The 129,895-nt window shown below is 46.7% G+C and overlaps 3 protein-coding genes across 10 annotated transcripts; 2 read left to right on the top strand and 1 right to left on the bottom strand.

Moving 5' to 3' along the window:
- Positions 1-31,741: 31,741 nt before the first annotated feature.
- Positions 31,742-76,887, top strand: LOC117044436 (L-gulonolactone oxidase). The gene is made up of 11 exons (XM_033145207.1): positions 31,742-31,838; positions 37,907-38,032; positions 39,099-39,193; positions 42,100-42,190; positions 53,243-53,428; positions 68,662-68,769; positions 70,163-70,239; positions 71,573-71,722; positions 72,936-73,100; positions 74,256-74,346; positions 76,715-76,887. The coding sequence occupies exons 1-11, from the start codon at positions 31,800-31,802 to the stop codon at positions 76,841-76,843; spliced, it is 1,257 nt and encodes a 418-aa protein (XP_033001098.1). The 5' UTR covers positions 31,742-31,799; the 3' UTR covers positions 76,844-76,887.
- A 1,751-nt stretch (positions 76,888-78,638) lies between these two features.
- Positions 78,639-102,359, bottom strand: FBXO16 (F-box protein 16). Of its 5 annotated transcripts, XM_033145206.1 has the most exons (10): positions 102,228-102,304; positions 99,534-99,636; positions 96,504-96,539; positions 94,892-95,098; positions 93,740-93,904; positions 91,958-92,193; positions 83,498-83,603; positions 82,465-82,509; positions 79,686-79,911; positions 78,639-78,916 (listed from the first exon to the last, which is right to left on the bottom strand). In XM_033145206.1, the coding sequence occupies exons 2-10, from the start codon at positions 99,627-99,629 to the stop codon at positions 78,804-78,806; spliced, it is 1,230 nt and encodes a 409-aa protein (XP_033001097.1). In that variant the 5' UTR covers positions 99,630-99,636; positions 102,228-102,304; the 3' UTR covers positions 78,639-78,803. The 5 variants fall into 5 exon arrangements, with proteins under 5 accessions (XP_033001097.1, XP_033001093.1, XP_033001092.1 ...); XM_033145202.1 differs by lacking the exons at positions 82,465-82,509; positions 102,228-102,304 and adding an exon at positions 102,314-102,359; XM_033145201.1 differs by lacking the exon at positions 82,465-82,509.
- Positions 102,360-102,573: 214 nt separating this feature from the next.
- FZD3 (frizzled class receptor 3) lies at positions 102,574-129,340 on the top strand. 4 transcript variants are annotated; one of them, XM_033145198.1, is made up of 8 exons: positions 102,575-102,656; positions 105,444-105,540; positions 107,156-107,684; positions 117,795-117,991; positions 119,585-120,602; positions 126,233-126,381; positions 128,035-128,268; positions 128,836-129,049. In XM_033145198.1, exons 3-8 carry the CDS (start codon positions 107,496-107,498, stop codon positions 129,047-129,049), a joined length of 2,001 nt encoding a protein of 666 aa, XP_033001089.1. In that variant the 5' UTR covers positions 102,575-102,656; positions 105,444-105,540; positions 107,156-107,495. The 4 variants fall into 4 exon arrangements, with proteins under 4 accessions (XP_033001091.1, XP_033001088.1, XP_033001089.1 ...); XM_033145200.1 differs by lacking the exon at positions 105,444-105,540 and having other exon boundaries at positions 102,574-102,656; positions 128,851-129,340; XM_033145197.1 differs by lacking the exon at positions 105,444-105,540 and having other exon boundaries at positions 102,574-102,656.
- Positions 129,341-129,895: the final 555 nt, after the last annotated feature.

Here is a 129,895-nt window from a genome sequence, read left to right as displayed (position 1 = left end):
ACGTCATGCTGTAGAATTGATTCAGCCCGGGCTTTTCACAGAGGATGAGTCTGTCAATGGCTATTGCCCACAATTACTATGTCCAGAGAGCCTCTGAATACCAGGTGCTGGGAATCTCAAGTGCAGAAAGTTGCAGTTGACCTCAGGTCCTGCTTGCAGACTTCCCACAGGCATCTGGTTGGCCAGTGTGAAAACAAATGCGAGGCTCTGCACTTAAGCAGGAATAAACAGATGCACAAATATAGGATGGGGGCACATCTGGCTCACTAGCAGTACATGTGAAAAGGACCTAGGGGTCTTGGTGGACCACAAGCTTGTTAGAGATTTAAAAGTGCCTACGTGCAGAAAGTCAGCTAATCACCTATGTCAATTAACAGTTGGCTGAAAGCCAAGATCTGCTCTCTCTCCAGACCCTTAGCAACGACCTGTGATTGGTCAAGGAGTTCCTAAAGAACGAGCTCTGCGTGAGAGCTTGTGTGTGGTATGGTGTTTGTAGTTTGGTTACTGAAGGTTGAGAGAGAGAGAGACAGAGAGGAGAGGTTTTACTTTTGTTTCTTTTATTTCCAATGTCTGTACATAGTAACTTATGGATACTAGTTGCTTCAATAAATACTGTATATAGTTATCCAAGTGAGTTGCTGAGTTCCTGCATTGTGCTGTCCAGTCAATGCTCTACAGCCAGAAGCTTCCAGAAAGCCAGAAGCTTCCAGCGTTCACTCTGCTGTGTCCAGGATTACGTTATTTCCTGACACTAAATCTTAAGAAAGCTGAACATGAGTCAACAGTGTTATGCAGCAGCAAAAAAGCCTAATGCTATTCTAGACTGTATCAACAGAAGCATAGTGTCCGGATCTAGGGAAGTCATAGTATCACTGTTCTGCCCTGGTCAGACCCGACCTGGAATACTGTGTCCGATTCTGATCACCACAATTTAAGAAGGATGTTGAAAAGCTGGAAGGTGCGCAGAGGACCAAGATGATCAAGGGTCTGGAAACCAAGCCTTATGAGGAATGGTTGAAGGAGCTGGGGATGTTTAGCCTGGAAAAGAGACGACTGAGAGGAGATAGGAGAGCCATCTTCAAATATCTCAAGGGCTGTCACATGGAAGATGGAAGAAGGTTGTTTTCTCCTGCTCTGGAGGGGAGGACATGAGAGGGCGCTTCAAAACCTGGTTAACTCCACATTCCAGCGAGCCACCAGGGAATCTGCTGAGAGGCCATCAACATGGGATAAGACATCTCCTACCACTCTCTGGATGCCATTTGGATCCATTAAGTGGCAAGGGCAGACCATCTGAATCGGTCCCACCTCCCTGCGGAGGGGAAGGGTCACAGAGAAGTCTAGTTGTACCAGGAAGTGATCTGACCATGGCACTTCGTTTCGCTGGAACTTAGTGTCAAATCACCCACATCCATAGAGGTAAACACCAGGTCTAAGACATGTCCACGGCTATGAGCCAGGCCAAACTTACTCAGGGACAGCCCCATGGAGGACATGCTTTCTACAAAGTCCCAAGCAGCCCCTTGTAAGGTTGTGTTGTCATGGATGTTAAATACCTGTAGGACAACAAAAACTAGGTGTCTCCAAGAGAACATCTGACATTGACCTGAAGCAGCTCGGGCAGGGAATCCTTGGTGCAGCGGGGAGGTCGGTACACCAGTAGGAATCCTATACTGCCCTTATTGCCCAACTTCCAGAACTTGCACTCAGAAAACTGGGTCTCCCCCATAGGACACCTGGTGAAAACTAATGATTTCCTTAAACCACCCCCTCCCTCCCTCCCTCCCTCCCCACCCACATGCCCTGGGTTGCTATGCATAAGAGAAACTTGGCGGACAAGCAGTGGCAAGGACAGGCCAAATGTGTCCTTCGGCTCTGATCTCCCTCTTGTTAGGTTTTTGCATCCAAACCGACCCTTCCTCCTCTGTTGCTAGGGATATCTTTGAGCCATTTCCCTTTCTGTCCTCATTACATCCCCGTTCGCTTTGGATATCCTCCGTCGGCCAACTGGGGCTCCAGGTTTAACATAATTATTTTTCACCGATGGGTGGGCAAGGAACAAAAGACTCTGAGCACGGGGCGAATGATTGGATCTGTCCAGTGAGAATGCAGAGGAGTCCATTAGACACCTGTTTGACTGGCTGTCAGCCAGAACCTCCTAGGAGCTAACATGGGTGATGGAAGCAGCCTGTGGGAAGCCAGGAGATAACCTTGCTTTTGGCTTTTAATCACATTAGAAGCTAATGCCCTGGCCCTGCATGCTTCCCATCTGTTTTACAAGGAGAGAAAATTAAGCAAACATGATGGGGAGGAAAGGATTGTCTGCCCTCCGGTCTGACACAGCAAGGTGTGAAGGAGGGGAGGGGGAAAGCAGGATGGATTCTCTCCTCTGTGGAAGGGAAGGACTGGCTGCAATGCTGACTCCACTTACCTGGGTGTTTTCTGCAGTCATTAATCCAGGGCAACTACGGCACCCCCTGATTCTGCACTCGGGATCACAAGCGTCCGCAGAAGTTTGTGCCGCACGAAAAGGACAGCGGCAGTTTACATTCACGCCATCCCGATACAGGAGGGGAGGCTACTAGGAATCTACGTTGGAAGATTCGGGACAGAGAAAAGGAAGGGCGTTTTCGCGCAGTGCAGTGTTAACCTGTGGAACTCACTCCCACAGGAAGCAGTGATGGCCACCAGCCTGGATGGCTTTGAAAGAGGGTTAGACGGAGTCATGGAGGAGGAGAGGGCAACCGGTGGCTACTAGCCAGGATGCCTACGCTCTGCCTCCACTGTCAGAGGCGGCGATGCTTCACCAGTGTGGTGTAGTGGTTAAGAGCGGTAGGCTCGTAATCTGGTGAACCGCGTTCGCTTCCCCGCTCCTCCACATGCAGCTGCTGGGTGACCTTGGACTAGTCACACTTCTCTGAAGTCTCTCAGCCCCACTCACCTCACAGAGTGTTTGTTGTGGGGGAGGAAGGGAAAGGAGAGTGTTAGCCGCTTTGAGACTCCTTCCGGTAGTGATAAAGCGGGATATCAAATCCAAACTCTGAAGAAGGAGGAGGAGGAGGAGGAGGAGGAGGAGGAGGAGAGCCAGTGTGGTGTAATGGTTAAGAGAGTTGGAGCTGAGCCGAACAATTAAGCACCCTCTCCTCCTTACCCAAATCGCATCACCCAAATTACTTGGGCTGTTTCAGTCATGCAACTTGGTTATAACATGTATTAGAGCCAGCAGTGTGGTGTAGTGGTTAAGAGCGGTAGACTCATAATCTGGTGAACCCAATACAGGAGGGGTGTTTTTTGTGGGGGAGGAAGGGAAAGGAGAATGTCAGCCGCTTTGAGACTCCTTCGGGTAGTGATAAAGCGGGATATCAAATCCAAACTCTTCCTCCTCCTCCTCCGCCTCCTCCTCCTCCTCCTCCGCCTCCTCCTCCTCTTCTTCTTCTGGATCCCAGTTTCTGGATACCACAGGTGGAGATAGTGCTGGTCTTGTGCTCTGGTCCTGCTCACTGATTTTTCCCACAGGCATCTGGTTGGTCATACTGAGAAGAGGATGCTGGACTAGATGTGTCCACTGTGGGACCGGTCCTGGAGCAGAAGTTGGGGGTTGTGAGCTCCAACCAAAGACCTGGCTGGTCATTTCTGCTGATACCAAGGATAGAGAAAGAGGACCTTCTGCCTCCTTTCCCTAAGGCCATTTTTTCAGGATGGGCGAGGAAGGAGAAACTCTGTCCATCTCAGTGTTATTATTATTATTTTTAGATCAGAGCATATAAACCATATAGGGATGCGGGTGGCACTGTGGGTTAAACCACAGAGCCTAGGGCTTGCCGATCAGAAGGTCGGGGGTTCGAATCCCCGCAACGGGGTGAGCTCCCGTTGCTCAGTCCCAGCTCCTGTCCATCTAGCAGTTCCAAAGCACATCAAAGTGCAAGTAGATAAATAGGTACCGCTCCGGCGGGAAGGTAAATGGCGTTTCTGTGCGCTGCACTGGTTTGCCAGAAGCGGCTTAGTCGTGCTGGAACCCGGCTCCCTCGGCCAGTAAAGCGAGATGAGCGCCGCAACCCCAGAGTCGTCCACGACTGGACCTAATGGTCAGGGGTCCCTTTACCTTTACCTTATATAAATCATGGGTATGCAAACTAAGGCCCGGGGGCTGGATCTGGCCCAATCGCCTACTAAATCTGACCCGTGGACGGTCTGGGAATCAGAGTGTTTTTACATGAGTAGGAAATTCTTTCCAGTAGCACCTTAGAGACCAACTGAGTTTGTTCTTGGTATGAGCTTTCGTGTGCATGCACACTTTACATGAGTAGAATGTGTCCTTTTATTTAAAATGCATCTCTGGGTTATTTGTGGGGCATATAGAAATTTGTTCATTCCCCCGCCCCCCAAAAATAGTCTGCCCCCCCCACAAGGTCTGAGGGACAGTGGACTGGCCCCCTGCTGAAAAAGTTTGCTGACCCCTGATATAAACCATCCTTTTGTGGCTGAGTCCTGGTAATGGCATCTGTTGTCCAAAACAGCTGGAGGGAATGGCAGCTGATTGGAGAAAACTCATATGAATCATCAGGCTACCTCTTTTCAACTAACCTTCTGGTTATTTTCTCCCCATCTTTCCCCAACGTGTATGTTTTCCCAGAAGAAAAAGGGGGTGGGCACGTAATTTCTGCCCTTCCACCCTCCCAAATTTCTGAGAATTGCATCTCTCTTTCCCGGAGAATCGGAGCGTCGCCGCCGTGTCGTTTGTTGGGTGTCGCGCTCCAGCTCCTCGTTGCTGCGTTTGTTCAGCTCATTTGCATACAATTTCTCAAAGGTCAGTGAGGCATAAATTGAGGAGGTTTGATCTCTTCTCTCCCCCCACCAAACTGCCCGATTAAATGCGCCGCGATTGCAGGAAACAGCTGGCAATGAGCGCCTGGCAGTTAATTCTCCCGGTGCGGAGGTGGAACTCGGGCGACAGTGCGGAGCGGAATGGAAGATTTATCCTGGCACTAAACCTCGTATGCGGGAATGAACAGCTTCATTTGCCCCTTTATTCATTCTCCAATTTAGTTCATCGTTTAAAGCGGGGCAGAGCGCAGGAGCTGTAAGCAGCCAGGCTGCCGTTCTCACTTGCAAAAAAAGAAAAAAAAGCAGTAAAAAGACCGAGCCCACCCCACCGGTTTCATAATTGGGTGGTTTTCTCCATCCCCTTCCTCGGAAAATGCCCCCAGACTGGAGGTTACATAAGGCAGCATGAAATGCAGCCACCGGGTCTCGTGGGCAGATGGGACACTCAGATTTCGGATTGGTTGGGTTCCAGGATATTTATCATTTTTAAGACTCTTTCCCTCCTCCCCTAAAAAACCCAAAAAAGTTACACTGGTAATCAACAGCCCTTGCACCGGAGACCTAGTTCTCCCTTGGAGTGGGGCAGTGAACTCCCAAGGAATGACCCTAACCATCAATTTGAATGGGGAAGGAGCTGTGAACATAGATGGCAGACACTGCCTTTTTTGTGGTGGCTCCCTGTTTGTGGAAGGCTCTCTCCAGGCAGGCTCACTTGGCACCATCTCTAGGCATCAGGCAAAATCCTTCCACCATAAGCAGGCCTTTGGCCTTTAACTATTTGTGACCTTGGGACGGCCTCACCCAGGGCCGTCTTTAACCAGGGGTGCAAGGGGTGCGGTGCAACCGGGCGCCAAATTCTGGGGGGTGCCTGGCGCTGAATCCACCTAAGATCTTAACCATAATCCCTGGGTGATTGCGGTTGATGGGTCATTTCTGCAGAATCAACGTATCTGGTGGCGCCCCCTAGTGGTGTCTTTCATTTTCGCATTATTGACCTGCCCCCCACCAAAAAAAATTGGGGTGCTGAGCGTATCTTTGCACCCCGGTGCTGCTAAAGAGGGCCCTGCCCTCACCCCTTGGTTTTAATTCTCTGGGGGGGGGGTTGGGGAGGGTGTAAGTTGCTTTGGGTTGCCCATGGCGACTAACAAATTTAATACATAATAATATATTGGCTGTGAGTCTTGGAAGACCTGTTCCCTGCCTTGCAGGCTTTTCCTACCTGGTGTAGGAGGGTGGAGCCCGGACTGACTCCAGCTACAAAAACTGTTCAGTAGGCTCTTGGGGTATTGTTTAGGGGAGTTTGTTGGGGGTGGGGTTGTCGCCATTACTGATATTATTATTATTTTGCATTCCTAACCACATTGGTCATAGAATCATAGAATCATAGAGTTGGAAGAGACCACAAGGGCCATCCAGTCCAACCCCCTGCCAAGCAGGAAACACCATCAAAGCATTCCTGACAGATGGCTGTCAAGCCTCCGCTTCAAGACCTCCAAAGAAGGAGACTCCACCACACTCCTTGGCAGCAAATTCCACTGTCCAACAGTTCTTAGTGTCAGGAAGTTCTTCCTAATGTTTAGGTGGAATCTTCTTTCTTGTAGTTTGAATCCATTGCCCCGTGTCCGCTTCTCTGGAGCAGCAGAAAACAACCTTTCACCCTCCTCTATATGACATCCTTTGATATATTTGAACATGGCTATCATATCACCCCTTAACCTTCTCTTCTCCAGGCTAAACATACCCAGCTCCCTAAGCCGTTCCTCATAAGGCATCGTTTCCAGGCCTTGGACCATTTTGGTTGCCCTCCTCTGGACACGTTCCAGCTTGTCAGTATCCTTCTTGAACTGTGGTGCCCAGAACTGGACACAGTACTCCAGGTGAGGTCTGACCAGAGCGGAATACAGTGGTACTATTACTTCCCTTGATCTAGACACTATACTCCTATTGATGCAGCCCAGAATTGCATTGGCTTTTTTAGCTGCTGCATCACACTGTTGACTCATGTCAAGTTTATGGTCTACCTTGACTCCTAGATCCTTTTCACATGTACTGCTCTCAAGCCAGGGGTCACCCATCCTGTATTTGTGCCCATCATTTTTTATTTTTTATTTTGCCCAAGTGTAGTACTTTACATTTATCCCTGTTAAAATTCATCTTCTTTGCTTGGTGTCCTAGATTTGAAACAGGGCTGCATCTGGCTTCATTCCTCAACGAAAACAAGGCTTTTATAGGCTGCTCCTGGCAAGCCAAAACTGGCCTTATTTTTACAATGACAATGCTTCTTTCAATTCTGTGCTACTCTCTCCACAATTCATTAAGATGCCTTTTTAGGGGAGGGGGGGCAGGGTAAGGAGGACGCAGTTTGTCAAGGGACAGAGCGCAGGTGAAGATGAACCCAATGTATTCTGACAGGCAGGAGCCTCCGATCAGCGGAAGAGCCCTCTCGCAATTACTCCAATTACTCCGTGCCTCGTCCCCTTGTTTGTGTTTACTCTCCAGCAAACAATGTTCAAACCCACAAAAGGAATCGGGCAGCCTTGGACGCACTCTGGTCATGAGACGATCAAAGCAGTTAAGCACATCAGAGGAGCCTGCTGGAACCAACCAGGTCAGATGGGTGAGGTACAAATAATAAAAATATTATTATAAAAATATCATCATTATTAGGTAAGGTAAAGGAGCCCTGGACGGTTAAGTCCAGTCCAAGGCGACTATGGGGTTGTGGCACTCATCTCGCTTTTCAGGCCGAGGGAGCCGGCGTTTGTCCACAGACATTTTTCCGGGTCATGTGGCCAGCAGGACTTAACCGCTTCTGGCGCAACGGAGGACCGTGACGAGCGCCAGAGCGCACGGAAACGCTGTTGAAAGAAAGTTTCAGAAGTACGCAGGAGCCGAGGTTTGAGTTTAAAATTTTAGGAGTTTAAAAGTGATTATAAGAATATGTGTAAAAAGACGAGGAGAAAATATACTGAGATTGGGTAAAAATAGATTTGATTATGATTGGAAAACTGGTAAAGAGGATAGATAGTGAATTCAATGGGGGGGCATCTGAGGAAGTCAATATACAATGAAATAGAGGAAAGGAATAATGTCTGGCCTATGGAAGGGCCAAACTTAAGTAATGATCTTGTTATATGTTAATTTGTTACATTTGAAATGTATTAAAATGTGCTCCTGTGAGAGGGGGGTTTGGATAATTGCTCCCCTCGGTGGGAGAGGGGGGAGAATGGGAAAAAAATTAACTGTTATGTAAAAGTGCTTAAAATTGTAAAAACCAATACATTTTTTTTTGGGGGGGGGAAGGAAACACTGTTTACTTTCCCGCCGCAGAGGTACCTATTTATCTACTTGCGCTGGTGTGCTTTCGAACTGCTAGGTTGGCAGGAGCTGGGACAGAGCAATGGGAGCTCACTCCGTCATGGGGATTCGAACCGCCGACCTTCCAATCAGCAAGCCCAAGAGTCTTAGTGGTTTAACCACAGTGCCACCCGCGTCCCCTATCATCACCATCATTATTATCTAGCCCAGCATCCTGTTCTCGCAGTGGCCAACCAGATGCCCCCAATGTTACCTGAAGAATTCCTTCATTTCGACTGTCCTGAATCTCCCAGCATTCAGCTGCGTTGCATGTCTACGGGTTCTAGGGTTAGAGGGAGAAAAACTCCTCTAGCCACTCTCTCCTTGCCATGCATGATTTTAAACACTTCTCTCATGTCGCCTCTTCCTCACCTTGTTTCTAAACTAAAAAGCCTGAAGCGTTGCAACCTTCCTTCATAAGAGAACCGCTCCAACCCCTTGGTCATTTTTATTTGGTTTTACAAATTAGTGTTTACATTCAAAATCACAAATGATAAATACACAAGATACTTCTGAATCTGTAGACTTCCCTCCACCCCTCCATGAGTTCTTTACTTAACCTTTTCAGCTGCATACTACAAATCGCTCCAATTTTTCAGTTCTCTGTTACAAGAGTTATTTAAGACCTGCTAAATCAGCCCTGGTGCTGGAGGAGACTCTTGAGAGTCCCATGGACTGCAAGAAGATCAAACCTATCCATTCTGAAGGAAATCAGCCCTGAGTGCTCACTGGAAGGACAGATCCTGAAGTTGAGGCTCCAGTACTTTGGCCACCTCGTGAGAAGAGAAGACTCCCTAGAAAAGACCCTGATGTGGGAAAAGATGGAGGGCACAAGGAGAAGGGGACGACAGAGGATGAGATGGTTGGACAGTGTTCTCGAAGCAACTAGCATGAGTTTGGCCAAACTGCGAGAGGCAGTGGAAGACAGGAGTGCCTGGCGTGCTCTGATCCATGGGGTCACAAAGAGTCGGACACGACTGAACGACTGAACAACAACAAAGAGTTCAAATGTTTACAGTGGTCTCTCAGATCAATTTCCTCCATTCTTTATTGAAGTTTTGATCTTCCTGTTTTCTGATTTCCCCGGTCATTTCTGCCATCTCTGCATAGTCCAACATCTTAGTCTGCCATTCTACCCTGGTAGGGACCTTCACCTTCCAGCTCTGGGCTACCTACCTCCTTGCAGCTGTCGTATCCCCTCCGTCATTTGGGTTCCCTGAACCATTTCCAACTCTGCAATTTCCTTTTTGAGGCAAGGCGACCAGAACTGGGCACAGCGTCCATTCCATTCTTATCACCTCAGTTCCTTCCTCCATGCTACAGCTATAGACTCTTATCCGCAGATCGAACAGATTAATTTGGACTCACCTAACAAGGACAAACCGGCCTGACAGTCCGCCAGAGCTATTGCCTGTTTCCCTGCTGAGATGGAAGGGACTTTCTTTGCAACAGAGTGTTTAGCAAATGGTCCTTCGGCTATGATATCGATAACTGTGTTTAAATGACAACAGCCTGCAAGGTCTGAGGAGGCTCCAAGTTCAGACAAACAGCAGATTACGCTTAGCCAACAAGTTTGCTATAGAAATTCCCCATATTGAAAGACACACACACACACACACACACACACACACACTTCAGCAGCAGACCTAATAGGATATTTGCAAAGATGCAAGACTTTCTTTCTGAAGATGGTTTATCTGAGCACTTCTGCCGCTCTGAAAACACAGGCGCAATGGGACAAGCTCTAGAAAGATGGCGGGGGGGTTCTATGCTTTTTCAGCCTGTTCAACAAAAGCTGGGTGTGGTTGGTACCTACTGGATAGTGCCTGTGACACCACCCACCTCTCCTCTTCACTCCCACCTCTCATTTCCATTAGAAAAAGCACCTACAGTGCTTTTTTTTCTTTTTAAAAAAATGTTTGGGGGTACTCTCATTTTCCTACTCATATTGAAATATTGCCCCTGAATGAGGCCAAACTTAAGATTCACAAAATGTTTAGGGGTATGTGTACTCCTGTGTCGTCATCGTCCCCAGAAAAAGCACTGAGCACCTACATGTTAGGTAAAGGTAAAGGGACCCCTGACCATTAGGTCCAGTCACAGACTACTCTGGGGTTGCGGCGCTCATCTCGCTCTATAGGCCGAGGGAGCTGGCGTTTGTCCACAGGCAGCTTCCGGGTCATGTGGCCAGCATGGCTAAGCCGCTTCTGATGAACCAGAGCAGCGCACGGAAACGCCGTTTACCTTCCCGCCAGAGTGGCACCTATTTATCTACTGAGCACCTACATGTTAGCAACAACCATAAAGTGTAGAATTGAGTCAACCCATTGCATCCTGACTCAGAAGCAGACGCCTCAGCATTTGATGGAAATAGTGTGGCTGGAACTTCTACAGGTGAAGGTAAGGATGCTCCGGCAGGGCTAGAATGTGTCTCAGAATTCACATCTAGGGATTATTAATCATCATCATCATCATCATCATCACGCAAGGGGGTTGGAGTAGATGACCCCTTGGTGTCCCTTCCAGTTCTACAGTTCTATGATTCTACCATCTTGAATAGAATAGAATAGAATAGAATAGAATAGAATAGAATAGAATAGAATAGAATAGAATAGAATAGAATAAATCTTTATTGTCATTGTCCCCTTGTGGTGTGAGAGCCAGTGTGGTGTAGTGGTTAAGAACGGTAGACTTGTAATCTGGTGAACCAGGTTCGCTTCCCCACCCGTTCCACATGCAGCTGCTGGGTGACCTTGGACTAGTCACACTTCTTTGAAGTCTCTCAGCCCCACTCACCTCACAGAGTGTTTGTTGTGGGGAAGAAGGGAAAGGAGAATGTGAGCCGCTTTGAGACTCCTTCGGGTAGTGATAAAGCAGGATATCAAATCCAAATCCAAACTCTTCTTGCGGGAAACAATGAAATGCCTGCACTGGTGTGACTGGCTGAACCTGCTGCTAGTGTGTTTTATTGGTTGCAGGACCTTATTAGCTGATAATGTTGTGGCCCATTTATCCTATTCAGTGGTGCCTTGGTACTCAAACAACTTGGGACCCAAACACTACAAACCCGGAAGTAAGTGTTCTGGTTTGAAAACTTTTTCCGGAAGTTGAACGCGCTCCGTTTTGAGTTTTGCACTTCTGTTTTGAGGGCCTCACTTCCATTTTGAGTGTTAAGCTGACGTCTTTCTGTTTTTGCTATTTATTTTGCATTTTTGTTTTGGCAACTCTTTTGTTTTGTTTTTTTTGTGGTTGTGTGGAACCCAGTTCAGCTACTGATTGATTGATGGTTGGTTGGTTGGTTGTGCGTTTGCAGTACATGGTTTATTGCTTTCATTTTACGGATCAATGGTCTCGTTAGATAGTAAAATTCATGTTAAGTTGCTGTTTGGGGGTTGTTTTTCAAAGTCTGGAACGGATTAATCTGTTTTGCATTACTTTACATGGGAAATCCCGCCTTGGTTCCGGAACGCTTTGGTTTTGGAACAGACTTCCAGAACGGATTAAGTTTGAGAACCAAGGTACCGCTGTATCCATCTGTTGCTCCAATATTTATCCCACACTGATGGCTGTTTCAGTGGGCTGCTTTTGTCCCTCTCACGAAAACTCTGTGATAATAATAATAATAATAATAAATTTATTCCCCGCCCTTCCCCGCCAAACCGGGCTCAGGGCGGCTAACACCAATAAAATCACAACAAAAAACAAAACAAATCATTAAAATACAGATTAAAATACAATTTAAAATTTAATTCAGACTGCTCCGTCTTTGCTGATGGATGAAAACCTACAAAGTGGTGTGGGTTGTTCTTGTGATGTTAGTCATCGGCCTTGGGTAATATTTCTCTTGTATTACCATGAAATCACCCTTACTTAACGCTGTGGCATCTCTGAGTCCCCTTGTCCCCGAGTTAATGCACAATGTTACATGTCTCTGTGTGCATCCATGTATCAAATTGTGCACATTTTAGTTTTTAATCTGAACAAACAAGGCATCGTGCCATTTGCATCTTCTTCTGGGCACAGAGATAAGCCTCCTCGGTGTGCAATTAACAGATAATTTGTCGCAAATAACAAGAGCGATAACCCAAAGGTGCTCTGCAATTAACGGGTTTAATTTCATCCTCTCCAACGAAAGCAGCACTTCTGGCATCTCTGTGTGTATTTTTGTGTGATTGAGACAATTTGAGCCTTAGATGATCCAGAAGGGGGGAAACGTACAGACAACATGGGAAATGTTATTGCGCGATGTGCGAAGTCTCAGTCACACGATGCGATGAAGCTGCTTTGGCATCGCCAAATCCCTTGTTGAATAAAGGAAACTTGTTTCAAGTTGTAATCACAGAGCTGAGCCAAAATGGGGTGTGCATGTATGCAGTTTGCAGAGATGTTTATCACAGATGAAAGAAGAAACAAGAGAATAGTAGAGTTGGAAGGGACCCCTGGGGGTCATCTATTCCAACCCCCTGCAATGCAGGAATCTCAGCTAAAGCATCCATGACAGATGGCCACCCAACCTCTGCTTGAAAACCCCAAACAAAGGAGAGTCTGCCACCTTGCGAGGGAGTCTGTTCCACTGGCAAACAGCTCTTACTCTCAGAAAGTTCTTCCTAAGGTTTTGTCAGAATCGGCCTTCTTGACATGCGAATCCATTGGTCCAGGTCTTACTCTCCAGAGCAGGAGAAAACAAGCTTGCTCCATCCTCCATGAGATGGCTCTTGAGATATTTGAACTCCCTCAGCCATTCCTCTTAAGGCTTGGTTTCCAGACCATCTTGATCGCTGTTCCTAGCTTGTCAATATCTGTCACGGAGACAAGCCTGGATAGGGAGAGGAGCGTGGGAGGAGGATCAGTGAGGGAAAGCAGCAAAACAGACAGGCAGGGGGAGGGGGCGAGGTATCGAGAACCGGGCCCATTAATCTCAACAGATACGTCCGACGATGAGGACAGCAATCTCTTAGAGGTATCGCCAGAAGAAAGGGGGAATGCTGATGTCAGTAATAAACAGGGGGAGGGGAACAAAAGCGGGAAGAAGAGATTCACGCGTCACTTCCGGAGCACCAAGGGGTTATTGTGTTGGAAAAGGCGCGTAACGGAAGATAGCAGTTAGGATGTTTGTTTTAATGGAGTGTAGACGTGAATTATAGCTCTGTAATTAGTAAGGACAATAAAATGCTTTCAAAAGCGAGAAACGAGCCGGGTGTTATCTCACCGCAACACCAAAGGCAAGGTTGCCGTGACAACACATCCTAACTCTACTGCGTTGCTGTGGGACTGTTGGAAAGGAGATATGGAAGGGGTCGAAGAGAAGCTGAAAGCTGCGAGGGCCAGCTGGGAGATTCAAGCCAAGGAAGCAATTTTGAAAGTTCGGCAGGAAGAAGAAGCCAGAGCTGATGATTTGGAAGAGATAAATAAGCGTTCTGAGCTTCGAGTTGCCAAACTGGAGGAAGATTTACGAGATCTTCAAATTAGGCTTGATGAGGCTCGCAAGACCGGTGGAGGAGGAGCCACAGCAGTGGTGACTCAGAGGCAACAGCTGGCATCAGTGAGTAAGTTTGATGGGGACCCCAGGGGATATTTGGGGTTCAGGACTGAGGTTGATTATGCCCTGAGGGTGAGAGGGAGAGACTTTGAGACTGATGCTGAGAAGGTAGCCTTTATTATTTCACACATGACGGGGTCAGCGAGAGAATGGGTACGCCCACTTTTGGCAAGTAACAACCCAGCGCTTGGGAATCTCCAGGATTTCTTGGATGCCATGGCGGCTCATTACACAAGTGACATTGATCAAGAGATAACAAAGCAGGAACTCATGAGTCTCAGACAAGGGAAAGGGACAATGAGAGATTATGTGGCTAAATTTACCCTTCTCTGCCATAGACTGGGATGGGAGATTTTAGCCCCACAAACTGAAGCGTTCTTTCAGCAGGGGCTGAACCCGGAAATTTTGGATGAAATAAGCAGGGGACCGAAACCCAAGGATACGGATGCTTATATCAAACTGGCCCTGCAAGTGGGGGTTTGGCAGGAACTAAGGGAATGGGAAGGGCGAAATGTACCGGGCAGTAAGACCTTCCATGCTTACAGGAGGCCTTCCCAGGGTGTTCAGCCGGTTCAGGGAAACAGGCAGCATCTGCCCCCCGAAGAGCCAATGGAAATCGGTCGTTGGGACGCAAGAGAAAGCCTCAAAGAGAAACCTCGCAGGGAGCTGCTAAGCAAGGGGGAGAAGGAGACGCGCAAATGCTTTGTGTGTGACAGGACGGGACACCTAGCCCGTAATTGTTCGCAGAAGCGAGTGTGGCAAGGGATGGCAGCGGCTGCGGGGCAGGAGGCGAGTGGGGAAGCACAGGAGCAGGGAGACGCCAAACGCCTGGTTGGAAAAAAGAGAGGAGCAGACCGACCAGGCGGCACGCAAGTAAACCCCCCACAACAGCAGAGTGCAGTGACTCCAAGGGAGCCCAGGCCGGGAATTGTGCTGATGGTACGGCTGGAATTGCCAAACGGGTACCCCCTAGAGGTAGAAGCTCTACTAGATTCGGGCAGCTCAGCCTCTTTCATGTCCGAAAGCTTCGCCAAGGCCCACCAGATCCATTTACTGCCTTTGGATTTTCCCCTGGTGGTGACCACAATTGATGGGAGAGAGCTGCTGGGGGGCCAAGTGAGACATCAGACACCGCCCATGAGGATGAGCGTCTCGAGGCATCAGGAAGTGATTGCTTTCAATGTCACACACCTGTCCGGAGCGCCAATCATATTGGGCATGAGCTGGTTAGATCTTCACGATCCGGTCGTTGCCTGGCACCAGAGGTCGCTCACATTCGGATCTTCGCATTGCACGGAGAATTGCCTGATGGAGGTGGAAACGTCGGAGACGGAGGGGAGGATCGCCACGGTACGGTTGGAAGACTCCAGGGGAATTCCACCACAGTATGAAGATTTCAAGGAAGTGTTCAGTGAAAAGGAAGCCAACAGACTGCCCCCCCATAGGCCGTATGATTGTCAAATTGAGTTGCTGCCGGGGGCAAAGTTGCCTGCAGGAAAGTTGTATTCTATGTCGGAGCAGGAGTTGCAGGAGCTGAAGGAATTCCTCACACTGAACTTGGAAAGGGGATTCATTCGCGAATCGAAAGCGGTGGGAGGAAGTCCGATTTTTTTCGTGGACAAGAAAAATACGGCACAAAAACGCCTTATTTGTGACTACAGGATCTTAAACTCGCGAACGAAACCGACTGCCTTTCCGATGCCCAGGATCGACGACTTGTTGGCGGCAGTGCGAAAAGGGAAGATTTTCACGAAGTTGGACTTACGAGGAGCTTACAACCTCATAAGGATCAGAGAAGGAGATGAGTGGAAAACAGCTATGTTTACCCCGTTTGGCACCTACGAATACACAGTGATGCCTTTTGGCCTCCAGGCGGGCTCACACACCTTTCAAGCCTTTATGCACCATGTGCTGGGTCCCTTGTTGTACCGGAGCTGTGTATGTTTCTTGGACGATATCTTGGTTTATTCGGAAAATGAGAAGCAGCATGAGCAGCATGTGAGACAGGTGTTGCAGAAGTTGAAACAGCATCAACTGTATGCGAAGCTGGAGAAATGCCAATTTCATGTGCGGCAAGTGGACTTTCTGGGGTACAGGGTGTCGGACAAAGGTCTGGCAATGGACGGGGAGAAGGTAAAGGCAGTGTTGGATTGGAAAACACCCAAGACCAGAAAAGGTGTACAACGCTTCATTGGGTTCAGCAATTTCTACCGCAAGTTCATCAGGAATTTTGCGCAGCTCACTAGCCCAATAACCGACACGTTGAGTACTAAGAAGAAGTTTCAGTGGACTCCAGAGGCGCAGGAGGCGTTTGAGCAGTTACGCAAGGTATTCGCCTCAGAGGAACAGCTGCTGCACCTCGACGCGGAGCGGCCCATACGCATGGAAACTGATGCGTCGGACAGGGCGGTAGGAGCGGTACTGCTGCAACAGGATGCAGCAGGCGACTGGAGACCTTGTGCGTTTTTCTCAAGAAAACTCAGCACATCGGAACGCAACTACACCATCTGGGATAAGGAGCTGTTGGCCATTGTAGCGGCGCTCAAAAAATGGAGGCATTTCCTTATCGGAGCCCGCCATCAGATCCAGATCTACACGGATCACAAGAATCTGGAGTACTGGAGAACAGCCAGAGTGCTCAACCAGAGACAGCTCAGATGGGCGGAATTTTTTGCCGACTTTGATTTCAGGATCCATTATGTCCCGGGGGACAAGAATGCGAGGGCGGACGCCTTGTCTCGCAAGCCGCAGTACCTAGAGGACGAGGGAGTGCCGGAGGAGAGACATGTGATGCCACCCAGCCGATGGCAGTGCGCTGGAGCCAGGGATCAAGAGTCTCTCATACGACGTCTAACTAGGGAAGATGCGTTTGCGCAGCAGAAATTCAAAGACCTTCAACAAGGTACAGGGGTGGAAGACGGCTTCGTAGCCAAGGATGAACTGTTGTTCTACAAGGGAGCATTATATGTTCCGGGCGATCACTTGAGGGCTAAGGTTCTCAAGCAACTGCACGATAGCCCTTCGGCAGGGCACCCGGGACAGCAAAAGACCTTGCAGTTGGTCACCAGGGATTTCTGGTGGCCAGGGGTGCAGGAGGACGTCAAAGGCTACGTGCAAGCTTGTGATTTGTGTCAACGGGTCAAAAGTGACAATAGACCCCCTGCCGGACTGTTGCATCCCATGCCCACCCCGGGGAGGCCATGGGAGATGGTGTCCATTGACTTCCTGACAGATCTGCCGGCGTCGAAGGGCAAGACGGCAGTGTTAATCGTAGTGGACATGCTCACCAAGATGTGCCATTTTGTGGCTTGTCCCAGGGCGGTGTCGGCAGAGGAGACAGCCAGGTTGTTTGTAGACAACGTTTTCAAGCTGCATGGAGTACCATCGAGGGTCGTGAGCGACAGAGGCCGCCAATTTACGTCGCGGTTCTGGCGCAAGCTCATGGAGCTCTTGGGTGTGGAACTCAACTTGTCGACGGCCAGGCACCCGCAAACGAATGGACAGGCAGAGAGGGCCAATGCTATACTGCAGCAGTACCTACGTTGCTACGTTAGCCGACGACAGACGGACTGGCCAAAGTTCCTAGCTTTAGCGGAATTTGCCTATAATAACTCAGTTAATGTTTCCACAGGGATGACACCCTTTCTTGCGAACTATGGAGGACATCCGAAGTCGTTCCCGAGGGGAGAGGATCGGGGCCCGAGTGTGCCAGCGGCAGAAAATTTTGCGGAGGAGATGCTCCAACTGCACGAGCAACTCAAGAGCACGCTGGACAGGGCCAAAGAAGCCTATAAGAGGGCTTCGGATCAGCATCGGAGGGAGGGGGAGGCCATCAGGGTGGGGGACAGGGTGTGGTTGTCCTCCAGGGGGCTGCCCACCAGAAGCAGGTGCAGGAAGTTAGAGCACAGACGTTTGGGACCCTTCCAGGTAGTGGGCCAGGTCAATCCCGTAGCCTTCAAGCTGAGGTTGCCTGAGGACATGAGAATTCACCCCGTGTTTCACAGAGCGCTGTTAACACCATACAGGGAAGGGCACCCTTATCAAGGGGAAGGGGGGGTGACAACAGGGCCTTCAGTGGAGGAAGTGGGGGCAGGCAATGAGGCCACTGAGATCCTCGATTCCCGGTGGAGGGAGGGGCAGGTGGAATACTTGGTAGCCTGGGAAGGGGAGGACCCCGAGAACAACACATGGATGCGCCATGATAATATTCAGGAGGAATACCTCAAGGCTGAATTCCATGCGTTATACCCACAAAAGCCAGCCCCACCGGGGTATGAATGTTGGCAGGGACATCAGGAGGAGGGCATGGGGGACCAAGGGTCCAGAGGAGGGGAGGAGGCAGAGGAACCCCATCCAGACTGGTCAGAGGAGGAGGTGGACGAGGTAGTGTCATTCGCACCCTTTACGACGGAACAGTGGAAGACGGTGTTTGAGTCGGATGAAAATGAGGACACAGACTTCCTGGGGTTTGTCACTCCACCGCGCACGGAACAGTGGCAGCATGGGAACGGGGAAGTGGAGAATGTTAGCACGATCATACACCATCCGCTTGAGTCCAGCGACTTCGGGGAGGAAGGGGGCTTGGAGGAGGGAGTGGATGTCACGGAGACAAGCCTGGATAGGGAGAGGAGCGTGGGAGGAGGATCAGTGAGGGAAAGCAGCAAAACAGACAGGCAGGGGGAGGGGGCGAGGTATCGAGAACCGGGCCCATTAATCTCAACAGATACGTCCGACGATGAGGACAGCAATCTCTTAGAGGTATCGCCAGAAGAAAGGGGGAATGCTGATGTCAGTAATAAACAGGGGGAGGGGAACAAAAGCGGGAAGAAGAGATTCACGCGTCACTTCCGGAGCACCAAGGGGTTATTGTGTTGGAAAAGGCGCGTAACGGAAGATAGCAGTTAGGATGTTTGTTTTAATGGAGTGTAGACGTGAATTATAGCTCTGTAATTAGTAAGGACAATAAAATGCTTTCAAAAGCGAGAAACGAGCCGGGTGTTATCTCACCGCAACACCAAAGGCAAGGTTGCCGTGACAATATCCTTCCTAAACGGTGGTGCCCAGAACTAGACGCGGGGCTCCAGTTACCCCACTACCAGTACTAATTAGATCCCATGGGACGTGGGTGGCATTGTGATCTAAACCAATGAGCCTGTTGGGCTTGCCAATGAGAAATTTGGCGGTTTGGATCCCTGTGATGGAGTGAGCTCCCATTGCTCTGTCCTAGCTCCTGCCAACCTAGCAGCTTGAAAGCATGCCAGTGCAAGTAGATAAATAGGTACTGTTGTGGCGGGAAGGTAAACGGCGTTTCCGTGCACTCTGATTTCCATCACAGTGTCCTGTTACACCAGAGGCGGTTTAGTCCTGCTGGCCACAAGACCCAGAAAGCTGTCTGTGGACAAACGTCGGCTCCCTTGGCCTGAAAGCGAGATGAGCAGTGCAACCCCATAGTTGCCATTGACTGGACTTAACTGTCCAGGGGTCCTTTACCTTTAAAGGTAAAGGGACCCCTGACCATTAGGTCTGGTCGTGTCTGACTCTGGGGTTGCAGCGCTCATCTCGCTTTACTGGCCAAGGGAGTCGACGTACAGCTTCCGGGTCATGTGGCCACCATGACTAAGCCGCTTCTGGTAAACCAGAGCAGCGCACGGAAACGCCGTTTACCTTCCTGCCGGAGTGGTACCTATTTATCTACTTGCACTTTGACGTGCTTTCGAACTGCTAGGTGGGCAGGAGCAGGGACCGAGCAACGGGAGCTCACCCCATCGCGGGGATTCAAACCGCCGACCTTCTGATCAGCAAGACCTAGGCTCTGTGGTTTAACCCACAGTGCCACCCGTGTCCCTTTACCTTTACCTTTTACTAATTAGATGGCCAGTGCAAGTCCTGTCCCATCCATGCTTTCAAAACTACAGTGGTACCTTGGGTTACAGACGCTTCAGGTTACAGACGCTTCAGGTTACAGATGCTTCAGGTTACAGACTCCGCTAACCCAGAAATAGTACCTTAGGTTAAGAACTTTGCTTCAGGATGAGAACAGAAATCACGCGGCAGCGGGAGACCCCATTAGCTAAAGTGGTACCTCAGGTTAAGAACAGTTTCAGGTTAAGAACGGACCTCCAGAACAAATTAAGTTCGTAACCGGAGGTACCACTGTACCTGCAACAACCGAGGGAGAGTCTTTCAGCATCAAACTATCCTGTCTCTAGACAGACACCTGCCTTTCTCTCCCTCTAGAGAGGAAGGTCTTCAAAATTAATTGAAAAAGTTGTTTAAAACATTCTTTCCCACACACAAAAATATTGAAGCATTTCTTTGGGGAATAGGGGCAGAGGTCCCGTCCCCCCACAAAACTTGGTTAAATTCTTTATGGATGCTTCCACTCCAGCCAGAATATTGCATGTGCAGAAATCAAAAGCAGTTCCAACGAAAGAGGAGTAGACTTCAAAGCTATTGGACTATGTGGAGATGGTGGAATTGATGGCGAAAAGAAGAGAGCCAAAGGACGAAATGTTTGTGGGAGAGTGGAGACGCTTTTCAGGTTATCTGAGAAAGTGTTATAGGCAAATGAAATCGCAGGCAGGGCTGGAAATATAAGCAAAGGAAGGTGAATGATAAAGAAATGTAATGCAGTATATATGTTACAGAAATAAAAGGTTTTTTAAAAAACGCTGGATGGTTAAGTCCAGTGCAGCGCTCATCTCTGCTTTCATGCCAAGGGAGTCGGAAATAAGTATTATATTTAAGGCAGTCGATAAAAGGTTTTGCACAGAAACATCACGGAAGTAAGGATGGGGAGTCGAAATGCTAAGGGAATATTGCGTGGAAACTGAATTGAATTTGTTAAATTGTGTGAAAATAAATTATAAAATTATGAGACTGATTAATTTTTTCAGGTATCCGGTAGAAATCCCATTCATTTTTTATTTTTAAAGAGAAATTAATAGCTCATCTAAGAGGGGGCGTTTGCCCTTCTTTGCACAAAAGGTTCGGGCGTGTGGACAAGGCACGTATATCTCCCTTTTGGAAATTGGAAGCGAAAAGGGGCCCAGGCCTCCAAAGAGATGTGCCATTTCGGAAACGCACAGAGGTTCTGCCGCCGCCCACGTCCTTGTACTGCGCACGGCAGGGCATTGTGACATTTCCTTATCTTCAAGGCCGCTCTATCCCCCAGCAAATCATGTTTGTCTTATTTATTTATTTTCCACCGAGAGTGAGATGCCGAGAAGGCAAGCGAGATAAAAGGAGGAGGGTGTTGCAAGGGGGAGAGAGGAGGGGCGGCGGGAAGCAAGAACAGAGCAGATTTGGGGTGGTGGCTGGATTCGATGCAATAAAAGTCTTCCAATGGAAAAAGCTTCATTCCGCCGCTTCGGGTTAGCTAATAAATCGAGGGTGCCATCCTGAGAGCATGATGCCCTTTCGTGCTGCCTTTTATCTGACGGATGGCGACACTCCTTAATTAGCTGGGGGGGGGGAGGCCACCGGAGCTCTTTCTATTAGCCCGACAGCTCTGCTGCTGCAGGGGACAAAAAAAATACATTCTACCCACTGACATTTGTTTCACAAGTCTTTTGCAATATGATCGGTGACCTGGTTTAATAAGACGCCTCCTTTGTTAGCAAAAGAAGGGCCACAAAAGAGAGATGGCGTGGGCCACTTCTCCATAGAATCATAGAGTTGGAAGAGACCCCAAGGGCCATCCAGTCCAACCCCCTGCCAAGCAGGAAACACCATCAAAGCATTCCTGACAGATGGCTGTCAAGCCTCTGCTTAAAGACCTCCAAAGAAGGAGACTCCACCACACTCCTTGGCAGCAAATTCCAGTGTCGGACAGCTCTTACTGTCAGGAAATTCTTCCTAATGTTTAGGTGGAATCTTCTTTCTTGTAGTTTGAATCCATTGCCCTGTGTCCGCTTCTCTGGAGCAGCAGAAAACAACCTTTCACCCTCCTCTATATGACATCCTTTGATATATTTGAACATGGCTATCATATCACCCCTTAACCTTCTCTTCTCCAGGCTAAACATACCCAGCTCCCTAAGCCGTTCCTCATAAGGCATCGTTTCCAGGCCTTGGACCATTTTGGTTGCCCTCCTCTGGACACGTTCCAGCTTGTCAGTATCCTTCTTGAACTGTGGTGCCCAGAACTGGACACAGTATTCCAGGTGAGGTCTGACCAGAGCAGAATATAGTGGTACTATTACTTCCCTTGATCTGGATGCTATACTCCTATTGATGCAGCCCAGAATTGCATTGGCTTTTTTAGCTGCTGCATCACACTGTTGACTCATGTCAAGTTTATGGTCTACCAAGACTCCTGGATCCTTTTCACATGTACTGAATCCATTTGCATCTCCAACCGGCACTCCAGGTGGCATCGCCTTCAACAAAGCAGCGGCGTGAACAGATTCTCTGCCAGTTAATTTCATTAGTTTTGTTCTGTGTATTTATTACATTTGTATACAACTCTATACCACCAAGTACTATCAAGAGACGGGATGCGGGTGGCGCTGTGGTCTAAACCACTGAGCCTCTTGGGCTTGCCGTTTGGAAGGTTGGTGGTTCGAATCCCCGCAACGGTGGTGAGCTGCCGTTGCTCTGTCCCAGCTCCTGCCAACCTAGCAGTTTGAAAGCACGCCAGCGTGAGTAAATAAATTGGTGCCGCTGTGGCAGAAAGGTGAGTGGCGTTTTTGTGCGCTTTTCTGGTTTCTGTCACGATGTCCCCTTGCGCCAGAAGCGGTGTAGGTCCTGCCAACCTAGCAGTTCGAAAAGTGCAAGTAGATAAATAGGTACCACTTCAGCGGGAAGGTAAACAGCGTTTCCTTGCGCTGCTCTGGTTTCGACAGAAGCGGCTTAGTCATGCTGGCCACATGACCCGGGAAAAACTGTCTGCAGACAAACTTCAGCTCCCTCGGCCAGTAAAGCGAGATGAGCTGAGCGCTGCAAACCCAGAGTCGTTCGCGACTGGACTTAACCATCAGGAGTCCTTTACCATTACCTTAAATATATACAGTTATGAAACTGCAGGTTATTACAATAATCTTGCTAATGTTTCCATCTGTTTACAATTTATCTGTAAATATTCAATAAAACATTTCCATTCTTATATTAAAATTTTTGTTATCTTGGTTTCTTATTCTTCCAGTAAATTTCGCCATTTCTGCATATTCCATAAGTTTTTGTATCCATTCTTCCTTTGCTGGGACTTCTGCTTCTTTCCACTTTGGGGCAAAAAGCACCGAAGAGATTCTGCTCTCCTTAATGTCCTTAATGTCTGTGGTCTGCCCTCGCTTCAAGCCGATAGAAGACACGTCTGAGGACTATATGAATATTCAGCAGCAGTCGTGGCCCTCCCCAAATATATGCAAGTTGCCCACTTTGCATTGATTCAATCAGTGTCTCGTGCTTCTAATTGTCATACGCATTCAAAACTCGCAGTCATCAGATCACTGACATCACTGTGCAGTCGCAATCAAATTGCTTGCGATCGCAACCGCCTCCTCAAAATTCCCGTGTATTCTCATGCAGATTTGCATTTGCAGCCTGCGCCATGCATTATTCAGCTGCATAAATGCATCGCATTTGCATTCTCCTGACCTAAACCGATAATGGCAGGCCTGTCCGCTGTACCTGTTTAGCAGGCACAATGGCCTTACAGGTGCTGAGTGCCATCCCCAGTTACGCAGATTGCTGCCTATTAGTCCAAGGTGATTGATGGTGTCTCATCAATGAGGGCTAATGATAGAAGACAGGCTCCTGGTAGCTGGGATTCTATCCAGAAACTTTGGAATGAGACACCCAGCATAGTTTGGAGAAGTTCATACTGCTGCAGCAGGGTGGGGTGGGGTGGGGAGAGAGGGAGCAAAAGGTGATTAAGAGCTAAGAGTTTCCTAATTAGAGTTGATTGGAAAGTAGATGGAGCCTTGGAGGATGCAAATATAATATAATGTAATGTAATATTAGCTATAATAAAAGGAAGATTCCCTGGATGGCAAGATCCAGGTTTGGGGCAAGAACTCTTTGGTGAGAGAACTCCAGCAGAAATTTTGCAGATATAGACTGCAAAACCTTTAAAATATCCCCTTCTAAGTTGCTTCCAAAGTTCCCCACTCTCCTTAGCACAGAAAAATACCACTCGTTTGGTGAGTTAAACATGGTTTACTTACAGGTAGGTAGCCGTGTTGGTCTGCCATAGTCAAAACAAAATAAAATAAAAAATTCCTTCCAGTAGCACCTTGTTGTTGTTGTTGTTCAGCCGTTCAGTCGTGTCCGACTCTTCGTGACCCCATGGACCAGAGCACGCCAGGCACTCCTGTCTTCCACTGCCTCCCGCAGTTTGGCCAAACTCATGCCAGTCGCTTCGAGAACACTGTCCAACCATCTCATCCTCTGTCATTTCCTTTTCCTTGTGCCCTCCATCTTTCCCAACATCAGGGTCTTTTCCAGGGAGTCTTCTTTTCTCATGAGGTGGCCAAAGTATTGGAGCCTCAGCTTCAGGATCTGTCCTTCCAGTGAGCACTCAAGGTTGATTTCCTTCAGAATGGATAGGTTTGATCTTCTTGCAATCCATGGCACTCTCAAGAGTCCCCCCCCCCCCGGCACCAGAATTCAAAAGCATCAATTCTTCGGCGATCAGTCTTCTTTATGGTCCAGCTCTCACTTCCATACATTACTACTGGGAAAACCATAGCTTTAACTATGCGGACCTTTGTCAGCAAGGTGGTGTCACCTTAGAGACCAACTAAGTTTGTTCTTGGTATGAGCTCATACCAAGAACAAACTTAGTTGGTCTCTAAGGTGCTACTGGAAGGAATTTTTTTATTTTATTTTGTTATGGTTTACTTACAAACTCTTCAAAGGTCAGGTTCATGTGCTTTTCCATATAGCAGTCAGAAAACACAGGCCGTAAAACCTAGGTTCCAAAGTGGTGAGTGTTTCTAAATCATTTGTATATAGTAGGACAGCCTACTCTATGACCTTAACCCAGGGGGGGTCAGCAACCCTTTTCAGCCGTGGGCTGGTCCACCGTCCCTCAGTCCATGTGGTGGGCCGGACTATTTTTTTGGGGGGGGTGAAAAAATTCCTATGCCCCACAAATAACCCAGAGATGCATTTTAAATAAAAAGCACACATTCTACTCATGTAAAAACACCAGGCAGGCCCCACAAATAACCCAGAGACACTGGCGTAGGAAGGGCAGGGCGTAGGGGGCGGGGCACCCCGGGCAGCGCGATCCCGGTAGGGTTCCATCTTGGCTGCTCCCCCACCCACGCTGCACGCCATGCCCCCAGAATGCACGCCACACCCCTGTGGGCAGCGCACCACGCCCCCAGAACGCATGCCAGCCCCACCCCCACCTGCTTCCTGCCCCTGGTGCCGGAGCATGAAGCTCCGCCACTGCCCAGAGATGCATTTTAAATAAAAAGACACGTTCTACTCATGTAAAAACATGCTGATTCCTGGACCGCCAGTGGGAAGGCGGTTGGGCCCTATCCAGCCCACGGACCTGAGGTTGCCTACCCCTGCCTTAACCCCTTCATGCATTAATGAGGCTTAAGCATGTTGGTTATATGAGGCTGCTTATCCCACAGCTTCTGAATCCCAGTTGCTGGAAACCACAGGAGGGGAGAGGACTCTTGAGCTCAAATCCTGCTTGAGAGCTTCCCATTGAGGCATCTGGTTGGCCACTGTGAGAACAGGATGCTGGACTGGATGGGCCCCTTTTGGCCTGATCCAGCAAGCTCTCCTTATGTTCGTATGCTTTGTTAAGCCTTTTGCATTTCCCAGTAAGCCTCTTGTAAGCACTTGGGGAGCTGTAAGTCGGGGGGGGGCAGGGGCCTCTCTTGTTCTGCCTAAGGAGGACTGCCAGGGCCACACACACATACGGAGCCACAAAATTAATCATCCATCACAAAGTCTGGTCTGTAGCTAGATTAGCCTTCTCTTCTCCAAAGTCTCCTGAGCACTATATTTTGATGACTAGCAGTAAATTCTTTTAAAAGGAAACTACTCCAATGTGCCCAGAAGTGTTTTGGGGGGAATTTATGGGGACTCTGAACCAGTCCAGGCAATAGTTAACTTATTGGCTGCCGTATGTTAACCATTCTGTGATTAACAGGATAATTATCTTAGCTGAACTTTGGCCTGCAGCTGGAGAAAGGGGGACAAAATGCATTTCCCTGCCTTCTTCTTAAGAGTCTGGATTTAAGACATGGGGAGGGGATGCCTGTCCCACCCAGGCAGACAATACTATTTATTTATTTTGAAATATGGTTGTGGTGCTATTCATTCACCCAAGTCCCATGGTGGTTTCCAGCAGTTAGAAGAGCAATAAAAGCAACAGTGTGTGTGGGGGGGGGGCACAAATATACAAAGAGCAAGGTTGCAAACCACATGAGAAAGAGCAGCTGTTGGTTCCAAGAAGCCAGCGGAAACTTCTCGTCTGCAGCAAGTGGGCAGGAGGTGATTGAATATTAGGAATGAAGCACCTATAGGAAAATGTCTGTTCCCGCAGGCTAATAGGGCAAAGAGTGTGGCTCAGGGGGAGAGCATTTGCCTTGCACTCAGAAGGTCCCTGGTTCAAACATGGACACCACCAGTTTGTTGTTGTTTAGTCGTGTCTGACTCTTTGTGACCCCATGGACCAGAGCACGCCAGGCACTCCTGTCTTCCACTGCCTCCCACAGTTTGGTCAGACTCATGTTGGTAGCTTCGAGAACACTGTCCAACCATCTCATCCTCTGTCGTCCCCTTCTCCTTGTGCCCTCCATCTTTCCCAACATCAGGGTCTTTTCCAGGGAGTCTTCTCTTCTCATGAGGTGGCCAAAGTCTTGGAGCCTCAGCTTCAGGATCTGTCCTTCCAGTGAGCACTCAGGGCCGATTTCCTTCAGAATGGATAGGTTTGGTATTCTTGCAGTCCATGGGACTCTCAAGAGTCTCCTCCAGCACCATAATTCAAAAGCATCAATTCTTTGGCAATCAGCCTTCCTTATGGTCCAGCTCTCACTTCCGTACATTACTACTGGGAAAACCATAGCTTTAACTATACGGACCTTTGTCGGCAAGGTGACATCTCTGCTTTTTAAGATGCTGTCTAGGTTTGTCATTGCTTTTCTCCCAAGAAGCAGGCGTTGATGGCAAAAAAATCTCCCTGCTTGAAACTTTTTCCTCTGGTCCTGTCCACCACTAGCAAGCTGTCCCTGGAAAGTTATTCATTTAAAAAATTGTACACAGGTCAGTTGTAAAACAAAATGAAACCCTCAGATCAGTTTACCAAAAAAAAAAAAAAGATAATAAAGTGGTCACTAAAACAATTAACAATAATTGCACACGTGCAGAAAAAAAGCAAGAAACAGATTAAAACACCCACCCACATTGTATATATCTGGGTAGGATAGGCTATGTGTTGTTGTTTTTTTGCAGCTGCCAGATACAGTACAGTGACGGCACCTGTCTGATATCAATAGGCAGGGAGTTCCACAGTGTAGATGCTGCCGCAGAATGTGGAATTATGTGGCACTTTTTAACAGTGCCCCTTCCATAGATTGATATAGCCAAGTGGGCATGTAAGGGGTAAGGCAATCTCGCGGTTAACCAGAATGCGGCTCTCTGGATTTAGAAAGTTCGCTGTCCTTCCTAGAATGCTATCCATTCCAGGCTCGTTTGTTCTGCTCGCCGACTTTCAGCCATAGAGGTGTGTCAGCAGGAAACAGTTGAAAAATGGATGGAGTCGCAGTTTGAGGAGGTTCGAAAAGCAGATTCTCGTGGTGAATCCGAGCTGTGGTGCTCACCTCAAGGACATCGGAAGGAACATCTCCAGCTCAGCAGATGGGAAAGAGAGATACGGGGACACTGAAGTGTTTGGTGCAGAAGGGGACTGTGCTGACCCTCTCATTCCAGAGACAACATATCTGTTCTTGGCGAAAGCCCCAAAGTGGGTGCCCAGAAACTATCTGGGCGTCATTCCGGAATCTGCCTCCTTCCCTGGAGATGCTGGTCCTGGAACCAGGGGGCTCTGCCAACTTTTGATTTCACAAATGCCAACAATCTGGTATTTTTAAGTTGAACCTGGCAAGTCATGTGGACTTTGCTATAGAATAATAGAACTGTAAAGTTGGAAAGGAACCCCAAAGGTCATCTAGTCCAACCCCGTGCAATGCAGAAATCGCAGCTAAAGCATCCATGACAGATGGCCATCCTTCCTCTGCTTAAAAACCTCCGATGAAGGAGAGTCCACCACCTCCCGAGGGATTCTGTTTCAGCAACAAAGGGTTCTTTCTGATGTTTAGTTGGAATCTCCTTTATTGTAATTTGAAGCCATTGGTTCAAGTCCTACCCTCCAGAGCAGGAGAAAACAGGCTTGCTCCATTTTCCCTGTGACAGGCCTTTGAGATATTTGAAGATAGCTATCCTATCTCTTCTCAGTCTCCTCTTTTCCAGGCTAAACATCCCCAGCTCCTTCAACCATTCCTCATAAGGCTTGGTTTCCAGACCTTTGATCATCTCGGTTGCCCTCTTCTGCACATCTTCCAGCTTGTCAACATGCTTCTTAAATTGTGGCACCCAGAACTGGACACAGTAAACTTTCTCCATGCCGTGTATAATTTTATAAACTCCTACCATCTTGCCGCTCACTCACATCATCGTATCTCCTCTCAGTCTCCTCTTTTCCAGGCTAAACATACCCAGCTCCTTCAACCATTCCTCATCTGGCTTGGTTTCTAGACCCTTCGTCATCTACGCCCCCCCCCTCCTCTGTGCATTCTCCAGCTTGCCAATTGTTGTTGTTCAGTCGTTCAGTCATGTCCGACTCTTCGTGACCCCATGGACCAGAGTACGCCAGGCACGCCTATCCTTCACTGCCTCCCACAGTTTGGCCAAACTCATGTTAGTAGCTTCGAGAACACTGTCCAACCATCTCATCCTCTGTCGTCCCCTTCTCCTTGTGCCCTCCATCTTTCCCAACATCAGGGTCTTTTCCAGGGAGTCTTCTCTTCTCATGAGGTGGCCAAAGTACTGGAGCCTCAACTTCAGGATCTGCCCTTCTAGTGAGCACTCAGGGCTGATTTCCTTCAGAATGGATAGGTTTGATCTTCTTGCAGTCCATGGGACTCTCAAGAGTCTCCTCCAGCACCATAATTCAAAAGCATCAATTCTTCGGCGATCAGCCTTCTTGATGGTCCAGCTCTCACTTCCGTACATTACTACTGGGAAAACCATAGCTTTAACTATATGGACCTTTGTCGGCAAGGTGATGTCTTTGCTTTTTAAGATGCTGTCTAGGTTTGTCATTGCTTTTCTCCCAAGAAGCAGGCGTCTTCTAATTTCGTGACTGCTGTCACCATCTGCAGTGATCATGGAACCCAAGAAAGTGAAATCTCTCACTGACATTGCTAGTCAATATCCTTCTTAAATTGTGGGGCCCAGAACTGGACACTGGATTCCAGGTGTGGTCTGACCAAGGCAGGATAGAGCGGGACTATGACTTCCCTTGATCAATGGCAGAACCTACCCCAGACCCAATTTAGAAACCCGCTTGTCTAGGGGCCCTTCCCCGAAACATAGCAAGTTTCCTCTGCTTTCAACCCCTCATCCTTCAGCAGCAATTGCCACAATCATCATTAAACATTGCTTTAAAGAATCTCTACCTGCTGTCTGTCCACTATCTCAAACTGTCTCAAATTAACCGTGAGCCAGCATTGCAGAGGTTACTCATTAACCCTTCTTTTTCTGGAAAGTGGCCCTCCTTGCCTTCCCCCAATTCCGGCAGCTGCTGTTCTGAGATCTGCTGTAGACCCCACCCGCCTTGTCTCGGAGGAAGACCCTCGGTCTCCTGCTAAGCTTTCCTTTGGATATTCAAAGAAGCCACAATCACAATGGTAAGAAAACTCTCTTTTTAATATATATATATATATATATATATATATATATATATATATATCCTGGAATGGATCTTGTTCTTCATTTTGAAGCTGGTGGGTGGGGAGAGCAGAGGGAGAACCAGACACAGTGGCTTCAAAGAACCAGGCCATGCACTTAGAATCACAGCATCGTAGAGTTGGGAGGGACCCCCAAGGATCATCTATTCTAGTCCAACCCCCTGCAAGGCAGGAGTCGCAGCTCTCCGTTAAACATTGGGAGTGGAGTGTACAGAACGAAACTGTTTCCTTAAGTTGGCTTGGAATGTATGTCACCCAAAGCAGCGTGAATGTGAAAGGGTTTTCTTTTTAAAAAACAAAATGCATTTATTTAGTTTTTCAGATTAAAATGTTACAGTCACATATCCAACATGCAACATAAAAACCAAGATTCTAGAGAATCTCCTGGACTTCCCTCCTCCCCTTTCTGGGTCCTATCGTGAATCATTTCCTCCTGCGTCTTTAATGATAATCCAAATCTTTTACCTCTCTGTTGCGTCCAAAATTCAGCATTAAACTACAAGTCATATTCCAGTCATACTAACGATTTTAACTGTTTGCAATGGTCTTTAAGATAAGTTATAAGTTAAGTTATAAGATAAGTTATGAGATGGTTGGACAGTGTTCTCGAAGCGACTGGCATGAGTCTGGCCAAACTGTGGGAGGCAGTGGAGGATAGGAGTGCCTGGCGTGCTCTGGTCCATGGGGTCACGAAGAGTCGGACACGACTGAACGACTGAACAACAACAAAGCAAGTTTCCCCCATTCCTTATTAAAATTTTGGTCTTCCTGACTTCTGATTCTTCCCGTGATTTTAGCCGTTTCGGCATAATCCATCAATTTGATCTGCCATTCTTCTCTGGTCTGGACTTCGTCTTCTTTTCATCTCTGAGCCAATAACATCTGCGCAGCCGTGGTCACGTACATCAATAGTCTTTTCTGCTCCCTTGGGATTTCACTTCAACTGATGTCAATGCCTAGCCAGTACTTTCCAGTGGAAGAAATCCACACCTTGTAGCAATATCATCCTGAATGGTGATGTAAACAAAATCTGCTCCTTTTCCCTTATGGGGTACCCAAAGGCCCATATAGAGTCCTTAAGTGGGTTCCCCATCGGTAGGAAAAAAATAACAGAGGCCAACCAGAGAATATTGAGAATCAAAGCAGCTAGCAAGCCTGATCTTTATTAATTGTTGCAACAGGGTCCTCACTCACCACACGCAGGAGGAACCCAGAACAATGGTGCGCAAGCCCTTATATGGACTTTTGAAATTTCCCACCCTGTAGCCCAAGACCACCCCCCAAAACATCATACATACATCACAGGAGGCAACGGTCTACAGCAGAACTCCTGCCTGCCAGGATACCTGATAATGGTCACTGGTTGCTTACTTAGGCAGCCTGGTCATTCTTTTGTGATGGTGAATACTTTAATTTCTGAATCCAGGTCACAGGCTCACCCTATTCATACACAAAGTTGCCCTAAAGACAGGTAAGCAAAAGACAATGGAGAGGCGTTCCTATTTCCTTCCTCCTTGCAGAGAAATATTTGAAGTCAATTTGGGAGAGTCAAAATGGTTTCAGGATTGTTCTCCTGTACTATTTCAGACACGTGGTTTACATACTTATGTACAGGTGAAACTCGAAAAATTAGAATATCGTGGAAAGGTTCATTTCTTTCAGTAATTCAACTTAAAAGGTGAAACTAATATATGAGATAGACTCATGACATGCAAAGCGAGATATGTCAAGCCTTTATTTGTTATCATTGTGATGATTATGGTGTCCAGCTGATGAGAACCCCAAATTAACTATTTCAACTTAGGGGTTTTCATCAGCTGTACGCCATAACCATCACAATTATAACAAGCAAAGGCTTGACATATCTCGCTTTGCATGTCATGAGTCTGTCTCATATATTAAACTCCAGTAGCTAATGAAAACAATTGCTTACATAAATGGACTTTTCCACGATATTCTAATTTTTCGAGTTTCACCTGTATGTGTTTGCCTCGTAAATTTATGAACATTTAGTTTATATATTTGAGACCTTAAAATTCTTATAACAGTGGTATTTGTTTTTTGTCTCTGGGCGTTAGGTCCATGGCCAAAGTGGAGTCAGGTTCCAGAACTGGGCTAAGACTTACGGCTCCTCTCCGGAGATGTATTTTCAGCCAACTACGGTGGATGAGATCAAGGAGGTAAGTGGAGGAGGTTTCCAGTCGGTGTGACTTTTCCAACTTTCCCTAGATATCAGGTGCAGGGCAGAAAACAAACAGACAAACAAAGCCCACCCTTCTGGTCCTCCATCTTCATGGTCTTGGAAGACCAGGAGAAGGATGCCGCGGCCACAAGTTCAGTGGGGAGCCTGGGTCAGCAAGGGTTAAAGTCACATGGGGAAAGTGAACACATCTCTGAGATATGACTCCAAAAGGGTAGAGCAAGTAAAAAAACAATGATGATTTCGGCCATGGCCTTCATTTTTTCCTACAATTTACCCAACGCACCAGAAAACCATGCACAATTGAAATCTCATCTGAATAATCTCCATTAGTTCAATCAGCATGACATCAAGGATTTCGAAACGGGGACTTTCTGACTAGAATATGCAAACACTTGTTTTTAACTTGGGTTCATTGGAGGGGGCACCGTCAGGGGCGTAGCAAGGTAAATTGGTACCCGGGGGCAAAAAAAAAATTGTCACCCCCCCCTCAAGGCATGGGAAGGTCAGGTGGTACCCGGTGCGGAAAATTTATTGTCAACCCCCCCCCCCATTGATTCCCCCCCCCGGCAAAAAAAGTTTTACGTTATTTCATATTTTCTTACAAAGGAATAATAACAAGTAATAATAATAAAAACTTTTATTTATATCCCACCCTCCCCAGCCGAAGTCGGGCTCAGGGTGGCTAACATCAGATACATAACATTGGTATAAAATCAAACAATAATTAAATTACCTCCTAAAAACATCTCAAAATCAAATTAAAGTCTAATTAGATGGTTTTCCACAGGGTTAGGGTTGGGAACAGTAAAGTGTTCTCTGAACTGAAATTTCAGCCTTCATGACATAGGAAAACAGCCAAGTGAACAGCTATTTTGGTGGTGGAGGGTCAAGATATTAACCGATATGCATGAAATTTCATATATAGCTATATAATCCCTAGTATAGTAAGATAAGACTTTCGGAGCAGGCATTTTCAAAAAAATAATTCAAAAAATTCAAAGAATATTTTTTTTCAAAAAAAATAGTTCCTTGATAATTTGTCACCCCCTCCATTATGGAACCCGGGGCGGCCCGCCCCCTCGCCCCCCTTTGCTACGCCCCTGGGCACCGTTGCCAGTGGGGGCTGGTACGGCATTAAGTGGGAGGCCGGTGGTGGGCGGGGGCCAGGGGTGGGCGGGGCCAGAGTCGCTGGTGGGCGGGGCCAACTCATGCCTGGCTGGTCCCCATCCTCCTGCCCCCCTGCTCAATTCTACAAGGGCAAAATGGGGACTAAGGAGGAGCAGGAAGCTGGCAGACTGGTGGTCAGTAAGAGAGCAGGGCAAGTGAGGGCTGGGTGAGGTTGGTGGGGCAGTACCCCATTTGTTCAAATGAACCAGCCTCTGCAGATTATTCTTCCCCTTCAGCGATGGCCACCAATCTGGATGGATTTAAAATTCCTGGAGGAGGAGAGGGATATTGAGGGCTACTAGCCAGGCTGGCTCTTCCTTGCCCTCCACAGTCGGAGGCAGCGATGCTTCTGAAACCCCAGGAAGGGGAAGGGATGCTCTCGAGCTCAGGTCCTGCTGCAGGTTTCCCATTGGGGCATCTGGTTGGGCTGCTGTGAGAACAGGATGCTGGACTAGCTGGGCCATTGGCATAATAATAATAATAATAATAATAATAATAATAATAATAATAGATAGATAGATAGATAGATAGATATATTATACCCTGCCTATTCCAAAATACAGTGGTACCTTGGTTCTCAAACGCCTTGGTACTCAAACAACTTGGAACCCAAACACTGCAAATTAAGTGTTCTGGTTTGCAAACCTTTTTGGGAAGCCGAATGTGCTCTGTTTTGAGTGCCACACTTTTGACTGTTACGCTGAGGTCTGTCTGTTTCTGCTATTTATTTTGCATTTTTGTTTTTGCATATCTTCGTTTTTTTGACTGTGTGGAACCCAGTTCAGCTACTGATTGATTGTGTGTGTGACCACAGTACATTGTTTATTGCTTTCATTTTACAGATCAATGGTCTCGTTAGATAGTAAAATTCATGTTAAATTGCTGTTTTAGGGGTTGTTTTCAAAAGTCTGGAACAGATTAATCCATTTTGCATTACTTTCTATGGGGAAGCATGCCTTGGTTTTGGAACGCTTTGGTTTTGGAACGGACTTCCGGAACGGATTAAGCTTGAGAACCGAGGCACCACTGTAGAAAAAAGAAGGGAGGGGGAGAGACATCAAACATTAAAAGCTTCCTGAAACAGGGCTGGCTTCAGATGTCTATGAAAAGTAGTACAGTTATTAAACTCTTTGACATCTGATGGGACAATGCTCCACAGCGCACGTACAACCAAGAAGGCCCTTCTGACATTTTGCTTTGTTCTCCTTTCTTGAGATTTGGCGATGTTCACCGCTCCCAAGTCTGGCTCCTGTGATTCTTTTTAGCAGTAGGAAAACACTCCCTGCTTTACCTTAGGCCCAGCATGAGCTCTTCTTTGAGAGCCAGTGTTGTGTAGTGGTTAAGAGCGGTAGACTCGTAATCTGGTGAACTGGGTTCGCTTCCCCGCTCCTCCACATGCAGCTGCTGGGTGACCTTGGGCTAGTCACACTTCTTTGTAAGAATTTATTGACCTTTTTCTTATAACAGCATATACCCACACCCACACCTACAATTAAACAAATACAAAACAGATACACTAATAAAACAAATACAAACAGTGTCAAGTTTTCTTGTTGCATCTTTTCTTTAAAGAGAAAATTTCTATTTCCATATCTTGACCATTGACTTCCCCTGCCCTTTCTCCTTCGAGTTCATATTCTTAATCTATTTTATAACCATTTCTCCTGAAATTCAAATTCAATTATATAGTTACACACAATTATATATTCAACATTTAACTAACAATGCATCATCGTAGTAATATCTCATCATAATTCTTCTTCCATTAAAATCTTCACCAATCATTTATATCATATCTATCTCTTCTATCCTTTAAACTGCTGCTAATAACATAGTAACTCAAAATATCTCCTTTCATATTCAAACAAAAAATAAAACAGAAAGATTGTTGACAGTATTCACCCTCCGATTTCAAAATTCCATGACAGGCTACTTCAAATTTTACTTAGTGTTTCACCCCACACCCCCTCTGTCCATTATTCTTCTCCTGGTGGCATCAACACTGAATTTCCCTGTAGCTTCCCTCTCCAAGCGTCCACAGATCCAGGCACAGTCCAAAACTCTCCTTGCCACGAGCTCCAGGATGTCCGTCTCGTCGTCTCTCAGCTTCTCCGGTTCTTTGTAGCATTCCTTTTCTTCTTGTAAAAACCATAATTCTCTGTCCCTGGCCCCCGAGCTCACACCTCGGGGACTGGATATAACAAATCTTACCGTCGCCTTGGGACTGCCACCCCCAAAAGGCGAGTTTCTTCTCCGAAGTAGCTCACTCATTTCTCTCCATCTTCCCAGACACCCTCTCAGCTCTTTGGCAAGACTTTCTTCCAAAGTATTAAAAGTTTTAAAAGCCTCCTCTGTGGGCAATTGGTTCTCTTTCAGACCCCCACACAAGACTTTGACTTTCCTGTACAGCAGTTCCACCTTCAAAGCAGTGAGCCTCTGTTCGTCCGTTAGTCCAGAGTTCAGTACCAGTTCAAGGACGAAGCCCAGCATACTGGTAGAGGGGGAGGAAGTGGGTATCAGATTTCTACTCCTGCCTCTCTGTTCGTCGCCATTTTCCTAAACTGGAGCGCAGATACCGCAACTTTAAATGGAGATATTTTCCACTAATTTACTTCCCAAGAAAAGAGTTTGCCAGTCTCATGTATCAATTTTAAGTACATTGAAACAGTTCTGTAGCAGCAGTTACTCAAATTGGTTAGCTTCTTTAACTCGAAGGGAAGAAGGCAGGCTGCCTTTCTCCTTCCCCCCGGATCGTTCCAAAAGCTCAGTTTCTTTTTTTTTTATAAGAATTTATTGGCATTTTTCTATAACAAACATATACCCACACCCACACCTACAATAAACAAGTGCAGAACAAATAAAACAAATACAAACAATGTCAAGCTTTCTTATTGCATCTTTCTAGAAAAAAAAAAAAAAAAATTTCTAATTCCATATCTTGACTTTTGACTTCCCCTGCCTTTTCACCTTCGAGTTTGTATCCTTAGTCTATTTAATAACCATTTCTCCTACAAAAAAAAAACATTAACTACAATTGTATAATTACATTCAATTATATCTTCAACAGTTGCTAAAAATGCATCATCATAATAATACCTCACCATTTAATCTTCTAAATCCATAAACTTAATCCACTTAAATTCACTTTGCTTATAGTCCACCTCATAAATCTTCTCAAATCATTCACATCTAATCTATCTCTTCTATCCTTAAGGTTGCTGCTAGTAACATAAAAACTTGAAATATCTCCATTCATGTTCAAATAAGAAATATAACAAAAAGTTGTTGACAGTATTCACCCTCCAATTTCAATTTACCATATCAGGCTGCATAAAGTTTTACTTAATGCTTCACCCCACACCCCCTCTGTCCATTATTCTTCTCCTAATGGCATCAGCACTGAACTTCCATATCTCTTCCCTCTCCAAGCGTCCACAGATCCAGGCACAGTCCAAACCTCTCCTTGCCGCGAGTTCAGAGGTGTCCATCTCATCATCTCTCAGCTTCTTCGGTTCTTTGTAACATTCCTTTTCTTCTTGTAAATACCTTAATTCTCTGTCCCTGGCCCCCGAGCTCACACCTCGGGGACTGGATATACGAAATCTTAACGTCGCCTTGGGGCTGCCACCCCCAAAAAGCGAATTTCTTCTCCGAAGTAGCTCATTCATTTCACTCCATCTTTGCATCCATCCTCTCAACTCTTTGGCAAGGCTTTCTTCCAAAGTATCAAAAGTTTTGTAAGCCTCCTCTGTGGGCAATTGGTTCCATTTCAGACCCCCACACAAGACTTTGACTTTTCTATAAAGCAGTTCCACCTTCAAGGCAGTGAGTCTCTGTTCGTCCGTTAGTCCAGAGTTCAGTGCCAGTTCAAGGACGAAACCCAGCATACTGGCAGAGGAGGAGGAAGTGGGTATCATATTTCTACTCCCCTCTTTGTTCGTCGCCATTTTCCTGAACTGGAGCGCAAATACCGCAACTTTAAAAGGAGATATTTTCCTCTAGTTAGCTTCCCAAAAGAAAAGTTTGCCAGTCTCCTGTGTCAATTTTAAATACATTGTAACCAGTTCTGTAGCAGCAATCGGTCAAACTGGTTAGATTCTTGAGCTCGAAGGGAGGGAGGGCAGGCTGCCATTCTCCTTCCCCCCGGATCGTTCCAAAAGCACGATTTCTAATCAAATTCTTTACTCACGACCACCGGGTTCTTTTAGCTCCATTCTTCACAGGTAGAACTTGGACGCTCACCGCGGGCTCTGTCGCCGCATTTGCATCCCGGTTGGGGCATGTCCCCGAAGCCCGGCTCCGTTTGCCCTTCACCCCCACTCCCCCTTTACAGGGGGGGCAAGGGAAGGGTTCAGAGCCTCCGCGGGCGCAGCCGGGGAGCCCAGGGTGCGGGACGCTCTTCCCGCACCCCAACCGGAGCCCCGCTTTGCGGTTGCGGGGCTCCTAACCCCCGGGATGGATCGGGCGCCTCGCAGCCGAAGCAGCCCCGACCACCCGCTATGGCGTCGCCAGCCGGAAGTCTAGTCACACTTCTTTGAAGTCTCTCAGCCCCACTCACCTCACAGAGTGTTTGTTGTGGGGGAGGAAGGGAAAGGAGAATGTGAGCCGCTTTGAGACTCCTTTGGGTAGTGATAAAGCGGGATATCAAATCCAAACTCTCCTCCTCCTCCTCCTCCTCCTCCTCCTCCTCCTCCTCCTCCTCCTCCTTCTTCTTCTTCTGTGAGCCTCAAGACTCCAACTCCCATCACCCCTGACCCTTGGCCATTCTGGCTGGGGCTGTTGAGAGTTGGAATCCAGCAACATCCAGAGAACCACGGCTTCCACTTCCTTGAGCTTGGGGGTCACCTCTGTACCAATGTCTGGTTGCCCCCTCTGCAGATCTTGGATCTGGCCAGGCAGAAGAGTAAGAAGGTGAAGGTGGTCGGAGGTGGACATTCCCCTTCGGACATTGCCTGCACGGATGACTACATGGTCGAGATGGGAAGGATGAACAAGGTGCTCAAGGTAAGAGAGCAGGATTCTCCCTTTCTGGGTCCTTCTCGTTGCCCACCTAGCTCAGATTCCACCTCACAGTACCTGGCCAGAGAGATGTCTTGGAGCAGAGCTCGTCCATGGGGTGACCTCCAGAACGTATTAGGAGACATATTGGGAGAGGATGAAATCAAACAAGACAGACCTTAAACCGCAATTGTGTGCAATTTGGGTTATAAACAGCAACACTGGGTGAGCAGGAAGTTACCAGTTGCGTTGAATCGGAATATACCGTATTTTTTGCTCCATAAGACGCACTTTTTTTCTCCTAAACAGTAAGGGGAAATACCTGTGCGTCTTATGGAGGGAATGGTGGTCCCTGGGGCTGAATTGCCCAGGGGCCAAAAGCAGATTGCGCTTTTTATTTTACAAAGAGAAAAGGGAGTGTTGAAAGGACCCCGCTCAGCAGCTGATCAGCAAGAGATTGGGAGAGAGATAAGAGTCCCGGCTCCCTTTCAGCCCCGCCCTCCTTTGTTGAATGTGTTGCAGAGGGAGGTTGTTTGTTTCCCCAGGACATGTGACTGGCTGATTAGATTATCTGACTGGAAACAGTAGAAACAGCTCCCTTAAGATTTTTCAGAAATGTGAGTTAAACCACATAAAAATGGGGCTTTTCCTCTTTGCTTTTCCCCCTTTGCAAAAGGAGCTTTGCTTTTCCCCCTTTGCAAAAAAAGCTGCAAAACCTTTAGCTGATCCTCAAAAAAAGAGCCTTTGCCTTTGCAAAAACAGCTGCAAAACTATTAGCTGGTCCTCCAAAAAGCCAGGGCTTTTCCCTTTGCAAAAAAAGCTGCAAAACTTTTAGCTGATCCTCAAAAAACAAACAAAACAAACCCAGGGCTTTTAGAGGAGGAAAACCAGAAAAATATTTTTTTTCTTGTTTCCTCCTCTAAAAATGAGGTGCGCCCTATGGTCCGGTGCGTCCTATGGAGCGAAAAATACGGTGATTGTCGAGTAACAAATGCAACTTCCTGTATGGTAAAAAGAATAAAATATTATTATATATAGATAGAGATAAAAGAGCCGATCTTATCACTTGCAGGTGGACAAAGAGAAGAAGCAAGTGACAGCCCAGGCTGGGATCCTTCTCTCTGATTTGAACACCGAGTTGAGCAAACACGGCTTGGCTTTGCCCATGTAAGTAAAACAACTTTGCACGTGATGAAATGCCACCAAGATCGGAGGTTAGGCATGGTCTCTGTCCTGAAACAGAAGAGTGGCTGGGGAAACCCAGCCAGATGGGCGGGGTATAAATAAATTATTATTATTATTATTATTATTATTATTATTATTATTAGAAAAACAGCATCTTTCAAAATGCTTCCGATGTAAAAACTTTCAGTTCTGCATTTGTACCAGAGGTTCTCAAACTTTTTTCTCTGGGCCACACCTTCAGAATAAAAATTTGCTCGTGCCACACCGATTTTTTTTAATTGATAAGAAATACATTGGAACACACAACTAGGGATAGCTTAGTCGGTATAGCAGGAGACTCTTAATCTCAGGGTTGTGGGTTCAAGCCCCACGAGGGGCAAAAGGATTCCTGCATTGCAGGGGGTTAGACTGGATGGCCTTCGTGGTCCCTTCCAACTCTCCCCCCAAAAATAGCTATCCATATTCTGCAAAACCCCAAAAATATGTACCATACTACACTGAAATGTTTAAATGTTTGTTTGATTGTCCTCTCCTGCCAGACCAGTGTGACGTGCCACATCCTTTGAGAACCACTCATTTAAACATGGAAAGCAGATACAATCACCTGAAATTTGGCCCTAAGACAGGCAAGAATAATAAAGGAAGGACTTCTTCATGCAGTTAACCTATGGAACTCCCTCCCCCAGGAGTCAGGGATGCCCACCAACTTGGATAGCTTTAAAAGAGGATTAGACAATTTCGTGGAGGCGAAAGCTGTCGATGGCTGCTAGCCAGGATGTCTTATGTTTTGCCTGCGTGGTCAGAGGCAGCAATGCTTCTGAACACCAGTTGCCGGAAACCACGGGGGTGTGGGGGGGGGAGAGAAGAACTCGTGTTCGAATCCTGCTTGCATCTGGCTGGCCACTGTGAGAACAGGATACTGGACTTGGTTGGAGGGCCCTTGCTGAGATCCAGCAGGTCTTTCCTCAAGTTCTAATGTTGTTTGTGCAGAGTCAGGCCACTTTGCAGCTTCCACTGCGAACAGCGGAGTCAGCCTGGCAGCTCTCATGCAGCCACCTCTGAAGACCCTTTGCTGCGCGCAATGGGCTCCACCAACCTGGGCTGTAGCTCAGTGGCAGAGCATCCGCCTTGCGTGCAGGATGTCCCTGGTTCAATCCCCACCATCTTCTGGTCAGGAGTGATGCCTGTCTGAATCCTTGGACAGCCACTGCTGCCAGTCAGTGTTGTGGTGGTGGTTGTTAACAACAACAATTTATTTATACCCTGCCAATCTGATTGGGTTTCCCCAGCCACTCTGGGCGGCTCCCAACAGAATATTAAAAATACGATGAAACACCAGACATTAAAAACTTCCCTAAACAGGGCTGCCTTCAGATGTCTTCTAAAAGTCAGATAATTGTTTCTTTCCTTGTCATCTGATGGGAGGACGTTCCACAGGGCGGGCACCACCACCAAGAAGGCCCTCTGCCTGGTTCCCTGTAACCTCACTTCTCGCAGAGAGGGACCCGCCAGAAGACCCCTGGAGCTGGACCTCAGTGTCCAGGCAGAACAGTGGGGGTGGAGACGCTCCTTTTGTTCCGACTAACATCCACACAAAACATTAGGAGTCCCACGGATCCCTTTAAAATCCCATTTATGCTGTGCAGAGGAGGAAATGTGAGCAGGTGGGCCAACAGAACATGCATGATCCAAATACGCTGGAGATAATAATTTAGTTGGAGCTGGACCTCAGTGTTGAGGCTGAACGATGGGGGTGGAGACGCTCCTTCAGGTCTACTGGGCTGAGGCCATTTAGGGCTTTCAATGTCAGCACCAACACTTTGAATTGTGCTTGGAAACATACTGGGAGCCAAGGTTGGTCTTTCAGGACCGGTGTTCTATGGTCTTGGCAGTCACTCCCAGTCACCATTCTAGCTGCCGCATTATTTACTGGAAGAATTTCAATTATAAAGAAAGAGGAAAGGGAGGAAGTGAGGGGGAAGAGAGAACAACGATGTGCATTGTAATATGTGCCCATATATTGTTGACAATGCTGAGCTGGATGGGCCATTGGTCTGACTCAGTGTCAGGCAACTCCCTCTGTCCATAGACCACAACCCCCACCGAGCCAGCCAGCATGGCACCTCAGCTCCAGCATCAGTGCTGGCTGAAGCCATTGAGGTTGCAGTCCCAAACATCTGGAGGGGGGCACCAGGTTGGCAAAGGCTGCTGTGAGTCAAAGGACCCAGCTGGGATCTTTCACCCCTGATGCCCTCTCTTTAGCAGAGACGGCACTCAGAAGCCTTTGTGGCAAATGAGTTCTTTTGAGGAGGCAATGGGCTCGCAGCATCGCATGCAAATTTGCTCAGATGCCCTGACATCAGGGCCAAAGGAGCCTTTTAATCACAGAAGGACTTAATAAGATTGACTCCTCTTTTTTTGTCCTTCCATCTGCAGAATAATTGCAGGCTCTCTGCAGTTCAGGACTGATTTTCTGCTGGAGTTTGGGTGAAACTATTAGTTGGAAGGAAAGGTTCGCGTTGGAGGGGAAATGCCGAAAAGACAGGTTTGCCTGCTAATTTGGGGCACGCTGGAGTGCTATTTCAGTCACACGAAGTCACACACCTCGAAGGAATATCTGTATTGTCAGAAATGCTGATCGACAGCCAAGGCTCCTTCCTACTTCAGTGGGCTTGTTCTGCGGCTTGATGTGCCGTGACATGCGTGTCTCATTTCATTTTGGCGTGTTCCGGATCCGGAGCAGGTGGCAATTAATTACCTTTTGTGCCAAACGTCACGTTCGTTAATATCATTGTCTCAACAGCCGCCTTGGGGAATAAACAATAGAGAAAGCCTGTGCCTTCTTGCCTACAGTTCACCTTCCACCACCCCCCTTTCCCCGCGTTCAGTCTAGGAGCCGTTTCGGATGTGACAGCCGCCGGCGTCGTTGGCACCGGAACCCACAACACGGGGCTCAGGCACGGCATTTTGGCGACGCAGGTAAGAACCACACGGGCTGTAGCCGGAGGGGTCCAGGTGACTGGCAAGCGAGCAGGACACACGGCAACCTGTCAAGTAACACAAAAGTAGATGCTGCTGCTGAGCAGAATTGGAAGAGTGAAAGCTTCCTCCTAATAAAGGTTAAGGCAGTGTTTTTCAACCACTGTTCCGTGGCACACTAGTGTGCCGCGAGATGTTGCCTGGTGTGCCGTGGGAAAAATTGAAAAATTCAAGAGAATTACTTTATATATAGTCAATATAGGCACAGAGTTAAATTTTTTAACATTTTCTAATGGTGGTGTGCCTCGTGATTTTTTTCATGAAACAAGTGTGCGTTGCCCAAAAAAGGTTGAAAAACACTGGGTTAAGGTACCCCTGACCGTTAGGTCCAGTCGCGGACGACTCTGGGGTTGTGGCACTCATCTCGCTTTACTGGCCGAGGGAGCCGGCGTACAGCTTCTGGGTCATGTGGCCAGCATGACAAAGCCGCTTCTGTCAAACCAGAGCAGCGCACGGAAACGCCGTTTACCTTCCCGATGGAGCGGTACCTATTTATCTACTTGCACTTTGACATGCTTTCGAACTGCTAGGTGGGCAGGAGCAGGGACTGAGCAATGGGAGCTCACCCCATCACGGGGGATTCGAACCGCCGACCTTCTGATCGGCAAGCCCTAGGCTCTGTGGTTTAACCCACAGCGCCACCTGCGTCCCTTTCTCCTAATATTTTCTCCAAAAAAAGAGAGCTTATCGGGAGAGCCTGCTGGATCAGCCTCAAAAGTCCACATGTCCTAAGACGGGGTAGGCAACCTAAGGCCCGTGGGCCGGATGTGGCCCCATCGCCTTCTCAATCTGGCCTGCGGACAGTCCGGGAATCAGTGTGTTTTTACATGAGTAGAATGTGCCCTTTTATTTAAAATGCATCTCTGGGTTATTTGTGGGGCAGATGAATCATAGAATCATAGAATCCTAGAGTTGGAAGAGACCCCAAGGGCCATCCAGTCCAACCCCCTGCCAAGCAGGAAACACCATCAAAGCATTCCTGACAGATGGCTGTCAAGCCTCTGCTTAAAGACCTCCAAAGAAGGAGACTCCACCACACTCCTTGGCAGCAAATTCCACTGTCCAACAGCTCTTACTGTCAGGAAGTTCTTCCTAATGTTTAGGTGGAATCTTCTTTCTTGTAGTTTGAATCCATTGCCCCGTGTCCGCTTCTCTGGAGCAGCAGAAAACAACCTTTCACCCTCCTCTATATGACATCCTTTTATATATTTGAACATGGCTATCATATCCCCCCTTAACCTTCTCTTCTCCAGGCTAAACATACCCAGCTCCCTAAGCCGTTCCTCATAAGGCATCGTTTCCAGGCCTTGGACCATTTTGGTTGCCCTCCTCTGGACACGTTCCAGCTTCTCAGTATCCTTCTTGAACTGTGGTGCCCAAACTACAAGAAAGAAGATGAATTTGTTCATTTATTTTTTTTCAAAATATAGCCCGGCCCACCACATGGTCTGAGGGACGGTGGACCGGCCCCCGGCTGAAAAAGGTTGCTGACCCTTGTCCTAAGACATATTTACAGATATAGATATATATATGCCATAAGAACATACAAGAGAAGAGCCTGCTGCAATTGGCCATTGAGCACATGAGGACTAGTTGCTGCAGTGCTCCCTCCAAAATGTCCTACCTTCAGCCACAGTAACCATAGAGGCCCTATAACTCTTGGGTTAACCCCCCAGCAGGCCTCTCCTCTCCCATGAATTTGTCCAAACCTCTTTTTAGGTTGGTGGCCACCCCTGCCTCCTGCAGCAGGGAGTTCCATAGTTGTTCTATTTGCTGCACGAATAAATACTTTTCTGCACCCTGATTTCCCACAGGCCTCTGGCTGGCCGCTGTGAGAGCAGGATGGTGGACTAGAACCATAGAAGTGCACAGTTGGAAGGGACCCCGAGGGCCATCTAGTCCAACCCCCTGCAATGCAGGAATCCTTTTGCCCAACGTAGGACTTGAACCCGCGACCCAGAGATCAAGAGTCTCGTGCTCTACCGACTGAACTATCCTAGTGACTAGGTGGGCCATTGGCCTCATCCACCAGCCTATTCTTACGTTCTTACTTTCATTTCTCTGATCTGAATCTCCCCACTTTCAGATGTCCACGAGATCTTGTGTTATGAGAGAGAGAGAAACTTTCCTCTATCTACTTTCTCTCATGTCGCCTTTAACTTTAAACTGAAAAGTCCCAAACGCTGCAAGATTTCCTTGTATGGGAGTCACTTCTAGTTTAGGGAAACATTTTCCCAAACAGATTTGTCCCGTGGGCAGATGTATCCTTTCTCGCTTTCGTAATAAAATATAGGAGAGGGATTGCTATAAGATCAATGATGTGGGAACAGGAATGGAACTAAACCAGATGGCAATTTGACAGGCAGTGAGAACATTAGAAGTTCCCCCCTAGATTTAAGGTGACAGGAAACGCAGAGGAAAATTGGGCATTTCAAAAACCGTTTGTCTTGCTGAAGGAAGGTGAGCCGAAAAGGTACAGGGCGATGCAGGTCCAGCTGAGGGCACCTGGGCACCCAACTGCCTTATGTTCAGAAATGGTGGGAGTTTGGAAGGTCCTCTGAGCGCCACAACAGCACCGAGGCAGAAAGGAAGCCTGCAAAAGAGATTATTATTAATTCAAGGTATGCAATTATTTATAGCCCACTGTTTCGCCAAGAACCAGCCCCCAAAGCAGATTACAATTAAGCTGCACACAGAGGTGCAATAACTCTGGGGGTATATTATGGGGAAAGAACTGTCTTTCCTGGCTCCTGGCAGCTACCACTGAGCTATTTAGTTGCTTGGAGCAATAATCACTTATAAAACACCCACAAACATCATGCATCACTGTTACGCTTAGCTCAGTATGCTGTCTTCCAGCCTCCAATAGCCAAGTGCTCTCTAAACATTTTGGACTACAACTCCCATCAGCCACAACCAGCATGGCTGATGGGAGTTGTAGTCCACGACAACTGCAGGGTGCCAGGATGGCAAAGGCTGCTGTAGTAATTTATTTTGTAACCGTCTGTCGTCTATTGATTTAGAAGCCGGGAGGGTCTCTCCCCATCAGATTATCTATTTTATTTGTTTATCGATAACATTTATATGCCAACTGTCTTTCCAAGGAGTTCAAAGTGGTGTACGTGGTTCTTCTCCTCCCCCCTCATTCATCCTCACAACAACCCTGTGAGGTAGGTTAAGAGATGGTGACTGGCCCGGTGAGCTTCATGTCTGAGTGGGGATTCGAACCCTGGTCTCCCAGGTCCAACACTCTAACCGTTAATGCCACACTGGCTTATATACACACGAGAAAGATGTAGGAAGTGACATGATAGCTGTCTTCAAGTATCTGAAGGGCTATTGTCACGTGGAAGATGGAGCAAGCTCGTTCAAGGGTCTGGAAACTAAGCCTGATGAGGAACGGTTGAAGGAGCTGGGTATGCTTAGCCTGGAAAAGAGGAGACTGAGAGGATTTGTTGTTGTTTAGTCGTTTAGTCGTGACCGACTCTTCGTGACCCCATGGACCAGAGCACGCCAGGCACGCCTATCCTTCACTGCCTCCCGCTGTTTGGCCAAATTCATGTTGGTAGCTTTGAGAACACTGTCCAACCATCTCATCTTCTGTCGCCCCCTTCTCCTTGTGCCCTCCATCTTTCCTAACATCAGGGTCTTCTCTTCTCATGAGGTGGCCAAAGCCTTGGAGCCTCAGCTTCAGGATCTGTCCTTCCAGTGAGCACCCAGGGCTGATTTCCTTCAGAATGGATAGGTTTGATCTTCTAGCAGTCCATGGGACTCTCAAGAGTCTCCTCCAGCACCAGAATTCAAAAGCATCAATTCTTCGGCGATCAGCCTTCTTTATGGTCCAGCTCTCACTTCCATACATCACTACTGGGAAAACCATAGATGGACCTTTGTCGGCAAGGTGACGTCTCTCTTCAGATATCTCTAGGGCTGTCCCATGGAGGAGGGAACAAGCTTGTTTTCTCTGCTCTTGAGAGAAGGACCCAAACCAACGGCTTCATGTTATGAGAAAGGAGATTCTGACTCAATATCAGGAAGAACTTTCTGACAGTAAGAGTTGCTCGACAGTGCAACAGTCTCCTTCGGGAGGTGGTCAACTCTACAAACTACAAGAACGAAGTTCCTAGCTAAAACCTTGGGGAGAACTTTCTAATGGTAAGAGCTGTTCAGTGGTGGAACGGACTCCCTAGGAAGGCGGTGGACTCTCCAAGGTCACCCAGTGATCTTCATGGTCTAGTGAGGACTTGAAAAATCGAGGAAGAATCTTGCTGCACCTTGCAGACAAACACATTATTATTATTATTATTATTATTATTATTATTATTATTATTATTACGTAATAAGCTTTTGTGCACTTGAATCCACGTCATCAGGAGAAAAACAATGCCAGCAACTCACCCTAACAAAATTAACTGGCATTAATTTCCAAGAGGCAATAACAGGGACACTGATTTATCAGTGAGAGCCAGTGTGGTGTAGTGGTTAAGAGCGGTAGACTTGTAATCTGATGAACTGGGTTCGCGTCTCCGCTCCTCCACATGCAGCTGCTGGGTGACCTTGGGCTAGTCACACTTCTCTGAAGTCTCTCAGCCCCACTCACCTCACAGAGTGTTTGTTGTGGGGGACGAAGGGAAAGGAGAATCTTAGCCACTTTGAGACTCCTTCGGGTAGTGATAAAGCGGGATATCAAATCCAAAGTCGTTATATTCTTCTTCTTCTTCTTCTTCTTCTTCTTCTTCTTCTTCTTCTTCTTCTTCTTCATCAGGGATTGGCAAGAAATGTGAAACTCTCAATGATAAAAACTGGAGCATGTGCAATTGCATTTTCAAATCTCACCCCACCCCTCTCTCACATGCACACAGAAAAGCAAATTCACCTGATCTGTGAATGAAGCATTTAAGTGCCACAATGTGGCTACCAATCTCATACTTCTCATAGTTTTTTTGGGGGGGTGTTATGTGGGAGCTGTGGGCTTTGTGTTTTGGGGGAGCACAGAGCTCCCCCACTTCCTCATTATTTGTGATGTCATTGCCACCATCCCAAGGCTCTTTGCAAGATGAATGGCTGTTCCCGGCTCGGATTTTGCAGCGACGGAATGGATTATCTGGCTTCCAACGCAATTGATAGATTCCATGCACCTTGCAAAAAAACAGTGACTTATAAGAAATGACGGAGAGGCGGGCTGGGGGGGGAGGAGAAGGGAGGGGAGGAGAGAGGAAGCTAATAAAAGGGGGCAGGTGATCGATAGAAAGACAAAAGAGGCAGGGCAGCGGCTGCCGTTTGGGAATCGACATTAGTTAAAATTCATGAGCAGCTGTCAAAAACAAGTCCATAAAAATACTAAAGGAGAAAATTCTAAGAAATGAGAGGAGGGTTTGTGACTTGGCAACGGAAAGAGGAGGCTGTCAGTCTGCAGTTGCCAACAGGAACCCCAGAAATCTTGCAAAGGGCTTCGAAATGAGAGGGTGAGGCCCTCACTTCCCCCACAACCCGACATTTCTCCTTTGCAACTGGCCCTTGAGCGCATGATGTCTTGGTAGACCATAAACTTGACATGAGTCAACAGTGTGATGCAGCAGCTAAAAAAGCCAATGCAATTCTGGGCTGCATCAATAGGAGTATAGCATCTAGATCAAGGGAAGTAATAGTACCACTGTATTCTGCTCTGGTCAGACCTCACCTGGAATACTGTGTCCAGTTCTGGGCACCACAGTTCAAGAAGGATACTGACAAGCTGGAACGTGTCCAGAGGAGGGCAACCAAAACGGTCCAAGGCCTGGAAACGATGCCTTATGAGGAACGGCTTAGGGAGCTGGGTATGTTTAGCCTGGAGAAGAGAAGGTTAAGGGGTGATATGATAGCCATGTTCAAATATATCAAAGGATGTCATATAGAGGAGGGAGAAAGGTTGTTTTCTGCTGCTCCAGAGAAGCGGACACGGGGCAATGGATTCAAACTACAAGAAAGAAGATTCCACCTCAACATTAGGAAGAACTTCCTGACAGTGAGAGCTGTCCGACAGTGGAATTTGCTGCCAAGGAGTGTGGTGGAGTCTCCTTCTTTGGAGGTCTTTAAGCGGAGGCTTGACAGCCATCTGTCAGGAATGCTTTGATGGCGTTTCCTGCTTGGCAGGGGGTTGGACTGGATGGCCCTCGGGGTCTCTTCCAACTCGATAATTCTATGATTCTATGATTCTATGATGTCTATCTGCTGCAGCGCTCCCTCCAAAACGTCCTACTTTCAGCCACAGTAACTATAGAGGCCCTATAACTCTTGTACCCCATATAAGCATGCAATAAGCACCTGCTGGATCAGGGCAAAGGGGCCCCATCTATTCCTGCATACTGTTCCCACAGCGGCCGACCCCAATGGCAAACTTGCAAGCAGGACCCAGGCACAAGAGACCCTCCGATTCTGAGTCCCTTGGTGGCTTTGGGGCAACAACATCCCGGTGAAGTAACTCTGAATCTTTCGCGCCTTTGGCCTCTCTCCCAGGATGTAGTCAAGCTCAGGACCGTCGCTGCCTCTCCCCCCACCCCAGTCTCTTGCTTTCTCGGAGCTCCAGGATTCAAATAGATTTGCAGTAATTGGTGTCTCACATCCTCCTCTAATGGGTCCCATTTTTCGGGGCTTTAGGCTGCATTTGCTAGGATTAAGTCGGCACAGGCAAGAGCCTGCGCTCCCTGGATGATGCAGGATAACCGAGACGGCCTTTTTTTGGCAGTGAGAGATTTCACTTTCTTGGGTTCCATGATCACTGCAGATGGTGACAGCAGTCACGAAATTAGAAGACGCCTGCTTCTTGGGAGAAAAGCAATGACAAACCTAGACAGCATCTTAAAAAGCAGAGACATCACCTTGCCGACAAAGGTCCGTATAGTTAAAGCTATGGTTTTCCCAGGAGTAATGTACGGAAGTGAGAGCTGGACCATCAAGAAGGCTGATCGCCGAAGAATTGATGTTTTTGAATTCTGGTGCTGGAGGAGACTCTTGAGAGTCCCATGGACTGCAAGAAGATCAAACCTATCCATTCTCAAGGAAATCGGCCCTGAGTGCTCACTAGAAGGACAGATCCTGAAGTTGAGGCTCCAGTACTTTGGCCACCTCATGAGAAGAGAAGATTCCCTGGAAAAGACCCTGATGTTGGGAAAGATGGAGGGCACAAGGAGAAGGGGACGACAGAGGATGAGATGGTTGGACAGTGTTCTCGATGCTACTCACATGAGTTTGGCCAAACTGCGAGAGGCAGTGAAGGATAGGCGTGCCTGGCGTGCTCTGGTCCATGGGGTCACGAAGAGTCGGACACAACTGAACGACTGAACAACAACAACAAAGATGTGTGCCATTATAGGAATCTGTAATGTGCCCAACAGCTGTGTGCGTTTCAGATTGCATCTTATCTGTCGAAGCAAAGAAAGTCAATGAAGCGTGGGTAAATGGCAGGAGAGTAACCATGACTCTCTTATGACCCGTTATCTGTGGGAATTATAATTAATAAGGATGTGATGTTTTCTCCCCCCCCCCCCACTTAGAAGACTAGAACTCAGGGGCACCAAGTGAAGCTGAATGCTAAACATATTAAACAGAGGAACTCCCTCCCACAAGAAGCAGTGGTGGTCACCCAACTTGGATGGCTTTAAATGAGGATGAGATGAATTCCTAGAGGAGGTTGGAAACGGCTACTAGCCGGATGGCTGTGCTCTGGCTCCACAGTCAAGAGGAAGTGATGCTTTTGAATACCAACTGTTGGAAACCAGAGGAGGGGAGGGCTGTGCTCAGGTGCTGCTTGCCGGTTTTGTACAGGCACCTGGTTGGCCGCTGTGAGAACAGGAGGCTGGACTAGATGGGCCACGGGCCTGATCCAGCAGGCTTTTCTTACGTTCTAGTGTTGAGGGTACTGAACAAGATGGACCAGTGGTCTAACTCTGGCTCAGCATAAGCCAGCTTCCTATAGGAGCAGCACGCTTGGCAAAGTCTCACTGCTATATTAATTTAAAAAAAATTGGCAAGCCCCTGAGTTATACAGGACTCCATAGCGAGCAGAAACCTGGAATGAGGATATTGGCTTACCAGTTCTGCCGCTCTCTCTCTTTTTAATAGGGAAAAAACGTCATAGCAAATAGCATGATGTGGAAATGGCAAAACCTCAGCTGCAAACTTTGCAGAGTGATAGGCAGGCCGCTTTCAATTGCTTTTCCGTGTGATTTCCCTGGAGCATGTTTTCTCCTCCGGACCTCTTTGACCTCGCAAAATTACCTATATGGAGAAAAGGCTGAGCGGCAGAGCCGTGCTTTGCTCAAGGTCCCTCTGGGACTCTTAATTCTACACTCCTCTCATTCTGCGGCTTCCCTGCGCGAGGTTAAGCACAGCCGGAGTTGTCATTGTTAAGGAGGAATTCAGTCAAACTGACAGTGCTGTGGTTTCACCTTGAGCAGGCAAACTCTGCAATCAGGACAGCAGAAAACAATTGCCAGCCAAGCCGGACCATGAAGGAAGAGCAAACAGGAGCCAGGAGGAAATTTGCTGTGCAGAGAGGTTGGTAGGAAGGCTGGCGCTAAAGGCAGCTCACTTGCACCGCCTGCTGGAGCAAAGGCTCAAGAGCTCGGAGGAGAGTTAAAGAGATGAGCTTTGGGTTCCCAGAAGTTGCTGAACTACACAGCGCATCATCCCCAGGCACCTTAGCCAATGCAGAAAGGTTGCAGCGTTTGGGACTTTTCCGTTTTAAAGAAAAGGCGAGTGAGCGGTAAGATGGTTGGAGTTTACAAAATCATACACGGCATGGAGGAAGTTTGTTGTTGTTGTTGTTGTTCAGTCGTTCAGTCGTGCCCGACTCTTCGTGACCCCATGGACCAGAGCATGCCAGGCACGCCTATCCTTCACTGCCTCTCGCAGTTTGACCAAACTCATGTTAGTAGCTTCGAGAACACTGTCCAACCATCTCATCCTCTGTCGTCCCCTTCTCCTTGTGCCCTCCATCTTTCCCAACATCAGGGTCTTTTCCAGGGAGTCTTCTCTTCTCATGAGGTGGACAAAGTACTGGAGCTTCAACTTCAGGATCTGTCCTTCTAGTGAGCATTCAGGGCTGATTTCCTTCAGAATGGATAGGTTTGATCTTCTTGCAGTCCATGGGACTCTCAAGAGTCTCCTCCAGCACCATAATTCAAAAGCATCAATTCTTCAGCGATCAGCCTTCTTGATGGTCCAGCTCTCACTTCCGTACATTACTACTGGGAAAACCATAGCTTTAACTATACGTACCTTTGTCATTGCTTTTCTCCCAAGAAGCAGGCGTCTTCTAATTTCGTGACTGCTGTCACCATCTGCAGTGATCATGGAACCCAAGAAAGTGAAATCTCTCACTGCCTCCATTTCTTCCCCTTCTATTTGCCAGGAGGTGATGGGACCCGTGGCCATGATCTTAGTTTTTTTGATGTTGAGCTTCAGACCATATTTTGCGCTCTCCTCTTTCACCCTCATTAAAAGGTTCTTTAATTCCTCCTCACTCTCTGCCATCAAGGTTGTGTCATCAGCATATCTGAGGTTGTTGATATTTTTCCCGGCAATCTTAATTCCGGTTTGGGATTCATCCAGTCCAGCCTTTCGCATGATGAATTCTGCATATAAGTTAAATAAGCAGGGAAAGGATAGCTGTTTTCAAATATCTCAAGGTCTGTCATAGGGAAGAGGAAGCAAGCTTGTTTTCTGCTGCTCTGGAGGGTAAGAATCGAATCAGTGGCTTCAAGTTACAAGAAAGGAGATTCGATCTAAACACCAGGAAGAACCTTACGACAGTAAGAGCTGTTCAACAGTTGAAATGTCTCCCCCGGGAAGTTGTGGACTCTCCTTCCTTGGAGGTTTTTAAGCAGAGGTTGAATGACCATCTGTCATGGATGCATTAGTTGAGATTCCTGCATTGCAGAGGGTTGGACTAGAGCAGGGGTAGGCAACCTAAGGCCCGTGGGCCAGATGCGGCCCAAGCGCCTTCTCAATCCGGCTCATGGACGGTTTGGGAATCAGTGTGTTTTTACATGAGTAGAATGTGTGCTTTTGTTTAAAATGCATCTCTGCGTGATTTGTGGGGCCTGCGTGGTGTTTTTACATGAGTAGAATGTGTGCTTTTATTTAAAATGCATCTCTGGGTAATTTGTGGGGCATAGGAAAAACTAATGCAATTCTGGGCTGCATCAATGGGAGTATAGCATCTAGATCAAGGGAAGTAATAGTACCACTGTATTCCGCTCTGGTCAGACCTCACCTGGAATACTGTGTCCAGTTCTGGGCACCACAGTTCAAGAAGGATACTGACAAGCTGGAACGTGTCCAGAGGAGGGCAACCAAAACGGTCCAAGGCCTGGAAACGATGCCTTATGAGGAACGGCTTAGGGAGCTGGGTGATAGGATAGCCATGTTCAAATATATAAAAGGATGTCATATAGAGGAAGGAGAAAGGTTGTTTTCTGCTGCTCCAGAGAAGCGGACATGGAGCAATGGATTCAAACTACAAGAAAGAAGATTCCACCTAAACATTAGGAAGAACTTCCTGACAGTGAGAGCTGTTGGACAGTGGGATTTGCTGCCCAGGAGTGTGGTGGAGTCTCCTTCTTTGGAGGTCTTTAAGCGGAGGCTTGACAGCCATCTGTCAGGAATGCTTTGATGGTGTTTCCTGCTTGGCAGGGGGTTGGACTGGATGGCCCTTGGGGTCTCTTCCAACTCTAGGATTCTAGGATTCTATGTGCACCCATGCGTCCCACCTGCCAGACCTGACTACAGGCAATCAAATGTGAGGACCAACTCCAGCAGGGAGTGCCCTGTTTGTGTCACTGCGAAGACTCCCCCTGCAGTGTTGCACCTGGAACACTGCATTCACCAACACTGCCAGTGCACGAACGATGCCGCAGCTGAACCCAAATGACACCTGAGATAGAAGTTGTCATGGTTTGATAGACCCCAGACTAAAGCATGTCTCCCTTTCCTCTTACTCCCCCCTGGCAGGTGGTAGCCTTGACGCTGCTGACGGCTTCCGGGGAAACCCTGGAGTGCTCCGAATCTGTGAATACTGAGCTGTACCGGGCAGGCTGCGTCCACCTGGGCTGCTTGGGCATCATCCTGACCATCACCTTCCAGTGCGTGCCAGAGTTCTACCTGCAAGAGACGACCTTCCCGTCAACGCTCAAAGAGGTAAAATAACGGTGTCAGGGAAACATTAGGAAGAACTTTCTCTGGTAGGAGCCTCTGGACAGTGGAACGGACGCCATTGGAAGGTGGCGACTCTCCTTCATTGGAGGATTTTAAGCAGAGGTTGGGTGACCATCAGTCACGGGTGCTTTAGCTGAGAGTCCTGCATTGCAGGGGGTTGGACTAGATGACCCCTGGGGGTCCCTTCGCCCTCTACAATTTTATGATTCTATGCATCAAACTAACACTTTTTTGAGGTGTGTGAGTGTGTTATATAAATGCAGACTCCCAAGAACATCTCTTGGCAGGACAAATGATCCTAGAACACTTCAGCCAGCCTGCAGTTGCAATTAGTTAATGAATATTCTTCCCACACGCCCACCGTCTTCGAGTGTCTCATTTGTTAGAAAATCTTTTAAGCTGAGGACTTTAACTAGGAAGATTAAGTGACTTGCAAGCAGTATCTGTTCTTTGGAAATAGATTTTTCATTGTCTGCTGGGTTTGTGTGTCTTTTCCCATGCAGCCAGAATTCTTAACCATTTGTTTGCCACACATAAGCCTGGGAAAATATTTCTGCGTTGGCCTGCACCTCTCTCCCCCCCCCCACTTTTTTTGTCTTTTAAAATTCTCCTAAACAATTTTGTGTACCATTTTGGCTCATATACACACTTTTGCAAGCCGTTCCTTCTAAGGCAAAGCATTTCAAAATCCCGTTCTCACTAAAATATCCCCCTTTGTGCACATTTTCTCCTAATGTAGTTGTTTTTGTGAACATCGTTTTTTGCTGACGAGCCCTTTCACAAAAATCAGGGGCAGGTGATTTCTTGAGGGATAGCTGTGTGCATGATTTGTGCATGATTTCAGGAAGCAAGGATTAGAGTGGCAGAATTGTAGAGTTGGGTTAGGTGGGGGTTGCATTAAAATGTGAAGCGAACCAGATTTTGCCCCGTAGCCTCTCTGCGGGGTCTGAGGCTGAAATAAGCCTCGCCCCCCTCACCTTCCTAGCTGAGGTGTCTTTGAGCTGCACTGAGGCCAGGACATGTTGCATGCACTCTGCTGCTTTGCTGGGGACACCGCCGCATGCTCACTACAGCGGCACAGAAGGGACACCTTCCGGTTGACAGTAATGAATTGGGTTTGCTTTGCAGTTAACCTCTGGGGGTTCACGGCCAGGCAGTGCACAACAGGAGCATCCGGGAGCATGCAGGCGGCAGCTGCTGCTGCGAGGGAAATGGAGCGGAGGGATCGGAAGAGGTGTTTCGGCAGGGGCGGAGGAAGCCGCTTTGCCACCCGGGGTGGCAAACCTGGGGGCCGAGTCACTCCGTAGCCCGCATTCGCAACGTTGCTACGTTTGACTCATGCGTAGCGATGCTGCACGTGCGCGCTACTGAGCGGAGGCGAGCCAGGGAGGGGCGTAAGCAGCCCAAGAGAAGCCCGCCTCTCCCAGTGTGGTGTAGTGGTTAAGAGTGGTGGACTCATAATCTGGTGAACCAGGTTCGCGTCTCCGCTCCTCCACATGTGGCTGCTGGGTGACCTTGGGCTAGTCACACTTCTTTGAAGTCTCTCAGTCTCACTCACCTCACAGAGTGTTTGTTGTGGGGGAGGAAGGGAAAAGGAGAATGTTAGCCGCTTGGAGACTCATTAGGAAGAACTTCCTGACAGTAAGAGCTGTTGGACAGTGGAATTTGCTGCCAAGGAGTGTGGTGGAGTCTCCTTCTTTGGAGGTCTTTAAGCAGAGGCTTGACAGCAATCTGTCAGGAATGCTTTGATGGTGTTTACTGCCTGGCAGGGGGTTGGACTCGATGGCCCTTGTGGTCTCTTCCAACTCTAGGATTCTATGACTGCAAGACAGAGTCATGCAATGAAGCTCACTGGTTGATTCTGGGCCAGTCACCACCTCTCAGCACAGCCTACCTTGAAGGGTTGTTGTGAAGACAGAAAAAAGATCTCTGCCTGCCACCTCGCTCTCCTTGGAGGAAGGGGAATGAACAAAATGTTATAAACAGTGAAATAACTGAACCTACCTGCTTACTACATGTGGATAAATTGGTGTACTTGACCAAGAAAACCATTTTATCAGTCAAATGTAAGTTGTTAAAATGAAAACACAGGAAGCGTCCCTCTGCCAGGAAGTGGTGAAGTTGTGGAGTGATTGTCTCTGCTAGGTCTATATCTGGATAGGCAGAGACCAAAAAAGAAAGAAAGAAAGGAGCTGCGTTTAATTATGAAATTAGATAATCAAATTAATTTGCTGAATTTCTTGAGAGGTCGTGTCTTGAGAGCAAAAGCACAGAGCATCAAGGCTTCTAAATATATCTCGTGTTTGGAGCAAGGGTGATTTCTGAAGATGGCAAAAGTCAGGGGGAAGTCTGCATATTGGGGAGGAAGCGACAAACCATCAAGATAACCAAAAGTCTGCTTTTAAAGTCGCTGCCTAAAGCGCTCAGAGGTTTGGTGATTTCTGTCGGTGGTTACTAGCCACGTTTGGAGAGGAGAGTTGGTCTTGTGTTCCAATCCTGCCTGTTGGTGTCCCATAATGGACATCTGGTTGGCCATTGTGAGAGCAGGATGCTGAGTCAGATGGAGGCCCCTTTGGTCCAATCCAGCACGCTCTTCTGACATCCACACTCTCTGCGCCTTATGGTCCCCCCCCCCCCCCCGATCTTTGGGTCAACCTCAGTTCAAAGGTAAAAAAAATAGCCAACTCTCTCCCCTGGGCGTTGTGCTGCAAGGAGGATGATCTCCATCGGCCAGAGAAACAAGCCGCCCTCGGCCGTGATCGATGTTCAAGCAGGCGTTTGACGAAGGCAGAATCTGCCCAGGAAGGGTCTATTTTGGGGGCTGGCCTGTCCTCTGAAATCAAGCTCACTCATAAACAGGACACCAGGATGGATAAAACACAACCCAAAACCCCCCAAGGAAATGCAGATCACACATGATATGTGGCCCCCGCAAACAGTGGCGGAGTAAGGCTCCGCGGTACCCGGGGCGGCAAAGGAAACGCCCCGGGGGCGGGGCGTCGTGACATCACATTGTGACGTCATGACGCTCCGCCCCCAGGGCGTTTCCGGGGGTGCCGGCGCCGCTTCTGCAGCCCTCTTTTAAGCCGAAGAGCTCGCTTTTAAGCTCTCCGGCTCAAAAGGAGGCTGTGGAAGCGGCGATCCGTCGGGCCGTGTGCTGCCGCTCCCAGGGTGACGGAGGGAGCGGCAGCGCGTGGGAATGGTGGGAGGGGCTGCCTCTTGTCACCCCCACGTGCCACCGTTCGCTCCGTTGTCCCAGGAGCAGCAGCACCGCACACACCGTGCGCTGCTGCTCCCGGGGGGACGGAGCCAGCGGCAGCGCGTGGGGCTGACAAGCGCCGGCCCCTCCTACCACTCCCCACACTGCCGGTCACCCCGGGAGCAGCAGCGCTGCACGGATGGGGTGCTCCCTCGGCTGTGCGCTGTTGCTCCTGGGGTGACGGAGGGAGCGGCAGCGCTTGGGAATGGCGGGAGGGGCTGCCGCTCGCTCCGGTCGCCCCGGGAGCAACAGCGCACGGCCGAGGGAGCACCCCGTCCGTGCAGCGCTGCTGCTCCCGGGGTGACCGGCGTTGCCTGGGGAGTGGCGGGAGGGGCGCCGCTTGTCGCCCCCACCCGCCGCTTCTCGCCCCCACCCGCCGCTTCTCGCCCCTGTCGCCCGGGGGCGTACCGCCCCCACCGCACCCCCCTAGCGACGCCCCTGCCCGCAAATCTTATTAAGAAGAGCTGCACTCTTGTGGCATTTTCACATCTCTGGGCTCCCATTTGCATTCCCAGCAGAAAGTTTGGGTGGATGTACGCACCGTCCACCTTTCACTAAGTCAGGCAATTGGTCCAGTGTGGTGTAGTGGTTAAGAGTGGTAGACTCGTAATCTGGTGAACCCGGTTCGTGTCTCCGCTCCTCCACATGCAGCTGCTGGGTGACCTCCGCTCCTCCACATGCAGCTGCTGGGTGCCCCACTCACCTCACAGAGTGTTTGTTGTGGGGGAGGAAGGGAAAGGAGAATGTGAGCCGCTTTGAGACTCCTTCGGGTAGTGATAAAGCGGGATATCAAATCCAAACACTCCTCCTCCTCCTCCTCCTCCTCCTCCTTCTTCCCTCCAGCTCAGTATCATCTGCCCTGACTGGCAGCATTTCCCCAAGATTTCAGGCAGCCCTAGTTGGAGATGCCAAGGCTTGAACCTGGGGCCTCAGCATGCAGGAACAGGTGGTCTACCACCAAGCTATGCTGGTTCCTACCTGGAGAATTAATTGATTTAATTTGCACAGAGGTCTGTCCTGCTTCAGAGGGTGTTGCTGTTAGGGTTTGAAACCTGAGATGCTGGCAAATTAGCAAGGTCACATGATTTAAGTTGTTAAGCTTGTTAAGTTGTTAAGATGCTCAGTATATATACAGTGTTTGTTTTGTTTGCTTCTCGGGGGTGTGGAGCAGTCATGTCTGAAAGCTCCGGAGGAGTGTTTGTTATCTGTCTGCAATAAACCTGTCTTTAGAAAGACGGGCTTCCGCGTGTCATCATTTCGTTGCTGCAACAAGAACCCCACCGCTGGACTTGTTTAATGCTCTGCAAAGAGAATTGTTGCTGGTCTGTGCAGCAGAAGCGTTTACTGGACCAGTACACTAAAAATCCATTCTTAAAGACTGGACCAGTACACTAAAAATCCATTCTTAAAGAAATCAGCACTGAGCGCTCACTGGAAGGGCAGATCCTGAAGCTGAGGCTCCTATACTTTGGCCACCTCATGAGAAGAGAAGACTCCCTAGGAAAGACCCTGATGTTGGGGAAGATGGAGGGCACAAGGAGAAGGGGACGACAGAGGACGAGATGGTTGGACAGTGTTCTCGAAGCTACTAACATGAGTTTGGCCAAACTGCGAGAGGCAGTGAAGGATAGGCGTGCCTGGCGTGCTCTGGTCCATGGGGTCACGAAGAGTCGGACACGACTGAACGACTGAACAACAACAACACTAAAAAACTCTTAGTTGCCCCTGGTGACATCAGTTACTAATCTGCTTACACAGGTGGACACAAATGGATAACTAGTCTTGCCTAGAACATAAGAGCAAAAGAACCCTGCTGCTGGATCAGGCCCCTGGCCCATCTAGTCCAGCAACCTGTTCTCACAGTGGCCAACCAGATGCCCATTATGGGAAACCAGCAAGCAGGATTCGAACACAAGAGCACTCGTGTCCTTCTATCCTAAACCAGTTGTTCCCATTTTACAGGGTTTTTTTTGGGGGGGGTGCTGGAGGGAGAGAGTGCCTTTCTCGAGGCAGAGAGGTCTTTCCGTGGAGAAGCTGGGACGGAAATCCAGTTCGGGCACTGAGCTTCCGGGTCACACAATGCACTGATCCCACAGAGCCGTGCCACAGCTGTCCTTTTCACGCTCTCCACCAGCTTGTCCCCGGGGCTTTTTTTTTTTTTTGCCTGCTTCCCACCAGTTGCATAAATGCTCTTAAATATTAAATCACTTTCCCCCAAAGCTTTGCCTCTTCCTCCGGCGCAGCTGAATGGCGCAGAGTTAGGAGGAGGAAGGGTGGCGGTGGCTGTTTGTTTCCTCGTGCCTCCCGCTGCCGCCGCCGCCATGCACAATTCCCTTTGGCCCTCGCGCATTATGCGTCTCATTGCTCCTGGTTTTGCCCCTGAGCCTCAGGAATGGGCTGTGCAAACAGATGTGGCTTTTATGTCCAGCAGAACTGCCTGGCTCTGCCGCCTCGCCCTGGGCCACTGAGGTCCTGTGTCGTCCCCTTCTTCATTTGCTATGTCCAATTTGTGCTCATTAGCTCTCCTAGTCTCTTTGCCTCGAGCGCATCATGATGAGGGCAGTAATGAGGTTTCTTGGAACTCCGTCCGGCTTATCGCATCCTTCAGCTGATGCCCCCTTTCCCTTTATTTTTAAATAAAAAGCTACAGTGAGAGTGAGTTACAAAAGCCAGCCCAAAGGCTTTTGGAAGGTTACATTTTTAATTTTTGGATTTCTTCTTCTTATCATAGAATCATAGAGTTGGAAGGGAACCCAAGGGTGCTCCAGTTAAACCCCCTACAATGCAGGAATCTCAGCTAAACCATCCATGACAAGATGGCCATCTAACCTCTGCTTAATAACCTCCAATGGAGACCGTTCCTCCATCAAACAGCTGTTACTGTCAGAAAGTTAAAACAATTAAAAAAAAAATCCTTCCAGTAGCACCTTAGAGACCAACTAAGTTTCTTCCTGGTATGAGCTTTCGTGTGCAAGAAGTGTGCATGCACACGACAGCTCATACCAAGAACAAACATAGTGTGGTGTAGTGGTTAAGAGTGGTGGACTCGTAATCTGGTGAACCGGGTTCGCGTCTCCGCTCCTCCATATGCAGCTTCTGGGTGACCTTGGGCTAGTCACACTTCTCTGAAGTCTCTCAGCCCCACTCACCCCACAGAGTGTTTGCTGGGGGGGAGGAAGGGAAAGGAGAATGTTAGCCGCTCTGAGACTCCTTCGGGTAGTGATAAAGCAGGATATCAAATCCAAACTCCTCCTCCTCCTCCTCTTCTTCTTCTTCTTCTTTGGCAGATAGTCTGCTTTCTTACTAATGAAAGTACTTTGACGCCGACAGTTCAGGGAGATTGCTGCTGCAGAGGGCCTTCTCAGTGGTGGCACCTGCCCTGTGGAACGCCCTCCCAGCAGACGTCAAGGCAATAAGCAGCTATTTTACTTTTAAAAGACAACTGAAGGCGGCCCTGTTTAAGGACGTTTTTAATGCTTGTTGCTATATTGTTTTTAATATTTGGTTGAAAGCTGCCCAGAGTGGCTGGGGAAACCCAGCCAGATGAGCAGGGTATAAAGAAATATTGTTGTTGTTGTTGTTGTTGTTGTTGTTGTTGTTGTTGTTGTTATAATATTGCCATTAGAAGAGCCAGCTGGATCAGGCCAGTGGCCCATCCAGTAGCCAGACAGATGGCTCAATGGGAAACCAGCAAGTAGGATCCGAACACAAGCACAGCCCTCTCCCCTCCTCCGGCCACGGAGTTAGAACATTGCCATCGAGGCCAATCGCCAATGGGTAGCCTTTTCCTCCGTTACTTTGACTAAGCACTTTGTGATGGTAGAAGAAGAAGAAGAAGAGTTTGGATTTGATATCCCGCTTTTCACTACCCGAAGGAGTCTCAAAGCGGCTAACATTCTCCTTTCCCTTCCTCCCCCACAACAAACACTCTGTGAGGTGAGTGGGGCTGAGACACTTCAGAGAAGTGTGACTAGCCCAAGGTCACCCAGCAGCTGCATGTGGAGGAGTGCAGACACGAACCTGGTTCCCCAGATTACGAGTCTGCCGCTCTTAACCACTACACCAAACTGGTATCCAAGTCGGTGGGCACAATACCATCAACAACCCATAGTTCTTATGGGAATACCAGCAGCGATGGAATAACAATGCACAGTCATTACAAAACACCCAGCGTACCTGAAATCGTTGTGTGGCAGACAATAAATAGCCAGGTGAGCGAGAAGCAGTTTCTCATCGCTACATCATCCTGGCCTCTGGCCTCTTCAGTGTTGCCCTAAGACCAACATTGCCTTTGCTTTCAAAACATTGTTATGGGCTAAGAATGGATAACTTTGAGGAATGTGCCGAGTCGGCAGACGGTGCCCAGACTTTCGTTTCCCGAGTCATCAGAATTTATTCCTGTCCTCCTCGTGGTCAAAGTCCTCTTCACATCACCACCAAGACTCAGCACCCCAGCTTACATTCCTGGCAGGAGCGCATTTTTAAAACCTCTTTATTTATTTCCAAATCCACCTCAAAACGATCCTGGGGCAGTTTCTAATGTTCGTTGCTGGCATCCGTCTATCTCAAGACGTAATGGAGTGAGCCTCTGGGGGTGAAATCCAACCACTGTGTTTGCAGCACCCAAGTGACCTCCCTGTAGCACAAGCCTGGGCCGTGTGTATGGAGGTCCTGGGCTGTTTGGACAACAAGACCCCCCCCCCCGGCCTCTCTGATGTGGTCCAAAGGAAAGCAGAACAAGACGTTTGACACCAGCTTGGCGGCAGGAGTTGCCGGAAGGAGGTGCACAAGGCTTCGTCCAACCACCTTAGGGACTCCACTCTGGATTTGTGTTGGGTTTACTCCATAGTCTTTTCTTTTCCTGAAGATGTCCCACAAGACAGCGGAGGTTTAGGATCAGAGCCTTCCTAGACCAGGCATAGGCAGACTCGGCCCTCCAGATGTTTTGGGACTACAATTCCCATCATCCCTGACCACTGGTCCTGTTAGCTAGGGATGATGGGAGTTGTAGTCCCAAAACATCTGGAGGACCGAGTTTGCCTATGCCTGGTCTATACTCCCCATCTCTCTACAGCACATTCAGAAACTGCCTTCTTGACCATTGGAGCCACTCTTGGTCTCGTCTGCTCAATCCGCCAGAGCCTGTCTTCACATGCAGGGAAGTCCCTAAGTCACGGAGTGTTTGAGACCCATCGGCTGCCCTCGCACTGTTTCAAAGCCGTTTTCTGGGATTGTGGCCGCTGTAACATGCTGGCAGCTTCTAGGAGCCACAGGTGAGATGAGTCAGGGAGGAGACTACAGGTGGACAAACTGCCCCAAGAGGGGCAAAAGGCACATTCCCCACCAGAGGTGCTCCTCCCATGCACCCCAATTTTCCAACAATACATAATGTGCACCATGCACATCAAAGACCCAACAATGATGAAAGCAACCAATTAATTAAACTCCAAGGACAACAGCGTGACAATACTAGAACCAATGGATGGTCTCTCTAATTTACTCCAGATGCCCAGCAGAATGGGATTTGGTGGGGCCCCATCCAAAGCTCCACCACCTAGACTTCGACAGGAAGGGCATTCCAGTCAGGGGGCCATAACACAGAAGGCCATGCTCTCCCTCCAGCGTCGGAGGCCGTCTGCCAGTTTCTGGGGATTGCAAGTTGGGAGAACATTGTTGCGCTCAGACTCTGTTTGTGGGCTTGCTGTCGGGGCATCTTTTTGGCTGCTAAGAGAAGAGGAAGCTGGATTAGATCCTTTGGCCTGATCCAGGCTCTGCTTACAGTCTTGAATTCCTTTATCTGACATTCCTGCATTGCAAGGGGTTGGACTGGATGACCCGTGGGTTCCCTTCTAACCGTACGCTTCTATGATTCTGTTCCATGTGCGCAGACGAATAGCAATTGAGGCTTGTTATTTAAAAAAAACCCCACCATCGTTCTTCCTGGGGAGGCGAAAACCATTAGTCCTGTGGCCCCAGCCAAATTGCCGCTCCACCCACTTGCCATAAACCTGGATGAATCTGTTTGGACTCCTGTGCTGGACCCGGAGGAGAAAATGGAAGGCAGTGCGACTCGCACTCGTCTCAGGAGGCAGACAGGAGGCAAGTCCACATTTGCTGCTACTTTCCTTTGCAACCTTCAAGCAGAGAAGGAACATCCATTACCGAAGATAGCGTCCGCGTGATAAATGGGCGCAGTAATTGTCCAATTCATCTTCTTTAGGAGCAGCTTAGCTCTCAAGCGTTCTGTGTCGTCAGGGACACCCCTGACTCAAACCTTCCTTTCTTTTTAAAGATCGTTATCTTTGCAACGCCGGCACCTCCAGGACTCGGCGCCGGCTCTCTGTTCTCAACCAGGAGCCTTCAGTTGCTTCGTGCTTCCTCTTAGATTCAAGGCGTGTGCCCAAATCCCAGTGTCAAAGCGGCTGCGGAGAATGCAGGCCTCTCTGGCTCGGGGCGGGGGGGGCATGTAAACACCGAGGAGCAGATCCAGATTTGTTTGGAGAAGGGAAGTGCCGTGTAAATGCTAATCTCCCCATTAATCCTGCCTGTCAGGGCCCATTTCCCAGTCTCTGTGTCGGTGGGCCCAGCGAAGTGGAAGTCAGCAAGCGAGTGCGGAGAGGCTTGAAATATTCATGCCAAGAGAGGAGATGTCCTCAGCTCTGGCAGCAGATATACGTTGTGGAAAGAGGCCTCGGTCTAGTCTCTGCCACAGAATAGTGCTTATGTAAGGCTACCCTCCCCTTCCTGGATCACTGCCTTGTCGTGGCGAAGGGGCTTGAATTACTCAGGGAAGCTATGGACAGGTCAAGATGGACAGGTCATAGTGGAGAGTTTGGACCAAACGTGATCCACCTGGAGAAGTTGAGGCTCCAGTACTTTGGCCACCTCATGAGAAGAGAAGACTCCCTGGAAAAGACCCTGATGTTGGGAAAGATGGAGGGCACAAGGAGAAGGGGATGACAGAGGACAAGATGGTTGGACAGTGTTCTCAAAGCTACTAACATGAGTTTGGCCAAACTGCGAGAGGCAGTGAAGGATAGGCGTACCTGGCGTGCTCTGGTCCATGGGGTCACGAAGAGTCGGACACGACTGAACGACTGAACAACAACAAGGCTACCCTCCTTCTCTCTCTCTCCCGGGGCTGCTTTTTCCTTAGAGCAATATTTGGCGATGAAGCCTTTTTCCTGGAAAGATTTCTGCATCCGGTCAGAGGCAGGTGGTTTCCCCCGTAGAAGATAAGAGGCTGCTGGATCAGGCCAGCGGCCCATCTAGTCCAGCATTGTGTTCTCACAGTGGCCAACCAGGTGCCTGTGGTCAGGATTCGCACACAAAGCCAACCACCTCCCCTCCTGTGGTTTCCAGCAACTGAGATTCAGAAGCATTGCTGCCTCCAGCAAAGTCGTCCTGGCTAGTAGCCCTCTCTTCCTCCATTAATTTGCTTGCAAAGGGCACACCTGAAGCAGAACAACTCCTGGGACCTCAAGAGAAACCCCCATCTTTTACTCGGGAGCCTTCGCTCGTACGTTCCAGCCTGAGAATCATGGCAACGATTCCTTCTGGCACTCGGCCCCTGTGCCAGCACCTGTGGTTTTTCAAAATCATTATTTCTGCTTGCCTTCCAAAGCACTTTTTCTTGAAAAGGTGCAAATCAATGGTGCCACGGGGTTTAGATGGTACATTTCATTTCGCCAATAGAATTTCATAATCCCACTATTCACTGCCGGAGGAGCTGTGTGGGCGAGCAAGGACGGCAATCGGCGCTGCCCCCCCCCCCACAACAAACTCGTTCAGAGCCACCCGGCGAGGAAAGTTAGGCTCAGAAGGATTGTTTGTGATTTTTCAAAACACTTTTAAAGCGGCATAGGGCTGGGAGCATGGCGATTACTGTTGGTTTGATGCACCTGGTGGGAATGCAAACCACAGCTGCTAGAACAGCTGCGGAGCCTGCTATCCAATTTTAATCCACTTATAACCGTGAGACAATCTGTGCCTCTCCTCTTCCTTCCTTCCTTCCTGTTCTAAGGCCAAGTTCCATGCCAGCGCCTCTCAATTCCTTACCTACTTCTCCATGCAATTTGGTGGCCAAACGTTTCCTCACTTCCCGTCCCCTTTAAATAAGAAACACAGGTTTACATAAGAATGCAAGAATAGCCCTGTTGTGGCCCATCTGGTCCTTCTTCTTTTTTTTTTTTATAAAGGAATTTATTAAGATTTTCAGAATAGAAAAAACAATCAACAAACAACTACACAACAACAAAACAATACAGAAAGACAGGAAAAAAGAAACAAAAAGAAAAATACAATACCAAAACAGAATTTCATCCTTACATGATAAACTTATAAAATCTATCTTGATGAACTTCCCCCTACTCTCTCTTCTGCGTTCATTTCGAATATACTGTAGTAACTTTGTAACCTCTTTAAAACCTTCTTTAACAAACTTATCTACCTCATAATTCATATCTCCTAGTCATACTCTTATCTCAAAATTGAAACATCATAATTTACAATACTACCTACTTACATCCTATTTCACCTTGACAACTTATTACTATCGCCTATTCTTTCATCTAATTCCCTTTAAATCTCTATTTTTTCTCGTTTCTTTAGATAGTCTTTGAATTTCTTCCATTCTTCTTGCACCTTCTCCTCCCTTGGCCCATCTGGTCCTTCATCCTGTGCTCACAGGGGCCAGCCAGATTCTCCAAAGGTAAACCCACAAGCAGGATTTGAGCAGATGAGCTCTATGCCCTCTTGTGGTTCCCAGCAACTGGGATTCAGAACACTGCTGCCCCCGACCGTGGAGGCAGAACCCAGTCATTATGGCTGGTAATCATCAATAGCCTCCCCATGGCTTTGTCTAATCTTTCAGACCTCACCTGGAATACTGTGTCCAGTTCTGGGCACCCCAGTTCAAGAAGGATACTGACAAGCTGGAACGTGTCCAGAGGAGGGCAACCAAAATGGTCAAAGGCCTGGAAACGATGCCTTATGAGGAACGGCTTGGGGAGCTGGGTATGTTTAGCCTGGAGAAGAGAAGGTTAAGGGGTGATAGGATAGCCATGTTCAAATATATAAAAGGATGTCATATAGAGGAGGGAGAAAGGTTGTTTTCTGCTGCTCCAGAGAAGCGGACACGGGGCAATGGATTCAAACTACAAGAAAGAAGATTCCACCTAAACATGAGGAAGAACTTCCTGACAGTGAGAGCTGTTCGGCAGTGGAATTTGCTGCCAAGGAGTGTGGTGGAGTCTCCTTCTTTGGAGGTCTTTAAGCGGAGGCTTGACAGCCATCTGTCAGGAATGCTTTGATGGTGTTTCCTGCTTGGCAGGGGGTTGGACTGGATGGCCCTTGTGGTCTCTTCCAAATCTAGGATTCTATGATTCTATATAGGTTGGTGACCATTCCTGCCTCTTGTGGCAGTGATTTCCACAGTTCAACTATGCGGCGCATGAAGAAGTCGGACGTCCGGTTTCGTTCCATACCCACAAGTCTTATTGACATGAGGAGAGGGACAAAAGCTCCACCTAAATTTCATGCAAAATTTGTTTTTTTGAGACATGTCCTCTGCACCGCCAGCAAAAGTGAAGCCATAATTGGCACGTGTCAATCCATTAGTTCTTTAGAAGACGGAGCCTGGCTGCAAAGGAGCCTGGGTAATGAAGTAACTGGGAGCAGGAGCCTGCGCTGGGGCAATGTTGGCCTTCTTAAATTAGGTGGCTCTGCTGCTAATTTGCCACATTTAACTGCATTCAATTCATTAGCACAGACCATTGCACCGACGTGCACTGATGTTTTGCTTTCTTCCCTGAACATAACTTTTTAATGTGGAGCCACTGTATACAGCTGCTCGGTGCTGAGAGAGAGAAATGGCTTCACTCTCGGCAAAGGGAGAGCAATTCCGGACTCGGGGCTTCGAGCAGCAGCCAGCCGTTGCTCTTCCGCAAAGCTTAGGGCTGGATCCGGCGATGCCTTCATTGCTTACGACGTGCACCTTCTGTGAACTGTCCTGGCAATGCCCAAATATACAGATGAATGTCATGTGAGAAATGAGTGATGGTGGAGAATGAATCTCAGCAGCTGCCGTGGCTCCTGGGTGCTTTTCATTCCGAGCCGCAGATCTTGCTGTTCCCCACCCCACCCCACCCCAATAAAATATAGGGCTAGATTGCTGCCTTGTGAGAGCGCTCAGGGCTCAGGGCACCAGGTTGGGGAAGGCTGAGCGGGAGAACTGAGCAGTAAAGCCTTTGGATCACAACAAAACCAGCCGATCCACCGGGCTGCATCTCAAGGTGGTGCCTGGAAGATGGAGAGAGCAAGCTTTAAGTAGTTCCATCTTCTTAATGATGCTTCTAAGTCAGGCAATAGCAGCCGAGAATAACCATCACCCCCCTGCAAAGGGATAATTCCTCAGAATGAAAAAGTGCCATTGCTTCTACCAACCCTATCCTCCCCGCCAACCAATAAATGGAAGCTAGAAACTGAAGCTCAACATCAAAAAAAACTAAGATCATGGCCACTGGTCCCATCACCAGTATGTATGTGGAACCGGAGTCCACTTGGTACTTTACTAACTAACACGAACTCACACATTAGGTAAGGAACCAAATGCCACATAGTTCTGTAAATTTATAATTTATGATAATTTAGAATTTTGATGTATTGCTATAGAATGTTGATATATTTGTATGCATTATTGATACTCCCAGCTGACGAAGGCGTTCATACCCAAACAGGGCTCTGTCCTGGGTTCTTTGAATCGACTCTCGACTCCGGCTCCACATACAAAACGACCTTTTGAATACTTTTGGATACAGACTTTATACATCATTTGTTATTGAGTCAAACCTCTTATGTTCTACATTGTAACGAATTATACGTATGTGACTTTAAAGATGTTTTTCTGTTAGAATTTACAAGCCTATAACTCTTACCAAAATATATACCTTTATTTGACTGCAACTCATGAGTAGGATTTATTCCTAGTATTGAAATTGCTGGCCAGAGTTCTTGGTGTGTGTGTTTTTTTTTGGTATATTAACAACAAGAACTCCAATTTATCTAGGGTTTAAAAAAGGGACTGTTTCCCTGCCCTACTTGGAGATAACTCTGAACGTGGGACCTTTTGCATGCAAAGCAGATGCTCTTCCGCTGACCAGCGACAGGAAACTTGAGCAGTGCTTTCCTCCATGCAGCTTCCAACCCACCCACTCTTGTCTTCTCTTTCCTCTGCCCTCCAGAAACTGGGCCTTGCTCCCCAAACCCTCATAACTATGGGACTGGGTCAAGCTAGATCCGTGGTTAAGCAAAGAATCGTGGACACAGAGAGACAACAGGACTCTGCAAGGGTTCCCAGTTATGCGTAGCCACTCCAGCAACATATTTCTGTTTCCTCGCATCCAGAAATGCAAGAAGGTTTTTCACTCTTGCTAGAAGCTTGGCCTTGCCCTCACCGGTTCTGGAAGGGTCCTATGGAAGAGTCCCGTACGCACAGAGACTTTGTGCCTGCCCATTAGGAGAAATAGGAAGCCCCAAACATATATTTTTAAGATGTCCTTTTTATGCTGAGATTTGTAGAGAAACCATCGACCCTTTGCTGAAGAGGCTTGCCGATCTTACAGACAAGTCTAAACTGAATTGTCTCCTCTTGTGCAAAGATCACAAGGCGACCTGACTGGTAGCCAGATTCTGTGCGCAGATTTGTAGTCACAGACCATCCTCTAGAATAAAATGGCTTACTAGGGAAAAGCTGAAGTCCCCTTTTGGGGTGCCTTAGGATCAGTTTTTATGGTAGCCCAAATTTCAGTCATACGGATGTATGTATATATTTCAATTTTAACTCATGAGCTATTGCTGCAATCTAATTGTATATTTTATCTTTATGAATGCTGTCACTATTGTGGTATGCAAGCTGGTCTTTGACCGTAATAAATTATTATTATTTTCCCTCTGACAGGTCCTGGACAACCTAGACAGCCACCTGAAGAAATCCGAGTATTTCCGTTTCCTTTGGTTCCCTCACACTGAGAACGTGAGCATCATCTACCAAGACCACACCAACAAGGTAAGTCGACGCTCCAGTGGCCAGTGGAAAGGGCCGTAAAGTCTTTTTTTGGAGGGTGGAAGGAATTGGAAGAAGGGATTGTGACTCCACCAGTCACTGTGCTCCACCAGATGTCAAGGAGATAAAGGACCACACAACTTTTAGAAGACATCTGAAGGCAACCCTGTATAGAGAAGGTTTTTTTTTAATTGTTTGACATTTTATTATGCTTTATATTCTGTCAGAAGCTGGCTGGGGAATAATAATAATAATAATAATAATAATAATAATAATAATAATAATAGGAATTAAACTGAGCCTCTGTGCAGGGGTGGGCAACCTCCAGCCCACAGGCCAAAACTGCCTCACCAGTCCTCTCCATTTGGCCCGCAAGGCTGTTTTGCCCAGACCATGCATTGCCCACCCGCCCTGCACCTCACATTATATGTCACACCAGGTGTTTGGAAGGCAGAGAGGTAGCTGCTTTCTCTGCAGAAATCAGGATCGAAACATGTACATCAGGCGACGTGTAGGAGTTGAACCCTGCTCCGTGAGCATCTCTCTGCCAAACCTGAGCTCTAACAGCTGGACGGGATGGTATCAAGCGATCAATAGGTGGATAGGACCATCCACCTGTCAATCAGTCGATGTAATAGTGATGCCAGGTGACAGACAGGTCATTGGTCCAAGGGATAGGTAAAGGGACCCCTGACAATTAGGTCCAGACGCTGATGACTCTGGGGTTGCGGCGCTCATCTCGCTTTACTGGCCAAGGGAGCCACTGTACAGCTTCTGGGTCATGTGGCCAGCATGACTAGAACCAGAACCAGAGCAGTGCATGGAAAAACCATTTACCTTCCCACCAGAGCAGTACCTATTTATCTACTTGCACTTTGACCTGCTTTCAAACTGCTAGGTGGGCAGGAGCAGGGACCGAGCAACGGGAGCTCACCCCGTTGCGGGGATTCGAACCGCCAACCTTCTGATTGGCAAGCCCTAGGCTCTGTGGTTTAACCCACAGCGCCACCCGCATCCCGGTCCAAGGGATGGAGGGAAGTAAAGATCTGCCCCCCCACCCCCAGGGCTTAAGAAGGATCCCTACTCCTGAAATAGGGGTCTTACTGGCGCTGCCTGACCCCCACACTCTCCCACATGAACGCACACAAGCACAGCATCCCACACAGCTGATCCATGCAGATGATCCCTGCTCATCAAAGGATCAATCTGATGACACGAGAGGGGGAGATTTGGTTCCTGATCAGGACACTGGGCTGATCAGAGAGCAGTTTTAAGCTGTCCACCCTGCCCTCCACATTGCTACGCCTGTGTTGTGTGTGTGTGATTTCAAGGCCGCATCTTCCCTGCTGGGCAATGTCTGTAGCCTGATTCTCTCCCATTTCACTTGCCTTTGCAGCCTCCCACTTCCTCTGCCAGCTGGTTTTGGGACTACGTGATCGGATACTACCTGCTAGAGTTCCTCCTTTGGGTCAGGTGAGATTCAGCTTGCCTTGGCAAGGCATTCGTGTGAGAAGGACCACAGATTTCAAAGAAGCTGCTCTGGGTGGGCTTGCTGGGAGGTTGCCACCAAGATTTGGTTCCTCATCAGGACACTGGGCTGGTCAGAGAGCAGCTTCCTGACTTACAACAGATTAGAGTGTGAGCATTAAAAGCCCATTTGCAGATAGCAAACTCAGTCTCTTACAGCAAAGTGCAGCAGAAGCAACTGTGGTTGGAAAGTAACATCTAAGGTTTTATTTATAAAGCAAATAACAAAACAACAAGACAACTCTCACATCCATCTTCTTCAGCAGAGGGGTAAAAAAAAGAGAGAGGGAGGAGACATTTAAATAGTTCCCATACTCATGCATCAATTAAGTAATTAAAGGTAACCAGCAACATTATGCAATGTGAGAATGAGACATTAAAATACTGACATAGAGAACTGGGCCAAAGCAAACAAGATGAATTTTAACAGGGAGAAATGTAAAGTACTACACTTGGGCAAAAAAAAAATGAAAGGCACAAATACAGGACGGGTGACACCTGGCTTGAGAGCAGTAATAATAATAATAATAATAATATTTATTATTTGTACCCCGCCCATCTGGCTGGATTTCCCCAGCCACTCTGGGCGGCTTCCAACAGAAACCAAATACAACAATATCAAACATTAAAAACTTCCCTAAAAAGGGCTGCCTTCAGGTTTTTTCTGAATGTCAGGTAGTTGTTTATTTCCCTGACCTGTGATGGTACTCTAGGATTCTATGATTCTACAAGCACACCCTACGTTCAGAATCTCATCCTTGGTCTGGAACTCTGTCTGGTCCTTCCTTTATTCCAGAGCAAGTTAGTGGGGCAATGTGTGCAGTTGTTCTGCCATCTTGTGGGCAGCAGCTGAACGAACACTCTCTCTGGCGGTTTGGCAGAGAAAGCCACAAATCCAGAAGCCATTGACCCCAGTGGCCTTATAACTGTTGGCTGGTGATGCTTTCTGCCAGATGCAACCACAGATTGGCTTAATAGGAAGGGGTACCAGGAACCAAGAAGTCCAAATCCTGTGGCATTTTATTTTATGCAATAAATGTGGGCTGTTTAAACACGGATGCTTCAAGCACTGCATCTGACTGGCTAATGGCCTGATCCAGGAAGCTCGTCTTAGTTTCTTATATTCAGGCACAATCCATAGCCTACCACCCCAGCTACTCTCGAAGGGGGAAGAAGGAAGGGTCAGCCCATGTTCCCTGTATCCGAATTCCCACCGACCCTCGGGTTTCTGCCCATCCGACTTCCAACTTGTCCTCTCCTCCTCCTCCTCCTCCATCAGCACATTCCTGCCCTGCCTGGTTCCCTGGATCAACCGCTTCTTCTTCTGGCTCCTCTTCACCGGCAAAGTGGAGAACGTCAACTTGAGCTACAAGATATTCAACTACGAGTGCCGCTTCAAACAGCACGTGCAGGATTGGGCCATCCCCATGTAAGCTGATTTGATCTCGTGTACAGAGGGTTGAAAGAGTAGGGCTGATTCCAGGATGATCAGGGGTGGGGTGGGTTTTCACATGTGAAATTCAGGTTGTAGTCACCTCTCCAATTTGAATGATGTTGTGGGTTTGGGGTGCCAGTCTGGATGATGGCCTGAGCGTCTTCCAATCCTTGGGGTCCTGTAACCAGGGAGTATTAGAATCTAAGAAAAGAGGTTGCTGGACAAGTTTCTTTGCTAGGCAACGACCTTAGCTGGCCACTCATTTGCTGCCAAGGAGTGTGGTGGAGTCTCCTTCTTTGGAGGTCTTGAAGCGGAGGCTTGACAGCCATCTGTCAGGAATGCTTTGGTGGTGTTTCCTGCTTGGCAGGGGATTGGACTGGATGGCCCTTGTGGTCTCTTTCAACTCTATGATTCTATGATTCAAATGTCTTCATCAACATCCCAAAAGGATGACCCAGGTTGCTATAACTAAGTGATGGGGCCCATTTGGATATTGGGGGGGGGGTTCCTCCACCCCCTCACCTAGCTGCTAGGTAGGACAACATGAACCAGAGCTTTGGGGTGTGAGATGAACTGGAAGCTGGAAACACAGAGACTTGCTTGCTTAGTGCTGGAGTCATAGCTGTGTCCAGTGGAGAAGCAAGATCTGTTGGGGTGTCAATGCTGTGAACCCCTCCATCTTTGGCTCAGCTGGTATGTATGGGTAGATAAAACCAAATATTCTAAAGAAACCACAGTCTGTGCTGACCAAGGAAACAGAACCTGGGTAAGCACCGGGAACCCCTGGAGTCTCTTACCACTTGGAGATTGGGGTTGGCTTGCAACAATATATTTAACTAACTCGGCAGTCAGGGTCTTGCTCTGAATATGTGGCAGGAAGACAGTGAGCAATGCTGGAAGGGAGCGAGGAAAGGGGCTCATCTCTAGTTCCGATGGGAGGACCAGGGCCTGGCTCCTTCAGGACCTTGGAGAGTTCCCAAGGGAAGAAAGGGATGTTCCAAAAAATGATCAACGCCCATTTGATTGTCTTAAGTCAGAGATGGAGAACCTTCATCCTGGGGGCCACAAATCTCCAGGCCGTCAGTTACTGCAGTTCCTTGTGAAAGAGAGGGAGGCATTGACCGTTACACCAGGTTTGGTGTAATCACCTTCCTCCACTGCACAAGATCTCCACGGTGTTGGGTCTCTCCATACAATCTCCTCACAGTGAGAAAACGAAGGAGGCTCTCCTGGAGCTGAAGGGGGTTCTGGAAAGCAACCCCAAAGTGGTGGCCCACTACCCAGTGGAAGTGCGCTTCACCCGGGGAGACAACATCTTGCTGAGCCCCTGCTTCCAGAGGGACAGTTGCTACATGAACATCATCATGTACAGGTAAGACGGGTTGGGTCCAGGCGGATCCATTTGGGTTGCCTGATGGGTACTGGAGGATAAGCCTACTGGTGGCCTCTAGCCGTGATGGCTGTGCTCTGCCTTCACGGTCAGAGGCAATAGCACTTCTGAATACCAGCAGCCTCTTGTGCCCGGTTCCTGCTTGTGGGCATCCCACAGGCACCTGGTTGATGGCTGTGAGGACCAGATGCTGGAATAGAGGAGCCTAACAGCGGATCAATAAGGCAGAAGCTAAATATTAGTGATCAGGCAGCCGGTATCCTGAGGCCAGGGGCGTAGCAACGTAAATTGGTACCCGGGGGCAAAAAAAATTTGTCAACCCCCCCAGGCATGGGAAGGTCAGGTGGTACCCGGTGTGGAAAATTTCTTGTCAACCTCCCCCCTCATTGATTCCCCCCGCCGCGGCAAAAATGGTTTTATCTTCTTTCATATTTTCTTACAAAGGAATAATAACAAGTAATAATAATAAAAACCTTTTATTTATATCCCACCCTCCCCGGCCAAAGTCGGGCTCAGGGTGGCTAACATCAGATACATAACATTGGTATAAAATCAAACAATAATTAAATTACCTCCTAAAAACATCTCAAAATCAAATTAAAGTCTAATTAGATGGCTTTCCACAGGGTTAGGGTTGGGAACAGTAAGTGCTCCCTGAACTGAAATTTTAGCCTTCACGACATAGGAAAACAGCCGAGTGAACAGCTATTTTGGTGGAGGAGGGTCAAGATATGAAATTTCATATATAGGTATATAATCCCTAGTATAGTATAGTAAGATAAGACCTTCAGAGCAGGCATTAAAAAAAAAAAATCAAATTCCCCCCCCCAAAATGTTCCTTGATAATTTGTCACCCCTCCATTATGGAACACGGGGCAGCCCGCCCCCCTTGCTATGCCCCTGCCTGAGGCTTAACATCTAAAAGGCACAACCCAAAAGGAAAAGGGCTTGGCAAGGAGGAGGAAAAGCTGTTCTTCAAGCACTGTTCCTTGGTTGGCATTCCTGTAACAGCCGGCTAGAACGGAAGTATTTGGAGACAAACTATGGAACTCCCATTCAGCGCCAACCAGAACTGAAGCTCAGCTATGTTGTTCCACAACGGAGAGTAAAGTTCACCTTATTTTTTACCCCATTCAGGCCCTATGGGAAAGACGTCCCACGCCTTGACTACTGGCTCGCCTACGAGAGCATCATGAAGAAGGTTGGAGGGAGACCTCACTGGGCAAAGGTACGAAGGTGGGGGCAGTGTTCATAGAATCATGGAACTGTGGAGTTGGAAGGGACCCCCAAGGGTCATCCAGTCCAACCCAATGCAGTGCAGGAATCACAGCTAAAGAATCCCTGGCAGATGGCATCCAATTTCTGTTTAGTAAGCTCCTAGTAGCAGCTGCAGCAATTATTATTATTATTATTATTATTATTATTATTATTATTATTATTATTATTATTATTATTTATACCCCGCCAATCTGACTGGGTTTCCTCAGCCACTCTAGGTGGTTTCCAACAAAAGATTAAAAATACAGTGGTACCTCTGGTTACATACTTAATTCATTCTGGAGGTCCGTTCTTAACCTGAAGCACCACTTTAGCTAATGGGGCCTCCCACTGCTGCTGCGTCGCCAGAGCACGATTTCTGTTCTTATCCTGAAGCAAAGTTCTTAACCTGAAGCGTTATTTCTGGGTTAGTGGAGCATGTAACCTGAAGCGTATGTAACCTGAGGTACCAATGTACATTAAAACATCAGTCATTAAACACTTCCCTAAACAGGGCTGCCTTCAGATGTCTTTTAAAATTCAGATAGCTGTTTATTTCCTTGACATCTGCTGGGAGGGCGTTCCACAGGGCAGGTGTCACTAGTGAGAAGTCCCAAGCCCATTTAGGGCTTTAAAGGTCAGCACCAACACTTTGAATTGTGCTCAGAGAAGTACTGGGAGCCAATGTAGGTCTTTCAGGATCGGTGTTATGTGGTCTTGGCGGCCGCTCCCAGTTACCAGTCTAGCTGCCACATTCTGGATTAGTTGTAGTTTCCGGGTCACCTTCAAAGGGAGCCCCACACAGAGCGCATTGCAGTAGTCCAAGAGGTGAAGGAGAGTCCACCACCTTCTGAGGGAGTCTGTTCCACCATTGAACATAAGTTACCACCAGAAAGTCCTTCCTAATGTTTAGCCAGAATCTCCTTTCTTGTATTTTGAATCTATTGCAAGAAAGGAGGTTCTGACTAAACATTAGGAATAAGTCCCGTCGGTGCAAGGATTGCCAGTGTGGTGTAGTGGTTAAGAGCGGTGGACTCGTAATCTGGTGAACCGGGTTCACATCCCCTCTCCTCCACATGTGGCTGCTGGGTGACCTTGGGCTAGTCACACTTCTCTGAAGTCTCTCAGCCCCACTCACCTCACAGAGTGTTTGTTGTGGGAAGGAAGGGAAAGGAGAATGTTAGCCGCTTTGAGACTCCTTAGGGTAGTGATAAAGCGGGATATCAAATCCAAACTATTCTTCCACCTGCCATGGGGTTTTCTCCCCCTCACCCTGTGCACATCCTACACACTCCCCAACTGTGCTCTGGAGGGTTGGGCCTGCTGTTCTGATCTGGGGAAAAGGAGGGATATAAATAATGATGATAACAATTAGTATTATTATTATACAGAAGGGTGGGGGCAGGGGAAGATTGTGTGCCTCTTTATGGAGTGCAAATTTCTTCAGTGAGGTGTCCTAATTTTGGGGTGTGTGGAATTCAAACCAGCTATTTTTGTGCCTAGACAACATTTAGTTTGGTACATTTACATTTGATGAAGAAGCACATAAACAGTTTTCAGAAATTCTGAACATTTCAGGCAAAGCTAAATAATAAAAACTACAACTGCAAGCACTTGGCCACCATTTTTAACGATTTCCATGCAATTTCACACACATTTTACTTGCCATATGTTAATTCGAACAGAATGTTTAGTCAGAACCTCCTTTCTTGCAATAGATTCAAAATACAAGAAAGGAGATTCTGGCTAAACATTAGGAAGAACTTTCTGATGGTAACTTCTGTTCAACGTACAAACTTAATTATGTTAATTTAACCGAAATATCCTTTTTATTCCCATGTTATGCTACAACATTTTGGCACCCATCATTTCGGGAAGTTGAAAGTTCCAAAATTCAACACTCCCGAGAGGAGATTGCATCTGGGGAAGGAATAGTAAAACCTCCTTGTTCACTGTGGCCACATATACAGACCAATTTTTTTTTACAAAATCCCCACCCCACAGCAACTAGGCTTTGTAATAAACCTTTGTGGATGCCAATGGGATTCTTCTTTAAGCCCCAGTGGTGTATGGGAGGCAGGACAAAAGAGGGGAGGCAGATGGGCAGAGGAGGGAGTTTAGGGCATGGAATGGGTGTGCCTGTGAAGTGGCTGTGCCCCGCCCACTCGATATAGGCCCCACCCACTCTCGATATAGGCCCCACCCACCACTGACATGCTGGCCCTGGAAGGTTTCTGACCAGGGAACATGCTCTCAGGCTGAAAAGTCTCCACCGACCCGATACAGACCCACATAGAGGGAGGAAGGGCGCTTTCATAAAATTGGTTCTCTGCCCGCAGGCCCACACATGCACTCGGAGGGACTTTGAGAAGATGTACCCTGGCTTTCAGGAGTTCTGCTCCATTCGGGAGAAGCTGGACCCCAGAGGAATGTTCCTGAATGCCTACCTGGAGAAGGTCTTCTACTGAGAAGTGACACGGAGGAGTTGGTGGTGGTGGCGGAGGAACATCTCGTGTGGGCAGTGGTTCCCAAAGTGGGTGGTAGTAGGGCCCTCTTGGGGGTGGTGGGATTACCTGGGGGCACTGGAGGTGACTACCTGGAAAGCTGCCATCGCTGGATCAAGTCCATCAATTTCATTGTATTCATTATTTTTAATTGGATTTTGAATAAATGCGCAGCTAACTGCTACTGTTTGGAATTTTATTGCAATATTATCTTCCTTAGAAGGTTGTGCAAACCACTATTCTGAATAATAGTGAATAATAGGCACTGGAGTCTATGGAACCAAGTTTGGGAATCACTGCATTAGGGGGATTCTCCAGTGGTTGGTGTCATGATGGATGGGGGGGGGGCGCTCCTTCCCTGAGATCCAGGCAGCCAAATTATGCTACCCAAAAGGCGAGTTATTTTCAGGGCTGCCGAGTGCATTTAAATGTTCTTTTGTTTCCCAGATTAGAAGGCTTAATTATACAGCACAGTCCCACGCCTGCTCAGAAGTCTGAGTCATGTTGAATTCAATGAGGCCAACTTCCAGGTAGTGTTAGGACTGCAGTCTAAGAGAGGAAATAAAATCCAAATGTAACAGCAGGGAAATTGATTTATTAGGACCAACTGAAAGGCTACAAAGAAGTGAGCAAGCCTTTGAGACCGTCAGATCTCTCCATCTGGCTATACAATAAGCTTAAAGGGGGCAGAGAGAAACAGATGTTGCTGAGCGCATGTAGAGTCATAGAATTTTAGAGTTGGAAGGGACCACCAAAGGTCATCTATTCCAGCCCCCTACAATGCAGGAATCACAACTCAAGGATCCCTGGCTGATGGCCATTCAACCTCTGCTTAAAAACCTCCAAGGAAGGAGAGTCCACTATCTTCTGGGGAGTCTGCTCCACCGATGAACAGCTCTTATTTTCAGAACAGTATTTCTATTTAGTTGGAATCTCCTTTCTTGTAACTTGAATCCTTCAGTTCAGGTCCCACAGAAGCAGAAAACAGGCTGAAGCTGTGTGATCCCAGAGGACAAAGAAGCAGGGCTACTTTTTCCCTCGGGAACGATAAAAGCCAAGGAGGTAAAATATGCGAACATTTCTTTACAGTGCTAATTGGATTTGTTAATTTTCGGTTTCTTTCTCTCCCTCCACCCCTTTCCCTAAACGCTCCATTGAAGGGTGGAGGTGAGGGGTCACCTGAAGTATGTGGTTAAAGATGGAGACTCCCCCAAGCACACAGAAACTACTACCCTTCTTTATTTTTTTATAAAGTCTCTGCCCCCAAACCGCTTACAGTCTCAATGTTGATAATGGGGGAAACAAGAAAGGGTGTTTGTGGAAAGGAGGCAGAGGGACGAGCGTGAGCATCACACTTGGTACTTTGGCATAGGACATTTTGTTTAATCATGTTCTTAGCGTTATGTTTCAGCCACCCACTGGAAAAAAATCCTTCCTTTGCGTTCTTTTCCTCTTTATGTAATAACTCCAAAGTTACCAGTAACCATTACGAAAACCGAGTCTGCTTGATGCTGCAATCCTATAAATGCTTACCAAGGGAGTAAGTCCCCTTGAGTTCGGTGGGACTTACTTCTGAGTAGATGTGCATAGCACTGCACTGTTGTGGACCATCAATTCCACAACAACTCGATGAGGTAGACAACCACCATTCCCATTTTACAGCTTCGAAACTGAGGCTGAGAAACAGTGCCTTGTCTAAGGCCACGTGCCAAGTTCCTATCTGAACAGTATTTTTAAAAAAATTAATCCTGGCTGTCCCAACAGTCCATTGATTAGTCATTGGTTAGTCCACCATGGAAATGCAGACATGATAAATCCACGATTCTTAATCCTTGTCCAAAGAGCCCCTTTTCAGAAAGCTGGGCTCGTGGCTCCGGGAACACGATTGTAACCTGCAACAACATCTGTCTTTCCCTTGGGGAGATTAATTCAAGTGTGTTGCTTTGAAAATTCTCTTTTCTCCATCCTCCTGTTCTGCATCAGATCCCATGTCTGACGGGGGAAGTTCCCAGGGCTGGCTTTCAAAGAGTGGAGATGCTGGAACAGGTAGAGAAAATGAAGTAGTTAATATCAACAGTGAGAAACTGAAAGGAAACAGCCCCTTGCAAAATTAAACCTGACATTGACATTCTTCCAACATATCTGCATTGCAACGGAGGCTTGTCTTAAGATATGGGGATGGGGGGGCACTTGGATACATCCAGCAGTGCCTTCTCTCCCCCCAAACATGTTCAGATGATAGCAATAATAATAATTACTTAATGACTTTGTAATGTTTGCTAGTGTCCCGGAACCTCAACGATTTGTTCCAAAAGCACATAGCAGAATTTGGCTAGCCTGCTGCTCCAGCCTTTTAAACAAACTAACCCTCTAACCTACGATACAAAAAGAGAAGGAACTTTATTAACCAATGTAGCTGGTAAGAAACAAGGCTATCAGTAATAAGTTACTGATGCCAATGTAGCTGCCAAGTCTTGGTGTCGTTTTTAATTCTAATTTTGCTTTGCCTATGGTTAAGACTGTAGTTTGTCACAGCTTTATTATTTCATCCAACTTAGGAGGGATGTAGTTCTGGGTCCCTTTTTCGTTGAAAACCTCTCTTTAAAATCGCTTAGGCTTAGCTAGCGTTCTTGTCACGGCCGAATTTGTGCATGGCGAGAGTGATGCTGAACTTTTGTCTACAATTTCAAAAACTCATTAGTAATAAAAAAATAACAAAATGATGTGAGTGAAAGGGGGTTGAAATTTCCAATGCTCACCACCACCCCACCCTTACGTGAAATGAACCATCCCCGGGTTTACTGACTTGGAGAGCTTCTGCTTGTCCGTGCAAAGGCCTTCTTCCCCTTCTCGCTCAGCCATGGGACTGGACCCTGGGCAGGCGCCGGCCGTATCCCAGCGTTCCACTGGGCGCTCTGGGCAAGGATCTTGGCCATTGCTTTGGTGACAGGATAGCCCACAGGGTGGTAAGTAGCCCAGTTGGGGCGAGCGGGGGCTTTCGGCTGTGAGCTGAGGTCTGCAGAGAGGGACATCTGGGGAGCGAGGCAGAAACAAAGCAAGAAATGTAGTTTCTCGTGGAGCTTGTGGACATCCGATGGAGGTGAATGATGGAAGATTCAAGGCAGGCAAAAGTAAGTCATTCGCACGGAAGTAGTTAAACTATGGGACTCGCTCCACCTAGGTGGCTTAGACAAAACGATGGAGGAGAGTGCCTTTGATGGCTCCTGGCCATGATGGCTGTGCTCTGCCTTCACAGTTTGAGGCAGCAACACTCCTGAGTTGCTCAGATCCTGCTTGTGGGTTTGGAGTTGGCTACTGTGAGAACAGGACACTTAACTAGATGGTCCAGCAGGCTTTTCTCATGCTCTCATGAGATTTAGAGGGATACGAATCTCCTGTGGTTTTGAATCTGTCAACAGAACCAGGAATTGCGATCACAGTCCCTGACCTAAAACCACACAAACACACACACACACGACTTGAGATATAAGTTGAGTCACCACCCAAACTTTGCTGTTATCTAAATTCTGAGCAGGTAGGAAATGTGCAAGAAGACAAAGGCCACAGTCCTACACACATATACTCGGGGAAAGTCCATGAAACTCAGTGGGGGACTCACTTTCAGGTAAGTAACTTTTGTTCTGTTTGGTTTATGTAATTACAGTCAAACCTTGGTTTTCGAACATCTCGGCTTCTGAGCGCCGAAAACCCAGAAGTGAATGCTTCCGTTTTCAAACGCGCCTCGGAAGTTGAACAGCTCCCAAAGCGAGTTTCTCAATTTTCCCCATTGAACTTGCCGACAGCCCTTTGATCCTTGGTTTTCGAAGGTTTCGGAAGTTGAACGGATTACGCTCAAAAACCAAATTATTTATTACCTGCATTGTGATAAAGCTTCCAGGGTGGCATTCAATTAGGAGAATTCAAAGAAAGCAATAAAATACAGCGAATTGCACTTATAAAAGCACATCGAAAGCAGCAACATGGATTGATGACAACTAAAAGCATTATATGAGATGATGGAATGTTTGGGTGGGTTTTTTTGTTTTAACAAAACAGTATTTGCCTGGTATCAAGGAGATATCAGAGGAGGCACCAGGCAGGCTTCTCTGGGGAGGAGAATCCAAACACAGGACAGGTGGAATCAAAGTAGCCTTTTGGTTTTAGTTGCAGAAACTGAGTTTCTTTAGGAAAGGAGCAGTGTGTGAGCAGGCCTGACAGCCAGCTGGGAGACACACACACACCGGCCAGCTCTTTCAGCTGCCTTGGGTTAGCTGCAAGTGAAGAATTTTAGAGCTATTTTCTTGCCACGGCTGAGCAATAAATAACATACCTGGAGGCGAAAGGGTGATGAAAAAGGAAAAAGGATTGGGGGTTGCATTTTAACCAAGCCCTACTCAAGAGTAGACCCAATGAAAGCATGTGGGGAATATTTTTGCGTGCCCGAGCACTTTCATGGTGTGCTGAGCCCACACCCGAAATCCAAACGGAGTGATAACTAGACCTTTGCTCTTTAACATAGAAAAACAGCTCTTCAAACTTACTCAGAAATAAGTTCCTCTATGTCTATTTCCAGAACTTATAGGCAGCTTAATAATAAACATTTTTGGAAGTGATGTACAACAAATAGGGGAAAAAATGAACAGTAAAATACGAATGCTGTTTAAAAAGTAATAGATAGAACACTGGGGTGCCTGTTCAAAAATATGGCTAGGTCACTAACCCAGAAATGACTTGGGAAAATAAGGAAGTATTTTAACGTGTGTTTAAAAATCAAAATGGAGAACTGCTCCAGATCACTGCAGAGCTTGGGAGCACATGGCATCAGCAGAAAGGCTTCATCAGGTGACCATAATGACCTTGCCGGTCTATAAGGGACCGGCTCCCACCCTGGTCCATGTTAATGGGCCACTGCCAGGAAGCCAGATCCAGTGTGTTGTCTCTCCCCCAACCCAGGTACTTACTCCCAGGAAGTGTGCATAAGAGTACAGCTTCAATCTGTTTGTTTAATCTATTGTTTAGGGTGTTGGGAAAAGCCAGGACCAATAAAACACAGTACTTAGAAATCCATTCAGGCAATAAAGGCAGATAAGGGCACAGCAGTCAACACAAGTCTGGTCCCTCTGGCATGTGAAGGAGCACTGTTGCTTAAGGCAGTAGTAGATGCTCTATTTATGCAAAACTTCCATTAAAACCAAGCTTCTGCAAAAGAGCAACAAACTCTTTTTTTTTAGGACACGCCAAGCCATAATCATTAATCTTTAAATGCTACCTTCACATAATTTAAAAAAGGGTGTGTGTGTGAAAAGAGTAATACGGGCATTTTCCATTTTGCTAGCATCCGAATGATGAGACCGGGACAGGAGACGCAGACAGTGTGTGAAAGGCAAACATTAATTTTAAGTGGCTTAAAAAGAAGCAACATAATGATTGGCAGGGATCAACCTAAAGAGAAGCAGGTTAGCATGCAAGGGCTTAAAATGTCAGGGTCGCGGATGCCGTGTGACGGGACAGGCAGGGTCAGAGTCCCCCACCCCACCAGGAATGAGTGCAGCACACAAAGCAAGGCTTTGACAGGCTCCGTATACCTGATTCCTGCACTCCTGGGTCCTTGGCAGCTCAGCCCCAGGCTGCTGGAGGACAAGGAAGCAAAGCACGTTGAGTCACAAAGCCCTTCCCAAAGTGGCAGAAATATGCAGCCGAAGACACTCAGTCTGCAGTCGGATGTACCCTCGAGGCAAGCAAGGTTGCTCCACGGAGCTCAAACGCAGCAACCCACCTAAATAACTGCTGGGAAGCTGCCTTGGACCAGGTCGGGCCACTATTGTCTGTTCTGACTGGTGGCGCCTCTTCGAGGAGAGAGGCCAGAGACTGAACCTGGCACCTTCCGCATGCAAAGTGTGAGCTCTGCATCAAGGCTGCACAGCAGGACTGCAGAAGCACGAGGGCAACAACCATAACTGATGCTCCAAGATACAGGTAGGTAGCCGTGTTTGTCTGCCATAGTCAAAACAAAATAAAATAAAAAATTCCTTCCAGTAGCACCTTAGAGACCAACTAAGTTTGTTCTTGGTATGAGCTTTCATGTGCATGCACACTTCTTCAGATCTTGGTATGAGCTTTCGTGTGCATGCACATTTCTTCAGATCTGAAGAAGTGTGCATGCACACAAAAGCTCATACCAAGAACAAACTTAGTTGGTCTCTAAGGTGCTACTGGAAGGAATTTTTTATTTTATTTTGTGATGCTCCAAGATTTAACGACTGCTTTGGAGAAGGGGACAACAGAGGACAAGATGGTTGGGACAGTGTTCTCGAAGCTACCAACATGAGTTTGACCAAACTGCGGGAGGCAGTGGAAGACAGGAGTGCCTGGCGTGCTCTGGTCCATGGGGTCACTAAGAGTCGGACACGACTAAACGGCTAAACAACAACAACTTGCTCAAGTTGCTGCCCTTAAGTGGTGGACTTAAGACAGCTAAGGACTCAAAAGGCAACGCAAGGCAGTGGGGCTTTGGGGAGGGGGACACCACCATCAAGGGTGCTCCCTTCTGCACCAAAGGCTTCACACATCACCAAGTTTGCTGCTTAGCCCAGAAGGCTGGCCACTTGGGATACTTGCCAGGGACTTTGCTTTTCGGAGTTTGTACGATGCACTGCTTGGTTTCCTTTTCTTCTGGAAGGCCGACTGGCTGAGGTCTGGGGTGAGCCATCCTCCTTTCTTCCTACTGCAAGAATGGGGGGGGGGGGGAGATGTATTAAACGAAGTTAACAGGATTTCCCAGGACAGGGCGGGGAGAGGCAAATCCATTTTTGAAATACAAAAACATGCATGAGCCTGATGCTTGTTCTGCCACCTCTCATTTCAGAGACTGGAGCTGCACCCCTAAGCACAGCTACCTGGGAGTGAGTCCCAGGGGCTTAGGACTGAAGTCTCAGGCTCCAATACAAGAGTGGCGTGGACTCAGCAGAATTTATTTCTGAAGCAGTATGCATATGATTGTGCTTCAGTGGGGCTAGTGCCCAGATATGCAGATATTTCAGCACTCATAGAACCACAGAACTGTTGTTGGGAACCCAGACGGCCTTCTCGGTAGTGGCGGCCGCGCTGTGGAACGCCCTTCCATCTGATGTCAAGGAAATAAGCAGCTATCCTATTTTTAAAATACATCTGAAGGAAGCCCTGTTTAGGGAAGTTTTTAATATTTAATGCTGTGTTGTTTTTAACACTCGATTGGGAGCCGCCCAGAGTGGCTGGGGAAACTCAGCCAGATGGGTGGGGTACAAATAAATTATATTATTATTATTATTATTATTATTATTATTATTATTATTATTATTATTATTATTTAGTCCAACCCCCTGCAATGCAGGAATCACAGCTAAATCACTCAGAGGTTTCTGCAGATTTGTACCAGTGTTTCTCAAACTTTTGGAATACAACTCCAAGCATCCCTAGCTAGCAGGACCGGTGGTCAGGGATGATGGGGGTTGTAGTCCAACCACAGCTGGAGACCCAAGTTTGAGGAACACTGATTTACATGAAAGCCACTATGGTATCATGCCTAGAGTCAGGGAGACACGGGTTCGATTCTCCTTTCTGCCACCAAACTCAATGGGTGACCTCAGGCCAGTAGCTCTCTTAGCCTAACGTAACTCGCAGCCAGGTTTTTGTGACAAAGAAGTGTGAGAGGGAGAACTGCAGACACTACCCTAAGATCCCCGGAGGAAGAGTAAGCTAATTCTACTCAGGCAGCTTCGTATGCACATCACATTAGTCTTGTAAAAAGTGAATGTCTTTCTGCCTGGGACCTGATCTGTGCTCCTGGCAACAGGTTACTTTTCCAGAACAACAAGGCAGAAAAATGCCTGGCACTGTCATCTGCTCTCGTGAAAAATAATCTTCCTCCCATCAGCCCTCAAAACCCGCCCCCACACCCCTCTAATGCAGCTGAACTGTTGCTCTGGGCTACGTTTGGTGGGCTGGGTTTTGAAAGACGGGAGACGTTTTGTTATTAAGGAAGAAACTGGGACTACTGAACACGTAGACCGCAGGATAGTTGGCATGTGTGTTAGATCTTTTCCCCAAGACTTTATGCCAAGAGTAAGAGCAACAACTGCTCATCCTACCACTGAAGAAGCAACGTGTTTAAACTAAGGGTGGACACATTTACTGTAACTGCAAGAAAGCATCCTGATCTAGATTGCAAGAGCAATGAGAAAAGAACCAGGCATTTAAAGATGTTGTGGAGGTGTAAGGTGTTAAGAAGACTTCTCCGGGGGACTGTCATGGAACAACAGGGTATGGGTTGCAGCAGATGAACCTATTAAGCAGATGAACCTATTAAGTAGCTTTATACCAAGTCAGGTAACCTTGGTCAACGCAGCTCAGTACAGTCTACATTGACTGGGAGCAGCTCCCCTAGATCTTAAGAAGAAGGAGAAAGCTTTCCCCCATGATCTGCTGACTTTCTCAGCATTATGCCTCTGAACACCTGTTGATGGGTATCCCAGGTAGGCAGAGTGCTGCTGCAGCCAGGTCCACCTTGCGGGTTTCCCACAATGGGCATCTGGGTGGCGACTGTGAGAACAGGATACTCAGCTTGATGGGCCATTGGCCTGATCCAATAGGAGCATCTTATGTTCTTAGCAAGAATTGAACACAGAGCCTTTTGCATACAAATTGCATACAAATATAATAATAATAATAATAATAATAATAATAATAAATTATTTGTACCCCGCATTCTACCATTAGAAGTGGGCTACCTCTACCTCTCTCACTCGCTGGATCATCACCTTGTCGTGGTGAGTGGGCTTACATGTTCCTATGACCCTTGCAAGCGAAGCCACCGGGAGTCTCGTACTCCCAGCAGGGTCACCCAAGGCGGTAAGGTCAAAGGGAAGGAGCTAGACAAAGAATGATCCAAGAAGTCCTCAACGGCAGAACAGGCGGATGATAACAAGCGGTATGTTACAACAGCTGTGAAGGCAGATGAAGGTTATCGAAGGCGTCATGGGCTTTGAAGCCACTCGAACTCAGGGCACAAGGGAGAAACGTGCTAAGAGGAAGGCACGCTTGGCCAACCCTCACCGTGATCCACTCCCGCCCAGAAACCTATGTCCCCACTGTGGAAGGATATGTGGATCCAGAACTGGCCTCCACAGTCACTTGCGGACTCATTGTTAAAACAGTGTTTATGAAAGACAATCTTACTTGGCTATGGGTGATCACCAAAGAAAGAGAGAAAGAAAGGAAAGACCTCTACCTCTGGAAGCGGGTGATAAGGAACAGAATGTTTAATCAGCATCCTGTATGCTGCCGAGATGCTACTTCAAACATCCAAACACAGAAATAGTTGAAGGGATGGCACTCCAAAGAAAATTTGAGCTGGCAATCCAGTCATTACAGAATGGTTTTTGGACCACACCCAGGCCTACTGCATTTCAGCTGGTCTGGAAATAATGTGGAAGGAGAGGCTTAGCAGTTCCTGGGGACACCCGTGGGCTGTTCTACACCTTGCTTCACACACACTGTTGACCCTTTCCCATGCTGGGCACCAGGGGCATGTACAGAGAAGGCTAACATTGCCTGGGGTTTCTCCTTCGTTTTCTGACATGCTCTGTGCGTGCCTAAAATGGACTGCAGAATCAACCCCACCATCCACTCCAGAATTCTGCTGGGGTGGGATCAATCCATTCGGGGCTTGGTCCAAGCTTTATGGAACAGAACCAAGAGGCCGTATTAATTTCCTACCTGACTGAAATTGGAATCCATCTTGGATGCACCATTAATTAGGAAGAGACTCACAAAGAGGCTTTAAACTTGCAGCCTCACCTGATATAGGGATTTTCTAACTATATGAGATTTAAAAGTTCTGTGGATTTTAACCTTGTCATACCAAAGGTATGCATGCCAACCAAACATGTTGTCATGTCCCTCCAAGTCCAACACATCAACGTTCTCTAATTTAAACCAATCCTTTAACCAGCAAAAGGCCGCAGCTTCAAAATAAAGCCTTAAGTCCGGCAGGGCAAAGCCTCCTCTCTCTTTAGAGTCTGTTAAAATCTTAAATTTTATTCTTGGCTTTTTGCCCTGCCATATAAATTTCGATAGGTCCTTTTGCCATTTCTTAAAACAATCTAGTTTGTCCAAAACTGGTATGGCTTGGAATAAAAACAGCATCCTTGGTAGAACATTCATTTTAACCACTGCTATTCTTCCCATTAGCGACAGTTTAAGTCTTGTCCAAATCTCCATATCTTTTTTTATCTCCATCCACAGTTTTTCGTAGTTATCCTTATACAGGTTCAGATTCTTGTTTGTGAGATTGATACCTAGATATTTTACGGATTTAACAAAACTGAGGCCTGTGGCTTCTTGTATTCTTTGGATCTGTTCTGCACTCAAATTTTTACCTAAAACCTTGGTTTTCTGCTTATTTAATTTGAAGCCAGCTACAAGTCCAAATTGTTCAATTAATTCCAAGGCTCTGGGGACACTGCTTTCTGGTTCTTGCAGGGATAACATCAAATCGTCTGCAAAGGCGCGTAATTTGTATTCCTTCTCTCCCACTTTAATTCCTTTTGTCTGTTTATCTTTCCGAATCATATTTAGAAGGACTTCCAGGACCGTAATAAAAAGTAAGGGGGAGATAGGGCACCCTTGTCTTGTTCCTTTCTCTACTTCGATCTCCTCCGATATCACACTGTTTACAATGACTTTTGCTCTTTGTTCTGTATAGATGGCCTTAATGCCATTTAAAAAATTTTCTCCAACTCCCATCTTTTCCAAATTCTTTTTCATAAATGTCCAGGATACTTTATCAAAAGCTTTCTCTGCATCAACAAACAATAGTGCCGCATCTGTATTTATGTCTCTCTCCAGTTTTTCTAAAATGTCGACAATAATTCTCGTATTATTACTTATTTGTCTTCCTGGCAAGAAACCTGCTTGGTCTCTATGTATATAATCTTTCAACACTCTTTTCAACCTTGTAGCCAAAACATTTGCGAAAATTTTATAATCCACATTCAAAAGGGAAATTGGACGATAGTTTTTCATTAGAGTCTTGTCTGTATCTGGTTTTGGAATCAGTGTGATAAAGGCTTCTTTCCACGTCTCTGGTGCCCTATCTCCTTCTAGTATTCTATTGCAAACTTCTCTTAACGGCTGCGATAGCCAATCTTTCAATGTCTTATAGTATTTTGCTGTTAGTCCATCCGGTCCTGGAGCCTTCCCCAATTGCATATTGTTTATTGCATCTTCTATTTCTTGCGTCGATATTGGGTGGTTGAGAGTTATTAATTTTTCCTCTGGGACTTTTTGCAATCCATTCTTTTCCAGAAATCGGTCTATCTCTACTTCTTCTATCTTCTCCTCCTTGTACAGTTGCTTGTAGAATCTCTGAAAATACCATCTGATTTCCTCCGGTTTCTCTACGTTTTTTCCATTTACTACCAATTTACTGATGACATTCGCCTTTTGTCTTTTCTTTAATTGCCAAGCTAGTAGTTTTCCACATTTATTAGCAGATTCAAATGTTCTTTGTTTCATCATTTTCACTTTCCATTCAATATCTTGGTTCATAATATTCGCATATTGGGATTGCAAGTATTTGATTTCTTTTTGTATTTTAACACATCTGGGATGTCCTCTTAGTTCCTTTTCCTTTTCTTTGATTAATTTTAACAATCTCTCCATTTCTGCACTTTGTTGTTTCTTCTTTTTTGCCTTTTCACTAATGAGGAATCCTCTCATTACCGCTTTACTTGCATCCCAGGCAATCCTTTTCTCCACTTCTGAAGTCCAATTAATCTGAAAATATTCTTTCATCTTTTTCGCCGCTCTTTCTACTAGCTTGGTATCTCTCATCAATGCGTCATCCATTCTCCATCTAAAAGAGTCCTTGGAAATCATTTTTAGGTTTACCTGTACCGGATTATGGTCTGAAAGCGTTTTAGGGCCGATTTCTGCCTTTTGTAATTTTGGAGCCAATTCATTCGAGATCCAGATGTAGTCTATCCTCGACCATGACTGCTGAGATTCGCTGAAATACGTTGCCTCTGTTTCTGTGGGGTTTTTTAATCTCCATGAGTCCACCAAATTCAAATTGTCCACCATTTCAAAGAAAGTCTTTGGGAGTTTCCCATCATTTGTTAACTTTGTTCTTTGAGATCTATCCATTAATGTGGAAACTGCCCCATTAAAATCTCCAAGGCAAACTACCTTATAGTCCAAATAATCCAGCAGCAAGTCATGTATTTTTTTTGTAGAAAATCGACTTTCCATCATTTGGTGCATAAAGTCCCAGAATCAAAAATTTTTCGCCTTGTACGTTGATTTCAATTGCGATGTATCTCCCTTCTTCATCTTTAAATAGCTGTCTTGGGCTATATTTCTCCTTTGCATAAATCACTACTCCTCTCTTCTTGACCTTGTCCGATGATATGAACTCTTGGCCTAATTTTTTGTTCTGTAGTAGTCTTCTGTGACGCCGGACTATGTGGGTTTCCTGTAAACATATTATGTCCAAATTCTTCTTTTCTATGCTATAAAATACTCTGCGTCTCTTTGGTCTCTGATTCAATCCCCGAACATTCCAAGTCATTAACTTGAGCGCCATTTCTTTGTTTATTCCTCTCCTCCAGTTGCCTGTCCTTTCTTATCTTGTTCTGGATCTTGGCTTGGCCCTGGTAATCCCGGCGGTGGTGGGAATACTTCTGGAAACTTGTAAAGCTGTGCTGGGTCCAATGGAGTTCCTTTGAAGAATTCCAGATGCTTGTCCACAAACTTTTGCTTTTCCGCCAGGGACCTTATTCTTATCTTTCTCCCTTCAAACGTAAATGCCAGGCCTTCTGGAAATTCCCAACTGAAGGAGATTTTTCTTCTTCTTAGCTCCGTCACCAGGTCGTTATAAGGAGCTCTTTTATCTAAAAAGAATCTGGGGATATCCTTATAAAAAATTACTTTGTTCTGCTGTACCACCAGGTTGTTTCTGTAATGTAAATCCAGGAAATAGTCTCTGTCGTGTCTATCATGCAGCACAATCAAACAGTCACTGACTGTTTTAGTGCTTTTCTTTCCTCTGGAGCCTCTTGGTCCGAATCTGAAGGCCTTCACTATGCGTGCTGAGACGTTTACCTCTTCTAGCTCCCAAAAAGTTGAAAATAGTTCCACGATATAGGCTTTTAGGTCTTCCCCCTCCAATTCTGGAAGACCCCTTAGACGGATGTTTCCTTCTCTCTGATGTAGTTGCAGAAAAGCAAGGGACTCTTCCACAGTTCTCTGTCGTGTTCCAATATTTTCTATCTGCTCCAAATCTAGATTGTCCAATTTTTCCTCCACCTTTTTTATTTTTTCTCTGACCACTTTAATTTCCTCAGAGTCCTTTTTTAACGTAGTCACCTCCTGCCCAATTTTATTAATTTCTTCTCTGTTCTTTCTTACATTTTCCTCAATTTGGCCAATTGATTTTTCTAAGGTCTGGGTGGAGGTTTTAATATCAGCCTAGATACAAAGACCTGCTTGAGAGAAAGACTCCTAGATGGATCTCTCCAGTGGAGGCCAAGGCATATAAGAGACCGAATATGTCTGCAAATTGGTTAAGATATATGGACATATTGTAGCAGGAAGGGGACTCTTTTAAGCTAAAAAGCTATGACCAAGTAAAAAATCAGGTCCCCGACTGGCTGCATTATCACCAGGTTCATGAAATATTCAAAATGGACAAAAAAGTTGGTTTTCAAGCAGAAAAATCAAAACTGGAAACAGAACTGATAGAATCAAACTTTAAAAATCTTTCCAAAATGTATAATCTTTTGCTAGAGTGGCATACAAAAGATGAATTGGTTAAATCGTCAATGATAGATTGGGCAAAAGATGTAGGACACAATATTATGATGGATGACTGGGAGAGATTGTGGCAGAAAGGTATCAAATTTACTGCTTGTCATGGTTTAAGAGAAAACATAATGAAAATGGTTTATAGATGGTATTTGACACCAGTTAAGATTGCCAAGATGAACACCAAAATGTCAGATGTATGTTGGAAATGTAAACATGCGAAAGGTACCTTTTTTCATATGTGGTGGTTGTGCCCAGCGGTAAGTGCTTTCTGGGATAAGATTTATAATGAGCTCAAGAAGGTAATGAAAGTTACCTTTTGTAAGAAACCAGAGGCATTTCTTCTGAGCATAGCCAATGAGGAGATACCCAGTCAGGATAGAGTGTTTTTCATGTATGCCACAACAGCAGCTAGAATTCTATTGGCAAGAACTTGGAAAGGAGAAGAGATACCAACGGTGGAGGAATGGCAGATGAAGATGATGGAATATATGGAACTCGCAGAACTGACCGCCAGAGTCCGGGACCAGAGGGAGGGGAAGGTGTCACAGGAGTGGAAAAAATTCAAGGATTATTTAGTTAAATCAGTCAAACTGAATATTTGAGCAGAATTAGACAGAATATTGGCTTTGGTAGATATGTGTTAGATATAAATGGTAAGAGGAATTTTTGTTATGTGAAAGATGTATGTGTCAAAATATGTGAAGATAGGTTGTTAAGACAAGATACATAGTTATTAAGATATTTGACTAAGTAAAGGCTAAGTATATTAAAATTTGGGCAAATGTTAATTGAATAATATATAAAGCTACCTTGAAGAAGTATTCGTTTTTTGAAGACAGGGGAGGGAACGGGGGAAGTCCCCAAATAGAGAAGTTAGAAACAAGAAATGTATAAAGATAGATAGAGGTTAAGGTTTGTATGTGTTCTTTTTATGCCTTTATTGTTGTTGTTGTTTTTATGTTGATTATGTTTATTGTTTATTATGTTCTGTGTTGATGTTGTATTTTGTTTTTTCTTTGTCTTATTGGAAAATAATAAAATCTTATAAAAAAAAAAAATAAACTTGCAGCCTCAGCTCTCCCTTACAAAAATTAGAAAACTTGAGAACAGTAACTCTTCTCCTGAATATGGCAGGGTTGTCACCTACCCCAGGGGGAGAGGGAGCAGCTGAACATCAAATTAGTTTTGTTTCGACAGACAAAAGAAGAAGACAGACATGAGGGTGTGCCTTACGCCTGCCTCGCTTGCTCAATGGGATCAAAGTTGTCCAGGTAATTGAATCTGATGGTGTCTGTAGGATGCTTATCTGAAGAACGCCAGGGAGGGAGAGCTTGCTTCTCCTTGCTCATCTTCTTTCCGAGAGGAGATGCTGATTGGAGGACTGGCGGTGACAGGGACCGTTTCACCTCCAGACCCTCTTTCGTTATAGGCTGAACATCAACCACCACAAAGTCCTCTTTTGGAGGGGTCTAAAGGGATGGAAAACAAGGAGACAAAATCAATTGTGTGCTTGTGAGGAGGAGGGAAGCCCTTGGATATTGTTACAGTCAAACCTCGGTTGTCGAACGTAATCCGTTCCGGAAGCCCATTCGGCTTCCGAAATGTTTGACAACCAAGGCACAGCTTCCGACTGGTTGCAGGATCTTCCTGCACTCAAGCGGAAGCTGTGTTGGACATTCAGCTTCCGAAAAACGTTCGAAAGGTGGAGCATTTACTTCCGGGTTTTCGGCGTCCGGGAACCAAGGTTTGACTGTATTATTATTTACATTTCTATTACCACCCTTCATCTGAGGATCATGGGGAGGTTTGCAATATAAAGAAACAAAAACACGTAACATAGTTAACAAACAAAAACAATACCCCCACCCCAATTGAAAAGGCTGTGGATTGTTTAACTCACGGGTAGGCAAACTAAGGCCCAGGGGCCGGATCCAGCCCAATCCCCTTCTAAATCCAGCCCGTGGACAGTCCAGGAATAAGCGTGTTTTTACATGAATACAGTAGAATGTGTCCTTTTATTTAAAATGCATCTCTGGGTTATTTGTGGGGTATAGGAATTCGTTCATTTTTTTCTTCAAAATACAGTCCGGCCCCCCACAAGTTCTGAGGGACAGTGGACTGGCCCCCTGCCGAAAAAGTTTGCTGACCCCTGGTTTAATTAGCTAAAGGTCTAGTTATAATGTTTTTGCCTGGCACCTAAACATGTGTAACGATGGCGCCAGGCAAGCCTCCCTGGGGAGAGCATACCACAAGCGGGGAGTCACTGCAGAAAATGCCCATTCTTGTGTTGTCGCTCTCCAGCCCTCATGTGGAGGAGGCACACAAAGAAGGGCCACAGGTGATGATCACAGGGGCCTGTTTGGTTCATATGGGGACAGGTAGTCCTTGAGGTATTACTGTGCTGAGCCATTTAAGACTTCATAGGTCAAAATCAGCACCTTGAATTGGGCCCGGAAACTAATTGACAGCCTGTATAACACGTTGCAGTAATAGACGACAGAAGTTAGGCTATCCCTGCCGAGATAGTTATGGAGCTGGGCCACCAGCTGAAGCTGATGGAAGGGACTCCATGCCACCAAGGCCACCTGAGCCTCAAGCGACAAGAGGATGATGGGCTGTGCTGGGTCTTTTCATCACTACTGAGCAGGAAAACTGTGGAGGAGAGGCTTAAGAACACGAGAAGAGCCCGCTGGATCAGACCCATGGCCCATCTGCATCTTCTTCTCACAGCAGCCTTTATATGGACTCTTTGAAGGTACGCATCAGAAGGAAGGCATGTGTGCGCTAGGCTTTTGGGGGGATCTAGGTACCTCCAGAGGCAACTCACACTTTCAGGGAAAGCCCATGGTACAATTCTACTGGGACTGTTCCACTTCAGAATACAGGTCAGTTTACAAGGCTAAATGTCAAAAAGTTCCTGCATAGGGAAAAGGCAGCACGTCCAAGAAGAGGCTTAACTAGAGGCTTTCAGCTCAGCTCCAAAAACCGTTTGTCTCTCAAGGATTGCAGAGGTACCTTAGGGCTGGTGACCCAGAACTCATTCACCACCTCAATGTAGTGCCTCTTCCAGATTCCTTGCTCAAACGGGGTTGGGGAGAAATTGAGATACCACCCAAAGCGCAGACATTTTGGCATCCAGAGCTGATCTAGTTCTGCCAAGTTCTTCCAGTGCCAGCTCACCTGAGAATGACAAAGGTGCCATTATTATTGTTCTGAGAGACTTTTCGGGGCAAAAATCAGAAACAGAGGAGGACACATAATCCAGACGCAAAAACTGTTTCAATATCTTCAAAAAACAACAGAGTTCTGGTTTTTTTTACACAAAAAAACTGAGTTGGCAACTGCAGCTTTTCCTTGTCTAACCTAGATGGAGGCCTGGTTCATGCATACAGGAGTGGAGTTGAATTTCAAACAGGTATATCCCTCAGGCATGTGCTTTCCCTCATTTGCATGGGCAAAACTGCAACTCCAACTGCTGTGCTTGTGCTGCTCAAAGGAGGGAGGCTGGCACTACAGGAAGGGGAACAACTGCATGTTGCTGGCCCCCCAACTCTTTTCTGGTTCATGTAATGCATCAACAGACCACTCCTGGAATTCTATGTCCAGTCCTGGACGCCACCATTTAAGGAGGATATTGACAAGCAGGAAGGTGTGCAGAGGAGGGTGACCAAAATAATGATGAAGGGTCTGGAAACCAAACCTAATGAAGAGCACTTGAAGGAGCTGGGTACGTTTAGCCTGAGGAGACTGAGAGGTGACATGATAGCCATCTTCAAATATCAAAAGGACTGTCACATGGAAGATGGAGCAAGAGTGTTTTCTCCTGCAAGAGAGGGTAGGACTCGAACCAATGGCTTCAAGTTACAAGAAAGGAGATGCCAACTAAACATCAGGAAGGACTTTCTGAAGGCAAGAGCTGTTCAACAGTGAAACGGTCTCCTTCAGGAGGTGGTGGACTCTCCTTCCCTGAAGGTTTTTAAGCAGAGGCTGGGTGGCTCTCTGTCATGGATGTTTTAGTTGAGATTCCTGCAGTGCAGGGGGTTGGACTAGATGAGCCTCAGGGTCCCGTTCTATGATTCTACACACTATGATTATAGGCTAAACATATCCAGCACCTCAAACTTTGTTACGTCTCCTCTGCATCCTTCCCAACACACTGAACTTTACCTGAGCACATCGGGAGAGACTACGAGGGTCCAGGAAAGAAAAGATGTAGAGGGACAAAACCCTGGGGAGCTTGGTGGTGAAATCCATGGTCTCCACTGGAACTCGAGCCTGCAGCTGCTTGACGCAGAACCTGAGCTGCAAGAGGGAGCAGCGCTCCAGGAAGTCCAGCAGGACTCTTCGCCTCTGGTTGTCTGTCCATTTGTCAAACTGTGGAGGAGGGAAGGGAGAAAAGGTGAGTTGAGGGTTTTGTGGCACCTAGACACGGCACCACAGAAGTGACTTTCCCACCATGAAGCACTTTGCAAACAAACACACGGACCACAAGACCCATATCGCACTTCATCTTTGTGACGCCCCAACCCCCAGGTATTTTGTTTTCTGGCTGCTAAAAAGCACAGGAACGGTTGGCTCTGGTCCATCTAGACCAGCGTCCTGCCTCCACTAGGGAGTGGTCTCCAGCATGCCTTGAAAGGGGTAAAGGCCTACTTCTGCCTCATAAGGAAAGGCATTCTACTGCATCTGCTCACAGAGACAGAGATCTGTTCCATTCAAGTAGCAGAGTTAACAGCCATTGATAGATACAGTATAAAGCAACCTTATAATTATAATTATAATTTTATCGTTTGTACCCCGCCCATCTGACTGGTTTACCCCAGCCACTCTGGGAGACTTCCAACAAATATACAAGCCTTCTCCAACCAGGTGCCCTCCAGATGTTTTGGACTTTGGCACCCACCTTCTCCAGCCAGCACAGCCACATAGCACTGACAGGAGTTGTCATCCAAAATATCTGGAAAGCCTCCAAAGAGACCGGATGAAATTTAAAACATACATAGAAAAGAACTATACACAAATAAAGACACTCATGGGACTGAAATAGACCTCATGCTGTTTATTAAATCATTCGTTTTGGATATAAGAACATTGGACAAATATATTACAACAATTGAAGGATGTATATTTAATAAAATTTTGAATAGTATTATTCCATAGAATGTAAACATGACAAACGTGTAAATATAAAGAAAATATAGAAAAACCAGAAGAAGGAGGGAGGGAACTACAAACTTGTTTAAAGTTAAAATATTAAGGTTAAAAGGAATAAGGTATATATTATGTATTATGATGGTGAAATTTGTAAAATTTGTAAAACTAATAAAGATCATTTAAAAAACAAATATCTGGAAAGCACCAGGTTGGAGAAGGGCGACATAAATAGCTTGCTTGCTGGACCCCAGGTCCAACTATTGCAAATCCTGTTTCCAGCAGCAGTCAGTGGCCTCTGGGGATCTGGCAGAAAGGACGTGATGTCATCACTAGGGGACAAGACCACACATGGGGCAAACCATCCTTTTTGGGAAGAGGCACATGCTTGACATACTCTGGGACAAAACATACCTCTCTAAACAGATTAATTGCATGCAGACTTCCACCATTCCCCCCCCCCTTACATTTTCAACTACAAGTTTTTAAAAATCCAAACGTTGCATGCAGTGCAGAGCCTTCATAATCCCCACAAGGACTGTGTGCATTACACAAGGTTGACTCTGTGCTTACATGCCCTACTACAGCCTGGTCACCTCAAAATAAGCAGGGAAGAAAATGTCATTACCCATTTCCCCAACAGGTTTCTTCTTTCTTCAAATACCTTAAAAACATTTAAATAAAACACAGTTCAGTAGTGAACACAGGACTGAAGGAGAAATGAGCAATCAAACCATTAGGCATGACCCAATAAATGACTCCCCAGACTACTAAAGGGCATGAGTGACTTAAGAAGAAATTCTAACTTAGAAGTTCTGAAAACAGTCATATTCACTACGAGGGGGGTAATGTTCTGGGGCTGGCACATGTGTATACTCAAACTACCTCCTTAGAACTGCCCCACACTTGGCTATCCTTGCCTTCTGAAGCTTGTGCACTGAATGGGTCTTACCCCACAAGCAAAACAGAGAGTTTTTAAGCTTACTGGCCTCTGGGAGGCTCTCACAGAGCCATCCATGATCGCGCAAGAGCCTCCAAGAACTCAGTAAGCAAGCCAGAGAGCTTAAAAGTTATTTCTACACTGGGAAAACCATGCGCTAAAAGAGCTTTTAAGCTCCCTGCCTTCTGTGCATTTAATTTGTGCAATTTCAACCAGCCAGCCGTCAACCCTGTAAAGTTGAAATCACATCACTCACAACTTAGATGCATTTTGTCATCTGTGTACCGTTCAACGCAAGGCCTTGTTTGAAGGGCCCCCTGCACCCATTATCAACTGGTCTAGAACTTGAATCTAAAGTCAGGGGACCTGCCTGTGGCCCCTTCATTGAGATCCAAGAGACTGGCAGACACAAAAGAGAGAGAGCCAATTGGGAGTTGCTCCCTGCTCGTACAGCTCCTCCCTATTCTACTGTCTTTAGCATGTAGCGTTTTAACTGCTGCTGATTAAATGTTGTTTTATTTTTCAATCCCTTTCTTAATGACCCCTGGCGTGGAATTTGACATTTTCACAGCTGCCGCACACTGGGTCAGCACCTTCATCAAGCTACAAGCCCAAGGTCTCGTTTTGGGTCAGATGCCACCAGTTCAGACCCCATGAACTGTGAAATTAAGATTTTCTTGTCTTGACATGAATCACTTTACACTTGTTTACACTGAATTGCATTTGCCATTTTACCATCGGTTTGGAGAGATCATCATCTCTCTCTGTGTGTTTTAAACAACTCTTAAACAGTTTAGTATTGTCAGTAAACTTGGCCACCTCGCTGGTCACCCCCCAGACTGTTTATGGACAAGTTAAAAAGCATAGGTCCTACCACAGTGGAACCTCAGTTTTCAAGAGTCTCGGAAGCCGAGCGTTTCAGCTTTAGAATGCAGAAAACCCGGAATTGCTTCCGTGTTAGAACGCGCCTTGGAAGTCGAACAGCTTCCACTGCAAGTTTTTCTTTTTTCTCCATGTACTTTGCTGACCGCCCTTTGCGCCTCAGTTGTAGAACGTTTCGGAAGTCGAATGGTCTTCCAGAACAGATTACGTTCAACAAGTGGGGTACCAATGTACCAACCTTGTGGGGGACTCTGCTTTTTGTGTCTCTACATCAGGAGAACTGTTTGCTCATTCCTGCTCCCTGCTACTTAACCAGTGTGGATCCACAAGAGGACCTTGCCTCTTATTTGACTGACTGACTTCAGACATCAGGCCTGCTGGCAGACCAACTCTGTGTTACAAAGATGTCTGCAGTTGTGACATGAAGGCTGGCGACATCAATCCTGCCATGTGGGAATCCCCAGCAGACAGTCGCAGTGCCTGGAGGCAGATAGTTATGCATCCACAACAGTGACCAGAGGAGGAAAGACCGCTGGGAGGAGCACAAGGAGAAGAAGCGCCATGGGGCATAATATTACCTATTACTGCAGCATCTGCGACAGCACAACCAGACACCTTCATCTGCATCTGCTGCAACAAGGCATATCTTTCCCAAATTTGTCTCTACAGCCACAGCAAGCAATTTAATTCTCCAACAGTTTGACTTCACCCCCTGCATTGTCACCTGAGACAGATGGGTGCAATGATCTTACTTAGGAGTACTTCACCAAAGTACTAGGATTCAAGCCGCCCAGAGTGGCTGGGGAGACCCAGCCAGATGGGCGGGGTACAAATAATAAATTATTATTATTATTATTATCAGTAGCAATTAGCGTTCAGAAGCACACTCCCTTGGAATATGGAGGTCCCACTGTGGCCAACGATCTCTGGTATCTTCAATGAATTTGTCTAATTCTCCGGTTCATAAGGTTTTGTGTGAAAGAGGATTCTGAACCCAGAGTCAATCTGTTTCATTTGGTTCCAGCATTCTAAGTGAAAAGACTACTTACTGGAACAGTCCAGGCAAAAGATTTCTATAAATGCTCTGGAGTTCCTGAAGAGAAATGAGTCATTACAACAAATGTAACTCTGGATTACGTTTCTGGAAACCACAGGAAGTGAGAGTGCTTTAGTGATCGGATTCTGCTTGCAGGTTTCCCACAGGCATCTGGTTGGCTACCGTGAGAACAGGATGCTGAGCTAGATGGGCCATTGGCCGGATCCAGCAGGCTGTTCTAACATTTTTATGTTCTATCATTCCTCACTTTGTTGTTTCCAAGGTTGGCTTCATTTAAGATGAAACAAGAAGCACCTGCCCAATGCCAACCCTTTGGTGGGGGTGTTTCATTATTGTCACAAGGAAATGATAAACAGATCTTGGATCACATTTTGGTTCAGGGGCCTAAAGGGGGAGGACAGGAGAGCTGTTTGCATTACTCAGTGAGCCTTATAGGCTTTGATCACGAAAACATACAATGTTTGCTTTCCAAGCTCTTAAGCGTCCACCTTAGCCGGCTCTTGTCATGCTCCATTAGAAAACAAAGCATGTATTTGTTAATCCCTTATGAAATCATCAGGCGCCAGTGTGACCATCCCAATGCTTCTTTTTTTCTCATAATAGATCTGAGCATGCAAGTATTGCCAGGTTAGAGGAGGGTCAAGGCTGGCCGACTGAGGGCTTAGCTGCTTTTTATGGAGAATTTGTTGTTACTGCTCACCCAAATGTCCCCTCTGATTGTGTCTCCAACGTAATGTCTGGGGGAAGACCCATACTTAAATTGGATGAATGATACTCACCTTGTCATTCATCAACTGGTGATTCAGGGGTGTCCATGTGCTCATCTTGGTTTGCATCTTTGGGCCATCCAGGTTTCTGGGAGGTGCAAATGCCATTGCTTTCCTGAAGGAAGACACCAGTTAAGTAGTTTCAAGGATCAAAATAATTATTTGAGGCATTTCTGCAAATGCTAGAGCTGTGTACAAAGGCAAAAATACTACTGCCCTAGACTTGGCTCTTCTGCCAATCCCACTGATATTAGAAACACATTCTTTTTACGGTTGTGCTTTTTCTGAACACAGAGCAGCCTTGGCCAACCCAATGCCCTTCCAGGTGTTTTGTACTGTAATTCCCATCAGCTCCAGCAGAGCATAGCCATGCTCCAATCAGTAGCATCATGCTAGCTGGGACTGATGGGAGATGTAGTCCAAAGTATCTGGAGGGCACTAGACTGAGGAAGGCCAATGACTATTCAAAATTGTGAGGCATAGTATGACACAGTTGGACTTGCTGGTCTCAAAGGATGTGATTATTCAGCTCAGGCAACAAATGTGGTTCATGCCATAGACTGTGACTAAATCACAGCATGGTGTCAGAATGCCCACAGTAGGGTGGCACCCTGCATCACTTGTTGAGGAATCTTTTGGCTTCACCCACCACCCTATGAGTAAGCTAAATATTGCTAAATAAGAGGGTGCAGGGTGACAGGGTTGCCTCAATGTTTTTTCAGAGGCATTGCTTGCCTTTGGCAAAAGACTTTGATTTAAAGTATGTCCCAATTCCTAACAAATCCTGTGAAAGGAAAGACAGAAGAACAGGCCAGCTGTTAACTCAAAAGCCATAATTTGATAATGTTTAAGAAAGATTAATGCACTGTAATGCTCATATCATATTAACTAAGGGCATTACGACTGATTTCCTGGATTGTGTTAATCCCGGTTTAACCCTGCAAAAATGCTAAACCAAAGGCCGTCAACAAAAGCAGGCCTGTTTTGTGAATGCCTTGTGTCAACATTACTAGGAATATAAATTCAATTAGGTATTGTTTGGTAAAGCTTTTTTATCTCACTCACTCATTCACACTCACACATCTAGCCTAGAGACCACAATCTACTTACATGCTGACTTGATCATGGTGTTGAATTTTCCTTCTCTAGGAATGGGGAAATGCGGCATCTCAGATTACAGAAATGTTAACGGAAATTAATCAAAACACATGTCTAGAGCATCTGTGCACCAGGACATGAAACTAAGGGCACCTATAAAGCTACTCTTGGCAGTTTCCCTGCAACCTATGGAAGCCTCTTCCACTAGACATTTATGAGTATATTCAGTAAGAATGTAAGGAAGAAAGTGCTGGATCAGGCCAACGGCTCACCCAATCCAGCATCCCCTTCTCACAGTAGCCAATCAGATGCTTGTGGGAAACCTGCAAGCAGGATTTGGGCACAAGAACAACTCTTCCTTCCTTTGGTTTCCAGGTACTGGTATTCAGAAACATTGCACAGCTGTCCTGCTTAGTAGCCATCGAGAGCCATTTCCGCCATGAATTTGTCTGCAATGTTCTTTTCTTAACCCACATACTTGGCCCTGTGGCCACATTCCTTCTGTTGGGGTGTTGGTGGGAAAACAACGAACCTTAAATTACTGGATTCTAAATGTTAACTGGCTGGAAAAGAATCAAGGGACCTGTCTGGACTGCAACACCTGTACAGGCAACCAGGTTTGGGCACTAAGGGTGCCTATACAGCTCCTCCAACTCTTGCCAGTTGCTCCGCAGCTTATGGAAGCCTCTTCCACCTAGTCATCCATGAGTATTTTCAGTGTGTCTGCAGAGACACTTGAGAGCCCCATGGACTGCAAGAAGATCAAACCTATCCATTCTGAAGGAAATCAGCCCCGAGTGCTCAATGGAAGGACAGATCCTGAAGTTGAGGCTCCAGTACTTTGGCCACCTCATGAGAAGAAAAGACTCCCTGGAAAAGACCCTGATGTTGGGAAAGATGGAGGGCACAAGGAGAAGGGGACGAGATGGTTGGACAGTATTCTTGAAGCTACCAACATATGTCTGACCAAACTGTGGGAAGCAGTGGAAGAAAGGAGTGCCTGGCATGCTCTTGTCCATGGGGTCACGAAGAGTCGGACACGACTAAACAACAACAACAATAAAATAAAATAAAATAAAATCTTTAAACAACAACACTTTATTCTAGGAAAGTCGCAGGTGTGTCATATTCATATACATATATGTATACATACACATACAAACACACACGCATGGATAGAACATAACATAGGTAGGCAGTGGAGGGAGAAAGGCAGCAATTGAATGCAAGAAATAATTTAAAAATTCAAAATTTCCTTTCCAATAGCTCTCTGAGTGAAATGCCAAAAATGAAAGGGCATGCACATTTCCAAGTCCCCCAAGGCCTCTTCTTCAAGCCAGCCTGACAAGGGCCTCTGCAGGACTCGAAAAGCCTCAGTGCTATTGGGCGCGTGAATTAAAATTATTATTATTACAATCATCACCAGTGGTGTCTGCTAGCCGCTTTACCTTGCCCAGGAGCCACCCCGAAGCTCCTCGCAGCCAACGAAGCCACCTCCCCGCCTGCCCCTCCTTGCCCGGCGTCAAGGGCCGCAGCGACACGCGCACTCGCATTCACACGTGCCTTTCCCCCCCCTCCCGACCCGCGTGCGCCGCGCAGGTCCCTCACCTGAACTCTCTCCGCTTCTCTCCGCCCACCTTCCCCCCACCCGGTTCGCTCGACACGTGTCTGCCTGCTTGCTTGCTTCTTCCCACCTGAGGCGACGCGAGTTGACAAGGCCGCCGCCGCCGCCGCCCCCTGCGACTCGGTCCCGTTCGCCATGGAAACCGTTGCCTGGCTGCGGCGGCGGCGGCCAATCGGAAGCCGCCTACCCGTTCTCGGCGTTCACCTTCTACCTAGCAACCGGGCGGGGGCGGAGTCGGAGGCTGGGGCGCGATTGGCTGCCTTTTCTCTTGGCGCCCCGCCCTCCCTGGTAGGGGCGCGCGAGGGGGCGGGGCGGAAGGCGGCGGTGGCGGCCTCGGGGGCGCCTTCATTCGGGCCCCTTCAGCCGCCGCGCAGAGGAAGGGCCGGTCAGCGCCGCCTGAGGGACGCGCTCAGGTAACCGGGGGGGGGGGCAAGAAGGGCCGGGATTACAGCTAACACCCCCCCCCCCGCCTTCGCCACAGATAAATAAAAGAGGCTCTAATCACCTCAAAGAAGGGGGGCAGGGGCGCCCCCACACTTCTTTTTTTGGGGGGGGGTCTTAAATTCCTGTCAGGGGCCGACCCCTCCCCCCAGAGGATTGGCTTCCTCACACCTGCGCGCGCACGCGACCCCTTCCCCTCCCACCCACATTAAAATACAATGAAATGAGGGTGGGGGGGGGTGTTTCAGGCAGGATTTCCTTATAGGAGCTGCCCACCCCTCCTTTTTTTCTTGTTTCTTCTCAAAGGCTCCCGCGATGAGGTTTGTTTTTTTGATGGGGGCGGGATGGAGTTCTCACATATATTCCCACCACCTCCCTCCATAGGAACCCGGGGGGGGCCAAGGTCCCTTCGGCCTCCCCCAAATAAAATATTTGAGGGGTCTGGCCTTCCCCCCCCTCCTCCAAAGTTGAGGGGCATTGCCATTCAAATTTTGTGTGTGTGTGTGTGTGCCATGTCATGTGATCGATTATGTGGGACTGTGCTTACCTGCTTCCCCCCCCCCCAATATTTTATTCAAGTTGGCACCCCTGCCTCCCTCCTGGTATTATGTCCAGGTCAAAGGGGGGAGGTTGGGTGGGCGGGCTTTGAGGGTTGGAAAAGGTTAAAACAGAGAAACTGGGTGGGTGCTTTTCAGGCCATGTCTTTTTAGGAGGGGGGAAGGCGGTTGGTGTGTAGGAGGAAGACCCCCCCTCCTCACCCTAAGAAGGATTAGGGAAGGGAGGGTCTCCTCCTCCTTTGCATTGTGCCCTCTCCCCCTGCACTGCAAAGGTTGGGGCCGGGTAGGTGGCGTCCTGAAACTGCAGCTGATAATTATGTTATAATTAAACATTATTTATATCCTGCTTTCCCCCCCCCCCTTTTCTTCTTCTGTCTGATCGAGGGCCTGCAAGGCAGCTTTGCAGTAAGTTAATATAGACTAATGAGCATAATAAGGCTGAAACAAAACAAAAAGGTTGTGATGACTGATGAAGACTCAGGCCCTTGTTATTAGTAATTAATGTGCTTTAGCTTGCCCTGCCGCTTCCTCATCAGCCAGAGAGAGAGGAGAGTGGTGTTTAGATAATTTCCTTTTTATTTTCTGACCAACCCCCCCTCCCCCATACATGTGCAGGCACTGAAACACTCGTTATGAGGGGCTTGCTTTCAAAGCCATGGCGTTGTGTTTTGTGGGGTAAGCCGGGGAGGTTCCCAGCCTTCAAGGGAGGTGTTACTTCGGAGAAAGTATTGGCAATTAAAGGACCCATGCATGAAGTGTTGGCCACCTTCATGCATGAGGGGGGAAACAGGAGGAAACCAGAATGAATGAATGCTAAGGGGACACTGTTTTCTACTTTCTCCCCCCTAAAAGAAAGGAGGTGGGTGGTGGCAGCAGCAGCAGCAGCTGAGGAGAGCCTCTACTGCCTTCATTGCATCCTGGGCTTCCCTTTGAGCTGATTACTGCTGCAAACTGAATGCTGGTCTAGGAAGAAACCTAGCCTTTCCACCAGCCATGCACCCTCCAGATATGTTGGATTACAACACCTATGATGTCTGAGGCTGGCGGAAGTTATAGTCTCTAAAACATTCATCAGTATACCAGTATTTGGAAAGATGCATAAAGTTGCTTAATCAAAGAGCTGTGTACATAATAAAATTGTAATAAAACAAGCTAAAATACTATTGAACAGATATTCATAAAATAGTTATCATTAAGACACAGAAAATGTCTAAAACAATAGTTAAGACGCCTGTCAAGTGTCAATAGGCAGGGAGTTCCAAAGCACAGGTACTTCCATACTAGAAGCTGAGCTCACAAATGCAGAAACCGACATTACATAGCGGTTGTGAAAGTTCCAAGGAGTAAAGTGGTCAGATGGGCACCAATGGGGAAAGGCTATCCCTTAAGTAAAGGAGGGGACTGAGTTGAGAAAAGCTAGGATAGTCTGATCCAACAGGGCAGTTTTTATATTTTTAAGACTCCTTAAAAAGTGTCCCAATTTTGCTGATATCAGCTCCGCCTCCCCTGCATCCCCACTGCTCCCTAGGAGGGTCCCAGAATCAAAGGGATTTTGTTAATGTGTTCTCTCCATGCTTCACCACCTCCCCTGCAACAATGGAGGCAAAATGTTTCTCTCTAAGGAAACTGAAGTATGGTACTACATATCCAGATCTGAGTAAAGTGACAGGAGCTCTCCTTGCAGGAATGGGCACTGAATGCAGTGTGGTCAAACCTTTTGTGTTTCTTATAATTTGTAGGAGCGTTGTGTTGTTGGGGGAGGGATGATGGAGAACCTCTCCACTTCAATACATGTCAGTATAGGGAGTGAATCTCCTCCCAGTATACTGGACAAATATTTCCCTGGAGAGATAAGAGAAACCTACTCAGTTGCAGCAATGACAGTTTAGTGTGGATTTCTATTTCCCTTGTTGGTGCAGCCGGGGTGAAAAAATGCCTGCCATTTGCACTCCTTGCAAAAGATTATGCTCTCCTTGCTTCCATGTTCCATGCTTTTCTTTCCTCTTAGAATTAAGACAAGGGCCCAAAGGATGGAATAAAGTCTGCAGTTGTTGTGCTACCCCTCCCTGGACACATTGGGGATCAGAAGGATGGGGGCAGGGACAGTATGAACCTTCAGGGTAGGGTGGTTAAAAAATTAGATATCTGACTATAATCATTGGAATAGATTCAGAGGGATTGTTTTCTTTTGTACCGAAACAGCCGTTGGAATAATTACTGCAGATAGCACTTTGCCATTGAGCTGCTAAAATCCTGCAGCAGTTAAGGATTGTGTTGAGTGAGCACATCTTTCTGGGAGGTAAACAAATTCTCTTCAAAAATTCTAGAAATTTGTCATGATTGTTATTTATTCATTTTTGTTAGTCACCTCTGTTTACACTTGCAATAATTCTTTTTGTAAGTTTAGGAAAGTGGCAGGCTTGCATTCAATTGGTTGAAAATGCAAGTTTATAGTAACTAGTTAGCTTTTTCTCTTGTGATGATTTAAGTGCCATAAACAATCTAGGTTGGTATATACAGGATGATTAAGATTTTGGTATGGTAAATCTTTATTTGCGTAAGATGGTTTGTCCATGGTTGCTATATTGTGTTTAAAAACAGTACAAAAGTCAAGTGAAAAGAAACTGAGTTAGCACCCAAGGAAACTAAAATTGGGGTGTTTTAACCTGTCAGTATCCATGGATCACCAGCATTTATTAATTGTAGTTAAGATATCTGTGTGGTCAGGCTCAATCCAAATATTTCTTGGATTGCCTTCATATTGCCACTGCCTCCTGTGTTCTTTTCTTCTTGGCAAACTACTTTTAATATGGGTTTTAAAAATCTTTGACAGTGATGAATTGCTTGTGTTGTCCAAAATAGCCAAACTTTGCCAAAATAATCAACTCTTGAAAGCCCTTGAAGCATATTCAGAGAAAAGTGACTAGGATAGTGAAGGGCTTGGAAACCCAAGTCCCACGAGGTATAGGTTGAAAGAGCTGGCTTTGTTTAGCTGGAGAAGAAGAGGTTAAGGGGAGGCGTTATAGCTGTCTTCATATATCTGAAGGGCAGCCATGCAAAAGAAGAAACAGACTTGTTCCCAGTTGCTTCAGAAGGTACAACTGGAGCCCATGGGTGGAAACGGCAGGGAAGTAGATTTTGGCTAAACGTTAGGAGAAACTGCTCAATAGTAAGAGCTGGAGGTGATGGGCTTTCCTTTGCTAGAAGGGTTTAAGCAGAGGCTGCGTGGCTATATGTCAGGGATGTTGTAGTTTCATCCTGCATTGCAGATCTGCATTGAGCAGAGGTCTGAACTTCAAGGTCCCTTATAGCTGCAGTACAGTATATGATTCTATTTAATACCGTTTCCTCCTGAATCAGCTGCCATTTGTTTCACAAGGGAACATTTTCAGTCTGTGACCCTGGTGATATGAGTCCTTTGCCTTCTATAGACTGCAGCTATCAACTAGAGATTTTTCTCTGAAATAGCCGTATAGTAGTTTACCCTAAGTGTAATCCATAAATCATAAGCTATTTAGAAAAAAATGGAGGTAGTAGGAGAGCTAAAGTCAAAAACATCAAGCCTCATAAATCTTGAGACATGATGAGCAGTTGCAGCTTCAGACTACATGTTTGGAATGATTGAAAGCTTGGCAATATCTGGTAAATGTCTGGTGTACTTGCACACAAGATCAGTAGAAAACTCTGTCAGTGGGGTTTGCCTTTGGATGTTATTATTTGTTTACTATATTTATGCCTGGGAGAGGAGAAGCCAAGTGCTGCTTGATCAGGCTATGGTGGTCTTTTGCTATCATTTTTTAGTTGTGCTTAGCACTTTTCTCCCAAAGTTATATGAGAGCCCATGAGTCATAACTACTAACTTTCTTTGAATCGTTAGCAATACAGTTTTAACACTTTTATTATTTTGTCTTTAGAACGCTTAATGAAAGAAGAGAGCCTGTCAACATGGGGTCTGTGTGGGAGTGCGGTTAGACAGCCAGCTTTGACGACCTAATGCAACTTGCATGGCAATATGAAACAAAAGGCCAAGATGAAGTACCTTATTAGTGCTTTGGGAATGAAAGCCTTCTGTGGGACTCGGCTAAGTTGCGTCCGTGCAAACAAACAGCCTTTCTCTGAAGGATCTTAAAATGAAGACCTGAAATGCTGACGAAGCAAAGAGTCTTTTGGTCTCTGAAGAACCTGACAGTGGTGCACAGGTACCCAGCAAAGTCTACTAAATAATCTGAAGAATCTCATGATTGCTGCAGAAAGATGGCTGCAAGCTGGGTGTTCCATGGTCTGTGGCTTTTGGCTGTTCTGATAGGATGCACAGGTGGCCACAGCCAGTTCTCATGTGAGCCCATCATCTTGAGGATGTGCCAGGATCTTCCTTACAACACCACTTTTATGCCTAACCTTTTGAACCATTATGATCAGCAAACAGCAGCTCTAGCAATGGAGGTAAGAGTTAACTTCCCCCTAAATGTATGATAGCATTCACAGTGGTGGAATTGCCTTTGGTACTGGAGAATTGCCAAAAATAATTGAAGAGCTTCCCTACATCTGCTTGCAGTAATAATGCACAGAACAACAGAGGTGCATTGGTGCTCTTGAGGACGCTTTACACATTATGAACAACCTACATGGTAAAATGGCATAAAACCTGCATATAAAGTGGTATTAGGTGGCTATATGAATATGCAGTTTGAACTGCTGTTCTTTTACACAGAAGTGCTTTCCATTTAAAATAAATGGTTTTTGAAGCAGTTCCTTAAGATAAAAAAGCGAGTTCTTTGCATGGTATAGAATAAATACAGCCATCATGGATCATCATAGCAGCCCTGAGTCTGGGACTAGTTTTGTGGCATGTTTATATCGGGGGGGGGGGGGCATTAAAAAAAATGTGCTGAGGTGGTAGTTCATCCTGGATTTTTGATCATGAAAATTGGTGGTGGGTTGGTTGAGAAGCGATTCCCCGTGCTTTTGTGTACAAAGTGTAGTGGCAAAATCTGCTCCACAGGAGTGTTCGTTTATGAAGAGTGGATGATTCTGCTACAGCGGAATCGTTGCCTCTTGTTTTTGGCCAAGTGCCTGAGCTGTCCTTAGCTTTAGGGCAGGATTGCCTAATGTATGGCTCTCCAGGTTGAGGAAGCCTGCAGTGGTGCAGTGGTGTAGTGTGGTGTAGTGGTTAAGAGCGGTAGACTCGTAATCTGGTGAACTGGGTTCGCGTCTCCACTCCTCCACATGCAGCTGCTGGGTGACCTTGGGCTAGTCACACTTCTTTGAAGTCTCTCAGCCCCACTCACCCCACAGAGTGTTTGTTGTGGAAGAGGAAGGGAAAGGAGAATGTTAGCCGCTTTGAGACTCCTTTGGGTAGTGATAAAGCGGGATATCAAATCCAAACTCTTCTTCTTCTTCTTCTCAGCTGCTGTTGTACTGCAGTTCCCATCATCCCTGACCATTAGCCATGCTGGTTTGGACTTGTGGGAGTTGGAACTGAATAACACCTAAAGGGTCACAGGTTAGCCAACCGTACTTTAGAGCAGGCATAGGCAACCTCAGCCCGCCAGATGTTTTGGGACTACAACTCCCATGATCCCTAGCTAACAGGACTAGTGGTCAAGGATGATGGGAATTGTGGATCCAAAACATCTGGTGGGCCAAGGTTGCCTATGCCTGCTTTAGAGCGACTTCAGTAGCAGGGGGTTCCCATTCCTCCAAGTACACCAAGAGATGAAGGACCAGTGAGGAGAGTGCTCCTACCATGACGTCCTTGCCCTCGTTTGCCCACGTGTCAGCTTGCATCTCAGTGCAGTGGCTGCCCCTCTTATCAGCTGTGAGCATTGCATCTCCTTTTGCCTGAGTGCAACATGCTTCTTAATAGCAGGGCTCACCTATACAACTAGTCCAGGAGGCCCTGCCCTCATTTCTTACTTGGCTTTGTCTGCTTTTGGTGACTTCAGCATGTAGCCAAACTTTGTTTGACTGTACAGTGTAGTGTCATGATTTCATCATGCTCACTGCAATAGATCAAACCTAAACATAGACGAGGTTTTAATTTGTATGTCACTGTTGCACAAACACAAAAACTGTATACAAAATATCTCACAAATATTGTACAAAACAACAGTTCATTTGAACAACACTTTTCCTCTTGGGGTCAAGAAGTTGTGAGTGCCTTCTGATTTATTTAGGGGAGCACTAGGTAAACTGGAAAAAAGGTGATAACAAATTACTTCCAGTAAATTTGAACATGCCTGGAGAAGAGAAGGTTAAGGGGTGATATGATAGCCATGTTCAAATATATCAAAGGATGTCATATAGAGGAGGGTGAAAGGTTGTTTTCTGCTGCTCCAGAGAAGCGGACACAGGGCAATGGATTCAAACTACAAGAAAGAAGATTCCACCTAAACATTAGGAAGAACTTCCTGACAGTAAGAGCTGTTGGACAGTGGAATTTGCTGCCAAGGAGTGTGGTGGAGTCTCCTTCTTTGGAGGTCTTTAAGCGGAGGCTTGACAGCCATCTGTCAGGAATGCTTTGATGGTGTTTCCTGCTTGGCAGGGGGTTGGACTGGATGGCCCTTGTGGTCTCTTCCAACTCTATGATTCTATGATTCTATGATTCTATGATTCTATGATTCTATGCTTTTTAAGCTCCCAACTTTAGGAATAATCCCTAAGGGAAAATTTCCTCACAGGAAATTGCCATTGCAGGATACATATTCCTGCTAGTGATCCTGCTGTTGCACTGCAGACTCTGCCATGATCAAGACCCTAGCTGCTTGGTGTTCCTGCACTTTGTGTTCCAGATTAGATCTGCCACATCTCTCCAAATATATTCCATTTCCAATATATTCTTACCTAGTGACAAGTGTACATTAATACAGATGAAAGTTCCCCAGACTCTATTTTGAATTAAACAGAACAATATCCTTGTTATGCTGGCCTTGTTAAGCATGAGAATTACCTTTTGATTCTACCGTATAATTTTAGTAGTCAAAGTTTGGGTCTAGTCTACACCCAATGGCCTCCTGTGCTCCACCAAGTACCGGTATGCTGAGAATGACACACTTTTTCTTCAGCTTCTGTAGAGCAATCTTATATGGTGGGCAGATATTTTTAATCATACCTCCCCAGAACTTCTTTTCCCTCATCCAGACTTTTATAAAATCATAGAATTGTAGAGTTGAAAAGGATCACAAGGGTCATCTTTCCAACCCTCTAGAAGGCCTTGGCATTTGTCAAAGTACATTACTTATATCTTACAGAGACCTACGGTAATTTCTATATACAATACAGCAACGATATCTCTCCACATCTTTGTAATTTCTCTCTAGTTTAAAGTTTAAAGTCTGTGCTGTCTCCTTATTTTGCTCAAAAGTTACTAAAGTCTCTACAAAGGTTGGGTAGGCCTTTGTGTGGCCTTTGAGCCAGTGTGGTGTAGTGGTTAAGAGCGGTAGACTCGTAATCTGGGGAACCGGGTTTGCGTCTCTGCTCCTCCACATGCAGCTGCTGGGTGACCTTGGGCTAGTCACACTTCTCTGAAGTCTCTCAGCCCCACTCACCTCACAGAGTGTTTGTTGTGGGGGAGGAAGGGAAAGGAGAATGTTAGCCGCTTTGAGACTCCTTCGGGTAGTGAAAAGCGGGATATCAAATCCAAACTCTTCTTCTTCTTCTTCTTTATTCCCTATTCTTTTGATTCCCACTCTGTGTGGCATCCATCCTAGTAGTTGGATGAGCTGTTGTGATACCAAAATTAGTGAGGTTTCCTTTCCTGGATAAAATAGTTAGCATCAGTTAACTTAGTTTGGGAAGTAAAGTATGTCACATTTATCCTTCTTTTCTGCCCTTGAATTTCTGTCTACATAGGATGCATTAGTGTATGGCTTACAGTAACAGTATCATCTTCTTACTCTCAAGAGTTACCAAAAGCTGCTGTAGTGAAATCTGGTTATCAGTGGAAGTGGATTGTTGAAAATTACAGAGGCCTCCCATCTACCTTGTTTCTTTGTCCACTTTGTTGTTCTGTCATCATATTAAACTGGTTTTTCGTTGTTTAAACTAAGGTTATCAGTTTCTTGTACTCCAGTGTTCCCCTATAATATGTTGGCAGTCTCAAATAGTTTCAGATGATTCCTGCATTGCAAGGGGTTGGACTAGATGATCCTTGGGTCCCTTCCAACTCTACGATTTTATGATTCATTTGTGGGCTTAAGCTTGTACTTTGAGTTATATCAATGCCAAATATGGTTTGCTGGAGAATTTGAGGTGGGGGACCCCCCCGTACACCTCCAAGTCTGATCCTGAGGTGCACACTGTATCTTGGAGCTACTGAAAGCAGCTATTTCCTAAGGAGAGGCACTGTTCTGTTATACCAGTTTCTTTAAATTCTGGCATATTGGTCAGATTGAGCTGTCCAAATTGTAGAAGCAGAGCAACTAGGAGCTGTCCAACATTGATCAGGGTGCTAAGATACTCATTGACTTACAAATTAAATTTGACTCTGTATGTTTCAGCATTCACTCGTCTCTTGAAATATGTGATAAATTTGCTGATGGTCTCACTGAATATTGCTCTGCTCCACCATGATCCCTCTGTGGAAGAGCTTATCATACAGAAAACCTCATCTAGCTAACGGTGTACCTATGTCATTGAATTAAGTTTCTACTAACTACTATTTAGCTGTTGACAAAAATATGGAGAGGGGAGCTGTGATAGAGTTCATACAATGAAAGTTTGTAGTAGGAACCAGGCTTTAACCTAGAGAAAAGAAAATATGTGTATGTTTTTCTGTTTTCAAATATTTACAGTGTTATCCATTTAAAAATAATAGCTCAGTATTATTGTAAGTAGCTATGGATTTGAACATTTAAGCAGAATGATCAACATCAAGAGCAGACAAGCTGTGGAAAAGGTTGTTTAGTGAGGTAGATTCCCCCTGCACATTTTGAGGGAAAGACAGGTATGTAGCTTCTTATGAAGCTCTCCTTGCTTCAGTTGAAGGGCCTTCCTCCCCCCAGTTGACAAACCAGCAGCTACACTCTGTCTGCTCCCACTTGTGTCCTGCATTTTCCTTGATGTTAGAACAGTTAGTCTCTCTTTCATAATCTTGGCTCAGTCCTGCTCTCCCACTCTCACATTGCAAGGAATTAAAGAGGCTATTCTCGCTTTTGCTTTGTGCCCATTTAGTAAAATGGCAATTGAGAAATGCAGTAAACAATATTGCATGCAAGCATAGCAGTTAAATAATGTACAATAAAACAATTAGACATTTTGCTAAACGTTTTTAAAGACTGTGCTTTGGGGGATTTTACTTCTAGAATGTGGTGGGTTTGTTGCCATTTCTGCCTTCTAATTTATGCATACTGACTTTGTTTTTTGGGGTCAGCCAGGCAGATGGCTTGGTACTGTATTATGGCTAATTCAAATGTCTAGGAGAGGCTTAACAGCAGGGAAATTATGCTGTGTTAGAAAAGATGAACATAAGAGCCTGCTGGATCAGGCCAGTGGCCCATCTAGTACAGCATCTTGTTCTCACAGTGAGCAACCAGAGGCCTTTACAAAACCTGCAAAGAGGGCCCAAGCATAGGAGCACTGTTGCGGTTTCACAGACTATAAATGCACCAGTAAAAAAAACTCCCATGGATGAATGGAGGCAATGCAAGACTTTCTTTTTGATTGCGACCAGTCTTCCTCTTTCTTTCTTTCTTTCTTTCTTTCTTTCTCCCTTTGCAGCAATGGCAGTTTTGCATTTTAAAAATATATAGTTATTGCCACTGTGACAGGTGGGAAGCTGTATTCTATGCCAGGTGAAGCATCCAAGTTTTCATTAGCCCCAGGTAGAACTGAACTCTAGTCTTCGGCTGACAAAAACCACTTACTATTATTGTTCTTCATAATGGCCTTTCAGTTTTTCTGAGCTACTCCTTGATTAGGAAGTGAGCTGAATGCAGGGGGTGTGGGCAGCCCCCCATTAAACTTAGATCTACATCCCACCCCCACCGTTCAGCCTAACAGTGATCCTTGCTTTGCTTCCAAACAGCTTACCTCTACAATAGCTGGTTGATTTACATAAAGTGCTCTCTGTATCTCTATGATTTGCTGAAATGGCTGAAAAAGCAATGGTCTCCTAGAATAAAATTCATGGGACGGGTGTATCTGCACGCCTGTGCCTTCCCTGGCACCTTTGCCTCTGTTTCCCATATCATGTCTCTGGCCATGATATTAGCAAACCCCTTTCTCTGCTGGCAAAGGACTGTTCCTATGGATTCCAGCCTTTTGTGCTGGGACAAAGGTTGGCATTCTGATTCCCCGGAGCCAAATGGTGCCCTTTGACTCTCTCCCCTTTTCACACTCCTCGCTGAGCTTGGCCTGTTGCTATGCTTCAAAGCCTGTGGGTGTAGGGTTACCATGGCAATGGGGATGAAACTCCCGAGAGAGGAGGGGCCACAGTGTGAATAGAACACACAGGCCTTGTTAATCTGAATGTGAATGAAGGAGGAAGGGCTCCTTTGTACTTCATCTCCATGTTGCCCAAACCTACAATTTATCAGCGGGGAAGCAACTTTTTCATTTGCCAACTTGTTTATATTTGCTGTTTCTTGAGGCTTATGGAACAAAAGTGGTCGTGTCAGAGGCAGCGAACAGCAAACGCCTTGGGTTTTAATAAAAATTGTTTCTTTGACTTTATAGAGGCTTTTGTTCCTTTTACAGCCAGAACGCTGCTCCCCAGATACTACTCCAAAACTTTCCTTTTTAGATCACAGCTCACCCTTCAGGTTTCCCCCTGAAGTTCAGAATACATAGATCCAGTGCGGAAGGAGGCTGTGGGTGGGTGCAGCACCAGATTTAGGGTGGTTCAGGCAGTTCCCCTGCACAGGGTGCTAAGCCAAGGGGGTGCAAAATCCATAATTGAGAAGATCCATTTTGGGGTGCCAAATTTTGGCCTTGCACATGTCACCATATTACGAAAGTTCCAGTTACAGGTAGGTAGCCGTGTTGGTCTGCCATAGTAAAATAATAATAATAATAATAATAATAATAATAATAATAATAATAATATCCTTCCAGTAGCACCTTAGAGACCAACTAAGTTTGTTCTTGGTATGAGCTTTCGTGTGCATTTCGTTTTGCATATTACGAAAGGTTACTGAAGTCCGTCCCTGGTAGGTGCAGGGGGGAAATCCTCCTTAATCTATATCCCCTAATTCCTTGCTGTGTATCAGCTCTGCTTGTCTAGACATGAGCAGTTGTGTGTAGATCAACTTAATGTTGATCACATATATTTAAGCCTTAACAAATAGGTTCATGCCATGAGAAAAATAGGTGGTCCTGGATTCCTGCATGCATGGCTTGTACTGCATATCCTGAGGCTTTTTCTTCACTGTGGAAGGAAATATGAGGGCTGGCGAAAGGTGGAGGCTATATACAACCTCCGGAGACCACCATAGTTCTATTGTAGAGTGGGAGACAAAGGAATGCTAGGCTCAGCTCCTGATCAGAACTCTTTTCCCTCCCCCCTTTACAAATTCAAATAGTTACTAGGGTAACATAGAGGCAACAGTCCTGTTCTAAAGTGCAGGCACCGTGTTCATTAGAATAACAAAATGAGACATGAATTCCACCCTGTCACCGATAGTAAGGGCGAATGTGAATTAAAAATGTAGGAGGAAAGCTCTTTTGCATGGCTCAATCCCCTCGTGTGCTTTTCCTGATTGCTGCTTTTGTAGCTATGCTTCTCATTGCATGATGTCTGCTTTTAAGTCTCTCTTTAAGCAAATAGAAGACTATTCTGTCTTTCTTTCTCTCCACCCCACTCCCAGCCTTGCATGGTACCCACCCACCCCCCACACACATGAGAGAGAAATCATGGGAGGTTATGGACCAAGGCTATTTCAGTATAAGCATCCTGGAAGGATTTTTTTATTTTTTGTTTTGACTATGGCAGACGAACACAGCTACCGTCAGTATAAGCATGTCTGCCGTAGTTGCAAGGGATAGCACCACATGGCACCTGACTTACAAATGGCCATTCATTTGTCATCTCTGACAAGTAGAATTTCCCCATCCGTGCTGAAAAAGTTTCTGGTTCTTGAAGATTTAGTAGTGGGAGGCAGATCAGTCCAGGGCCTCCATAATGCAACTCTCTTTAATACAGTGTCTTTGCCACCTCGGGGAGGAATTCAAGGTTGTTTTCTTTCAACAGAAGCATTTCTGCTTGTTCAGTGGAGTGACCTTCCCCTCTCCTTCTGCACACTGTTTTGGGTTTTTCCCTGATTCCCTAGAGCCAATTGGGGGGGGGCATGGGAGAGAGGGCAGGAGAGTCTGCTTGCGCTAGTAGGAGGCCTTGTGCTGGCTGCAGCTAATGGAACTACGCAGTTCAGCCTGGACTACAATTTCCATCACTCCAGCCAGGACTGCTCTCTGATGCTGTGGCTGATGGGAGTTGTAGTCCGGAACATCTGTAGAAAGGCTGTTCTAGAGGCTATGTATGAAATTTTCCCCCTCTTCCAGCTTTGGAGCTGGAATGACATTAAGTGGAAGAGCAGTCTTGCCGTCAAAGATTTCGGAGGGGATGTTTTCCCCTCCCCCTCCCCCACACCACCCTTCTCCAAAGGGAGAGAGTGATCAAATGGCTTCCTGCTGCTTGCTTTCATAGGTGACTGCCAACTAAAAATCTGCATACACTAATATCATGTACTCATTTGCATATGTGCACTTCCTCTGGGGACACTGGCAATCGTAGCAGTCGCTGACAGCATGTGTGTCTCATTACTTTTTATGTCTAGACAGCTTATTGTAATATTGGGGTGTGGGGAACTGACATATCACATTGTATTTGTATCACACCCTTCCTTCAAGGAGTTCAGGGTGGTATACATTGGCTTATCTCATCACATCCTCCCAACCACTCCCTGAGGAGGTAGGATAGGATTAATGTGGGAGATAGCGACTTGCTCAAGGCCACCCTGTGATTTCCTTGGCTGAGTGGGGATTTTAATCTAAGAAGAAGAAGAAGAATTTGGATTTGATATCCCGCTTTATCACTACCCAAAGGAGTCTCAAAGCGGCTCACATTCTCCTTTCCCTTCTTCCCCCACAACAAACACTCTGTGAGGTGAGTGGGGCTGAGAGACTTCAGAGAAGTGTGACTAGCCCAAGGTCACCCAGCAGCTGCATGTGGAGGAGTGGAGACGGGAACCCGGTTCACTAGATTACGAGTCTACCGCTCTTAACCACTACACCACACTAAGTCTTTCCCAATCCAAACCAAACACACTATATCTACTACAGTACTCCAACTATGTATTACTTAGAATCATAGATCCAGTTACAGGTAGGTAGCCATGTTGGTCTGCCATAGTCAAAACAAAATAAAAAATTAAAATTAAAAAAATCCTTCCAGTAGCACCTTAGAGACCAACTAAGTATGTTCTTGGTATGAGCTTTCGTATGCATGCACACTTCTTCAGGAAAGCTCATACCAAGAACAAACTTAGTTGGTCTCTAAGGTGCTACTGGAAGGATATATTTTTTTAGAATCATAGAATCTTAGAGTTGGAAGGGACCCCAAAGGTCCTCTAGTCTAACCCCCTGCAATACAGGAATCTCAGCTAAGGCATCCATGGCAGACAGCCATCCACCTTCTGTTTAAAAACATACTTTATAGCATCTGTTTCTTTATAGTACCTGTATTGTATCTGGTTTTTAAATAGCAAACTGTAGCATAGCAGTGTTAACTTCAACAAGCATGTATTGTTGATTTGGTCTCTTTTTACACCCCTACTCTCATCTCTTGAATTCATAAGGAATGTGCCATATTTTTCTGCTCCTATCTAAAAATTGAATACTTGGCAGCTTAATGTCTAGGATAGCCTCAGGGTGAATTCAGATTTACTACCTACATTGTACCACCAAGGAAGGGTAGCATCTTAGAAAATACTTTAACATATAAGAACTGATCTATAGAGTTAAATTTCTAGCTGGCTGAACGTGTATGTCTGGCACAACATAGTGAACAGTGTTGTGTGTGTGTGTGGTGCTTTTGCCATAGAAATAGGTCAGGGATCACCAAAACAGTGCCATGGGCACCAATGTACCTGCCAGATCTGCCCTGTGAATGGACATTTCTTATTAAACTAGGCCTGTATAACTTGTGCCTTGCTAAACAAAATGCAGCTCATCAGCCATGTCTGGTGGCCATCAGGGGCTTGATAAATTCTAGGTTTTGCCACATGTAAAGGGCTACTAATGGGTGGGGTGAGGATGTGGTTTCAAGCAATTGTCTTGTGGTCTTATTCAGCTCAGTGGCCCATGATTTGTGTGGTGACCTCTGAAGGTCCACCAAGCAAAGTGAAAATGTGTTATGATGGCATTGAGCAAATATTTATGTTGGCATTCCGTGCAGTCTGTTGCCAGAATTATCTGTCGGATTTGATCTGTTCCTCCCCACCCTGAAAAAGCTGGGCAGAGATTCTGAGATCTTAGATTATGATAACCACCCAGGCTGTTTCACAAGACGGAATCTGAAATGGTGGCTTGGAGCTATTTAATTTTGTTTTCTCTTCATAGCCATTCCACCCAATGGTGAACCTTGAATGTTCCCGGGACTTTCGACCATTCCTGTGTGCACTCTATGCTCCTGTTTGCATGGAGTATGGCAGAGTCTCCCTCCCATGTCGCAGAATTTGCCAGCGAGCGTACAGTGAGTGTTCAAAACTCATGGAGATGTTTGGTGTGTCTTGGTCAGAGGATATGGAGTGCAGCAGGTGAGAAATCCTCTGGATTTGTGTGTGTTTTTAAACAGCCACCTACAGATTTTAACACGTTCCAGGAATTATAAAATGACTTTGTTTTCCAGCCTTAGTGCTGTACCCCACCCCCTTTCCTCCCTTTTCTGGACACTAAACCAAGTAAGTGACCCACAATAACTCTCCTGCTTTGGCTGGGTTCCTACCCAGCAGGCAGAGGCTACTACATTTCACAGTCTCATCAAACATTTGGAAATTCCTGTTCCAATCTCCCTTTTCATTTTTCCCCCTCCCCACAAACCAACTTGCCCCTTTCAGACAAAAAGGTGGTAGCATGGTGAATGACAAAACAATTGTTCAGTCTTCAAACCAGCTGTGCATGTTCCCCACTTTGATTGAGTAATCTCAAATCTTTTTTCTTCTTCTTTCGTTCAAAAAGGAGAATATGCCAAGTGAAGGCTTCATGGCACATAAAGAACACAAACAATGCATACACAGGGCAGCTGAGACAGGCCAGAAAGGCTTTACTAGCTTAATAAAGGCATTATGGTGTGAATAATCACTCCAGCCACATGGACAACTTGGCTTTTTGTGTAATTTTTGCATCTCTCCTTTTTCTCTTTCCTCATTTGGCTAAGCTACAAGAAAAGGCTCATAGTTTGTGTTCAAAAGGTCAAGAAAGCTGGTCATAATCTACAGGAGACCCGGCAACCAATGTTCTGTTGTGCTTTGCAGTGAACTTGAGTCATTTTTTGTCATTTGCCCTAAGCATGGCTCCAGTTTCTTAAGAGAGACCTACTCAGTCCTTATTATTATTATTATTATTATTATTATTATTATTATTATTTGTACCCCGCCCATCTGGCTGGATTTTCCCAGCCACTCTTGGCGGCTTCCAACAAAAATCAGATACAAAAATATCATACATTAAAAACTTCCCTAAAAAGGGCTGCCTTCGGGTATTTTCTGAATGTCAGGTAGTTGTTTATCTCCTTGACCTGTGATGGACGTAAAGCCTCTCAGTCCATTCTGCCCACTTCTCTTCAAGTCCAGCATGAAGTTTCACTGTCCATCTGCTGTCCTACACTCATCCTCCTGTTCCCATGCAGGCTGGTGCCGTCCAGTGGGCAAAGTGCTGGTCTAAGGCCCGGGAAACCTGACGGAGACCATCTAATAGATAGGAGAGGTACTTGTAGTAAGGAGTCAGAGGGTTGAAGGTCATATGTATTGGTAAAAACAGCCAAGTGTGCTAAATAAAAGTTGGTCAAAATGACTGATTTGATTTATTTTAATGAACAAAATGTATATACTGCTTAATTTTAAATAAGACCTCTAAGCAGTTTCCCAAGAATACAAACATTAACATGATCAATAGAAATCAAAGTTTAAAAACAAGTGTAAAAGCGATGTCTAAAACTCCCAGACTACAGTGTCAGGATGTTACTTTGATTATTAGGTATACAGCCTGTCTCAAAACCTTGAGGCAACAACATCTCCTCCTCTCCATCCAAGGCTATTCTGGTTTAGGGCCAAGGAAGCCGCATGATTGTTTTGTTGACATTAGTAAAATGTGTGTATCCAACAGCAGGTTCTCCTTTCTTGCCATTCTAGGTTCCCAGATTGTGACGAGCCTTACCCTCGCCTTGTCGATCTCAATGTAGTTGGGGAAGCAACGGAAGAAGCGCCAGTGGCAGTGCAAAGAGATTACGGCTTCTGGTGCCCCCGAGAGTTGAAAATCGACCCAGATCTGGGCTACACATTCCTGCGGGTACGGGACTGTTCCCCTCCTTGCCCGAATATGTATTTCAGGCGTGAAGAGCTCTCTTTCGCACGATACTTCATTGGCGTGATCTCCATTGTCTGCCTTTCGGCCACCTTGTTTACTTTCTTGACTTTCTTGATTGACGTCACGAGGTTTCGCTACCCGGAAAGGCCCATCATCTTTTATGCCGTCTGTTACATGATGGTGTCGCTCATTTTCTTCATTGGCTTTCTGCTAGAGGACCGGGTGGCCTGCAATGCCTCCAGCCCCACCACGTACAAGGCTTCCACGGTGACTCAGGGCTCCCACAACAAAGCGTGCACGATGCTTTTCATGGTGCTCTATTTCTTTACCATGGCCGGGAGCGTCTGGTGGGTGATCCTTACCATTACTTGGTTCCTGGCAGCTGTGCCAAAGTGGGGCAGCGAAGCCATTGAGAAAAAAGCCCTCCTCTTCCACGCCAGTGCGTGGGGCATCCCAGGGACCCTCACCATCATCCTCCTAGCGATGAACAAAATCGAAGGCGACAACATCAGCGGCGTGTGCTTTGTTGGCCTCTATGACGTGGATGCCTTGAGGTACTTTGTCCTCGCTCCCCTCTGCCTCTATGTGGTCGTTGGGGTTTCTCTGCTACTCGCCGGCATCATCTCTTTAAATCGGGTTCGTATTGAAATTCCTCTAGAGAAGGAGAACCAGGACAAGCTGGTGAAATTCATGATCCGGATCGGAGTCTTCAGCGTCCTCTACCTCGTGCCACTCTTGGTTGTGATTGGCTGCTATTTCTATGAGCAAGCTTACCGGGGTGTGTGGGAGACGACGTGGATACAGGAACGGTGCAAAGAATATCACATACCCTGCCCTTATCAGGTGAGCAAGCATCTATCTCTCTGCAAGGTATTCACACATGGTCCACCCCCAGGTATTCCCAGGTTTGTAAACCTGGCACCCCCAGGTATTCCCAGGTTTGTAAACCTGGCTCTCCTACTGCCTTGTAGGAACATGCTGCAATGGCATAATCATATAGACAACTGGAGAGTATGAGCTGGGGAAGAATGCTGGTGGAAAAATGAAATGAAATAGGAACAGGAGTTGGAACCATCAGAACCATTTTACCGGTGGATTGTTTTTGTCCGTGAAGGTAGAAAGCCAGCTGTTAAGGAATGGAAGGTTTATAATTTACAAAGCACATAAAACTGAGTAAGATAAGCAAGACAATCCTTGCCTTGCAGGCTTACAGTCTAAGGAAGATGTGGCACAGAAGAGAAAAGGGAGCAAGCTTGCATGAGGGATAGTATTAGAAATAACAGATACAGCCCGTTGGAAAGAGGCGATCTCTCTTCTAGGTTTTCAGGAGAATTTTGGTTAATAAGTAGACTTTTGAGGTTGGATGGAGGTGACATGTGGCTTTTTATTTGCCAAAGTCAACAACAGGCTTAAAGGGAATAGGAGGACAGGAGAAATTGGGTTGGTGGTTGATAAATAAGGCATAAATAATATCTCTGTTGCCAAAAGCACAAGGGAACAACAAGGCAGTCCCTCCTCTTTCACCCCAAAGCGGCCCCCAAGTCCTCACTGCTAATATTACAGCTGCCATAAAGCAGGTGAGCTGACACAGCCACCCACACCCCGTCCAAAACCACCTACTCCATAACAGGGCACAAAATCGAAGGGCCAACTGGCCTGGCATTCCTTCTGCTGCCTCCTTCACGAAGCAGACAAGCAGCTTAGAAATCTAACCTCCATTACCCTGATGGAGCCAGCTGGCCTATTTTGTTCATTAATATCACTGTGCTTGAACGATGGGGTTTTCTTTCAGCAAGTAGGGCTGAAATGTAAAAGATTCTCAAGTGTTTCGGCACTTGTGGTTAGCATAATGTAATGGGCTTCACATACACACGCTTGCAATTTCACCTGTCCCTGGGTCTTTGCTGCTTTCTTCCTCCCGTAACTTGTTCTAGCACAATGAGATTAAAATCTTTCTCATTACTGCGACATATGCCTACACCAGAAAATATCAAATTTCTTTCAGTAATATTAAGGGTGGGTGTGGTTAACGTGCATAGCTGTGTAAAAATATGCAGAATGGCTGCTTCCCAACTGCTCAGAGTTGAGAATTTAATCGGTAAGCCTATCTTGAAAAGAACAGATTAATTATGTTTATTAGGCTACTGAAAGCTTAATGAGGAGAACATAAAATTCACAATGCTGCTTGATTGTTAAAAGGGGGGTGTAGAGAGGAAAAGTGTAAATCTGCCAACTGCTATTTTGATATGAGAATGGAAGATACGCCATTTTCTAGTGGCAGGCTTTATACCTTTTGCATCCTACGCTTAAGGTGCTTGAAAAGGCTCCACAGTTTTAACATCCATGTACAAGCTTCTGGGAACTCTAACCCAATCAGAGGTTCTTGGAACCCCGTGTTGCATGCCTGTTGCATCCTCCTCACACGCAGGCTGGAAGGGCAAACATTAGGAGGACACAGCTGGGCAGGCATGCACCCTTCCAATCAGCCTTTTACATCCTCCTTACGCCCTGCCAGCCCCATGCACAGAACTGTCAACCTTCCTTTTTTTTGCATTGGGAAATGGCCATAGCTGTCAACTTTCCCTTTTTTTGCACTGGGAAACGGCGCTGGAATAAGGGAATTTCCCGCAAAAAAAGGGAAAGTTGACAGCTATGCCCATGCAGCTTTGCCAGGCTGGGATCAGACTCGCAAAACAGTGTAGGAGCAAAATGCACCCTCGAGAAACTGTGCCCAGGGCGACAGCCCCCCTCGCCCCACCCACACTACGCCTCTGCTAAAATCTCACGTAGTGGGAGTGAGCCAGTTGGGTTGGACTTTAGGACCCACCAGCATAGAAGGCAGGACAAACATCTTAGGAAGCTTTTGGTCTGGGCAATTTCACTCCTGAGGGAAAGCTAAGAACAGCCCAAACGTCAACATATTACCCCTTGGACTACCCTCAAGGAGAGACCAGATGCAGGTCTTTGGCTCGCATAGTCAAGCACTGCCTGTTCTCTGTCCCTCTCATCACAAGGTGAAGTAAATAACCCAAACTGGGAGATCCTACGATTATCTGAACACTTGAGAATGTCTCTCTGAAATGTATCTTAAGAAGTGTGCATGCACACAAAAGCTCATACCAAGAACAAACTTAGTTTGTCTCTAAGGTGCTACTGGAAGGAATTTTTATTTTATTTTTTATTTTGTTTTGATCTTAGGAAGGAGGCAGAGCTCGCAGTATTCCTCGGTCTGTCCTGCCTTCACAGCAAGCAGCACACATCTTCCTTCAGCTCCGGTGTTTGTCAGCCCCACTCACCTCACAGAGTGTTTGTTGTGGGGGAGGAAGGGAAAGGAGAATGTTAGCCGCTTTGAGACTCCTTTGGGTAGTGAAAAGCGGGATATCAAATCCAAACTCTTCTTCTTCTTCTTCTGTTGCCCTGCCAGCCTTCTCCCTCACTTCTGTGGCTTCTACCCATGAACCGTGTACACACTTTGGTTGTAGCGCCAAAGGTTGTTGGCAGACTCCTTTCCGTCTGTGGCGTTTCCCCAGCAGGAGCTGGTGCCCTCCATTTCTGCTTCTCAGCTTCTCAGCTTAGTCGAGATGGGAGCAGATCAGTTATCTGCCTTTCAAATCACCACAACCCTGTTTTATTTTTGGAGTTCTGTTCCAAGGAAAGTGCTCTTCTGCACCCCAGGTAGCCGCAGGCCTAGCTCTGAGCAGTGACTGGAAGTAATTTGTTATATAAGGGAGCAAGAGTGTGCTAGCTCTTAATTGCAGCTGGCAGTTCTCCAGAGTCAAACCTAATCTGTGTGAGCAAACGGCAGGAAAGGAAAGATGTGCACAGCTCTCAGTCTTGTCCAAAGTGTGATGACATTGGGCCAGACCAGGAGTGAGATGCCACCTCCTCCGAAGCAGTGAACACCTGGTTGAGGTTCCTGCAGCTATGTGAAGCTTGAGGATCTTGCAGCTATTTGAAATCTCATTTTGGAGAGACATTCTCAAGTGCTCAGATAATCGTAGGATCTCCCAGTTTGGGTTATTTACTTCACCTTGTGATGAAAGGGACAGAGAACAGTCAGTGCTTGACTATGCGAGCCAAAGACCCGCACCTGGTCTCTCCTTGAGGGCAGTCCCAGGGGTGAAATGTTGAAAGAGGTTTGGGCTGTTCTTAGCTTTCCCTCAGGAGTGAAATTGCCCAGACCAGAAGCTACTTGCCATCTGGTCTAGTCAGATATGCTGTCTGAATTATAGCTTTGAGACTAGCAGAAGCAGCTGCTATTTGGAATTGGGAAGATCTTGAATTCTCAACACCCTGTCCTAGTTGTTCTTTGCCCTGTGCACAGTATCAATTAAGGGAGTACAGGGCACAAACTGAGACTGCAGCTCCATGTGCATATTTCCCCCCAGCTTTATATCGCTTCCTGTCAAGTGGGATCAACTGCCACTTCATTGTCCAGCCACCGCTTGGCATCTCTCATAATACGTTTTTCTGCCTCAGAGCCATAACAGAAGCTGATGGAATTTGACAGGCACTACAAATGCCTCCAGATTCAGCTGTTGTGAAAGTGTCCTGGGTTGCATTTGCAGTGGCTTCAGCGCCACTCTATTTAAAGAATAGGATTGATAACTTGTTGAGAAACAGCCAGTATTGCAGAAGCAGAAGAGCAGTGCTTTGTAAGTTAGCTTTCAGTGAGTGTATGCAGACAGTCCTTTCTGAATCTGCAATGGAACAACTGCTTTCTCGCCCCTATTGTGCTATCAGCCCCAATCAGCTATGGTAGCTTTATAGCTCTACAAATTAATGGAGCAAATGTGTGAGCCCCAAATGCAGGAGCAGAAAAGGCCTTTTCCCTTGTGCCTCGCAGTGCCAAGCTAGAGATGGTGCTAAGCATGTTTTGTTGTCATTTAGTCGTTTAGTTGTGCCCGACTCTTCGTGATCCCATGGACCAGAGCACGCCAGGCACTCCTGCCTTCCACTGCCTCCTGCAGTTTGGTCAAACTCATGTCAGTAGCTTCGAGAACACTGTCCAACCATCTCGTCCTCTGTCACCAGGTAGTGTGGTTGCTGACCTTGAGCCAGACATCCTGGAGAATGAAGTCAAATGGGCCTTAGAAAGCACTGCTAATAACAAGGCCAGTGGAAGTGATGACATTCCAGCTGAACTATTTAAAATTTTAAAAGATGATGCTGTTAAGGTGCTACACTCAATATGCCAGCAAGTTTGGAAACCTCAGCAGTGGCCAGAAGATTGGAGAAGATCAGTCTACATCCCAATCCCAAAGAAGGGCAGTGCCAAAGAATGCTTCAACTACCGCACAATTGCGCTCATTTCACACACTAGCAAGGTTATGCTTAAAATGCAGCTGCTGCCAAAAGCAGCACACCAACATTTTGCTCTCCCATAATCCTCCTTGTAGAGTTTACAGACCTTGTGGTGTTTGGCATTTCCCTGCCCTTTGCCAGCCATTAGCCCATGGAATATTGCAAAATTGGGATGCTTACGAATTACACCGGATACTATGGAGAAGGACCAGGATGGTTTTCATTGCCAGCTTCACAGTTAGCATGCACTCTGCCCTGGCTCATAGTTGTACCATGCATGATTGAGGCTGATTTTCCACAACTCATTACACTTGTGTTTATAAAATTTCATATATGCAAGTAAGAGACAGTTGCTGCCTTGGGGCTGTTAATCTGAGACGGTGACTTTCCACATTTAGTGGAGACTTTCAAAGCATTTCCACTGAATACAGTGGTACCTTGGCTTACAACCATAATCCGTTCCGGAGGTCCGTTTGTAAACCAAAACAGGTTGTAACCCAAGGCACGCTTTCACCAGTGGGGCCTCCAAAAAACATTTGTTCGTAATAAAAAAAGGGTTGTAATCCAAAAAAAGTTTGCAAACCGGGACACGCACTTCCGGGTTTTAGATGTTTGTAATCCAAAACGTATGCAAACCAAGACATATGCAAACCAAGGTACCACTGTAGTTGGTCAGCAAAGGGGATATCTTGTAGTGCTCACATGTCAGAGTGCTTTTCCACAGTCTTGTGAATTCAGTCCACTGCAAGTGATGGCATTGCCATTATGATCCACACGTACTTCAGCTAAACAGAGTAGGGAGTTAATTCCATGTGAATACTTCACACGCTTCTCCAGGAAAATCTGTTGAAATCAATTGTTTGGGTGTGATTTGTGACTGTTTTCCTTGTCAATGTTGCCTCTCTGTTTTAATGGTTATGCATTGACATGTTCTCTGGCTTTGGAAACACTTAAGGTACATGAGGAATTGAAATTGGAGTTTTGATTGAAATGATTTTCTGTGTGACTGAAATGCTTCAGATAAATTGCCTTGATCTATCTGGATTCTGTGGGCTCATTTCTATAGATGGGAAATGGAGGGACTAAACTGTTTTCTGCCAATGAGTTAGAGAGATGGAGTTGTGGATCTGCAGCAGTGTCTCATGTTTCTCCTTGTCTGCTCCTTCCAGGTCACGCAGATGAGTCGTCCAGACTTGATCCTCTTTCTGATGAAGTATCTGATGGCTCTGGTGGTTGGGATTCCATCTGTCTTCTGGGTTGGAAGTAAAAAGACCTGCTTTGAATGGGCCAGCTTCTTCCATGGGCGCAAGAAAAAAGAGTGAGTTGTGATACATAAAAGGTGGTATGGAACAGGTGGGAGCTGCTATAACTCATGAACGTGCAGATTTTACTCAAAGCAGTTCTTTAGCAAGAGGCAGGTTTTCTTCCCTCATTTTTCCCTGCTTGACTTTTTTCAAGCTTTCTTTGACAGGGGTAAAAACAACAACTCCAAACTGTTGTTATTTTATTATTTTATTTTAATTTCTCAAAGGGGAATGCGGAAAAAGTAGATTAGGCAATCCGCACGCCACCTCCCACAAACTCTTAGACCCCTTTCCCCAAATGTACATGACGATGGGGGGAGCAAAGTCCCCATCCATCCTTAATATCTCTCACTCCCCCACCACACCCCCTTCCCCCACCCCTCGCAGCATTCTGCATGCCAGAAAGAGGGAGGGAAGGGCCTGCTGGGTAGCAGAGGAGAGACTTTGCTGCCACCATTGCTCCTGTCTTGCTAATGGGGTAGAATAAGGCCACCAAATTGCTGAAGTTCAATCTTCATCTGAGACCCTTTGCATTTCTCCATGCCTCTGGACAGAGGACATCCATTAAGCCAACCAAGACTGTGTCTGTGCCAAACTGGGCTGAACCTGGATTGTAATGGGCCCAGATAATCTGCTTAATTCAGCCGTGCTTGTTGTAGAGCTGCCGCCACCTTCTCAAGCATTTTGCCCCCAAAGAGGATATTGGCAACTGGGCGGTGGTTGTTAGTAGTTGCTGGGTCCAAAAAAAGGCTTGTTAAGGAGAGGCTACACTTCCTTCAAGGCAGACAGCACCACAGCCTCACACAATGAAGAGTTCACCTTAGTCAGGGGTGCAGAATAGGATGTGGCCAGCAGGCTTCTTTACCTCTGAGGGAGGGGGTCTTACAAGGCCACCTTCTATAGAGTCAGATCAGCTAAGCTGACTGGCAGTGGCTCTCCAGAGTTTCACAGATGGGTCATTCGTTCCCAGCTTTAGCTTGAAATGCCAAGGGTTGAACCTGGAACCTTCTGTGCTCTGATGCTGAGCTGTGGCCCAGCCAGACTGTCTTTAACCTATGCAGCATAGATGCTGAAGGTAAGACATGCTGAGAGGAGTGGGAAGAGACCCTCCTTCTGCATGCTTCTCAGAGGCTTCCAGCTGACAACTGTGAGAACAGGATACTGGATTAGGTGGTCACCCTTCGGCCTGGTCCAGCAGCGAGGCCCTGCAGCTACTAGTAAAAACAATGCTTGCCCCTCCTCCAATTTTTTTTGCTGTCTTGTACAGTGGTTGCAAACAGGATCCATTCCGGAGCCCCGTTCGCAACATGAGCAACACGTAACATGAAGTGCTGAATCTGCGCATGTGCGCAGCGCAATTTGGTGCTTCTGCGCATGCGTGACGTGCCGAACCCAGAAGTAACCCGTTCCGGTACTTCTGGGTTTGGCGCGTTCGTAACCCGTGCCAAACCCAACCCGCAGCTATCGTAACCCGAGGTATGACTGTATCTCTACAACAGCGAACACCATTTCTAAGTCTGAATGATACAGATACAGAAAGAACAGACACCTCCCATTCACACTGGGTATCCAGTAGATTTTTTCGCCACCTAACCTCTGCATGTTGTTGCCTATTTCCATCTGGTCTCTCTGGAGTCAAACTGACCGGGCTTTACTGTTATAAACAGGGTTGTGAACGAGAGCCGGCAAGTGCTTCAGGAGCCTGATTTTGCTCAGTCTCTCTTGAGAGACCCCAACACACCCATAATCCGCAAGTCCAGAGGCACCTCCACCCAAGGGACGTCTACCCATGCTTCCTCTACCCAGCTGGCTATGATGGACGACCAGAGAAGCAAAGCAGGCAGCGTCCATAGCAAAGTCAGCAGCTACCACGGCAGCTTGCATCGGTCACGGGATGGCAGGTGAGAAGATTGAAATGGCTGTGTAAATGCAACACACCTAGGCAGAGAACACGTCGCCATTTCAACAGGGGGTTGCCAGTTGCTGGATGAATTTGTGGCAGCTGATAGCCTTTCCCCCATCCCTTAGTGGTCTGTTTCCAGTTCTGTCAATAGAGGTGTGAGTTCCTTTTTCTCTCCCACACTGTCCAAATAGAAAACAGCATTAAACGGAGTTAGATCCCAGTTCTCCAGGGTTTCAGAGTGGGTTCTCTCCTGGCCATAGAATCACAGTTGGAAGGGGACCCCCCCCCCCGGGTCATATGGTCCAGCCCCCTGCAATGCAGGAATCACAGCTAAAGAATCCCTGACAGATGAGTACCCAACCTCTGTTTAAAAACCTGCAACAAAGAAAAGCCTGCCTTTTGTCTATATTCTCAGACTTAGGGAGGCCTGGGACTGGGACCGAGCTCTGCTGAATCTGATCTGCATTATGCAGCGTGTGGGGTGGTAGGGAAGGTCCTGCACCTATCTGAATGGGAAACCCATTCTTGTCTGCGTTACTGAAACCAATGAGTCTTTATGAATTAGGTATACCCCCTGCAGTTACCGCGGGATTGAAGACCGACTACCTCACGGCAGCATGTCCCGACTGACGGACCACTCCAGGCACAGCAGTTCCCACCGGCTCAACGACCAGTCGCGTCACAGCAGCACCAGGGACCTCAGCGGCAACCCGGTGACCCACATCACGCACGGCACCAGCATGAACCGGGTGATTGAAGAGGACGGTACTAGCGCTTGATCTTTGTTCCATGAGCAGTGCTCGTTCCATTTCAGTTCAACAGAACTCAGTCTTAGCCCTTTCTGTTAGGTGCTAAGCTTGCCCCGGTGAAACCTAACCAGCTGGTGCCTTTTCCCCCTAGCCAGCAATTTCTCAGAAACATTTTATCTCAGCAAAGGTATGCTGCTCGATCGAGTCTACAAGCAAAACGGTTTCTGGTACTTGACTCCTCGATGCAAACTTTATTTATTATGCTTGACAACTGGAATTTCTTAGCGCTGTTTTTTAATTGTATGCTTCTTTAAGAGATATCTACTATGAAGATCCTGTGGAAGGAAAAGGAAAAAAAAAAAAAACCCAGGCAGAAGACTGGGTTTTTCTTTGAAAAAAAATCCCACTCCTGCAGTCTTTTTGTTGCTGTCTCTGATTAGATAATAAACTGGTTAGCTGTTCTCATGCGGCACAGAGGGTGGGCTGCATGTTTTTTTAAAAAGCTGCACAAAGGACATCTGTAGGGGATCAGCAGGAGATTTTAAGCGGTTACACTGGAAATGCAGCAGAAGGATAATGAGCAGAGAAGGCTCTGCATAAGGGTGTCTGCTCTTAACTGAAATTGCTAGTCTCTGGGAGGGAGGGTGGGTGGGTATGAACAATTGGTACTTAGCTTCTTGTATCGTCTGTACTTTTGTAGAAAATGTTCCGATTTCCTACTTGTTTACAGTTTTTAACGCAGGGAAGAAGGGAAGTGGGTGTTAGTTCTCAAACTGTATCCGTCGCCTCCCAAGCCCAACATGGATGTGAGAGGGAAATGGATTTTGACAATTTAGCTACCTTTTGTTCTCCTGACGAATGTTGTGTAAATACCCC

The sequence above is a fragment of the Lacerta agilis genome, chromosome 3 (genome assembly GCF_009819535.1).
Source record: "Lacerta agilis isolate rLacAgi1 chromosome 3, rLacAgi1.pri, whole genome shotgun sequence".
Classification (NCBI taxonomy): Eukaryota; Metazoa; Chordata; class Lepidosauria; order Squamata; family Lacertidae; genus Lacerta; species Lacerta agilis.
This window is presented reverse-complemented; position numbering and strand designations above follow the sequence as displayed.

Excerpts from the sequence above, each read along its gene's own strand:
- LOC117044436 (XM_033145207.1), top strand. The coding sequence starts at position 31,800 with ATGTATTTTCAGCCAACTACGGTGGATGAGATCAAGGAG. Across the intron at positions 42,191-53,242 it reads ACGGCATTTTGGCGACGCAG|GTGGTAGCCTTGACGCTGCT; the intron begins GTAAGAACCACA and ends CCCCCCTGGCAG. Across the intron at positions 70,240-71,572 it reads GAGTTCCTCCTTTGGGTCAG|CACATTCCTGCCCTGCCTGG; the intron begins GTGAGATTCAGC and ends CTCCTCCATCAG.
- FBXO16 (XM_033145206.1), bottom strand. The coding sequence starts at position 99,629 with ATGGCATTTGCACCTCCCAGAAACCTGGATGGCCCAAAGATGCAAACC. Across the intron at positions 96,540-99,533 it reads ACCAGTTGATGAATGACAAG|GTATTTGAAGAAAGAAGAAA; the intron begins GTGAGTATCATT and ends AATGTTTTTAAG. Across the intron at positions 82,510-83,497 it reads TCCGAAAAGCAAAGTCCCTG|CAGCCTGGGGCTGAGCTGCC; the intron begins GCAAGTATCCCA and ends CTTGTCCTCCAG.
- FZD3 (XM_033145199.1), top strand. The coding sequence starts at position 107,496 with ATGGCTGCAAGCTGGGTGTTCCATGGTCTGTGGCTTTTGGCTGTTCTG. Across the intron at positions 107,685-117,794 it reads CAGCAGCTCTAGCAATGGAG|CCATTCCACCCAATGGTGAA; the intron begins GTAAGAGTTAAC and ends TTCTCTTCATAG. Across the intron at positions 120,603-126,232 it reads ACATACCCTGCCCTTATCAG|GTCACGCAGATGAGTCGTCC; the intron begins GTGAGCAAGCAT and ends TGCTCCTTCCAG.